This window comes from Silurus aristotelis (genome assembly GCF_946808225.1).
Source record: "Silurus aristotelis genome assembly, chromosome: 22".
Taxonomy (NCBI): Eukaryota; Metazoa; Chordata; class Actinopteri; order Siluriformes; family Siluridae; genus Silurus; species Silurus aristotelis.
Genome location: NC_139595.1, coordinates 1,452,609 through 1,595,100, shown reverse-complemented (window position 1 = coordinate 1,595,100; position 142,492 = coordinate 1,452,609). Strand labels below are relative to the sequence as shown.

The following is a 142,492-nucleotide window of genomic DNA, read 5'->3' as shown; positions in this document are numbered from 1 at the left end:
ATAGAATTTACTAGCTGGATTGACTAGCTAGTACTTGCTAGGCTAGTTTTTAGATTTACGCAAAGTGACCATTCTGTGTGTGAAAACCGCTGAAATTTTGAAACACCTTATGCATTTAAAATATAAAAGCTAATCAGTTTCCTGTATGCTTCCCGTGGGCTCACCACCTGCAGGAGGGACCGTAAGGGACGGTGCTGTGAGGTTTGGGCAGCAGTCGAAGGCGGGGGCCTGCTTAGACTGCTGCGCCCGCGACCCGAATTACGGATAAGCGGGAGAAAATGAATGAATGAGTTTCCTGTATGCAAATGAAGGTAAACATGGTTCCACTATGGATAGGGGCAGAGCTTGGAGTATTGCAGTTTGTAGTTTCCATACTCATTAAATCTGAGTTTGTCATCTTAATATAAGTGCCAATCAGGTTGTGGTATGCAAATCAATGTAAAATTAAGACTAGTGTGGTGTGAAGGGGTGGAGCTTGGTTCATTTAAAGAGTTTATAATTTGCACAGTGATCAGTTATAAGTTTGCCTCATCTTTTATACAACAGTTAACCAGGTTTCAGTATGCAAATTAAGTGAAAAGTAACATAGTTCACCTGAGAAAGGGGCGGAGCTTGGAGTGTTAAGTGTTTGTAATTTACACCCATGAAATCTAAGTTTGTGCAATTGTCCATATAAAAGCCAATCAGGTTCTATTATGCCAGTAATGATAAGGGGTGGGGCTTAGAGTGTTAAAATTGTTTATTTACATATTTAATAAATCTGACATGCACAATCGAATTGACTGCGCAATGGTCCATATAAGAGCCAATCAGGATTCGGTATTCAAATTATTAATAAGGGGCGGTGCTTAGAGTGTTGAAAGAGTTTTTAATTTGCAAAGTCATCAAATTTGAGCGTGTGCCCCATTGAATATCAGAGCTAATCATGTTCCAGTTTACAAATCGGGTTAAATTTAACACCAGTTTAGTGCGGAACAGGGCGGAGATTGTCAAAAAAATCTGTCTGTGCATCTTCTATATAAGAGCCAATCAGGTCCTTGTTTGCAGATGAACCCGAAAGTTGACAAGAACACCAGTTGTGCTGGGAAAAGGGGCGGAGCTTGAAATGTTAGAAGACTTTGTAATTTCCATGTTCTTTCGAATAAATGTGTTTTTTTTTTCCATTTTTCAAAACTATTTCGAGCCACTAAATAATAAGCAGAAGGTAAATTCTGGAAGGAAAATTCTGACAATATTTCATTTGAATCTTTAATTTTAATCAAACAACGAGACATGAACAAAAACAAAAAAAAAGCCGATTGTGAGCGATTAGGAAACGAGTAAATCTGTTCGGCGTGATTATTAACCCGTTGCTCTCACAGCTCTCGGATAAACGTGTCGCGTGTGAAAGTTTGCTTTATAAGCAGCTGTGAGATTTTCGAGGTTCCTTTGACCTCACTGCTTATAAACACGTAAAGCCCAGTGTTCCACCAACACCACACTTTATTCTGTCCCGCTTCAACAGAACAACCTACACGAACGGTGTGAACAGAAAAAAACAGGAACCCGGGAAGGAACTTTTATTTATCCAAAAAAAAAAAAAAGTGTGGCTTGACCTAAACGTCTAAACACAAGAATTTTATAAATAAAGTTTTCTCGACATAAAAGTTAATAAACAAAGCTTTTCTTTAGTATTAACAGTCTAAATGTGCTCTTTAGTGTTTTCAGTACAAAGAACATGGAATGAAACGGAAGCGTGGTTTATTTCAGGCCGTGCTGCGTTTCTCGGTGTCTCCTCAGGTCCACTTTGCGCTGGAAACCTTTTCCGCACGAGTCGCAGCCGAACGGTTTGAAGCCGGTGTGTTTCCGGCTGTGCGTGATGAGGTTCGAGCTCTGGCTGAACGCTTTCCCACACACCTGACACTTGTGCGGCTTTTCACCTGAAAAACATAAACGGTACATGCGTTAAACGCTAATACGCTAATCAAGAAAATCGAGCTAGCATTCTGTGGGCTAAAACACAGCGGGTCGTTTAGGAAGTTTTCCTCTTTTCCATTAGTAGTGTTTTATTTCTTTTACACCTCAGTTTATTAGCTTTAATTGGCTAATATATCTGTCAGTTGCTAGGTTGCTAGCTTTTCCCAAATTCTTAGCACAAAGTTGTGAATGCGGTAGCATGAAATTTTCCCCTTCGCTTGAACTAGGAGACTCAAAACCTGTTTCCAGCATGAAGATGCCCCCTGAAGATCTGCTTTACATGGGTTGAAAGTGTGTAAAAGATCTCCTGCTACAGAGTTCCAACCCTACTGAACACCTCTGGAATGAATGTGAACGTTGACCAGGCCTCCTCCTCAAACTTTTGACCTTATTATTTAATCTCAGTTTGTATGAGAGTCTTATAAAACTGTAGAGTAACCTGACGTACCCGTGTGGATGAAGGTGTGTTTCTTCATGTCGGATTTCTGGTGGAATCTCTTGCCGCAGTACTGGCAGGGGTACGGCCGCGTGTCCGAATGGATCAGCAGGTGTGTGGACAGAGTGGACGATCTCTTGAAGCTTTTCCCGCAGATCTTACAGCTGAAAATCCTCTCCTGTTAGCAAAAACAGTGTATGACATATTACTCCATGTGTTCAGCTGAATTTTAGGCTCTTTAGCATTTAGACCTGAACTTCCAGCCAATCACAATCCACTATTCACAACTAAAATTCCAGCCAATCACAATCCACTATTCACAACTAAAATTCCAGCCAATCACAATCCACTATTCACAACTAAAATTCCAGCCAATCAAAATCCACTATTCACACTGACCAGAGGGAAATAAATCTATAATGTATATATTTCATACTTGCGAGTGGACGACTTTGTGCTGTTCGAGACTGACGGCGTGACCGAACGTCTTCCCGCACAGCTCACACGCGAAAGGCCTCGTGCCGCTGTGCGAGCGCCGGGCGTGGACCTCCAACCCGTGAGGCGTAGAAAACACCTGGACCAGATTGAAACAAAAATCAGATTTGCTGCTGAACCAAAATAATAAATAAACATTCAACACGATTGTCTTCGGAAACAGATTCGTACCTTAGTGCATTTGACACACTTGTAAGAGCCGCTGACCTGCAGCCGCGTGCACAAGACGTCAGAACGAGGTTTGATCTCTCCGTCCACGGGTCTCACGGCCTTGAAATCGTTGTAGTATCCTCGTGTACGGCTTTTCAACAGATCTGAAGCCAGTGAGCTGTACTCCTCCTGAGTAAACCCTCGGAACATGGAGCGGTTGGAGAAGAAGGCCTCGGCGATCCTCTCTGTGGAGCCGTAAACTTCGATGGGCGGAGTTTCGCCTGCCACATGACTCCGCTGGAACGGTCTAACGAGGCGCCTGAGCTCGGAATGGGTGTGAGTCCAGGGGCAGGGGCGGAAGGTCAGGTCGAAGGGTTGGATATCGTCTGGGGACGGCAGCGCAAATTGGTCCACATCTGTTCAGACCACAAATTATTATTATTATTATTATTATTATAATATAACACTGTATAAATGCTTTTGACATTTTTATGTTAATGCTAATTGACGTTTTGATCATTTAAAGTCTCCAGTTTCAGTAATCAGTCAGAGGTAAAGCCATAACATCATGACAGCATTACACACTGCATATTTTTTGAGAAATCAAATAGAGGCTGGTGAAGGAATGACCATTTATAGCTGCTATAACATATTAAATATGCTCTTTAATAAGTCACAAATGAATAGAAAAGTAGCTAAAATATAAGATAAATAAAACCACGACAGTGTAACAGTAACTCCACACGAAGCCCAGGGTTGCCAGGTTGAACCAAAATCAGATAAACGTGATCTATTTGTGATCTCTTTGGGCTTGTAGATTAGAAAAGAACTGAATAATAAGTTTGTACGTGTTAGCAAGAATTAGATAAAGGTGTATTGCGGATCTCGCGGTGTAGGACACAAGGTTTGGGTACCTGGAGAAGAAGACGGGGACGCTGGTCTCCATACGGGGTCCTCGAATTCCGTCGGCGGATCGCACACACTTCCCTCGCAGCTGAGCGCAGAGTGCTGAGCTTTATGTTCGGCTGTACACACAGCGCTGCCTTCAGGCGAGCATCGACCTACACGTTTACTCACGTCCTCACAGCAGTCCGGCTCGGCCTGGATCTCTGCGCAATAACCGTGAGAAGAAACGAGGTTTTTGACATTCTTGCTTTTAAATCTACTAACTTAGTTCATCAGTAAATTAGATAGATAATGTTGTACATTTGCTTATGTTAACTAGCTAGCTATTATTAAGCTTGCTAACTAGCAAGTTTACTTGTTAAATTAGTCAGCTAGCTAGGATTTGTAAAGTCGCTGGCTAGTTTTATTTGTTGCTATGTGATTTAGCATTCTTCAAATCAGGGTTTAAAAACATTAGCTAGCCAGCAAGTGGAATTCTAGATTTTTTTTCCCTTTAGGGATTTAGCATACATTTTTGGTTAGATAATTAGCTAGCTAGGGGCTTACAATATAAACTATAAAAATTTGAAACTTTCACTCTTAAATACTAGAGAAAGTTTTTACTTTCGGGTACTTTTCCCACGTTCCCATTCTAAAGTATGGGCTCCTAACTGTGGTAGAACCTCCTATCCTCCAAGTTCTCTGTACAAGAGTAGGTCTGGGAACAATTTGTGAAAAATTTAATACCCCAAATATACCCCTGTTGACCCAAATGTATCTAATCACTTAGTGCTATATGTGCTGGGGCAAAGTTTTCTTGCTGAAGCATAGCTACCAGTCTAACATTTTTGCACCCACACGTCTAAAACTTCAAAATCGTCTCACGTTGTTCTGAGTCTCAAACAGAGCAGCTGATGGGATATCTAATGGTGTGGTACAACTTTACGTGTCATGACTGATTGTAAAAAGCATACCTGTGTAGGTGTGCATCAGCAGAGCGTCGAGACGGATGTAGTCGTCCTCCAGGCTGCGAGGTTGGTGGTAGCTGTGAGCACGCTTGCTCTTCACTAAAAAGGACCTCGGCATCTTTGTTCTTAGGGTCGAGGTTCTGAGTAGATTAGAAAAAACAATAATTTTTTAAAAAAGAGTTAAAAATATAGCAGCAAACAGCGATGGCTTGGGTCCAAGCACTTTTGCAGTCAAAACCATAACATCTGAGCTGAAACGTCAACATCATAACCTGAAACCTTTACACGAGTGTCCGAGTTTCAGGTGAAATTTTATCACCTGCACATCAATGATGCAGACAAACACCGGCGGCATGACACACAACAGACTGCTAACGAGGACGCAGGTACTCCGTTACACTCTGGGTATAATACTCTCATTTATAATTAATACGTCATTGAAGGCTAGTGCTCATAATGAAAAGCTTCACGAGATGTACGCAAGCCTGATACAAACCTGGCATAAACCGGACACGAACCTACATAAACCTGACCCAAACCTGACATAAACCGGACACAAACCTACATAAACCTGACATAAACCTGACCCAAACCTGACATAAACCGGACACGAACCTACATAAACCTGACCCAAACCTGACATAAACCGGACACAAACCTACATAAACCTGACCCAAACCTGACATAAACCGGACACAAACCTACATAAACCTGACATAAACCTGACCCAAACCTGACATAAACCGGACACGAACCTACATAAACCTGACCCAAACCTGACATAAACCGGACACAAACCTACATAAACCTGACATAAACCTGACCCAAACCTGACATAAACCGGACACGAACCTACATAAACCTGACCCAAACCTGACATAAACCGGACACGAACCTACATAAACCTGACCCAAACCTGACATAAACCGGACACAAACCTGACATAAACCTGACCCAAACCTGACATAAACCGGACACAAACCTACATAAACCTGACATAAACCTGACCCAAACCTGACATAAACCGGACACGAACCTACATAAACCTGACCCAAACCTGACATAAACCGGACACGAACCTACATAAACCTGACCCAAACCTGACATAAACCGGACACGAACCTACATAAACCTGACCCAAACCTGACATAAACCGGACACGAACCTACATAAACCTGACCCAAACCTGACATAAACCGGACACGAACCTACATAAACCTGACCCAAACCTGACATAAACCGGACACGAACCTACATAAACCTGACCCAAACCTGACATAAACCGGACACGAACCTACATAAACCTGACCCAAACCTGACATAAACCGGACACAAACCTACCCAAACCTGACATAAACGGACACGAACCTACATAAACCTGACCCAAACCTGACATAAACCGGACACGAACCTACATAAACCTGACCCAAACCTGACATAAACCGGACACGAACCTACATAAACCTGACCCAAACCTGACATAAACCGGACACGAACCCACATAAACCTGACATAAACGGACATAAACTGGACACAAACCTACATAAACCTGATACAAACCTGACATGAACCGGACATAAACCGGACACAAACCTATATAAACCTGACATAATCCTTACCCAAACCTGACATAAACCGGACACAAACCTACATAAACCTGACCCAAACCTGACAGAAACCGGACACAAATCTACATAAACCTACATAAATCTGACATAAACCTGACAAAAACCAAACACAAACCTACATAAACTTTGCATAAACCTGACACAAACCAAACACAAACTCAACATTAATTTGCCTTAAGCCTGTCACAAACCTACATAAACCTGACATACACCTGACATAATCCAAACACAAGCCTGACATAAACCTGACATACACTTGACACAAACTTGACATAAACCTGACATAAACCAAACACAAACCTGAAATAAACCTGCCATAAATCTGACACAACCCTAACATAAGCCTATATAAACCTGACATAAACCAAACACAAGCCTGAGATAAACCATTCGAGATAAATACACATCATTCACCTTTAATTCTTAAATTCTGTAAAGCTGCTTTGAGACAATGTCAATTGTAAAGAGCGCTATAGAAAAAAACTTGACTTGACATAAACCTGACATACACCTGACATAAACCTGCATTAATCTGACATAAACCAAACGCAAACCTTACATTGTCATTGGTATTTAGTAAAAATAATGTCAACTTGAATATAAATACAATTTCAAATAAAAATAAAAATAGATATTACTAGTTAGAGTTTTGTATACATGTATATAATTTTATTTATTTTATTTATTTATTGTATTTGACACTTAAAGCAGCAGAAGATCTTAGAACTCCGTGCAGACGCAGATTTTTGCTTCGTCACATCATGGCTTGGTCATGTATTATTCACAGACATATCTAACCCTCTACACACACAAACACACACACACCTGCACACACACTCACGCACACAGATATGTCTATCATTTTTTTTTTTATATCACATCTAAAATAAAGAAACAGCTGCTTTATTGGAGCTGCATTTCAGCAAATTGGCCTCCATAAAATCATCGCTCCTGTTTCCCCGAGCTCAAGGTCTGACGCCGAGATAGAGAGGATTTCAGTAAATGTGAGAAAAAAGTTCAGTGTAGCAGCTGGGATGGGGGGACGTGTACCTACACACACACACACACACACAAAGCCAGCACAGTATCACACATTTCATGTAAAAATCTTGGAATAATTTTTTCAGATCACATGACGAGATCACATGCTTCGAAAACTGTACCTTTTTGATATTAAACACTAAAAGACTGAACACTACATTAATGAAAATGTACATGTAACTGACATAAAGCTGCATAAACATGTCATTAACCTACACAGGATTCAAACCTACATAAAACCACCTCAAGCTGCATAAACCCGTCATAAACGTACGCAGATCGCATTCAAACGTACCGAAATAACCCGTTAACCTACGTTCATCCGATTCAAACCTACATAAAACGAACATTGGCGTTCATTAATCAAATTCAAATGTACATAAGCCTAAATAAAACTGACATAAGCTTACATAAACTGTATTCAAACTTTGAAAAATGGCATAAGCCTACATAGAACTGACATAAACCTACATAAAACTAACATATACATTTATTACATAAATCATATTCAAACATATATAAAACTGACATAAGCCTACATAAAACTGACATAAGCCTACATAAATTGACATAAGCCATTATAAAACTGACATAAGCTTGCATAAATCGTAGTCAAACACATTGATTCAAATCAACATGAATCTTGCATAAGCCTACATAAATCGTATTTAAACGTTCATAAAATTGACATAAGCCTACATAAATTGGACATAAACCATAAGTCTACATAAATCTGATTAAAATCTACAAAAAACTGAGATAAATCTTACATAAAGTGATATAAACCAACATAAATCAGACATAAACCTATATGTCAAATAAAACCCCAATAGAAACCTACATAAACCTGACATAAACAGGAACACCTAAACGCTCGCTCGTTCCGATGTGAAGATGCTGGATTATGGTGAAGTCGGATCAGGACCCTGAACACAAATTGCTCTGAAAAAAACAAAAACTTCCACTGAGCATCGGTGATGAGTTCAGAACTGAACGAAAATAAAGGTTCCTAAACGGTTCTCCCTACCTTCTATGGTTCTGTGAAGAACCTTAAACATCTGAGGAACCTTTGAATTTTTGGAAAAACCATTTGTTGGACTAAAGGAATGTTCTTTACACTCAGTAATCGGATCATATACACTATAGCGACAAAAGTATTGGGACACCTGACTTTTTTCCAGACAAATGTGGTTCTTCATCAAACTGTTACCACAAAGTTGGAGGCACACAATTGTATCGGACGTCTTTGGATGCTGAAATTTTTCCTTCGCTTCACCAAGTGGGCGACCCAAACCTGTTCCAGCATGACCGTGCACAAAGCCAGCTCCATGAAGATATGCTTTACATGGGTGTGAAGTGTGTGGAAGTTCTTGAGTTTCTGCTCGAGATCTTTTAAACCCTAGTGAACACTTTTGGGATGCTGACTGCACTCCTGGCCTCCTCACCTTCTCACCTCCATCAATACCCGACTTTACTAAGTGACTAAATGAATCTCCACAAATCTCCACAAAATCTAGTGGAACTTCTGCTCAGAAAAGTGGAGCTTATTATAAGAGCAAATGGAGACTTAATGTGGAACGGGATGCTCAAAAAGCGATCTTCTGTCAGCTGCAACAAACTTTCCTATCAAGCAGTTCACTTATTTGCACTGAATAAATAAGAAATAACCATGTTCTGAAAAGTTCTTTGGGGTTCTTTGGTAGGTCATCGCTGCGAGAACTTTCTTTATTTCTAAGACAGGTTTGACTGCAGTTTACAAACCTGCTGCATTAAAAAGCATCTTGAAACATCTCGAGCTTTGAGGTGGGCCACGTTTGTTTGTTTGTCTAAAACAGGAATCTGAGGCTTGAGCGGACGCAGAGTGACAAACTGGAAATACAGATGAAGAGTTTTCTTTCTGTTTTTACATCCAAACATCTGCTACATGCACTAAAGCACAGGACAGGCACTTCCTGGATTCTTCTTCATGATACAGATATACACAATTATTTTAATGATCGAATACATACACTGAAAAAACTTACTGGTACCTGCAACTTAGGGTGATAATGCAAAAAAAAAAAAACATCTGGACTCCTGAGGACATCATTAGATTGCCTTATAACGACTTCATTAAGTGCAGAAGGAGTTTTTCATCTGTTTGCTGTTCAGAAATAACTTGTTACCTGATCCTAATACCGAGCCGATATCCAAAAGCCCTTTTTTACATCATGTATCCTGCATCAAGGCAAATCCACGCTGATTAAAACCCAGATTGGTGCGCATGCACGCGCGAGCGCGCAGAGAAAGAGTTTGATCCGATCTGCATTATAGCGTTGATAAGTAGCTTTATGAGCTTTATGTTATCGTATGCATATAAGTGTCTGAGAGATGTTGTCACACTCTAAAATTGTGTGTGTGTGTGTGTGTGTGTGTGTGTGTGTGCGTGCGTCCCACCTGTTGCCTCTACGCGCGCGATGTCCCGTTCTAAAAGTGTTGCTGCTGCTGCTGCTGCTGCGCGCGATTTAAATACCGCTGCTGAACTTCCTGAAGGAGGAGGAGGAGGAGGCCCAGAACTGCAGATCTGCAGGTATACACACACACACACACACACACACACACACACACACACACACACACACACAAACACACTCATGCATGGACCAGTGGGTGAGGATCAGGATGCTATAAACTGCACGCGCTGTCCCGTTATAGATGCATGTGATTATAATGGAAACGCCTCGTCCTGAATCACATCAAGATTTTTTTTAAGGTTCTGCACAGGAAGATTTTCATATTTGGATTGCTCGTAAGATTCCATAATTGCAGTTGTTCCAACACACACACACACACACACACACACACACACACACACACACACACACACACACACACACACACACACACAAAGAGAAAGAGAGGGAGTGAAAATTATTTATTTTTTTTGTATGGAGATAGAATTATTTAGATGTACCATAAAGGTTCCTTTTAAGGTTCTTGGTTTGTGTGAAGAGAGAGTTCTGTATAAATGAAGGTGTATAAGATCTAACACCCTGTAGGAACTCTTAATGGTTTTTCATGGAGCACTACAATTATGTGGTTTATTTTTCCTTTATCTTTTCTTTTCTTTTTTTTTTTTAAATAAAACCTTTGTCTATTATTCAAACAATCTAATTAATTAATTGATATTATAGGCTTCCATGCACAGGGTGGAACCCTGTATCAATTAATTAATTCGATTTACTTTTAAAAGTAGAAGTACAGAAATCTAGATTCTTGTTTTCTATTTTTTTTATATTTATGGGTTCCATTCACCTCGCTAAATTCTTCCTGACTTCTGGTTCTTCCCTTTCGGAAAAAAAAACAATAAAAAGGTTCCATATAAAGTACCGTTTTGAGCACCCTATGGGAACCGTGAATATTTCTCTATGGAGTGATCCACACAGAACACCAAAGCTAGAGTTCTCCATATTTTCCTTCTGAAGTGGTCAAAAACGTTTATATAATGCTGTCATGGGTGATGTAGATCTTTGGATTAGCCAATAAAAGTTTCTATTCAGTTTTTGAAAAGCTGGAACATTATCGTATGGACTACATAGAGCCATGCAAAGACCTTAAAAACCTAGAACCATATGATTCCTGTGTCGGTATGGACTTTCGATACACAATCCACACACGTGTTCGGCTTAGAAGCTTTTTATTATTTAGAAAAGGAAAAAGAAAAACTAGTACCCTTTTAAAATGCATAACATTTGGACAGGATGGAGAAAGAAGTCATCTAGCACCCTGGGGGAACCCTTAGAACATCTGTGTGTACAAAAAAAGGGTTGTTTTTTTTAACAAGAGTTCCACATAGAAAACCATTAGAAAGCTAGAACCATATTATTTTAATGTAGCATCTGAGGAGAACCCTTCATATTTCCATTTCAGGTCCAAAAAAAATGCTTTCATAAGGACCACTCAGTAAAAAGAAAATCAAGGTTCTACGCAGCACCCAAAACGGTTCTCGACTTTTGGGTTTTTCTTCTGTGGGAGCCAATAATAAGGTTCCACACATACCACCTTTAGAAAGCTGGAACCTATTGATGAATCAAATAGATTTGGACACTAGTGACCATCTAATGACCTATTTGTCCCAAGTTCTCTGTATCTCCAACATCTCTGTGAGCTTTTAATCAGAAGTTGTTCCACAAAAGACACATTTTGCAAACTAGATCCATTTATAACCGAAATGAGGTGAAGATTTTCTATAAAATGTTTTTGCCAAAAGTTTTTGGACACCTGACTGTAAGGTTCATGTTTTCTTTACACATTGAGCCCCTGCTTCCTGTTATATCAATCTCCGTTCTTCTGGGGAGATGTTCCACTAGATTTTGTGGAGATTTGCGCTCATTGAGCTCTAAATGTTAGTAAAGTCAGGTGCTGACTCAAGATCCTCCACCACACTTCCAACCTATGAAAAGCATATCTTTGTGCACAGAGGTATCGTCACGCTGGAACAGGTTTGGGTCTGAAAATTTCATGCTCCAGCATCCAAATACGTCCTACACAATTCTGTGCCTCCAACTTTGTGCCAACAGTTTGGTGAAGAACCACATGAAAGTTCAGGTGTCCCAATACTTTTGCCTGTACCGTGTATTTGGAATGTGTACCACATTTGGACGTATTTTATACATTGTGGTTTTACTACAACCCATGTTTTTTATTCTCATCTTATCTTTAAGAAAGGAATGATGTAGGGTGAGGGGACGGGCGTTTAGGTTGGTAAGGATGGTAAGAGTCACGTATCCGCATCGGGGAATCCGTATAAAAGTTAGCGATGTGCATCGGATACAAGTTGGCACTTTTATCGTATTTATATCGTACATATTTGCGTCGGTAAAAAGCGATTTATTTATATACCATTATGAGTATTATAATTTGTGACTAATATTTTCTATGTAGATCGTGATTTCTCTTGTTTTTTTTTCTCTCAGCACCGCCGAAGGTGCATCCTCAGAGTCACGTAGGCTACAGATTTACATGGCAGAGGTAGAGCTGTAACTTCCTGCACACACAACAGGAAAAGAACGTCTGGTTTTTATTTCATCTTAAAAGGCCATGCGTTCGAAAGTCAGAAGGCGCTTAAGTAAGTTGATGATTTGCTGTGTGTCTGAAGCGAAGAAATAAAAGTGTTTTTTTGTAATGAGGGGAATCGTGTCACATCGCACCGGTAGCTGCTTCATGCGTATCTCGAGATGCGAATCTCATCGTCCTCCGTTATGGAGGTCTGAGGTGGCAAAAGTGAGATTGTGACATCACACCACACTGGTGTTGATTTAGATCAGTATGACAGAGCTCATGAAACAAGCGAAATGAAACAAGAATTTTAACAAATAATTAAATGCAACCGAAAGGATAAAGCGCTCAAGATAAATGTATTTATCAGGAGTCTTTTCTGATTAGGAATAAACAGATTTTTTTTCTGCCCATAATCCGTAAAACGGTGAAACCATCTTATAGAAAAGAAAGTTTGAATGAAAACTCATCGCTGGTGCAATCTCTGCGTCGAAGCCTTGCGTGGTGCAGAGAATGTGAACGTGACGATCGAGCGCTCTCATCAGTCAGAACAGGAAACCAAAGCCCCAGTGAACAGACACTATCACTGCAGCGAGAGGTCAGGCTTCGCTCTGAGTACTTATAAAGCAGCGTTCTTTCTCTTTCACTCACACACACACACACAAAGGGTTGATGGTAACTCTTTACCGCTTTAGAGAATACGTGATTGAAATAGCAGCACAGAGTAGCTGTGATAGGGCCTTGAGGTTTCTGCGTGCTCCTCTCAGACGGATGGACAGACAGCGTGAGAAAAGTGCAGCGAGTCAAGAGTTATTTCTGCAGTTCACCTCGAAGCTCTGTAGCAGCTAAATAAGAACGCAGACGTGCTTGAAGTTTAACACCACACACGTGTGAATTAAACAGTGCTGTAATAGAGGTGCATGTGCGTGCGCGCGTGTGTGTGTGTGTGTGTTTTCTGAATCCTCATGCAGACATGCATGTCTGAAGATGTAGATTGTTTGTGTTGTTACATGGATTGTAAAGCAGTGCATGTGTGTGTGTGTGTGTGTGTGTCTGTGTGTGTGTGTGTGTGTGTGTGTGTGTGTGTGTGTGTGCACGTGCGTGCATGTGTGTGTGTGTGTGTGTGTGTGTGTGTGATCAAGAGATGGATGAAAAGTACACTCAGAGTCTTGCATTTACAGGAAATCAAGGATGCGATGTGTCACGAGCCATTGGATGTTACTTCCTACTCACTATTTCGCAACCGCAAAGCCAACAATTTCACACACACACACACACACACACACACACACACACACACACACACACCTCACACACCTCACACACACACTCATCATTCTGCAGTCTGGATAAAGGTACCGACAGAGGATCCGGACCCTCAAGGCCAAGCTGTGTATCGGTTTTATTTAGGCCATCAGACTTCTAAATGCAAACACACACACACACACACACACACACACACACACACACACACACTTGAACGAACACCGTTATTTTTGTTGTGTAGTTTATGATATATGTCATTTTGATACGTGCGTTTTATGTAAGTCTTTTTTTTTTTCCGTTATCTTGTGTTACGGAGCACCTCGGTCCTGCAGGAACGTTGTTTAAACGTTTCAGTGTACTGTATTGTATGGTGGCGATGGACAGTAAGGAATTAATGTAATTTGTTACTGTTATTAAGTCGTTTTGTTCGTGTTTCCATTCGGGAGACTTTTTACTTCAAATTCACTAACTTTCAACGTCATAAATATTTGACGTTTTACTCAACTACATTTTCAAAATCAGTTGTTTACACCAATCAGGATCGAGCGCACGCTCTGTTTTACACGTGTTCTGATCGGCGCTCGGTGGATCTACTGATCATCAACATACAGTTCAGCATCAGTTCAACATCAAGCAGAACATTTAGAGAGGAATCAATGATGAAGAAACTCCAGACTCGAACTTGTCACAACACACGTGACCTCGTTTACGTGATTTTCATTGAAAAGAAGGTTTTGTGTTCATGATGATTGTAATAGAAATCAATCAGTGTTTGAGTCATTAATATCATTCTATTAATAGATCAGTGTGCTGAAAGTCACATTCGAGTCTTTACACCGAAACTGAGGTGATGAAGTAAAGAATCTTGTGATGAAAATGATAATAGGAACATTAGAGTTATAATAAATCACTACTTTGGATACTTAAGTACATTTGAAGGCAAGAGCTTTTGTAGTTTTACTCAAGTGAAAGTTTAAAGGGACACTTTTACTGGAGTCACATTTTACCGAGTGGATTTTTACTTTAACTCGACTACATGGTTTGCGTACTTCATCCACCGCTGCCTGTATGGCTGTGAGATGACAATGAATTATTTTCCTACAAAAAAAGCACACCACCAAGTGCTTCATGCAACCGCAAACAGAAAAAAAAAAAAGCGAAATAAAAGATTATTGAGGTGTAAGAATTAACGGAGCGGAACATTATAGCTGCTATAACATTAGTTCCTGTTCTCACTTACCTTATAGCAGCTATAAACGCCCGTTCCTTCCTCGGCATCTTCTTTCCTCTCTCTTGAAGTGAATTAGACCCCTATCAAAAAAATCATTAAAAGTTTTAACTCTTACTTAAAGATCTCCTTAGAAAAACGTAAAACGTCAATGCGCGTGTTTAATCGCGCAAAACGTAAAAAAAAAAAAAAAAAGCTTTAAAAATCTGAAAGAACCAAAACAGGAATTTATTCACCACAGAAACTCCTGACAGTCAGATATTAAGAATGCAATAAATAATGAATTTGGATGTGGGATGGGGGCTGTAGGGGGACCGGGGGGAGGGGGGGGGTCTTTTGCGGGTTCCTTTATGGATTTATTGGACAATTAAGAGGTTGAGATAAAAATCTTTCTGAAAGGAAAACACTTACAGGCGCTTCCTTCAAAGAGTTTATAGTTTTTAAAGAACTCTAGCAAAAATCTTGAGCAAAACTGGAACAACAACAACAACAACAACAACAACAACAACGCTAAAGCCAATTTAATGTACACTTAGGAAACAAGGCAAAATATTTAGAATAAGATTCAATCAGCCTTAATTTCAACACTAACAAACCATTATTCAGTTTAGACTAAAACATTTTTCACCACCATAGTATATTAAACAAGTAGCTAAAACTCGCTATATTTTATTATATATAGTTGCCGCGTGCGATAGCTAGAAGTTTATATCATGTTCCGCGGGCGCTATTAATACTTAATGATGAAAAAATAACAGCACCATTGTGTCCATTAGCCGTTCTCCCATCCTCACAATATTGGGTTTCACATCACCAGAACTTTTTTTAGATACCAATACTCACAATACGATTGTTTTTTTCAACTAGCTAGGCATGTTATATTGTTTAAATGGAGGTTTCTATGCAATAAACACACGGTAATGTGATAGTAATTGAGTGGATGAGAGTTCTGCGATGGGACATGTTTGTCTCTACCAGAAGAACTTAGGATGGAGATGGTAAGATGGAGAACAGGAGAGAAGATCAGACTCCCTCACCTCCACACTCACACGTGGAGGTTGAAGTTTAATGGTTTGGGGTTGTTTTGGAGCAGAAACCGTTGGAGACTTATTCTGGGTGAAAAGAACCAACATGGCAACCATTCCGCTCTTCAGCACCGTGCAGTTCCTTCTGGACTGCGGCTCATTGGAACCGATTTCACCGTACAATCGATGAGCCGAAGTGTACGTCTGAGATCTGTAAGTGTTATTTAGAAAGGAAACAGACGTCTGGAGTGATATTCATCACGGAACGACCTGCCCAGACACCACACCTAAATCCTGTTAAACTGCTCTGGGATGAACAAGAAAACCTCCATCTAGTGAAGAACATCTTTGGTGAGTTTTATAAGAGACACGGCGAAGTATTTCAGCTGAACATTTGGAGAAACGAAGTGTCCGGATGCTGAGAGTGTGTGAAGCTGTTTTTCATGATAAGGGAGGATTTTTCAAAGAGAAAAAAGTGGAACATCTGGACGTTTATAGATTTGTTTGTTTAAAGGAATTGTATTTGTATTACTTTACAATAGAGACAATTCTAAACCTTTGATAGAAGCACTTAATGATCCATATGAACTTCTCAGAGCGAAGCCAGAAAGTTGGATGAAGCCACTGATGGATAATGAGATGATCAGATATTTTCCACTTGGGTTGTTTTAGAGTCAAAAAAGTCAAAAGCCAAAAATAAAATGGCAATCAACAATAAATAGTTTTTAAACCTAAATTCCTTTTATCTGTGTTTTATTCTGAAGAAAAGTTTCCAGATGAAGAACTTTGCTCTATGTGGAGCACAGGTATAGAGTTTGTTGTTATTATGATATTTGTAAAAATGTAAAATGACAACAAAAAGACTCAAATCATAATGAATGTATCACTAATGATGGGAATGTGAAAAGAATCTGCTGTTTATTTTATAAAAACTACCAATAATCAAGACGAAATGTATCGCGATTCGCAACCGATCGAAACATCGTCATATTCCGACTCTCCATCTCCAGGTCCAGCGATGTGACTCCACGTTATTATTCTGACAGAGAAACACAGAGAGTCGTTCAGGTGCAAAAACAGTCCGCTGTTGCAGTGAGTTTATCAGCTCCAGAACGTTGGAGCCTGAGGTCAGCGTCTCTGAGGGAACCCCAGTGCTCGGGCGAGATAGGGAACGATTTACTGCACAGGAATCTGAAACCGCAGGACCGTTCACTTTCTCTCTCTCCCTCCCTCCCTCCCTTTTTCTCCCTTTCTCTCTCTCTCTCTCTGGTCATCTGCACACTGCAAAACACACTCCAGTAAATCACTGGGGGTTAAAGTGAGGGAGAAAACGGTGTCGAAGTAAAGTTTTAGTCAGAAGCTCCTGAGAAGTTTAAGTGGAATACAAATAATAAATAAAATTATGGAGTCATTTTTAAAAGGGAGGGGGGCACAAACTTTTGCACTCGACTGTACAGTGAAGCGGGCCAAAATGATAACACCGAGCAGGTTGAACTGATGTTAAGTGTGTGTGTGTGTGTGTGTGTGTGTGTGTGTGTGTGTGTGTGTGTGTGTGTGTGTGTATTAACAATGAATCAATTACTAATAATCATGTCGTTGTGTCAAAATATTGAAGTATTGAATAATTTATCGATTTTTCTACTATTAAAAGTCTATAAATAAATGACTGAGTGAACCTGAGGACTGTAAATGCGATATTTTATTAACATTAATATTTTATTTGCATTTTTGTGTTTAAAACAATGTTTATTACATTTTTAAAGCAGAACAAAAAAAATTAAAAATTCAAAAAAGAAAACAAAAAAATCAACTTGATATTCAAATATTCTTAATAAAATATATATAAAAAAAGAAAGATATATATATATAAACACACACACACACACACACACACACACACACACACACACACACACACACACACACTCTATACATCTATAGAGTTATATATATCTATAGATTATAAACCCGGGTCTTTTTACATGGAGTTAAACTGTGGCAGGAATAAATCAGACGGTTCGTATTTCTGGAAGGCAGCAGTGCGTGAAGCAGCAGTAAAGGAGGGTTGTTGTTTTTTTCACCTCCCAATCAGCTCGACTCATCGTGACCCTTTGAACAAGAGCTTCTGGTTGTAAATCGAACTAACGGTTCAGAGCCGCAAATCATCTTGCGCAGGCCTGACGTGTTGAGAGGCCATTGTTCAGCTCGGAGACAATGTCCTTTCATTCTCTTTCTCTTTCTCTCTCTCTCTCTTTCTCTTTGCCTCATTGAGTTTGTTTTTGCTGAAACGATCACAGACTCGGATTTAACGGCTCTGTTTCATCGCACTGCGCTGTGGTGGATCGTTTTCCTCCAATCGCGTGACGAAACGCATCGAGACGAATAAAAATAATATCGATTATTGATCTTTTTTGATAGTTTTGAGGATTTGAAGGTGCATTGTGTATTTTTGTTCTCGAAAATCCGTAAATAAATTCCAAATTTGGATCTGATTCATTTCTGGGTTCAAGTTTTTGTGCATCTGAATAAATAGATGGATGTTCAGGCTCCTCTCGCGTTCCTCTGTGTCCTTTCTCACAGTCGAGGGTTTTCTTGTCGTCTTGGGTTCTGCAGGACCGGACCCGCTGGACATGAGGAGCTCGACATACATCTGGAACTTTCTGCAAAAAATGAAAAAACTCAATCTGTGAGCTTGTTACAGGAAAGTGCAGGAGGTGTGAAAGAGAAGTGTGAAAAATGTGGTTGAGTGCAACATCAAGTCATGTCTAATTTTGTATTTCTCCCCGTCTGTGAATAAAGTGAGAGAAATCATGATCTTATTCAATACGGGTGAGAAACAGAATCACTACCTACCTGATAGTGTCTGAGAAAGAAAGAAAGAAAGAAAGAAAGAAAGAAAGAAAGAAAGAAAGAAAGAAAGAAAGAAAGAAAGAAAGAAAGAAAGAAATTTTTTTAAACTGATTCACAGAAAAAGGACAAATGAAGATCTGAGGGTGATCCCCTGCAGACCAGGACATCACTGGCCAGAAGATCCTGAAGGAACATGTTTATGAAGAACACAGGGGGTTCTAGAGGACCAAAGACTCAGGATGGAGAGAAGACACAGATTTGTGGAAAGTTCCTCAATGGGGTAAAAAATGTAAAAACTCAGGATGCACAGAAGTCCAGATGTTTTTGGTCTAACCAAAGCCCCATGAGGAAACTACTGAAAAAACAAAGAACCACCTATTTTGCGGTCACAGCAGTAGAAAAAAAGCCTGATGGTTAAAAGTAGTGGCATATAAGACAATGTTTCATAGTTAATCAGAAACTTGTTGAAACACCTGACGGGTCAGTGTTGATGATCTCAGTCTGGGCAGTTCGACACAGGAAAGTGTGAACGTGAAGTGTGAGATGAGTGCTCAACACCAATAAAGACTCAACAGGTAGAAACACCTTGGTTTGAGGAAAGCCCCATGATGAGTGAATCCTCAAGTCTCAAAATGAACAGAAGACCCTCATGGGCAAAGTCCTAAAGCAAGTTGAAGCCCTATAAAGAACCTCCTGGGTGCTCAGGGAGCTTCTAGTGGGCAAAATCTCATGCTAGCTAAAAATCCTAAGGTTTTGGTTGAGCTTCAAGATCGGCAGTAGTGACGAGTCGTTCGTAAGTGATTCGTTCGCTTTGAACGAGTCTTTAATGTGACTCAAAATAATGAGTCGTCTCAAAGAGTGATTCGTTCATTTTCTACTGGACAGGAAACGGAATTGAGTAGTTCATCTCGTGACTTTTCTGGTCCGAGTCGTTCGTTATTTTATCATGTGAGTCCCATAGAAGCTAAATCTCAGAATTATTGTTACGATAATTATGGGAGTCACGTGACAAAAGCATAAACGACACGGACCAGAAGATATGAGAGTTGAAGCCCCTCATTCTGTTTATCACCATTTGTCTTTAACCTTGTCGTCATATTTACATTATTGGTGTTTGGGGATCTGATTATTGAAAAATTTAACATTTTATTTTATTTCTGATTAAAATAACCAAACGCCTTAAATGACTCCAAAAAAAGATTCGCTCATTTTGATGAACGAGAGTCAAAGAACTGAGTCACTGATTGGCAGAAAGTCTTGTAATGGGTAGAAGTTCAAGGGAAAAGTCCCAACACCAAAAGAATCCAGATAGTAAGAAGTGTAAGTTTGTAATGTAGGCAGTGGCGTATTTCCAGATGGTATTGAATCAAACAAATCAATCCAGTGAAAATGGTACTTTAAAAGAATCGAATACAGAGTCACAGTGTAAAAAGCCACCGGGAGTCATGTGACCTGGGGTCTGATCTTCACGTTGTGCTTTTAAACAGAAGGTTTAGTCCGATTTCTAAATCAAATCAACTTAAAACACTTCATAATCTTCCATCTAAGTGCTTTGTGGAACTTCTCCTTGCACTATTAAAACCACTGTGATATCACACGGAGCTTCTCTGAAGTTAATCCGAAGCCAGAAAAATAAATGAGAGGTAACCAGCATGTAACTATCAGTAGCTAACACACTGAGATATTATCACTGCTTCCTGGAGTTTCACCTGACAGGCTTAAGTCAACCATGTCTGGGTTTAATCTCATACACACACACACACACACACACACACAAAACCCCGATTTAGCTCTCAGGAGCAGTTGTGGAGGAGGAAGAAGCGTGTAATTAACCACCTCTGCTGGTTTAAAACAGGTGATGAGCTCACAGATGACTGAGGCGTTTCCCTTCAGCTGATTTTCCTCAGAGGTACAGGACGGGGAACACGATCACTTCCTGCAGGTGTGACGGGCGTCGACTGCTTCATGAAGTCAATAAAATGAAGATCGTTCGAATACTGTGGACTTCCACAAACCTCCATCATTATTATTCATCCAAAATTTAGAGATAATTGCGATTTCTGATATTTTTCTTGTACCAGTTAAACACCATTTCTTAAATAGACTCATAGAAATTCAGGCTGAAATGATGTTTAAAGCTTCTTAAAGCGGCCGTAAGCAACTTTTTAAACGCTAACACAAGTCAATGCGTCTTCCAGCCTGGGAACCGTCTGCTAATGTCCTCATCTTAATTTTATTTATTTATTTATTTTTTTTATATATATATAAGAAAACGAACTATTTGGAATGACGAGCTCTACAGCAGGAGATCTTTCACACACTTCCAAACCATCCACTTCATGGAGCAGATCTTCATGGATCCGGCTTTGTGCATGGAGGCAGTGTCCATGCTGGAACAGGTTTCCAAGTTAAGTTCAAAGTGAAGGGAAAATTTCATGGCAGAACTTTTAAAGACGTCTTAAATGATAGTAGTAGACAATAGTTTAAGACGTCTTTAAATGCTTTTTTAAAAAATTTTTATTAATAATATTAAAATAATAGATACATTTAAACAAGTATTTAATGAATTACAAGAGGTGAATTACAATAAACAAACAAACAAACAAAGAAGATTCACCCCATAACGGACAGAAGCCCCAGAAAAAAAATAAACAAACAAATAAATGTGATTAAACAAACAAACAAATTAATAAATAAAGTAGATTGACCCCAGAACAGACATCCCCATGGAGACATAAATAAATAAATAAATAAATAAATAAATAAATAAATTTATTCATTCATTAATTCATTCATTCATTCATTCATTCATTCATTAATAAAAAATGACCCAAAATATAATAAAAAATAAAGTGTGAAATTATGTCCGCCACCTAGTGGACATTTTAAAGATTGCAGACCCCCCCCACACTTTTTTTCCCCATCAATTCGAACACAACAAGTAAACTGAAAAACTGAAAACTGAAAGAAATTATTAATTTCTCGTGATTAATCGCGTGTTCATTAATGCGTTTCATTCTTGTTATTTTGCCTCCTTCTTTATTTCTGTACATGTACAAGTTCTTTCATCGCTGCACTTCTTCCTCCGGGACGCATGATGGCGCACTCTATTTTCCCACAGCTGTTTTTTGTACTTCCGGCTGCGCGCTGCTCCCCCTCTTCCTTTTCCTCAGTGCAGCGGGAGCAGTATCGGAGTCTGAAGACTTCATCTCCTGATTAAAGGAGAAACTAACGATTATAAAAATGGTCAGTAAATAAATCGGACGCTCGGGAACTCAGTGTGTGAATGAGGAGGGCGGATGCGGGGTCACATTTCAGTCGGATGGCGGCGGATTCGGTTATAATTCAGTGTTGGAGCTCAAACCCGAGAGGCTGCGGCGGTGTTTGTCTTTTCAGTCCTTCTAATAAAAGTTTTTCTCTCCTTTTATTGATCATAGTTTATTTTACACGGATACCGTAAATGAAATAAAGAACTGGGTCGTGCACGTGCCTTTTCAGTTACACCGGTACACGTTTTAAAAATATATATATATTACAGGCTCACTTCCGGGAAGTTAGTGACGTCATCAAACACGTGGTCGCCTTGCTGTTTATAAACCTCAGATCTGCTTATATTATTATACTCAAATGTAATAATGTTTTCTTCACTTCATCTTTTCCCAGGGGTTTGTCAAGGTGGTGAAGAACAAAGCGTATTTTAAGCGATACCAAGTGAAATTCAGGAGGAGGAGAGGTAAAGAACTCTTACATTTTTATTATATATATATATATTTTATATAGTGTATATGTACACCAGTCCAGTGGCTTTAGTTCACTGATCAGAAGGTCGCAGGTTCGAGTCCCACTACCAGTGTCGGGCCCTTGAGCAAGGCCCTCATACCTCTGTGCTCGCGAAGGGCTGTAGCATAGCTGCCCCTGAGCTCTAACCCGGAGGTCTGACCCCGGCTTCCTCACATCACTGGAATATGAAGAAAGAATTAAACTGCGCTGTAGTGACGAGTATAAATCACCTTTAATCGAACACTGCACTGCTTTTCTGAATGCAAATTAAGCGATAAAGAATATTAAATCGCGTAATTATCATGAGGTAACTCGTGTTTAATCACGAAGCTTTAATCAAATTACAAATCCTCAAAATTACAAAGTCAATTTTTTTTACTTAATAAATTTTTTTTTTTATAAAATTCAAGTTTTTATTACTCTAATCAACATGGAGAAATATGGATGTTTTATGCAAATGTATGTTTATTATTCGTGAAACCGAACTCGACCTAGGGCACGGGAATCATCGCGACGCCAAACGGAACCTTTGCTGCGTTTCCACACGGACGGTTTTAAGTGCTGGAATTCGGTGCTCGATTTGAGACCCGATGCAAAACGAATGTTTAGCTATGAAAAGTTTATTTATTTATTTTTCTTTCCATTTCGCCTCTTTTATATTTATGTATATTGTTAATAAAAATGGCGAGGCCGAAATGCGCGCTGCGTTAATGCGTGTTAATACAAATCAGTGGCGTTAAAACAAACGTGTATTTTGCCAACTCTGATATAATATATATATATATATATATATAAAAATAAAAAGATGACACTGGATTTTTTTTTTTCCTGCAGAGGGGAAGACTGACTACTTCGCCCGCAAACGTCTCGTCATCCAGGATAAGAACAAGTACAACACGCCGAAGTACAGGATGATCGTTAGATTCTCCAACAGGGATATTGTTTGCCAGGTGACGCAGAAAGAGCGATGTTTTGAACGTGCACCGTGCGGTTTTTGAGGTCCTTTACAAGTAAAATGTTTGTGTTTGTTCAGATCGCATACGCCAAAATCGAGGGCGACGCGATCGTCTGCGCTGCTTACTCTCACGAGTTGCCGAGATACGGCGTTTCTGTGGGACTGACCAACTACGCCGCTGCCTACTGCACAGGGCTGCTGATGGCACGTCGGGTAAGAACCGGTTCCTGTGTGGTGATATCACAGAGAACGTGTCTGCTCTTCAGCAGTCTCGCTCTCGTCTCATTGATCGTTTTTAATTACTGAGTCATGCGGTATATCGTATAAACAGTGCACTGACCCCTGATCTGCTCTCCCTCTTCCCGTTCCTCTTCTCGTTCCTCTGCAGCTGCTGAACAAGTTTGGTCTGGATAAGGTGTACGAGGGCCAGGTGGAGGTGACTGGTGAGGAGTTTAACGTGGAGAGCATCGACGGCCAACCGGGAGCTTTTACCTGCTACCTGGACGCTGGACTCACCAGAACCACCACCGGGAATAAAGTATTCGGAGCGCTGAAAGGAGCAGTGGATGGAGGGCTGTCCATCCCACACAGGTCAGGACACAATCAGATCTCTGACTCGGTCTTGCATGTGAGAGGTGAAGCGTGCGAAAAGGTGACGTGCAGAGCAGAAGTACGAGTTCTTCATAAGGGAGAAAATAAAGCTCGAGAGAGAAATACAGAGAAGTCCAGACGAAAGTGTAAAAACTGATCGGCGAAAATATCATCTGGATTCACGAGCAAAAGTGCGGCCTGTTGAACGAAAGCTGACGCCAGGAGAAAAGCTGCAAAAGAGCGAAAGCTGATTTAGCAAAGATTCCTGTCCGAGTGTGACGTCAACCCTGCACGTGAATAAAAGTCTGATCCAGCAAACTGTAGAGCGTGAATGAAAATCTGGTCTAGTGATGGAACTGTGGCCTAAAGAGAGAATGAAAATCTGATCTAACACACAAAAAGTGGCACATAGAGCGAATAAAAGTCCGATCTAGCAAACAAAAGTTGACCAGTAGAGAGCAAATGGAAATCCGATCTAGAAAACAAAAGGTGATGCATAGAGAGCGAATGAAAATCTGATCTAGCAAAGGAAAGGTGACGTATAGAGAGCGAATGAAAATCTAACAAACAAGAGGTGACCATAAAAATCTGATCTAACAAATGAAAGATGACTCGGTTGAGGTATTTTATAAGGAGTCTCTGACGCCACCTCCTGGTGTTTTTCAGCACTAAGCGGTTCCCGGGTTACGACTCGGAGAGCAAAGAGTTCCACGCTGAGGGACACAGGAAGCACATCCTGGGCCTGAACATATCCGAGTACATGAGCAGCCTGATGGAGGAGGACGAGGAGGCCTACAAAAAACAGTTCTCCCGCTTCATCAAGAACGGCGTCACACCTGAATCGGTGAGAGGAACACACCTGTATATATACATACACACACACACACACAGCTTCTTGATGATGAGAATCCCTGCACTGATCGGATGAAGTCAATCCTTTGTTCCCTGATGCAATGCAGTGATTTCAAGACGGGACTGAGAGAAGCTTCACACACACACACACACACACACACACAGAGGTTTTCAAATTCTTCACACTTTATGAAAAATAAAGATTTTTGTTCGTGCAAATTTAATTTTTCTAAATTAGTTTGGTCAAAGTAAATCTTTATCGTAACAATACAGAATTTGTTGCTTAGTAACAATAAGAACATGCACATGTCTCTCAGAAACCATACCACATGTAGGTGTTTCCACAGGCACGTTATCACGACGTGTCCACATACTTTTGGCGATACCGTGTGTGTAGATTTAATAGTGGTGTAACCTGAGCGTGTGTGATGCAGGTGGAGGAAATGTACAAGAAGGCTCACGCTGCTATCCGTGAGAACCCGGTACACGAGAAGAAGCCCAAGAAGGAGGTGAAGAAGAAGAGGTGCGTTCTTGAGTTTTCATCATCATATGCACATAGCACAGCCACTAGAGGGCAGTGCAGCGCATCACTAGTGTTTGGTCTGTTAAACACGTGGAAATACTGATATTTTATTTGATATATTTTTCCGGAATGTTCCGTGTCTCAGGTGGAACCGTGCTAAACTGACTCTGGGCCAGAGGAAGGACCGCGTGGCTCAGAAGAAGGCCAGCTTCCTCCGAGCTCAGGAAGCCGCCGCTGATGAATAAGAGACGCTCCAGAGAAAACGTGTGCACCTTTCTCCAAATAAAATATTCGGGAAAAGTAACGTTGGGGTTTTGTTTCGAATTTCTGTAAAACCGCTCGCACTTTTTTTTCAATCAGGAAAACTCTAATGTATATATACTTCATCATCAAGCCCTTGTAGAGATCAGATCGACTCGAGTCGTTCTATATGTTATAATGTTTTCATACTCACACATTATATGGAGATGAGCATTGGGACACTTCAAGCAGTATGTGGTTCTTGAACTAGGAGACCCAAATCTGTTCCAGCATGACAGTGGCCTTGTGCACAAAGCCAGCTCCATGAAGATCTGCTTTCCAATTATTGTGTGTGTGTGTGTGTGTGTGTGTGTGTGTGTGTGTGTGTGTGTGTGTGTGTGTGTGTGTGTGTGTGTGTGTGTGTGTGTGTGTGTGTGTGTGTGTGTGTGTGTGTGTGTGTGTGTGTGTGTGTGTGTGTGTGTGTGTGTGTGTGTGTGTGTGTGTGGAAGATGTTCTGCTATAGAGCACCAACCCTATAGAACATGAATGAATGTGAAGGCTGACTGCACCCCAGGAACCTCCTCAGTACCTGGCTTGAATAAGTGGCAAATTAATCCATACCAATCCTATGCTCACGTGTTCACAAACTTCTGACCACACCCTAAATATATATATAAAAATAAAATGTGTGTTAAATATTATTTAAAAGGTTTGGGAATGAAACACTATAAATCCTGGGTATCAAAAGTTAAAAATTCTGAGAATTGTGTTAAATTATTTATATAATAATTTTAAATTCTGTCAAAAAAAAAAAAAAAAAAAGTTATTGCTTGTGCTAAATTACTATAATTTTTTATTATTAATATAGTTTATATTTTTATATCCAATTTGTAAAAAAAAAAATAATTAAAGTTTCTCACTTTATTGATAACCTGAGAAGATTCTGGAATTAAGAGTCTGCGTGTCTTTGATCGTATATAAACCGCATTATTTAATCTGCGTATTTCCATCTCCAGAACATCAGCCCTCTTCCTCACATCCTGCTCCCTCATACATCTCAAAGCACACAAGCAGATCCTCATCCGGTTCCCTCACTGTACCTTCTGATCGCTGTGCTGCTCCTCATCTCGTTCTCCTCCACAATCAGTACGAGAACGTGACGGACTTCGTGTCTTAAAACTCGTCTGTTCAGAGGAACTTTTTTCTGATTAATTTCAACAGTTAAACAGCGATTTGTTCGTCTTGATTTTATGATCACAAGGGTTTCAAAGGCGTCTTTAAATAAAATGCATTATTATTTTTTTTATTTAAGACAATTCGGAAACAAAACAAATCAGAATAAACATTTTTATATTTAATTATCTATTATAATATATAGACGAAAGATTGTAAGGTGCAATTTTAAATATTTAAAATAAAACAATGTATTAGTCATTAAAATGTATACATTTTATGTCTATATATTTTAATTATATATATTTGGTCAACAATATTTAAAGAGCTTTAAGTACAGATAATAAATTAATATACAAATATTATAATTGAATATTTATTGTTGTAAAAGTGCAGTGTAGAAGAAAAGAGAAAGGTCAGCAGAATAATGCGACAAAATACTTTATTGTGCAAAGTCATGCATTTATACTTCCTTTTTTTAAAAATAGAACCATTGTTTGTTTGTTTGTTGTTCATCTTTATCCAGCAGCAATGATGTTATACAACAGGTCGTTCGTGTGATGGCACAGGACAGGAACCCTTAAAAAAAAAAGAAAAAAAAAAAAATCCGATCCTAAATCCTGAATGAGGTCTGCCGGTGTGGGAATCATGTCGAGTGTAACGGCAGCATGCAGCTCCAGGAGCTCGGCGTCGTTAGTGTCGTTAGTGTCGGAGAGGACGGCGGTGCGGTGGTGGACGTGTTCGTATGCCGTTAGTCACATCACGTGTTTGTCATTAATGGAAGAATACGACCTCTATCATGGTCAATGTCAAAGGTCCACACACGCTTCATCATCTTTCAGACATGGAGGCATTCAGGTTTTTTTCCTTCATATGACCTTCATACGTATGTCACAAATATATTACTTACACACACTCACTCACACTCACACACTCTCACTCACTCTCACTCACTCACTCTCACTCACACTCACACACACTCACACACACTCACACACACTCACACACACTCACACACACTCACACACACTCACACACACTCACACACACTCTCACTCACTCACTCACTCACTCACTCACTCACTCACTCACTCACTCACTCACTCACTCACTCACTCACTCACTCACTCACTCACTCACACACACTCTCACTCACACACACTCTCACTCACACACACTCTCACTCACACTCACACACACTCACACACACTCACACACACTCACACACACTCACACACACTCTCACACACTCTCACACACTCTCACACTCTCACTCTCTCACTCTCTCACTCACTCACTCACACACACTCTCACTCACTCACACACACTCTCACTCACTCACACACACTCTCACTCACTCACACACACTCTCACTCACACTCACTCACACTCTCACACACACTCACACTCACACACACTCACACACACTCACACACACTCACACACACTCACACACACTCACACACACTCACACACACTCACACTCACTCACACACACTCACACACACTCACACACACTCACACACACTCACACACACTCACACACACTCACACACACTCACACACACTCACACACACTCTCACTCACTCACTCACTCACTCACTCACACTCTCACTCACTCACACACACTCTCACTCACTCACACACACTCTCACTCTCACTCACTCACACACACTCTCACTCACTCACTCACTCACACTCACACTCACACACACTCACACACACTCACACACACTCACACACACTCACTCTCTCACTCACACTCACTCACTCACTCACTCACTCACACTCTCACTCACTCACACACACTCTCACTCTCACTCACTCACTCACTCACTCACTCACTCACACTCTCACTCACTCACACACACTCACACTCTCACTCACACACTCACACTCTCACTCACTCACTCACACTCTCACTCACTCACTCACACTCTCACTCACTCACTCACACTCTCACTCACTCACTCACTCACACTCTCACTCACTCACTCACACTCTCACTCACTCACACTCACTCACACTCTCACTCACTCACTCACTCTCACTCACTCACTCACTCACTCACTCACTCACTCACTCACTCACTCACTCACTCACTCACTCACTCACTCACACTCACTCTCACTCACTCACACTCTCACTCACTCACTCACACTCTCACTCACACTCTCACTCACACTCTCACTCACACTCTCACTCACACTCTCACTCACACTCTCACTCACACTCTCACTCACACTCTCACTCACACTCTCACTCACACACACTCACACACACTCACACACACTCTGAGCTGATGTTGACTGGGACACTGTTTAAAACTCTCCTGCTATTTTCTCTGCCAACATGTATTTATTTATCCTCAAACTTGTAAAAGACCCGAAGACGCACTAAAGCTAACCGTCGGACGAGGACAAAAGTAATGGTGCCCTGGAAAAAGGAGAATGGATTACCGTAAACCACAGGAAAAGCCTCTTTTGCTCATTATTCTTGAGTCAGACACCAAAAGAGGACGGGGCTCTCCTGCAGGAGGAGATGGGTTCAGACAGAGGGGCGTGGCTAACTAAATTATAACACCATGAGAATATTATAAATATCAAAAATGTTGCAAACGGCAGCTTTATTCGCTGTGAGAGGATCACCGGTACCTTCGAGTCCAAAGAGCAAGTCATTGTGTCAACACGTGAGACGCCAAAACAAACACGTTTTTTGTGTAATGTTAAGAGTCGTTGGTGTGCGAGATCTGCTTCCAGAGCAGCATCTTCAGGTTGTTGAGGATGAGCGAGTGCTCCATCTGCATCTTCTCTCCGAAGCCCGTGAGCTCCATGCAGGCATTTAGCTGCCTTTCCAGCTCATCCTGGAGGCTCCCCGGCGCCCCCTGGAGCAGGAAGTCCTCCAGCGCACTGCAGGCCCGTGCCAGGTTTGTTCGGCTCGGCTCGGGGCTGCAGCGCCGCTCGTCTTGGCGACACGTCGTCTCGCAGTCGCCGCCGTACACGCAGTCCGAGTCCTTCTGGCACGGCCGAAGCCCCATGACGTTCCTGAAGGCCTCCTCCGGCACGACGTGACGGCGGTTTAACAGACGCAGCTCGTAGCGCTCGGTGTATCCGAAGCTCTCTGGCTTCATGTCGCACAGCAGGAAGGAGCCGAACATCCCATGGAAAACGTCCTCCACCAACTCCAGCAGCCCGATCGAGATCTTCGCCTTGCGAGGCCACGACGGCGCGAAGAAGTGATCCAGCCCGCGTCCCAGCACCGCCGTGATCCAGGGCTCGAACGCCGCAGACAGACTAAGGCCGTACAGCGGCGTGTAAGCGACTCGCTCCGCTACGTAAAGGTCGCCGCAGAAACCCAGCAGCTTGGGGGTGTGACTGCGTCCCTGCAGGACCACGCTCAGCAGAACCTCGTCCAGCTGCAGGAGAGCCCACGCCGACCGAGCCTCTGGGAGGGACACGCGGCCGTCTTTATCGGCATCCGCAAACACCAGAACCAGAGAGACCAACGCGGTGAGGTCAGCCTGCTCTCCAACCTTCGCCTAAAGATCACAGAGACGCTAAAAATTATGAACTGTTTTGCAACCACCACCATGCTTCACCACCACACAAACAGAGATCTTTGAGTTAAAATTCTACACATTAATAATATTCACTAGTAATGCATAAATATTAGACTGAATGGTACCAGTCAGCGTACCTTCACGTGACCGTACACCATCTCTTTGAACTTCTCTACAGACGTTCCTCTGGTGGGTTTGTCGAACAGCGTCGGCTCCTTCCTCGGCTCCAGCTCTTCTCCCAGCTCGTAGTGCAGTACTTTACCCAGCTGGCATTTGATCACCACCTCCACGTCGCCCCAGCTCGCCGTGTACACCTGGAGAGGAACGTGCAGAGGAACTTTAAAATCTCTGTTTCCTACATTTTCTATAGAACACGTTCTCCCCCACATGTATTCAAAGTATTACTTCAGGTTTCATAAAACACTGGTCAGTTAGCGGAAGAAGGACATATGGCATCCCAATACTTTTGGCCATATCATGTATAAAGCTACAGTACAACCAACCTGAATACAAAGAACTGTTTAAAGAGGGGCACAAACTTTTGCACCCAAATCCACTCCAGTTCCTCAGTGGTGTTTTTCTCTGAATGCTCACCTGATGGTTGGGTTTGTTGGACAGACACCTCCTGAAATACAGAGAACCTTTTTCACATAGACTGCTGCAGGCCGAGCCGTCGATCACACCTGCCCTGTACTTATCACACTGGGAGGGAAAGGAGGAAAGGGGGAGGAAAAAGTAAAAGAAGGAGGAGAGAAAGAGCAGGACGTTAGAGACCCTCAATATTTGTACGGTGAGAGTACAGTGAAAGTATAGCAAGAGTACAGCGAGAGTATGGTGAGAGTACGGTGAGTATGGTGAGAGTATAGTGAGTGTATAGTAAGTATGGTAAGTGTATTTTGAGTATGGTGAGAGTGGTAAGAGTATGGTGAGAGTATAGTGAGTATGGTGAGAGTATAGTGAGTATGGTGAGAGTATAGTGAGTATGGTGAGAGTATAGTGAGTATGGTGAGAGTATAGTGAGTATGGTGAGAGTATAGTGAGAGTATAGTGAGTGTGGTAAGAGTATGGTGAGAGTATGGTGAGAGTATGGTGAGAGTATGGTGAGTGTGGTAAGAGTATAGTGAGTGTGGTAAGAGTATAGTGAGAGTATAGTGAGTGTGGTAAGAGTATAGTGAGAGTATGGTGAGTGTGGTAAGAGTATGGTAAGAGTATGGTGAGAGTATAGTGAGTGTGGTAAGAGTATAGTGAGAGTATAGTGAGTGTATGGTGAGAGTATAGAGAGTATGGTGAGAGTATAGTGAGAGTATAGTGAGAGTATAGTGAGTGTGGTAAGAGTATGGTGAGTATAGTGAGTGTGGTAAGAGTATAGTGAGTGTATAGTGAGAGTATAGTGAGAGTATAGTGAGGGTGGTAAGAGTATGGTGAGTGTACGGTGAGAGTATAGAGAGTATGGTGAGAGTAGAGTGAGTATGGTGAGAGTATAGTGAGTGTATAGTGAGAGTATAGTGAGTGTGGTAAGAGCATTGTGAGAGTATGGTGAGTGTACGGTGAGAGTATAGAGATTATAGTGAGAGTAGAGTGAGTATGGTGAGAGTATAGTGAGTATGGTGAGAGTATGGTGAGAGTATAGTGAGTGTATAGTGAGAGTATAGTGAGTGTGGTAAGAGCATAGTGAGAGTATGGTGAGTGTACGGTGAGAGTATAGAGATTATAGTGAGAGTAGAGTGAGTATGGTGAGAGTATAGTGAGTATGGTGAGAGTATAGTGAGTGTATAGTGAGAGTATAGTGAGTGTGGTAAGAGTATAGTGAGAGTATGGTGAGTGTACGGTGAGAGTATAGAGAGTATAGTGAGTATAGTGACAGTACGGTGATATTAACAGCGATGTATTGAGCAGAAGTGCAGACTCACGATGGTGGTGTAACAGTCGTGCGCTCGACACAGCTCTGTGTAAGACGAGTACTGAACATACACCACCCAACTCCCCACAAACACCGCCAGCCAGGTGAGGAACAGATACTTCATCCGCACGTACGAGAGATGAACCTGCACACACACACAGTTCTTTAAGTGTTTACTGGTGGAGGTGAAAACGAGTGAGCAGAAAAACAAATCAGGAAGAAAAAACAATATTATTTATTTACTCTGTACGGCGAAGCCACCGAACAAAGTGTGTGTTTGCTACGTGAGCATTTTATCGGATGAACTTTACCCGAGCCGATCCGGTCACGCAAGGTGGGGATGATGTGCCCAACAAAGTATTTATTTATTTATAAATGATTTATTAAGTGAAATAAAAGCTCCAGTTTCTTTTTTGTTTTTATTTTTACACCTTTAAATTTATGTAACACCGAAACTCTGAGCCCATTTTTTTATCATCATCAAATCAATGGTATTTATATAAGTTTTTTGGAAGGTGGCAGCTTAGGGGTTAAGACATTGGACGGTAGACCTGAAGGTCATAAATTCAAATCCCAGCAGCACCAAGCTGCCCCTCCTTAGCCCCTGAGCTGTCCCTCCTCGGCCCCTGAGCTGCCCCTCCTCGGCCCCTGAGCTGTCCCTCCTCGGCCCCTGAGCTGCCCCTCCTCGGCCCCTGAGCTGCCCCTCCTCGGCCCCTGAGCTGCCCCTCCTCGGCCCCTGAGCTGGTGTTCACACACAATATTCACACTTTGAACACAGTTTTAACGTTCACTGAGGGTGGACTCACTTTTGTTGCCCCGTTATTTAGACAATAATGTCTGTATGTTGTTCTTTTTTCTTTTTTTTTTTAGAGGACAGTAAATCTGTACTGATACAAGCTGCACGTTGACTCTAAAATATATCCAACAGTGATCTCTATAGTTTTGTCCCAGGAGAAAACCATCATATTTATGAATATTCACAGTGGGATTGTGTTCATGAGCTCGGAATCCTGAAAAACCAGAACATTTACCTGTGTTTGAAACTAAAACCACGTTTCATCTCGTGTAGCAATGAAAAACTCGATTTCTATTACGTGTCAGAAAGAAGCCCGAAGGCAGGCTGAGTCACATGACCACAAGATCACTTCATAGCAATTCAAAACAAAGTTGAAGGCACACAGATGAATTTTTAAGATGTGTGAGCATGAAAATTTCCCTTCACTTGAACTACGAGATCCAAACCTGTTCCAGTATGACAATGTGCACAAAAGCTGGAAGATCTCCATGAAGATTCTGGTCCGTCTGCAGTTTGCAGGAAAGCATCAGACTGCCATTTCCACCGCAGTAATTATTTCTGCAACGTGTCCCTGCTTTTTTTCCCCTCGGCTTCGAGTCCGATGTTGTTCCCGCAGACTGAGCGTTTCTGCTGCAGCCACAGGAATTACAGACTGCACCACTGACACACGGAGACGCCGGCTGCACAAACACTCCCGTACGCAGACAATGAAAAGATCACCACCAGAGAAACAAGAGTTCCCTTCATGAACACCATTAACTTCAAGTTTCTTAAATAAAGTACAAGTTTATGGACACCTGAACATCCCATTCCACACTTCCAAAAGTCTCCATTTTCTGTTATTAATATTATTATTATTATGATGATTTGAGATTCATCCCAAAGGTGTTCAGTAAAGTTGGAGCTCTATAGCAGGAGATCTTCCATACATTTCCAACCCATGGAAAGCAGATCCTCATGGAGCTGGATTTTGTGCACAGGGGTACTGCCATGCTGGAACTGGTTTTGAGCCTCATAGTTCAATGAAGGGGGTCATTTTATGCTTCTGCACCCAAAAGACGTCCAATACAAATGTGTGCCTCCAACTTTGTAGTAACAATTTTTTTTTGGGGGGGGGGGGGGGGGGGGGGGGACCACATTCCTGGGAGAAAGGAAAAAAAAAAAAACTTGTCCCAATACTTTTGGTCAGATCAGATTTATTTGGAATGACATTAAGCGAGTGTACGAAGGGAAATGAACGGAATATAAAACGTTACAGGAAGATTCTTTTACTCGGGAACGTGTAATTGTTTGCTCAAATTAACCAGTTATTTATTTCCACTGTATTCATTTTTTTTATAAAAAAAAAAATAAACAAACTGCTCTGGTTTTAAACAAATGCTGCGTTTTCCTCCCATTCCTTCAGTAAAGCTGTTCTTGCCATTTAATAAAAGTAAAAAATGAGAAGTAAAAATCCAGAATCTCCAAGAATTAACCTGGAATTTGTAATTTTTTTCACAGCAAAAATAAACAAAAAGTATTGAATTGTGTTCCTTTGGGAGGTTTAAGGGTATAAATATAAAATAAATATAAATATAATATTAGGGCTACAACAACTAATCGAATAATCGATAATTAAATTAGTTGTCAACGAATGCTGTTAACAAGAGCAAGCGTGCGTCTCAAGTCCTTCAAAGCATGTGAGCATTTTATATTAAACACAACAAAGAAGACTGTAAAATTGTGCAAATCGGAGCTTTAAAGAAAGAAACAAACCAGTCAGAGTGAATGTTTAAAGACAAATTAGCTTTAAAAACATCTACATTAAAGATTGTTTAACTCAATATGTAGCGTTTGCATTTTTTTAAAGTTCACTTTTATACATAAATACCCTGAATTAGAGTTTTATATAGTTATAATAGGCTAAACATCTGATTTAAAAAAAGGAAGAAAGAAATCGTCTGCTTAATCGATTGTCAAAACAACCGATAGTTTGAACCCCCAATATAATACAATATTTAAAGAAATTATATAAATAAAAAAATACGAGTTTTACTAATATATATATATATATAGTAAAAACCATGCAACAAAAGTATTCTTTTAGTATTGGTGATAAACTTGATCTCAAAATAATGGCATAATGACCAAAATGTGAGTTTTGCTTAATCAGAATAAAGATTTTTAGATATTTTCTTGGTATTTGTAAAATAAATTGTCATGCACTTCACTATAAAAAAAAAATACTCAATTTCCTTTGATGTCTCTGGCCTATATTTATATAATTACAGTGAAATTAAGATGTAAACACGTTTCTGGATGCATGTGAATTGTATTGTTTTGCTAAATTTGTGCAGCTCCATTATCATGTCTATAATGAATGAAAGGAGAGGGGGAAAAAAAGAGAGAGAAAGAAGAAAAACTACCCACGTGAAAGAGGTAGGACTTGGTGATCCAGGCCCGTGCAAACAGACCTCTCGCCATAGCAGAAACAGTTCATTTCAATAAAGGCATGGACCTGCAGAAGAAGCAGAAGAAGCAGAAGAAACCCAGAGCAGCAGCAGCAGCAGCAGGAACCGCAGTTTCCTGCTCCCTGCACCGCGTCATCCCGCACACACACACGACCTCAAATCCTCAACCTGGACATTTCTCCTCCTCTTCTTTTTGCACGGCGCTTCTCGAAGCTCCAGGAGCAACCTGGATCTTGTAAAAAAAAAAAAAAAAAAAAAAAAAAAAAAAAAAGAAAATCCCTGAGTTTCCTGGATGACCATATGCTGCTTCTTTCAAAAGTACCAGGTTCATCCCTTACTTCCGGGTTGGAATGGGATTTGTTTTTACGACATATCGCGTTTGAATCCGGCAGCGGTAACGCTCTAGTCAAAAAGCAAATATTTCTTTTTTTATTTTAATTTTTTTATTTATTTTAAGTAGCAAAAATATATCTAAAAATGCTGCGATTTGTTAATATATTTGAACGATAAACAATCAAATTTAGTTTTGGATAAATAAAGACATTATTGGTGCTGGATTTAAGATGCTAGTTTTACGACATTACGCGCTTTTATGCGGCAGCAAACAAGCTGTGGATAAAAAAACAAACTACAGGAAGAAAAAATAAAAATTAACACAAATATGTTAAAGTAACGTATCCTTATAAAAAAAAATGCATTTAATTTCTAAAATAGCTAAGGATTGACATGTATCCTGAAGTCTACAGTTTTAAAGCAATATTATTTTATTGCTATATTGAATATTGAGCTCTTTGAGTTTTCTACATTTACACATTTTAAGAAGCAAAAAAAAAAATTTCAATACCATCACATTATAATTTCATATTTCCTGTTTCAAATCCCTGTCAAAAATAACAATTATTACCCAACTATATGTTTTAAACGAATCAAAATCTGAATCAATTCTGTCGCCGTCGAAAAACGTCGATCACCTCGAACCTCAATCATCTACTCATCTGTACATATTAACAGAATAATAATAATAATTTAAAAATATTGCGATTATAAAGAAATAATCAACGACAGAGTGGTGTGAAGAAGCAGATTGACTGCTACCACACTAGCGTTGATTTATTTCCAATAACCGCATATGTTTAATTTCACATAAATTAGATTAGATAAAGTAAAAAACCCTGGATTTTTCCAGGTAAACGTTTCTGGTTTAGCTTTTATTTATACAATAAATAATTTTCTTCCCAAAATATGGACAACCCCCAAACTAGAAAGCTTTTAAAAGTATATGTATTTAGAAATTAAGAATCGAAAGGCCATTAACTACTAAATCTATTTAGTAATATGCATAATTTTTTTAAAATATATTCTTTATTTCTGTTTTACTGTGTTAAAAAAAAAAAAAAAAAAAAAATCTCCCTTAACATGAAGAGACGCTTTACACACTCTATTTCAGCTGAAATACTTGGAAAATTTTGCCTAAGATGTTTTTCGGTAGTTGGAAATTTCTTCTTTCCAGTTCATTCCAGAGCAGTTCAGTAAGATTTAGGTGCGGTGTCTGGGCAGGTCGTTTCATGATGAATATCACTCCAGACATCTGTCTGCTCACTAAATAACACTTACAGAACTCAGACGTCCGATTCGTTTTTTTTTTTTTTGGTCTGAATATTGACATTATTGTCATTGCCATATTTTCATTATTGGTAGTTGGTGTATGAAGACGTGTTTGTGGATCTGCTTATTGAAAATGTAACATTTTATTTTATTTCTGTTCAATTTGTTCATTTTGCATTTTGATGAACGAGATTCAGAGAACAGTCTATAAAACGCACTCTGTATTTCTATGTAGCATCAGAGAAATGCAAAATCTATCTATCTATCTATCTATCTATCTATCTATCTATCTATCTATCTATCTATCTATCTATCTATCTATCTATCTATCTATCTATCTATCTATCTATCTATCTATCTATCTATCTATCTATCTATCTATCTATCTATCTATCTATCTACCTTTTTTTTTCTTTCTTTCTTTCTTAACATAAAACCTGCCCTTTTATGTGAAGACGGCTGTCTTTTATATAATCTCTTACGAGCCCCGCCCCTTCCCCCCACTTCCTCCGTGACCCACGTGGGCAAGTGGGCGGTGCCTAACAATAAACGTCTAAGTGGGCGGGGTGTGTTTTTTTCCCCCTCCTTGTAGTTTTTTTTTCCTGTAATCCGAAAAACGGGTGGTGAAAAAAACCCTGACCAGCTCCAGACCTCCGCCCCACTTGATTCGTGCTTTCCCATAATGCACCGCGTCTCAGCGGGAAACCAAAATGGCGAGGCTGAAGAGAGAAAAACACTCGGCTGGTGTGTTCTGAAAAATCCGTCAGGAGCCGCGAGTCGCTGAGAGAAACCCGGCCGGGGAGGAGAGGTTCACACACCCCGTGGCTTTAATGCTTTTTCCCGTGTATGCATCATTCTGAGCGCTGGAAGTGGCCGAATGAGGTAACACTGCTTTTGAATGGGAGTGTGTGTGTGTGTGTGTGTGTGTGTGTGTGTGTGTGTGTGTGTGTGTGTGTGTGTGTGTGTGTGTGTGTGTGTGTGTGTGTGTGTGTGTGTGTGTGTGTGTGTGTGTGTGTGTGTGTGTGTGTGTGTGTGTGTGTGTGTGTGTGTGATTTCCTTTTTGAAAAATAATACAAATAAAGCTAAAATACACACATTCACACTGCACACATCCCCACAGGGACATGATCCTGTCTGCAAATTCATAAAAAAATTAAAATATAAAACCCCATAAAATATTAATTATAATTTCATTAATAAAAAAATAATTTATATATATATATATATATGTTTTTAGCAATTATTATATAGTGGGTAATGTAACATGTTTTAGGAATCATTTTGGAAATTTTAAAAATATGTTCTTTAATTCATTATTAACTCATTCATATTTTTAAATAATTTACATATAATTGAAATATATGATAGAATCAGTGATTAATTTCTGCAAAATGACAAAAGTCTGATAAATGAACTGTTTTATAAAAAAAAACAACTAAATATATATATATATATAATTAAATCTGTAAAAAAAAATGTGTATATAACCCTAAAAAAAATCTTATAACTGAGTGTGTGTGTGTGTGTGTGTGTATATGTATATATATGTGTGTGTGTGTGTGTGTGTGTGTGTGTGTGTGTGTGTGTGTGTATGTATGATTTTCACTTTTTTAATTAGTTTCAATGAAAGTTGTTGAAACGCAGAGTTTGATGGTTTTTGAGACACCTGCACGTTCCTTCTGTTTCTATGTAATAAACTTGGTAAAAGGCAAAAACACACATCGGGACAGTGGGTGAGTGAATGAAAGTTCTGTGGAGTCCAAACAGAACATTTTTTATCTCTACCAGAAGAACTTTTGTGAGATGAAGAAGAGGAGAGAAGATTCCCTCACCCTCACATGGAGGTGGAAGTTTAATGGTTTGGGGTTGTTTTGGTTCCGGAAAGTGAAAGTAAACCAACACGGCTCCCAGTCCACACTTCAGCACCGTGCAGTTCCGTCTGGACTGCGGCTCATTGGAACCGATTTCACAGTACAACAAGACAATGAGCCGAAGCAAATGTCTGAGTTCTATAAGTGTTATTTAGAGAGCAGACAGACGTCTGGAGTGATGTTTATCATGGAACCACCTGCCCAGACACCGCACCTCAATCCTACTGCACTACTGTGAGATGAAGAAGAAGAATCTCCATCTAGTGAAGTTTAACAGGAGGCACTGCAAAGTGTTTCAGCTTCGGATGCTGAAAGTGTGTGAAGCTGTTCTTCATGCTAACGAAGGATTTTTTAGAGAAAAGGAATCAAAACAGCTGCACATTTATAGATGTTTGTTTCAAGGAAATCTTAGGAATATGCGTGTGTCTCTCAAAAACCATTAAAGACTCGATGTTTCCACCGTTTTACAGGCTCTGCCCCATAATACAGTTCATTTCATTTATTTACATATATATTTATAGATAATCAATGCAAACTTTTCCTCTTCTAATTTTCCCAACAGAGACTCAACAGTCGTAAACAGTCCGAGCTCCCATCGCAAGTCTCCGTCTCTTCGCCAAGACGACTCTCCCGTGTCCTTGTCCAAACTCTCGCTCAGAAATGGGCAGAGCGACACGGAGAAGCTCGCCAATAAGTTCGAGGAGGGCCAGGATGTTCTAGCTCGCTGGTCCGATGGCTTGTTTTATCTGGGGACAATCGCGAAGGTAACCGTTCGCTGTGGGCCGTTGTATCAATTGATTTACGATACTGTAAATGTTCTCTAGCGGGTGATGACGTCCCGAATCACGTTTTTCTGGCGTTTCCGCGGTATTCTGGCGTTTTCTTCTTGCAGATAAACAAACAAAAGCATTGCTGTTTTGTGATTTTTGAAGACAAGTCGAAATCTTGGGTTCTTTGGAAGGACATTCAGACGGGTACGTGGATCATTTAAATATTGAGTTTAATACACACTATAGACATTTGATTGGTTAGTTGCAATGTGGCTCCGCCCACACTTTTTACCATTGTATATTGCTGAAAAAAAATAAAAAAATTTAACTGTTTACTGATGCATGTTATAGAGAAGGTGAGGTGAGGTGAGGTTGTGTGTGTGTGTGTGTGTGTGTGTTACAGGGGACAGTGGAGGGGAGATGCTCTGCACTATATGCCAGAATGAAAGCTCAGAACCACCCAATGAAATGGTCATCTGTGACAAGTGTGGACAAGGTACAGGTTCCTGAATGAACTTCTCCTCATCACGCTGCATCCTCTTTCTTTTCCCTCTCTTTCTTTTATTTTTATCTCTCGCTCTTTTCCATTCTCTTCTCTTTCTTGTTCCCTCTAATTAAATTTTTCTCTCTCTCTCTCTCTCTCTCTCTCTCTCTCTCTCTCTCTCTCTCCACTTCTCTTTCTCTCTCTTTTTTTTCCACCTTCTTTCTATCTCTCCCCCTTCTCTTGCTATCTGTCTATGGCAAAAATGTTGCAGCTTTATCTCTGAAACCTCTGAGACTCCTCCCATTAGAAAGTGTCACCATGTGTGCTGTTGCTATGGAAACGCTCGCGTAGGTACCTCTATCGTGTCATTTATATAAACCCATGATCCGATGCAGTTATAAGAATCGGGTCGGTGTACCGAGACGGGTACAGAGGGCGTGAATTCGTATCATTTTACAAACTCTGTTCCGTTATGGTGCAGGATATCACCAGCTGTGCCACGCGCCCGTCATCAATGCCAACGTGATCGCGTCCGATGATAAATGGCTCTGTCGGGAGTGCGTGTTCGCCACCACGACGAAGGTTTGCTGCTCGGAAACTTGTTTTACTCCACGACACTTTACCAACAATCGTTGTTTGAAAGTTTTGTTCTACCGGTGGAAAGAGGTGTGTTTATTTTCTGGCTTTTTGATTTCAGAGAGGAGGCGCGCTGAAGAAAGGGCCGAACGCCAAAGCGCTGCAGGAGATGAAGCAGTCACTGCCTTATTCCGTGAAGGACCTGGTGTGGGACCAGGGCCATAAAACCAACATCCAGCAGTGTTACTGTTACTGTGGAGGACCTGGAGAGTGAGAACTTATAAAATACATTAAAGATACATACGAAGCAGCTACTCATGTGATCTGCTTTTACGATGCAGTGCGAACCGGTTTTATTAATTTTTAATATTTGCATCGGTAAAAGTCGATTTTTGAATTTTACATATTATACACACATATACAGTAGCTTTTTTCCTTTATTTTCCCCCAAATTGTTACCAAATAGTGTGTTATGGTGTGTGTAACTGCCTGTCGGTGTAAAACACATTTTTAAAAGTAACACACTTTTGTTTAGTTTGTCGTCACTGACGGGGTGTGTGTGTGTGTGTGTGTGTGTGTGTGTGTGTGTGTGTGTGTGTGTGTGTGTGTGTGTGTGTGTGTGTGTGTGTGTGTGTGTGTGTGTGTGTGTGTGTGTGTGTGTGTGTGTGTGTGTGTGTGTGTGTGTGTGTGTGTGTGTGTGTGTGTGTGTGTGTGTGTGTGTGTGTGTGTGTTCCTTCTCTTTTCTACAGGTGGTATCTGAAAATGCTGCAGTGTAACAGATGTAAACAGTGGTTTCACGAAGCGTGCATTCAGTGCTTACAGAGACCCATGCTTAACGGGGACAGGTACACACACACACACACACACCCACACACACCACACACACACAGATTTTTATGATAAAAATCATAATTAGTTCATAATTACATTCGCACTTTTAAATACAATATAAACTCAAAATAATGTGAGGATGAACAAAACCAAAAGTGGAAAAAGAAAAAAGTAAATATACTTTAAATGGGATGTAAAAAAAAACAACAATAATTAAAAAAGAAATTAAGAAATAATTTATTAAATAAATAGGTAAATGATGATATATATTTATATTATTTATATAGTTTTTATTATATATATATATATATATATATATATATATATATATATAAGATTTTAATAGTATTTAATTATTTTTTTTTTTCTCACTTCATTCCTTCCTTCTTCTTATGCAGGTTTTATCAGTTTATATGTTCAGTGTGCAGTAGTGGACCGGAGTACCTCAAACGCCTGCCTCTGAGATGGTGAGTTTCAGGACTGAAGTGTTAATAATAAATATAATAAGTTTTATATTTATATATAATATCAGGAAGCAGGCTGTTTTTAAATCGTTTTTCTCCTGGTGTATTTACAGGGTCGATGTTGCACACTTAAGTCTCTACAATCTGAGTGTCATTCACAAAAAGAAATATTTTGACTCTGAACTGGAGCTCATGGCTTTTATTAATGAAAACTGGGACAGACTTCAGCTCGGAGAGGTACATCCTCACGCCACGTCACGTCTCAATCACGTCTGATCTGTTACGTAAAATCTCTGCCGCTTTTCTTTTTTTTTTTTTTTTTTCTTCCCCCTCCAGCTTGCAGACACGCCCAAATCAGAGCGGTATGAACGAATTCTGGAAGCACTTAACAGCAACCCGTCCATGTAAGTCTATGCTGGATTGTGATTGGCTGGAGGTTCAGGTGTGAATGCTGGATTGTGATTGGCTAGAAGTTCTTCACCTTCACATTATGCAGTAACATTCATCTAGCCCTAAAGTGTGTGTGTGTGTGTGTGTGTGTGTGTGTGTTCGGTTTCAGGTTCATGTCCGGAAAGGAAATCAAGAAGAAGAAGCACCTGTTTGGGTTACGGATCCGCTTCCCTCCGTCCCCTCAGAACTCAGAACCGCCATCGGACCGGGAGCAGGAAAGAGCCTTACATGAGATTAAGATTAAAGGCAGGAAGTCCATGAAGCCCCCTCATGCTAACAGGTGAAATAAATTCTCATCCCGGTAACGGACAAGTCGCTCGCGGTTTGTCCTTTTGTGGGCGTGGCCTATTTACGTTTTGATTAGAAAGTTAGTTTGGTGCTGAGAGAGGGTTCGTGTTTTTATTCAGCACACTCTCCAATGGAGTGGTGAAGAAAGGGAAGAGGAAACATCGCTCACACTCATTCGAGACGCTGGCCAAGCTGAGACGATCAGAAGAGCTTCTGGCACAGGTGAGGATCCAGAATTTATACTCCAGCAACTACAATTATTACAGACGGAAGGATAGACGGGTGAATAGATACAGACACAGATTGGATGGATGGATAGATAGATATAATAGATAGAAATAATCTATAAATCAGTTTTTCTAAATATTATTTTTTAAGTGGATAAACATTTTAATTTTATTAATTAAAACATTTTTTTTTACATTTCTCTTCACGTAGAATCACATGAAGTTCCCGACTGCAGAAAACAGCTCACTGGACGTGACGACGTCTAAAAGGTAGCGTGTGTTTTTGTGGAATGAAACTCTCTTGTAATTTGACGTCTCTGTAATGCGAGGCGTTTTATTTCCTACGCAGCGTCAAAGCGGAAATGTTTGCTCCGTCATCGAGTACCTCCGACGCCGACTCCGTTAGTGCCACCACTATGAGCGAAACTACCTCAACTATCGTATCAAGGTGCTGTTCCCTTCATCTTTTTATGAAAGAAAAAAATAACGTTTACTTGAGTTACGCCAGGTTCCGAAATTCAGCCTGAAAATGATCCTGATCGTGAGTTTACGCAGAAAAGCCACGATCGGGAAAACTTGATATGAATACCTTATCGTTGCTATGGTAACTGTTCATTCACAGGAACTGAGAGGGTATGGAGAGAGGGGAAAGATGAGAGTGAATGCTGTTTTTTCTCTTTTAGTCTTAGCAGCTCCAGCAGGACTCCGGTTCCTCAGCCCCCGGTCAAAAGGGGCCGAGGACGTCCGAGACGAGCGCTGCAGCCCCCCAACCCCGAGATCCCCCCGTCTGCCCCTCAGCCGCCAGACACCACTCCCTCTCCGCCGCTCACGCTCTCACCCGCACCGCTCTCTCGCTTCCCCCCGACCTCCATCACACAGGGCCTGGACTCTAACGCTCAGCTCAGCCTCCTCAGGAGCTCCATCAGCAGCTACTTCGGCGCGGCCGGGCGCATGGCGTGCGGGGAGAAGTACCGCGTGCTGGCGCGCCGCGTCACAGACGACGGCAAAGTGCAGTACCTGGTGGAGTGGGAGGGTGTCACTGCCTCCTAAAACCCCCAAACCTCCCCCAACACACACACACACACACACGTTCTCCTTCTCTCTAAAGAACTGTACTATTTTGGTTTGACATTTCCCTCTTTTTGCTTTTCTTTCTTTCTTTCTGAGTTCACTGACCCCACACACACACACACACACACACACACACACACACACACCATTCAGTTTCAGGTCTTTCGAAAAAAAAAAAAAGATAGAAAGCGAGAACTATTAAACCGTGCCTCTTTTTCATGACAAAAAAAAACCAACTGCCTTGTAGGTCGTAGATGTCACACGGTGCCACACGTCAGACACTCGAGTTTGTGACGCTTTTTAACACCCCTTTGACCACTTCCTGTCGTCCTGCTTTGCCTCGAAACCACCTGCAACCCCAGCCGTGATAAATTCATTCTGTATGTGTCTGTTGGATCGGGGTGGGGTTTTGGCATGTTCAAGTACGTTGAAGACAAATTTCTTCCAAAGGGTAAAACAGGACTGAATTTCTTTCATAAGAACGAAATAATTTCGAGGCAATACCGAGGAAGCGTTCGGTTTCACCCGGACGTTAAAGGAAGTCGGAAATGGGTGCGTTTGGAACGTATTTAACACGAATATTTCACCACGGAAAACTCGCCGTGCTCACGTGTTGGCACCCTCCAAAAAATAAAAATAAAAAATCAGATGCTGTATGATGCTGCAGATTTGAGGATTTTTTTTTTTTTTATCTGTTATGTATTTCTCAAATTTTATTTTATTTTTTCTGTCGAGACTCATTTGAATAGGGCACTTTTTAAATAAATTTTAATTAAATAATATACCTTTTTTTTATATATATATATTTTATAAATTTGACTCCACTTTGATTGCACATCACTTCGTTTATCCAGGGTTCATTTAGACTAATTCTCAGATTTTTTTTGTGAACAGCATTAATTCTGGAAGGGGGCGGGGTTTAGATTGGGGGGTGTGGTTAGAGTGGTTGTTGATTTTGCATTTTTTTTTTTTTCCCTGTTATATTTTTTTCGTTTCTTACCAAGACGAAACTGCAGACGAAACTGTCCAACGTTTTCTGGCGAGTCAAAGCCGAGAATTTTTAGTCTTTTTTTTTTTTTTTTTTTTTACATCGTTTTGTTCCGACGTAAAATGACGCACAACATTCGGTCAGGGATGTTTGAAAATTTTTGTTGCCGATCTTTAATTTTTTTTATTTAATTTTTTTCATCCTATGCAATTTGATATAAAAACATTTTTTCTTTCTTACAATTTTTTCATCTGTAAAATTAAATGGCAATATTTTCACATGCAATTCTTTCAGGCTTTTTTTTTTTTAGTCTCAGTGATGTTTATTGCGTAGGAGAAGAAGAAGAAAAATCCTGTACAGTAGCGAGATGTTCTTCAGTTCTTAACCTTGAGACGTGACCTCATGCATCAACGTTCTCGTCACGGTGTAGAGGAAACTCCACTTTAATCAGATCTGTCAAGAAAAAAAAAAAAAACCTGAGACGTTCTTTCGCTGACCTCCTCGTCTCTGTACGTTCTGCTCAAACACATCCGCTTCCAATATACCAAACCTGCGATACTCACCCTCAGTATTACAACTCGCTCAGACCTTCAGCGTAGAGTTTTTCTTTAACAAACCTGCCGTAATTACGCTCGAATTTAGCATTAATCGCTCAGTCGGTTCCGAAACGTCGTTTTGTCCAGTTCAGACCGTGTTTTTTGTTTCTTTTCTGGATTCCCTGTGTTTTTAAAAACAAATAAATAAGTAGAAAAATAAATAGTGTTATTACCCCATTTGTCTCTGTATCGGAGCAGGAATTTATTTTATTTTTTTTCCGATCTCAACACTGATACCTCTTTATTTCAGTACAAAGATTTGTATGAAATGTTTCTTGTTCCTTTCATGTGCTATTACTACATTCATACAGCTTTGCTTTTGTTTTTATTTGTTTTTGGTTTTTTTGGCTTTGAGCAGGCTTCTGTAGCCAAAGAATAAATTCATCAAATTAAAATGTGGGGTTTGGTCTGTTTTGTGAGCCTCAAACATGCCACAAATCACAGAAATGTGCTTATTTTCCAGCGTCAGATCGTCCGGGAGGTTTTTTTGATGCCTTCTACACAAAAAAATCAAGTAATTGTTTAATTTATTAATTAAATCTTATTTCAATAAGTCCAATAGGAAATGCATTCAAGTTGTATAGAGAGCAAAAGGGTGAAAATCGAACTAGTAAATAAAATAAATATGAATATACGATCTTATACACTGCACCTTTAGTATGTAAGATATTAAAATTCATTAAAAAATAATAATAGATATATATATATATATAATCCTAGCTGTAAGGAAGAAAATTAAAGAGCAAATTTAACTAGTAATTTGAATAAATTATATAAATAAATAAACGAAATTTTATATTTTGTTAGATTTCACTACCGTTTATAAATATTTGGTTCTAACGTGTTTCATCATAAAAAAAAATATTAAACACATTAAAGAAAAATGTGTTTATTCAGTTTATTTATTAAAAATCTTGATTTTATTCTTTGAAAATAAACCATTTCAAGTTAAGTCCCGCCTACTATGTTCTGATTGGCTATCTTTATCTGAAGCACGCTTGTGATTGGATGCCGGATCAGTCATTCACGTCACCGCGGCGACATTCATATTCGAGGCGCCAACCTTGGCGCGTATCTGTAGACCAATCAACGCTCAGTTGTTCTCCATCAGCCAATCGGAGACGGCGAGAGCGGGTGGCGTTTTGTTTGGATCCTGCTGCTAAGGGAAGTTGGAAAAGAAACAACATGGCGGATTAAAGCGATCACTTCTGATACTTTTGATGATATTTTGTAATGTTGCAGAAGTTTGAGTGAATGATCCTGCGAGAAATGTTGTGAAAATGGACTTCAGAGCAGAGAAGTGACCAACCGGTGATTGTTGACATGTGACATGAAGTGGGATCTGATTTAAAAGTATGAATGACTTAAGATTTGATTCTTCTTTTCTTTAAAACTTTAATTAATTAATCAATTCATTTGTTAATTTATGAACTGATCGACTGACTGACTGGTTGGTTAGTTGATTGATCAATTAATTGGTTAAACGATTAATGGTGGATCGATTGATTAATTGGTTGGTTGATTGATCGATCGATCCAATCTACAGTAGAACACAAATGCTTGTATGGACTGTGTGCTTTTATTGTTACAGATTTACATCAGAAATGCACAGAATCAGATCCTGGATTAAATAATCCGGTTTTCCGTCTGTCATGTGAACTGGATTCTTCAGATCCTCATTCAGATGTGAGACTTACTGATGTGTAACTCGGACAGAGAGCTGGTTGAAGATGTGTTGTCCCTAAGGAATCAGTTGAGAACAACGGAGAGGAATCTCCAGGCTCTGGGAGAACAGTTGAGGTGAGAACAAGTCATTCACAAAGACTCAGATTCTTGAATGGATCCTCACGAGACACCACAATCTTTCTTCCATTTTCAGCCAGTCAGAAAATGACAGCATTACGGAGCAGGAAAACGTGTGCGGATCAGACGGCTACCCAGGTCACGTCACCACTGAAGATCTCCACAAACCCTGCTCTGTGAAAGCTTCGTCTTATCCTCCAGGAAGGTTCAGCACTCCGAAGCCAGCGTGTGTTTTCCCGCAGACCCCATCAGACACAGACATGCAGAACGAGGTGGGTCTGCTCAGGAGGAAGCTCAGCATGGTGAGGGAGGAGAACTCGTCTCTGGTGCTGGAGAACAGGCAGTTGATCAGCGACCTGGAAAACGCGCAGCTCGAGATCGCCAGCTCCAGGTCTAAGGTACTACTATAGCACTTATGGTATATAATATGAATAAAAAATTTGTGGACACCTAAGCATTAGATTGGTGTGTGGATCTTTTTGAACATTCTGTTCCACATTTAATTCCCATCTGTTGTTATAAATAGAAGGTCAAGCGATAGTGTATTTTACCAATACTGATAGCTAGGTTGGATCATCTAGGTTACAAAACAACATACACTTCATGTTAAATAGTACTAAACTGTAACTCAACCCGGAAAAACTATCGGTATAGATTTTCGCAAAACCGATGAATCGGTTGACCTCTAGCTATAATAACCGCAACTCTTCTGGGAAGATGTTTCACTAGATTTGAGATTTCATCCAGCCACATAGTAAAATCAGGGTTCCATTTAATCCCAAATGATTGAGGGTCAGAGCTCTGTAGCAGGAGATCTTCCACACACCTCCAACCCATGGAAAACTGATTTTCATGGAGCTGGCTTTGTGCACAGGAGTATGGTCATGTTGGAACGGATTTGGGTCTCCTAGTTCAAGTGAAGGGAAAATTTCACAGTCCAGCATCCAGAGATGCCCAATAAAATTGTGTGTCTGCAACCTTGTGGTAAAATTTTTGGCAAAGAACCACATATAGCTGGAAAAGTCAGGTGTTTTGGGAGCGGGACATTTTTTATAGAGCGTTTAATTGGACGAGCTTGAAGATCAGATAGACTCCAGTTGTTCTAGTACATGAATGTAAGCTTGACCAACTTCCTACTTGTGTTCTACAGATGCGTGCTCTCGGGTCCACCATCGGCGCAAAGACCTCCAGCGTCTCCATTATGAACGAACAAATTCTCGACTTGGAGGCGCAGCTGGAAGCTCAAGCCACGGCGTTACGGTAAGGCGATATGGCAAACGTTTTGGAACACCTTACTGTGAGGCACACAGTTGTATAGGATGTCTTTGGAGGTTAAATCACTTGAACTAGGAGACCCCAAAACCAGCTTCATTAAGATAAGATATGGATATGGTTTTTCCGGGTTGCGTTATACAGAACAAAAGCGACCTCTAGAGGCCAATCTCTGAATACATTAAATATGTGTGTGTGTATATTTATATATATATATATATATATATATATATATATATATATATATATATATATATATATATATATATATGAATAAATATATAAATTTTTATTTCTTTCAGCACATTTTCAAGATTCAGTATTTTATTTATTTACTTGTTAAATTTTTTTATTTTTAGTACTATTTTACTTGGTGTTTTTATTTTATTTTTTTTATCGTTTGATTTACTCGGTTATCAGTGATCCAACCTCGCTATCGGTATCGATAAAATCGGTCGAGCTCTAGATCTAACAGTAAATGGGAATTAAATGAGGAATGAGGGAAAAAAAAAAAAAAAAGCAAGTAGCGATCTTATGCTCGGGGTGTCCACAGGGAAGCGGAGCTGAAGCGTGCGGCGAGCGAACAGAGCGCACTGCAGTGCAGCAGAACGGTGGATAAACTCAAAGAAGATCTGAACGCGCTGAGGTCAGAGCTGTGTAATGGAACTCGGCAGTGGAAGCGGTAAGTAAAACACCACTAGAACGTGTGGGAGTTTCGTACATTCACATCACAGTGAGGAAGATCTTTCTAATTAAAGGACTGAGCAGCAGAGGAACCAGGCTCTCCGAAACGCAGAGAGAATCAGCGTGGCTTTCAAGGAGTACAAAGCGGACGTCGCTGAAAAGTTGAAGAAGGTAAAACACAAGCTTCAGATCAGGGAGGAAACTTCATAAAGCCCTGAAATCAGACCTCTACATCTCTCTGTGCTTCTCGGGTTCAGGTGATGGAGAACGAGGGCAAGCTGAAGGCGAGTTTGTTCGAGTGTGACCGGGAAAGAGAGGACCTGGAGAAAAGGTGCACGGAGCTGGAGAGAGACATGGAGAGGACGAGTCACAGCCTGAGGTAAGGAACGGTAAAGCAGGACCTTCTGGAAGGTGTTCAGGAATTCTAACTCCATCTTCTCTAAAGTAAAGAGCTGAAGGAGGAGCGAGTCCGTGCCGAGGCTCTCTCCACCGAGCGTCAGGAGCTGCAGGGTCGAGTCCAGTGGGCGTCTGAGCAGCTGAGTCGGCTGCAGAAAGAGCTGGGGCAGAAGGAGACGCAGCTGGAGGAAATGGAAGGACTCCGGAGGGAGAGGGAGGACCTGCGACTCCTCACGGCATGTCAGGAACAAAGGCTCGTTCAGACTCGTAGTGAGGTGGAGCAGGCCAGAGCAGAGCTGGCCAGTCTGGAGAACGTTCTGGACATGCTGCATCTCAGAGAGGTGTGTGTGTGTGTGTGTGTGTGTGTGTGTGTGTGTGTGTGTGTGTGTGTGTGTGTGTGTGTGTGTGTGTGTGTGTGTGTGTGTGTGTGTGTGTGTGTGTGTGTGTGTGTGTGTGTGTGTGTGTGTGTGTAAGCATTCATGATTACACCTTAAACCTGGCTTGATAGTGTCACATTATCCTAAGAGTATTAAATTGACTTGCCCCCATCCCTTTAAACAGACTCATAGGCCACGCCTTGTTTCCTTAAACTGACTTATACTTATAGGCCATGCCTCCTTCCCTAAGACGGAGTTGCAGGCCAAGCCCCTTTCCTAAGTTAGCCTAATAGGCCATGCCTCCTTCTCAAAGATGGACTCACAGGCAACACCCCCTTCCCCAAGAGTTATATAGACTCCCTATGACTGATTTATAAGCCACACCTCCTTTATTGTGACATTCACAGAGGCTACACCTTCTTTCCTCCAACTCACTAAAAGGGCACACCTTCTATATTGGGACTGTTACAGAGGCCACACCTCCTTCACTGAGGTCTTTTGTATCTGTCTGGTTTCAGAATCGAGATGGAGAGTTTTGTGTGAATCCCTGCATTTTACCTTCACTGACTTTCACCTCCATCACAGAGAATCTCCAACACAAGCCAGGTGAGTGTGTAACCCTGAAAAAAGGCCTAAACATGGCATATAGTGTACATCACATCCAGCCCGCTCTCCATGCACACGTTCTTGTTTCTGTGCTGCCGGAACGCTCCAGGCGAACGCTATCAGAAGCTGCTGGTGGCGCTGCAGAGCCTGGAGAAGGAGAAGGCGAGGCAGGCGAGCTCCACCCAGAACCTGCAGGAGAGGCTGAGCCGAGCGCAGAACGAGATCTCATCCCTCCAGACATCCATCACTCAGAGAGCTTCTCACTACCAACAGCTGCACAACCAGCTGCTGGATAAAGCTGCCCAGGCCACCACGCTGGAGAAGGAGGTGATCGATTTAAAGCACATACACCACCGTCTGTTAGATCGTGACCTCACAACCTTCTGATCCTTCTGCTACAAATTTCCTGTCGCCGTGTAAAGTTGTGTAAAAAAAAAAACATATGGATAGTGAAATGACTCGGGTCTAATCTAATCCGAGTTCTGACGTGTTCCTGCGCAGCTGAAGAAGAAGAACTCGCGTGTGGTGGTGCTGGAGAAACAGCTGCAGGAGAAAAGTTCTGCGTACTCACAAGCTGCTATTAAAACCAGCCAGCTGGAGCAGGAGATCATGGTAACACACACACACACACACACGCAAATGCACACACACACACACACACACACACACGCACACACACACACATTTCATGGCTAGCATTTCATTTCTAGCGTTTCTTTTTCGTTCTCTGTAGGAGAAGGACAGCAGCATCCATCACTACCAGTCGCTTCTGAAGAAGAAGCAGAGGGAACATCAGCAGGCCCTGGAGACCTCCAAGATGGCAGAGGCTCACAGGTGCAGGGAACTGGAGGACAGGATGGAGGTGGTGAGTGTGTGAGACGTACACGTTTCGGCTGGCGGACGTCATGATGAAGGGATGATGATGGGGGGTGTGTGTGTGTGTGTGTGTGTGTGTGTGTGTGTGTGTGTGTGTAGTTGCAGTTGTCTCTGGCTCAGAGTCAGGCTGAAGTCACGGAGTTCAAGCGGACCGTGTCCCAGATCCAATCGGAGAAGCAGGAAGTGGAACACCAGGCCGTGTTACTGCAGGCATCCGTGGATCAGCTCACGCAGGTGGGCTTTCTGTACCAGATCGGCGTTTGGGGAGAGAATGATGGCGGTTTATAAACAGAAAATGTGGTTTATTTACAGGAAATAGAGATGCAGGAGAAGCGGAGTAAAGAAGCAGGACGGGTTTTTGAAGAGCGAGCTTTTGAATCGGCTTCGAAGGTGTGTGTGTGTTGTGCTGTTATAGTGAAGTCATTTTTTTTTTACAAACGACTTGCTCACGGCATTCATCTCCATCTTCCATATTTTTAATAAAAAGTACCTCATTTTAATATGTAATATATGCAAATATTTATTTATGTATATATTTACATACCCTTTCTGCACACATTTAAATATAACTCAATATTGCTCATATTACAATTTTTCCCCTTCTGATGTTCTCTTTAATATTAGTGTAATGTGGAATATTTGCTGTAGTTTGCTGTAGTTTGCCTGGAGCCTCACTATCATCTGTACATATGACAATTAAAACTTGAAACTTTCCCTGGGAATGAATAGGAATAAACTGGGAATTTACAAATTACCAGGTGAGAATATAGCAAGGAAATTTAAATGTAGTTTTAAAAAAAATCTCGCAGGAAAATTTTGGGTTGAAACGACCAGATTTAATGCAGTTTTTTGTTGAATTTCTTTAATCACATGCGGACGGCGCATTTATCACAGGGTTACTGAGGCCACGCCCCCTGCATGCCCTGTGCAGTCCATCTTGGCGAGTCTATACATAAATTGCATACACATTAAACACATTTATGTATAGAGCGCCCTCGTGCTGTGTGTACGCTGTTGTGCAACAGAATTATACTAACAATTCAATCTTTTTTTTATTCGTTTGCATGCGTGTCCGCTTATAACCAAACACAATTATACAATTTATATACATTTCTAATAAATTACTAGAAGGTTTCCAACTTGGAATATTTCCAAAATTCCCCATATGACGTTCCCATTGAAAGTTTCTGGAAATTTACCTGAAACCTTCTGCCCCTTCGCAACCCTGCTTAGTATCCAGAATTATTCTGTACAATCTGGATTTGAGGAGAAACTACTCTGGATTCAGGGTATAAGGGTTCAGAATCAGACGTTAGGAACTAAAAGCGAGATCGGGTTTGTGCAGATGAAGCTGATGGAGTCGGAGCTGTCGTGCTGTAAGGAGGAGCTGAGGGAGGGTCTGCAGCAGATCCAGAAGGTCAAGCAGCAGTGCGAGAAGCAGCTGGAGCTGAAGAACTCTGAGGTCTGCACCGAACTGAATCTAACACCATGTGTAGTAGGGTGATGGTAGATCAGTGGGTAAAACAATAGACTTTGGATTCAAAAGGTCATGAGTTCAAATCCCAGACCCTCCAAGGTGCCACTCCTGGGCCCCTGAGCAAGGCCCTTAAACCCCATAGCTGCTCAGTTGTATGCATGAGATAAACATAAGTCGCTCTGGATAAACAGAAAACATAAACGTTAAATTTCTTCTCCTCTGACGACAATTTTGGAACTTGAGAGTTTGCTAAAGATGCGGTTTGCGAGCTCTGACTAGCGACGCGCTCTGATCAAAGGCCGGGAAAATGCTGAGGTTATTGGACGCCTGCTAGATGGCCCTGGTGCCTCCTATTTATTTATTTATTTGTAGCTTTTGTATACATTCTTATTTAGTGACCATGTAATATTTGGACATCAATGATGTAATCAGTGATATCAATAAAACAAACAAACAAACAAAAAAAAGACTAAAATACATACTGCAGCTCGATATAATAAGTAATGATACAGAACAATGTTGCTTGCATGCATTAATGCAATGATAACGATGTGTGACTGTGTGTGTGTGTTAGTTGTCAGTTCTCCAGGAGGCGTTGAGGAGCAGAGCGCTGGCCTGCTCCAGCTCCAGCGAAGAGAACCTGCAGCTGCAGCGCTCCATGCAGAGACAGCAGGCCATGCTGCAGGAGAGCACCAGCCGCATCGCACAGCTCGAGGACTGCCAGAGTCACCTGCAGAACCAGGTACAGCTTTATACCGGTTTATAAGACTGCGGTGAGACCTGCTTTGGTGTTTGGTAGGTAGGATGTTTTGGAGACAAGGGGATTGAGATGATTTGGACATGTGCAGAGGAGGGACATGAGGTATATCGGCAGAGGAACGCTAGTATGGAGACGGATGATCCACTGTGGCGACCCCTAATGGGAGCAGCCGAAAGAAGACGATTTGTGGGTTTTCTCCATGCCTTCTGCTTTCCTCCCATCTCTAAACATTGCAAAAATGCTAAAAAATGCTAGGTGGGAAGCGGTAGCTTAATTGTTAAGGTATTAGGGTTTGGAACACGAGGGTCATGAGTTCAAATCCCAAATCTCTCCTGGGCCCCTGAGCAAAGCCCTTAAAGCTTAAGGCTGCTTAGTTATATGAATGAGATAAATGTCAGGGTGTCTGGATATGGACGTCTCTTCCGAATGCTTCCCGAATTCCTAATGGAAATAAAAAAAACTGATTCAAAAGCTAAAACCATTTCAGACATTTCAGACTCTGTGTATCGATGCCCGTGTACCGACATCGATACAAACGAACGCGATTAACTATGATTGGAATAAAATTGACAGCCTTTCACAGTGTACTGCAGAAAGAAGGAAACAAAAAAACGGCCCCAGAACCGAACCATGTGGGACACTGGCTCAGGATGCATGACTAAAATAGCCTTTGTTTTTTTTCTTTTTACTTTAACGCAGCACTTTATCGAGTGTTCCAAGAAACATGGACACCAACGACCATCAATGTATTCACTGTTTTTATTAATGATGTCAAAAAAAAAAAACGAGTGAAAATGATTCCTCAGGGATTTCCAGACTGCACAACAGCAGAGGTATAAAAGGCTATAAATGACTTTTTTAAGTGGATGCCGGTTCGCAGCACTAAAGTGGGTCAGAGTGTGATTCGTCGATAAAAGAAGGTGCTTGTTTCAACTTGAATTCGATGTTCATGTGCCTTCAGGTGAAACAGCTGAGTTCCTTTAAAAATCTTCCCACGATATCTAAAGCGTTGTGTAACACTATACACAAATACACAAGTACACTACTGATAGTGAATAATAAGTTATACTTGTGTTATATTCAAAATTTCAGTAATACCACAGAGCTTTGGATTTCTGGGACTCTGATCGTTCAGACCTTTTGTGGTTTTCATCAAATGTTTCTGTCCTGCAGGTTTCTCAGCTGGAGCAGGATCTGGAGAGGGAACGCACCACCTCATCGCAGCAGCTCAGGAGAAATCAGGCGGAGGTGGAGGACGCCAAGCAGGAGGTGCAGAAGAAGGATAGGCAGAATGCTGAACTCTCAGCTTCCATAATGTGAGTCCCATATGGAACGTTTTCCAAGGCTTCTGATTTGATTTTACCAGTTTATTCAACCGGAACCAAGATCGTGTCACTATAACATGGTGTACATGAGTGGATTTACACTGTTCAGCCAAACGTTTGTGGATATCTGACCATCACAGACTTCCTTTTGTTTGTTTTCAAAAAACATCTCTGAGAAGCTCCTATTGCATTCCAGGTCGCCGTCCAGCCTCCGGCGGTGTCTGTGCCTTCCTCAGTGTCCCTCAGAGTCTTATGACTGAGTCAGGACTCGCTCACATTGTCTGAACAGCTGAACGTGTCTATAAATATCGAAACCCGTGCGTCTTTCGCTCAGAACCAGAAAACGGCAGCATGTCGTTGCTTTTCTTTCGAAAGCCAAGGCATGGAAAAGCTGTAGATTCCGGTTTGATCTGGTTTAAACAACGTCGTTGTATTTATTCATTTATTCATTCATTCTGCGCTCGTGTTTTGCAGGAAGCTGAGCTCCGAGATGAACGCATGCAGAGAGGAGCTTACGGAAATGGAGAAGGAGCTTCTGCAGCTGAGGAGGGACAGCAACGCGAAAGCTACGCAGCTCAGTGAGATGGAGGAGACGCTGCAGGAGACCAGGGGCATGCTGGATAAGAAGAGTGACATTGGTACGTTACATTGTTTTAGGAATCGTACGGTTTTGTACCCACGAGATGTAAACGTCTTGCTATGCTTGGTGCAGTGCTGGACCTGGAGGAGAAGCTCCACCGGAGCGAGATGGACCGGCGGAACTCTCTGCAGAAGGCCCATCTGCTGGAGGAACAGTTAAGCACGGTGCGTGGTGAGCTGGCGGACACGCTCGGACACCTGGAGGAGCTGAGGGACGTGCTGCAGAGGACCCAGCTCACTGCCGACCAGCGGCACAACACCATCCAGCAGCTCACCGCAGAGCTCAGGTGAGGCTCTGCCCCTCAGCCGGTTGAGGACAAAGCCGGCGATGCTCATCAGGCGCGACCTTGTTAACCCCCCCGTGGGTCTTTCACTCTCTCTTTTCAATAAGATCTGAAGTCTGTAAACTTTATCAAGTTTTATTAATATTACTATTTAAAAAAAAAAAAAAAAAAGAATTTTATGCAAATATGTGCATCTGCTTTTATTTTTTTCCTGAATAATAAAATGTGTTGCTTTGCAAGAAAACGCACACCTTCATTCTACAGCTTCATCCTCAGCACTACAAGCCCCGCCCTAATTTTTCTTACAAATCCGTTACAAAGCCTGCATTTGCATACCGCAACCTGATTGGTCTCCACCACTTTTATGATGTAATAACCCAAATCAATTGTCAGTCAGTTTCCTCGAATACAATCCCCCCTCTTAAAAATACATTTAGTTGAGTCGTTGAGTTCTGCTTTATTGTGGGTGTAAAAATATTCACTGTGAACCCTTGGCCTTCGCTCTGAACTTGTTCAATCCTGTTCAGCAAGCTGTTCTGTTTTTTAACAAGATTCTCCACAAGGGGGCGCTAAATAAAAAAGGTTTAACACATGCTTCAGAATAAAAAGTTGGATTTGTGTCAGTAAAGTAAAGCAAGCTCCTGGTCCTCCATAATTCACCCTACTGAAGCACCTACTGCTGATCCTGGAGCAACATCACACCAAGCACAGACTCGCTCCTTCAAAATACTATGTACGATGCGCAGAACCTGATTACAGACCATTTTTATTTTAAATTACCATATAATTACCATACAACCAAGTCAAAATTATTGGTACGCCTGACTTTTCCTGCCATGTGCCACTTCTTCCCAGAACTGTCAAAGCCGCACATTCGAATAAGACATCTTTTGCATGACAATGTCCCTGTGCACAAAGCCAGCTCCATGAACATCTGCTTTACATGATTAGGAAGATCTTGAAGTGCCTGTTCTAGAGCTCCAAAACCCTAATGGGATAAATGTGAACGCTGACTGCACCCCAGGCCACCTCACCTCACCTGCCTGACTTTACCTCACCTCACCTGCCTGACTTTACCTCACCTCCCCTGCCTGACTTTACTTCACCTCACCTACCTGATCTCACCTCACCTACCTGATCTCACCTCACCTCACTTACCTGACTTTACTTCACCTCACCTACCTGAAATCCCACACAAATCTCCACAAAATCTAGTGGAACATCTTCCCACAAGAAAACTGTTAAAACAAACAGAAGAACAAATGAAGATTGGAGGTCGTTAATGATGGAGCAGGTATATGTGGCGGACTTCTGGTTAATACCGTGTGTGTGTGTGTGTGTGTGTGTGTGTGTGTGGACGTGTGTGGACAGGGAGAGCCAGCGAGAGCTTGAAGAGAGAAATCATGAGGTGCTGGACATGGACACTGCACTAAAGGAGAGACAGGGGGAACTTCAGCAGAGGGCAGAAGTGGTAACACACACACACACACACACACACACACACACACACACACAGATTTTTCTCACGTTCTTCAACGTTTCCTGTCTGATTCCTCGGCGGCTGGTTCAACTCCTTGAAAGGGTTAATAAAGTACCTCGTTTTTTGAATGTCCAGCAGATGGCGCTAAGAAAAGCAATTTTAAACGCTCGTCATCTGTTTTTATAGCGAATATCTTCATAAGCCTAAATGAAAACATGTATATTCCGTGTGTTTTCGCTTGTAGCTCGGACATCTGGATGTGGTCATTAAGGAGCACAAACTGGAGATGGAGAGGAAGGTGGAACATCTGCAGGGCGTGCTGGAGAAGACCGAGAGAAAGCTCAGAGAAAAAGATGAACAGGTACAGCGATCCAGCACGATTTGAAGGACGTAAAGAGCTACTTTTTTGCGGTTTTCTGAGGACAGAAGGGACGTGTCTGACTCTGCCGCTTCGTATCTAGGTGGGGTTTCTGACCGAGAGGCTGGACTTGGTGAAATCCCAGCTCCAGGTGAAGGAGGATCTGGAAAAGGTGAGGAACTACACATCTGGCTTGTCAGAGTGATATAATGGACATATCAACATATTAATCAACCAATATGTAGATATCTAAATTCTTGGTTCTGATTGGCCAGAGGACGAGGTCACATGGTCTATAATACAGTATAGTTTCCATAGTGAGGTTTACTGGATGTTTATTGGCCGTTTATGGAAGGAGTCTCCAGTGTCAGGGCAGGATGTGGTCACATGACAAGCTGCATTTTCACTTCAATTTATCATCAGTTGGATCAAAAGTGTGTGTGTGTGTGTGTGTGTGTGTGTGTGTGTGTGTGTGTGTGTGTGTGTGTGTGTGTGTGTGTGTGTGTTGGTATAAGAGTACGCTGGAGCTTGGCCAGCAGCTGCGTGTGTGTCGAGAGCAGCTCCAGAAGAGTGCACAAGACCTGAGGGACGCACACACTCGCTGCGACGCTCTGAGTGCACAGCTGGACAACGTCACACACCGCAAGGTGCAGGTTCACACACCTTTATTAACTGTTAAATGATCATATAAACAACCTCAGTTATGGAGATGCACATCCCCAGGCCACTCCTCCTTCTTCAGGAATGCCTACACAAACTGTGTGTGTGTGTGTGTGTGTGTGTGTGTGTGTGTGTGTGTGTGTGTGTGTGTGTGTGTGTGTGTGTGTGTGTGTGTGTGTGTGTGTGTGTGTGTGTGTGTGTGTGTGTCCTCTACACACACCTCACCCTAGACCTTCGGCCACTGGTTTATTTAATGAGTAATCGTGTGTCTTCAGAGTACAAACATTCTGGTGAAGTGAAGGAACTTGATGTTCATTTTAAGTTCATGTTCATGCAGAGGAACTGAAATTGCTGAGGTTCCTCAGGGCATCTGTCTCCATCCCTCTAAACACCCCCATTGCCCCCCCCCCCCCCCCCCCCCCACACACACACACACACAATCGATCCCTTTCACCCCGCTCTGATTTTCCCTTCGACTCCCTTTATTGCCCTCTTTCATGCTTTGTTTCTCTCTCTCTCTCTTGTTTTTGTTTTCTCATTTTTCTCTTTGTCTCTTCTCACGTTCTCTTGTTTAATGCAGGACAGAAGTCAGGGTCATTAACATGAAGGTCTTTCTTTCTGGACATGTTATAGTGATCCTGATTTTGTGTGTGTGTGTGTGTGTGTGTGTGTGTGTGTAGGAGACTGACGTGCAGCAGCTGCACGAGCAGCTCCGTGTGGTTGAGAAGCGGCTGCAGGGTGAAGCTCAGCTGCAGGCCACAGTCGCTGAACTCCAGCACGAACTGGAACAGCAAAAAGCAGAACACAGCAGAGAGGTATAACCCCACACACACACACAAACACACACACACACACACACACACCCTTCATTGGGCTGTTCATCTGTACGTACGGAATTAAACACTTCATCTCTTGCTTGTAGGCTATTTTTTTTTATTTTAAATCCATTTCCAGTCACCTCATCATCATTTTATTTTTGTAACCCGTAAGGTCTCAGCTCTTCAGCAGACCCGCGGGCAGCTCCTGAAGGTCTCCGATCAGATCTCGCTCAGCCTCCGGAGCTCTGAGGAGCAGCTGGAGAAATCTCGCTCAGACGCCGAGGTGCTCCACACGCAGCTCCGCTCCACGCAGCAGCTCCTGCAGCACGCCAACGAAACGCTGCTCATCAAGGTCAGACGTTTTCACATCCCGCCCCAGACGTGGTTTCTGATTTGCCACGCCCTTTTTTTTTTTTATAGGTACCAAAATTTTCCATACAGATGCAAGGAACCTGAATACGTCTCCTGCTGGTCATGAATAAAGACTTTGTAGTGAAGTTAGAAATTGTAGGCACGTCCTTATCACTGTTCTTTAATCTGGAAGGAGTTTGATAAGTTCTGGAGAATTTCTGGAGAAAACACAGTGTTGTTGAACATTCCAGTTTATAGTGCATGAAGGATGAACATTTACTATCCTGGTCAAATAGATAACGATCGTGCAGGTCTGAAATAGAGATGCTGTGTGTGTGTGTGTGTGTGTGTGTGTGTGTGTGTGTGTGTGTGTGTAAGATAATTGGAAAAACCTCAGCATCTTCATCTGGCTTTTTTTTCTTTTTCTTTGTCTATTCCTGAAAAGAATCAGGTGATGGCCTGGCCACTCCCCCTTGGCCATGCCCCCTTGGCCACGCCCCCTTGGCACACATCCTTGGCCACCCCCTTTGATCTTTCAGACAGCTTTTCTTCTAATATTGACTCTCCAATCAAAAAGGGAGTTCCCGTTCTGTTTATCTTACGAGACGTTCACAAATATTTTCTCTTGAGGTTTTAATTCCCGCACCTGCAGATATTTAAACCCAGTGCAGCTCGTTGTTCGAGACTCCTCAGGGTTACGCCCATCAGAGCCTGTTCTTCTCGCCGTTTCCATGCCACCCCATGCTGTAAACAATTAAACCTTCGTTCTGGAATGCGAAAGGGTTTCTGTTACGAGAACGCGCCTAATTTCTGAGATGCTTTTTTTCCCCTCCCGCGTGAGGAACGTTGGCACACGAAGCACGTGATGCCTCCTGTTCGTTCGTTCGCCGGAAAAGCGAGAAGGTTGTCGAGATCTGGAGGATGGAGGACGTGTAGATCGTATGTACGACCCCAATTCTCTTTGAGCCAAAAAGATTCCTCTTCCAAACCTTCAGCAGATGATCTCCTCAGTTGTGATGCTCCACAGTGGGAAACACGGCCCTGTGCCAATTAATTTTAAACACTTATAGTGAATGAGATCTTTTGCAGAACCCTCCCACCTTTTTTTTTTTAGATTTTAGGTTGTATGAGGGTCTCCTGATTAGAGATCTATAATATGTAGACCTTCAGTTCTGCATGGATTCATTTGCTTCTCAACACGATCTTTTCATCCACAACTCGGTCTTCTCTATCCCCTCTTCCTGATCCCCTGTCCTGCTTGGAGGACATTCCAAATACATCTCCATCAGTGTTTCCTAATAGCGTGCGCTCCAGCAGGAACTCATCCTGAGACGTCTTTGTGAGGAGCGTTAACCAGCGGCAAAACTCTCAATCACGAGGAGCGCCGCCTCGTACCGCAGGAATCTGTCAGATCGCCAAGATCCACAACCTGCGAGCGAGAAATTACAGCTTCAAAAGCTGTTTTGAAGATCTTGGTTGCACCGATTACTCTGAGAACTGTCACCTTCATGGGTTGGAAGTGTGTGGAAGATCTCTTGCTATAAAGCTCTCGACTCAATCTTATTGAACAACGAATGTGAACGCTGACTGCACTCCAGACCTCCTCATGTCCTCACCTACATCAGTGCCTGACTTCACTCCACTCCACCCTTGTGTCTAAATGAAATCTCTAGAAATCTCCACAGAATCTAGTGGAACATCTCAGAAGAGGGTTTCTTATTAGATATGTATGAATTATTGGTAGACATCTACAGAAACCACATCAAAAACACAAGTCAAGGCGCATTTTCACGACCCCCTAGGTGGAACGGTAGTAGGACGTTCGTGTCCATCAGAGTTCATTGTTAGGTCTCATGTCCACATTTGTTGTTTAATAAACTGCATAATGAAGTTCTTGTGTGGAGCCACCAGGGCCTGAAAAACCCATTCGGTTCCTTTTGTGCAGAACGTTGTTTAATTACAAACCTCACTCTCCTCTGTTTCAGGAATCGGAGATCGCACGTCTTCAAGCGAAGATCTCAAGCCTGGAGAGAGCCTCCGAGCTTCGCAGCTCCACGCTCCATCACGACTCCAGCACTTTCCCTTCGCTCTCTCCTCCTCTCAAAGACCCGTCACCTTGTTTTCCCGCTCCCCTCAGTGACCCCATCGGCCTCTCCAGCATCTCCCGTACATCGTGGACGGAAGCCTCCTCAGACACCTCGCTGGAGCTCTCTGAGAGTCTCAAAGCCAGTGTGAAGGCAGCGCTGAAGCCTCAGAGTTCTCCACCGAGCAGCTGGCAGGGTCTTCACCCAGAGCTCTCCTCCAGCTCAGACATGACCTTCAACCCTCTTACATACATGTTAGACGCAGAGGAACCTGAGGAACCGGACAAGGACTCCCTGTCAGGCATGCTGAGGTTCGTTAATCAGACTTTGGCTCTGCAGGAACAACATTCTGACACACACATGCAGGGAAGTACACACCCAGAGACCATCTAGAACATCTCGAATGCAGGTTGACCCTCGGGATAACGCAGTTCTTAGTGGTTTCTTAAGAGGCTCCTGTTTGTTTGTTTGTTCTTTTTGAAGATGGTATGGTTTTAAAGGAAACTCATCATAACAGGAAACGACACTTCCAAGATGTTCATCAGATCTTTCCAGATTTTAGATCATTTCTGAAGGACGCATTTTCCTGTCCCTCTCATGATCTGCTTTTCTTTTGTTGGACTTGCAGTAAAACCAGTCCTGATAACTTGAAGTTAAATTTTTATATATATGTGTGTGTGTGTGTGTGTGTGTGTGTGTGTGTGTGTGTGTGTGTGTGTGTGTGTGTGTGTGTGTGTGTGTGTGTGTGTGTGTGTGTGTGTGAAAGCTCTTTTTATAGACGTTTTTCAATAAATTTGTGATTTTATGTATTTTTATTTATTCACTCATGATTTATGTTTAAAGAAGAACATTAAGCGTCACATGATCACATGTTAATTATCTTCTAATAATATTATCACCCAAAACACCAAATTCCTCTGGTGCTTTCTGCACTTCTTATCTGATTCCTTCCTTTTTTTTCTTTCTTTTTGGTTTGGCATCTTTGGACTCCACCAGTCCACCACCATTAGCATACTGAGATCTTTTCTGGATTTGTGGTGCAGTCAGGGTTCACATTAATCTCAATAGGGTTGAGGGACAGCGCTCTATAGCAGGAGATCTTCCTCACACTGTCAACCCATGTAAAGCAAATCTTCATGGAGCTGGACGTTGGAGTAACATGGAGTAAATGTAGCTGGGGGGTTTTCAGGGTTTTGTCCTGCAGTAAAGAGGCTCCTGTCACAGTGGTGAAATCTGCAAACAAAAGACTTGTAAAGCAAACAGCTGCTCCTTCAGCGACAAACACGTGTAACGTTCACGTGGAAAAAACAGTGGCTGGCATTTTTGTTTAAAGCTCACTGCTTTCTCAGATTTCTCATTACTTTCTCAGGTTTCTCATATTTCTCACTGCTTTCAGATTTCTCACTGCTTTCTCAGCTTTCTCACTGCTTTCTCACTGCTTTCTCAATTTCTTTCTGATTTCTCACTGCTTTCTCACTGATTTCTCGCAAATTTCTCACTGATTTCTCGCAAATCTCTCACTCGGACGCCATCTTTGACATTCTGCACCAGATGTATTAGTTTATGGATCTGTACTTGGTCTACAGATTATATTACCTTCACCCTAATGTGAGACTGATGCTTATCTTCCACAGAACAGGAAAACCAACAGCACTGCTGTGATCCTGACTACGATTCTAGATTCCATCCTGAGGAACAGGATTTCTTTTAGAAACTCATTGGATTAAAAATTGAGGGAGGATAAAAAACAGTCAGTTTTCTAGAATTTTTGTTTCCATCCATTAACATGCCTCTAATTCGGGGAAATGTTCTTCGTATGTACTGTATGTAGAAGAACCCAAGAGTGATTGGGGTCAGCATTTGGTTTCAAACCAAGTTTTAATTAAGCCACGCCCACTTTAGTCTTAGGCTTAGGGAATTCATCAGATGGATTAAGTGATGTAGAAACCTGAGAGCATAATTATGGTGTTTTCTAATGAGTCATTGGTTCTCAATGTGCTCGAGGACATGTTCAGGTGTGTCTGGTTCGTTTGTGGTTTATTTGCTTCAATTTTTTTATTCCTCCATTTCCAAATCACTATAAAGCATCACAGTCTTGCCTAAAAGTCTGCAATGCCTTCATTATAAATTCCTCTAGAATGTGCTATAGAGCATATATAAAGCTTTATAATACCCGGGCCTGTATAAAGGCCAGAACAGTTTTATATATAATATCAAAACCAGCAATATTATACACTCATAGTGTCATTTTAGTCATCTTGAGTTATGATGCATTATAGTATGTATCTAAAAACATTATCACATGGAGTATCTAAACCATAGGTTATACTGCATTATAATACCTTCATAAGAGTATTTTCACACGTAGCATCTAAGTTATAATGCTCATGCTCATAAGGAACCTCACATGTATCTCAGCCATGAACCAAAGTCCACGAGTACGTTTTCATGTGTAATAACGAAATCATGAAATTAAATGCATTATAACATGTTCATAAGAAAATGTAAAGTAAACTGGTGGTCTATAGCGACATGCTGACAGGAATAGAAACGGGCCACGCCCCCAACTATAGCAACATTATCTGACATCATTATATACCTAAACCTTTAAAATATGATTATAACACACACCTCAGTTACACACACAAAAGCTTATAACTCATCAGAGAATTATAAACAGGTCATAAGTGAAAAAGTGTTGTTTTTATAATATCATTTAACATCTGATTATATGATTATATTGTATTTGTTACGTAACAGAGAAATTACAGGCAAATAGCGGTTTATTCCAGGGATTATAAATGCCTGTGTGTTCTTTAAATAGGTTTATACTCGAGGTCAAGATGAATGAATGCACCTGCAACAAATACGAACACAAATATAAACTACGAAGCTGAATAACGTCATCGTAGGATTTCTTTAACTCCGAGGTCTGCGTGACTGTAAACGCTAAAAGCTGCAGGCTTCTGCTTTTCCTTTGTGGTTCTGTATGTCGTGTGTGACAAGAGGATGTGAGTAAAGTCCTAATTGCCAAAATTAAGCAAGATTTTTTTTGTTGCTTACAAGAATTTTCTAAATTAATTCCCTTTCTTTTATGACAAAGTAAAAATATTGTCTGATTAATTCTGCTGGTGAATATATAAACCTGAGCACAAGTCTTTAAGTTCACGTTCTGGTTTATTATTAAACGTTTGTATGTATATTCCATGATGGCTGCAGGTAACGTAGTCGCGTGGCAGATGGTTTCGTGGTCATGCTGTCGACGCGCTCAGTCAGGATGCGGTTTGTTTACGCTGGCACGCCATTTCTGCAGAACTCCACTAGACCAGGCTCGTGCTTTTTGATGACCTTTATTTCCCTATAAAGCAGTTTTTGTGAGAATGTTGGCTTTGTGTAACGCAAAAGAACCCAGATTTGCAATTCAAATGTCCTTATCTGCCCAGAGCGAGTTCCTGATGCCCGGGGTGGAACCTTCACCTCTGTTTCCTTGTGGATTGATATGAAAAGGAACTGATGCTCTTATCTGTAGCGTTGGTGCTGCAGAGCCTCATTGTGTTTCTCATGTGTGGTTAGAGATGCATGGCAGCTATTTATACCGAAGTGTTCAGAACAAGAGAAAACCACAGCATCGAATCGAGCTCTAGATCTGTCAGCAACAATTTTATGTTTGCTTCTCAGTACCTTTGCCACTAACGTTGTTCAATCCAGGCCACACCCCCTTTTGGTTTGACTGACAAGCACACAAGCCATATCTTCGGAACAAACCTCAAACGGATAAATAGCAACTGAGGGCACACTCCCTGAACTGGGACTGACTGGCACCAGAAGCCACACCTTCTAATTGGACCGCACAGGTATAGAGGCCACGCCTCCTTTATTTGGAATAGATTTAGAGCACGCCTCCATGTCCTGGGACTAATTCCGGGCTTACATTGTGCGATTTTGGCCACGATGTGATCGTCTGAGACAAATAAAAAAATCCTATAATCCGGGATTTAAATCTGTAGTCTCTGATCTTTGGTTCTTCAGACTTTTCCCACGACGATCAACAAACCAAGAACCAATTGAAGCGCCGAAGTCGATGACATGATTAGCGGATTCAGGATCGCCTTTATATGGATTCAGGTGGACGTTACAGCAAGAAGGCAAACTTCAACAAAACGAACACTGTTTTTGTTTGCTGTTAGCTATTATTAGCGAGAGAACACGGGTCTGAAACAGTCTGACATTATGACAACTAAAATCCTACAGTGTGTCATGGGGATCATGTTCGTACAGTCTGACAAGTTTTAATTGCAAAGGACTATAAAAATCACACAGGGAGAGCCTGGCATAAAAAGAATAGAGACGGAGGCCACGCCTCCTTCACTTGAACTGACAGGAATAGAACCCCCCCCACACACACACACACACACACATATACACACACACACACACACACACACACACACACATACACACACAGGCTCTGCCCACAACATACAGATCATTCACAACCTTCCATAGAAAGAGGTTAAATAAAGACATTAATATTAATATACTAGTTAACATACATACAAACATAATTTCAAAAGTATGTAAACATGTACTGTATATTGAACTCCATCATAAAACGGATAAATAATGGGCGAGGGTGAGGACAGCGGGCGAGGACAGCTGGCGAGGGTGAGGACAGCGGGCGAGCAGCAGTTGCTCAGTGGCGCCCCCTCTCCCCCATGCGCCTTGGGCGAATGCCTAGTTTGCCTATGCTTAGAAACGTTGCTGAAAACAGACTTTGCCTCCATTTCCTGGGACTAAGAAAAATAGACACGTAGGTCATGCCTCCTTTACCCTTGCAGGTAGGATTTACAGAAATAGACCCAGAGGCCACGCCTCTTTTTACTATGTTGTGTGGTAATGACCTCGTCATGCTGCTCCACAGACCTGATGCACTTTTTGATATATTACACACACGAGCTCACTCCCTGTCCTCCTGTACTAAAAGATAAAGTCTGACTTGTTTCTTCGGAATTATTCAGAACACCAGAATCAATTTCCATTTTTTCCACTTAACTTCGAGTTCCATGTATCAAGGTCATCTCAATGTCAAAATTCTCAAAGTCAAACTTCCTGTGTAAAAACCCAGATGACGTGTCTCGGCCACACCGAGACCTGCCACAGCGTCTGGGTTATTATAGAGGAAGTTAGCGCATCAGAGGGCCTGCTAATCCGAGCTTTATTCTGGACTGCACAGTCAGCAAGACCTGCTGCCTCCCGCTCTGTGTGTGTGTGTGTGTGTGTGTGTGTGTGTGTGTGTGTGTGTGTGTGTGTGTGTGTGTGTGTGTGTTAATTATCAGTTGTGATATGTATTTATGCATAGGTGAAGCTCTTAATTATGTTTTTCATAATCAGGTTGCGCTCTGATGCACACCATGACTCAGATATTGACCAGTCATTTACAACACACACACACACACACACACACACACACACACACACACACACACACACAAACACACACACACACCAACACACACAAACACAGAGATAATAATGCTGTGTGTGATGATACATCATGATGTGGTGGATTATCAGAATTCTTCATGTTCATCCAACAGGCTCTGCTGCCTAAACATGGCTAACTGTCTAACCAAGGCCTTTATATGAGACTTTCCTGTATGGGGACATTTGTTTGTGGCCACCAGGCTGAAATAAATCCTCCTTCTCTCTGTGTGTGTTTTGTGATCTGCTTTGTCAGGGCTCAGACTTCCTGATATTAGAAGTTCTCGCGCTGTAAATAAATGGAATAAATGATATTAAAAGTTATAATGCTCCGTGGATGCTTGTGTGACAAAGAAATGTTCATGGAACTACATCACTGGAGACTCCAGTGTCAGTCAGAGGTGCAGCTGTAACATTAAGGTTTTTGCACAATTAGTTTGTTATGACAAAACTTTTCAAACAAATGTCCAAAAGTCCTTGCACAGCAATACAGCTCCCAGCGTTCCTCTGGAATGTGTCCTGAAAGTCTTCTTCTCGAAGCGTGTAAATCACCTTCTGTGTCTGTGCAACGGTGACAAAAACCACAACCTTTCAGCATAGGGTGCGGAAGTGAGAACATGGACGACGTTGCATAAACCCAGGGTTGAGGTTGTCGAAGGTCTTCCTAATCTCTCATCATCTTCCAGTGATGTTTTTCTGCTGTTGAAGCGCACGTGTCACTTGAAACACCTCGAATGACTTGCCGAATCATGTCAAACATTTCTGTGGCGGTTTTGCCGAGTTTCACGCAGAATTTTACATGGTCAGAATAGCAGCAGTCGCACGGCTCCCGATGTACACAGGATGACGTCTTTTGGCACACTGACTTATGAAGGTCGGTGCCCCTGTGACTGTGCGTGCAGCCTTGTGTTGCCATCTGTTGGCATCTTACAAAATGAAGAACGCTTTTCATACAATAAAAGATATAACATGAACGGAAGGAGTCTCCAGTGTCAGACAACGCTAACCTTTCAGATATTTTCAGGACGGAGGAATTTTCCACTCCTGCTGTTTCTCGCTAACGTGTCGAGCTGCGTTTTATTGTTTACTCGAGAGAGCAGAATGCAAATCATTTCCATCATCTGATATCAGGAAATACTTCTCTTAATCCTTTTTCTTTATTGTTCATATTTCCCATTATTGATAAAATGCTTCACATCCTCGTTCTGAAATACAAACACAAACACAAACACAAATCTCTATCCTCTGCACGTGAAGAGTTCTTCAGAGGGGGGAGGTGGTTTCCTCCAGCCATCATCTGATGCCACTTTGAAGCGTTCTGTTCGTTCCGGCAGGATGATTGCAAACACATGATGGTGGAACGAAACAAAGGAAGCAGAAACCCACTAAACAGAGCTGCTTTTAATAATCAGGCCTGTAAACAAATCAGCATCTGCTTCCCTGTGGTAAAGAAGAACGCACTCGAGAGGTTTGCGTTCTGGGTGTGCCTTTCGTTTAAACCTGTTTTTTTACGTGCTTCTGCCAGGAGAAGGTGAAAATGTGGTGGATTTTGTTTGTTAGCCGTTGAAGACAAGACTCTTTACATGAGAACGACGAATACATGAATATATATACGTATGTAGTGTCGCTCCATTTGCTTCAATTCCAAGACAAATTTCCATGCAAAGCGTTCCGAAATCTTTCCAGTGCAGACCCTGAGCGTCTCACCAAACCCACACTCCTCCTGGGTGAACCAATCAGCTCGAGCGTGGGATTCGTCTGAAGGAGGATTTTCAGTCGTGATAAAGTCTCAATAAAAATGTTCAGGAACAGCACGAAGATTTTGTTTTCCAAACATGAACAATGCATTGCTTTTACAGCAGCCATAAAACCCCAGACTGCTTTATGACTCCGCCCCTTTAGACTCCGCTTTTCAATATCTGAAGAAATTCATAAAAAGTCTGGATGTCATGTGTTTTGACAAACAGCTCCTTATAAGCAGCAAAACAGGAAATTACAGGGGTTTTTCAGTACAGAAGCCACGTGGTATTTTATATCCATTTATAGTTACATGTAAGGTTGTAAAAAGTTTCACGAAACAAACTCTTGTGATTTACTTTATAGCCGCTATAAACAACATTTTAGTTCCTGCACTGGCCTTCCTTCCTTTCTTTCTCTCTCTCTTTTTCTCTCTTAAAGCAGTAGTTTTTTACACCATTATAAGCCACTCGCACTGGAGACTCCTTCCAGACAAGGACATGGTTACAGTGATTACAAAATGCAATTTATGCTACAAGCTTATGTGAAGGAGCAGTTACTATGGCAACGATAAATTATAACTACAATTGCGTATATAGTATAAACCTTTCGGAGAGCTGCGGTTACAGAACATTAAAACGTTGCATGTTTATATGAACATATTGTCGTTGACCTTCATTGGGCTCATTGGGTAAATGTTATTACATTTTTTTTATATATATATATATTTTACTTTTATGCATTACAAAATTTTTAATTTTAACTATTAAAACACACAGAATGCAGCTGGTTTTCTGCCTCTCTGTGGAGTGAAGGATCTGTTATCATGGTGCATGGAGCAGCATTAATTACTGCGTTACTACACAAATATTTGCTTTAGACGTGCCTTTGTGCTCGCGCGCACACTGCAGCTGGAATAAAGCTCCAGATCTGCTGAAGGCGTAATAACCCAGGAGGAGATGAGCTTCACTTCTGTATACATTCTAGTTAAATAGTTTCTATGTTGGAGTTGTTTTCAACATACAGTATATTTGTTGGTTTTGTGTAGTACAACTGGTTTGCTCATCATCACACTCCTTCCAGCCTCATACATTAACACGCCTCCATGAGGGGGGGTTTGTTAGAGCTTACCGAGTGTGCAGAAGTTTGTGTGCCAGTTTGGACAGGAAACTCCACCGAGCACGAGCACGGCCCAAACTGATCTCCTCTGCTTCTCATTTTCTTCTCCAAACTGATCAAGGTAAACATTTGTGTGGTTGTAAAAATTTTGTATTTTTATTTGGAGGTTTTAATGCTTGCTTCAGGATCATCTAGATCTGAGCTTGCATTCATAAAGTGCATTGATGTACGGAGAATAATCTCGATCTAGAGGGATAGAAAGTTCTGCTGCATGGAGCTTGCAAACAATAACTCGTCTCCAGGCTGCACTTTGGAACATGCATGGGAAATTCTGCGCGCGCGCGCGTGTGTGTGTGTGTGTGTGTGTGTGTGTGTTAACACGTTATTACATTAACACTTTTCAAATCTGCTTTTTTGGGTGCATCTTCTGCTGCATTCGGCGTTGATGCAGGACAGAAAATGTATAGCGGAAAGATGCAGATGTTCCCGGAGCCGCAAAAAAAAAAAAAAAAAAAAAAAAACTTTTTTGTTTCTTAGAATAGAACCTACAAAATACTAACTTTTTTTTTTTTTGCATAGGGAATGCTTGTCTGTGCGTGCGTGTGTGTGTGTGTGTGTCTGTGCGCGCGAGTGTGCGTGTCTGTGTGTGTGCGTGCGAGGAATAACAACCGAGGAAAACGATAACCGTGTAATACAGCTTCGGCATTTTCCGTGCGTCTTCCGGAAACACCCGAACACCCTCCTTCTCAAAGGGCGTCAGGAATAGAACCAGAAGTGTGCGATCTTTTTTTTATGAAGGGCCAAATATGGGCCCTTGGGCAAGGCCCTTAAATCTAAATTGCTTTGCTATCTATGAATAGAGATGATTGTAAGTGAATAAGAGCATCTGTCGAATGCACACATCTTCACTAACGAGCACCATTAACGAGAGACATAAAGCTGGTTCTTATTTATTAATTTTTTTAAACTCAATTATTTTTTTCTCTTCTCATAAATGGTACTGCCGAATCACCAAGTCACCACGGGCCAGAACGAAGCGAGTCCGCGGGCCCAAGCATTTTTTAAAACAGTCGTTTTTTTCTATGGTGTTATGTTTTGTTGTAGAGCAAAACAGAAGCTAAGAAGCAGAAATTGAAGTCCAGCAGTATCTGATGACATCATGTGGCAGTTGTTTATGTAACAGGAAGTTGCCATGCAATAGTTTGTGTATTGAAATAAATCTAGCAATAGTTCAAAAGCAGGACATGGATGTGCAGAAGAATCGAAGGGAAAATTATACATTATAATATTATAATTATATTCACTACTTCCTGCAAATTAACCTGAAAACATCGGCGTAATTAACGTAAGTAATCATTTACGATCGCAATATGCGACGTCATCCAGTAGGGGGCGTGTTTCTGCTTCTTCTCAAGGTTTGTTCCTCGTGTGGATTCAGAGTTTTATTTCATTGTGTCTCCCATTAGTTAAAAAATCATCTAAAGCTTCATGACAAACTCTTATTAAAATCTTCTCATCTTCTTGCTCTTCTTACTTTCGATCCTCGCTTATATTTTTATCCTAATTTTTTAGACTGGACACCAGTCAGCCAGTTCTTTCCCAGTTCTTTTGACGCTATAACGGCTTGAAATAGTCTCTCTCATCATTTTCACCTTCAGGTGTGGACCGTCTTTTGATCCACACCCAATTTGACCAAAGTAAATAGGAGATTTCCAGGGAAGCACTGATGATCTGATGTTCTCACTTTTAAACTCGGTTCTCTCTATGGCAGGCATCATGGTGGCCCACAAGGAGTTCGCTACAGCCGGGAAGGCACCTGGTCTGCAGATCTGGCGTATAGAGAACTTGGACCTCAAGCCTGTTCCTAAGAACCTGTATGGAAACTTCTTCACCGGCGATGCCTACATCCTGCTCTACACCACATCTGCACCATCCTACAACATCCACATGTGGATGGGTGAGTGCCTTCATGCCATCTGCAGCTTCGCTCCAGATGTTTTAATCAGGAAAATCGTACCTTAGACTTACGAAAGATTTTTTATATTGGCATGTTTTGGCTTTAGTGTCAGGAGGACATTTCTAAACCTTCTCAGTGAGACTCTATTTCGGTAAATTGGAGTAGTTACAACAAGCTTACAAAACGCACCATTATGAAACTTTAACTTGCACCACAAAGGAAGGACTTAAGGACATTGAGCTCCTTCCCACAAGAGTGTAGAACAATTTACTGTCCATGTCGTGGGAATCGTAAAGATCACAAATTAAGTTCTACCATGAGTCACTCTTCACAGAGTCCACGCAGCAGAAAGCAGAACTGTCCTGCTCTTGGGTCAATTACTTCTCGTTGCCTTGAAAGTTCTTCCCCATCACTGTGGACCAGTTCAACCACTAGTTTTTTTTGTTCTCCAACCTCTGTGCCTGCCTTTTCTCAGGGGTGTCCATGTGGTTTTTATAACTCCATGAACATTCCAGGCCAGAAAGTTTTCCTCTCCCAGAGGAACACACTGGCACATTTCCCTGCGTCTCCACAGCTCCGACCGGCTGGAGGTTCTTAAAGGAACAGTTCAGAGACAAGAAGAACATCTGCAAGGTTCTGCCATTCTTCTCTGAACCACGATCGTACTGTGTGATGAGATAAGATGTTCGTACTGGTGTGTATCTGTGGAAGCCAACTAGAGCATTTCTTTATGTTGCTGTTGTGGTGTATTTGTATTTACTTTACTTCTGTAAAAGCTCTTTCCATCATCTGCTGTGAAGTAGAAAGCCACGTCTGTGAGAAACGTGGAAATGAAACTTTGAAATGAAGCAGCAACGAAGAAATGTTATTGCAGTGACATCCACACAGTACAGATTTTTGATGAGGTCTGAACATCTCAGAGACTCTGTTGGGTCTGGTATATTGTTCATTCTTCTGGCTACGAGCTTTAGAGTGAAAAAGGTTATTGTGGTTCATTTGAAAATTGTGTCAGATTGTATCAATTATTAGCGTCCATTATTAGGCAAAGAAACACAATCACAGTATAACACACTTTCTCTATTTTGATATTTTAGATTATATTTTATTGATGAAATCTTTGGGACTCCTTTTGCTAAATTGTGACCAATAATGTGATACGTTGTGAAAATTTCCTCGTGTAGGGGACGAGTGCTCGCAGGACGAAAGCGGGGCGGCGGCCATCTTTTCTACGCAGCTGGACGACTTTCTTGGCGGCGGCCCAGTGCAGTACCGTGAGGTCCAGAATAACGAATCCGTCGTCTTCCAGGGATACTTCAAGTCCGGCATTAAGTATAAGGTGAGCGTCAGGTGGTTTTCACAAACACAGCTTTTATTTTTTGTATTTTTTCCTATTTATTTATACTTGTGATTGTTCTAAAAACCTGCATCTAATTAATATCAATAACAGTACTGAGTCTAGAAAATGTGCTAAATGATATAAATATATTAATGAATATAAGCAATAAATTCTAAATAATAAATATAATATTGCGTCTCACGTGTGAAAACAAGCAGCACGTGGTGTCGGGGATTCACCACTAGAGGCCGCTCTCGTAATGACAGCGGACCGGAAACCGGAAAAACTATTGAGTTTTGCTGATAGTTTTAGAAATCAACTATTGGTGCTGATTAATTATTGATTAGTTGATGAATCGGTCGACCTCTCACGGAGACTTTAGTGTCAATATTCCACAAACTAGATATCTGTCAGTTTTTATATAATTCTGACATGTTTCTCTGTAAAAAAGAGAGCCAAGATCCACCAATTTTCACGGGAAAAAACCTGTTTGATCGACATATCAGGTGACCAAAAACAGACTTGTCCCTGCAGCCCGTTATAAACATGTGAGATCTCGTTGACTTGCCAATTTAAAAAAAACCTCAAATACATTTTATAAATGTTGAAAGTTTCTTTAAAACGGTTATTCTGAAGCTTGTGGGCGGAAAAGTGTTCAATCGATCAGTTGATCATATAAACTCTTTTTGTGCTCTCTATTCTTTATAAACAGAACTTGTGCATTCATGTGCACAAAGACACACAGAAAGAAACCATGCGAAGAAACAATTATCCAGCATTCAGTACTTCAGTGATGCATTCTTTCCAACACAACACACCAATTTTTTTACCGCAGCATGTTTATTGAGCTCGAGTGAATACAGTGGCTCTGTTTTCTATTTCCTGTAGCGCTCACTAAAGCCCTCGAGTCTTCTTTTTTTAAACCTGTTTCCAGAGCATGCATAACAAAAAGCTCGGATATTAACAAAAAAAGAAGAAAAAAAAAAAAAAAAGACGGCTTTCTCGCATAGATAGGGTAGGATGTGGAATAGTCTGCTGGAACGTTGTGTTCTTTGTGTGTAGCTGCACATGGAGTGTTTCGTTGTTGTTTTAGAGATAATACAGAGTGCAGAGTAATACAATTCTCGGGGGATGGGCAGGTAGGAAGGCCACGCCTTCTTTACTGAACAGGCAATTACAGAGGTCACACTTTCTTTACTGTGACTGACAGCTTTAAATGCTATGCACATCTGTTTGCCAGAATGGTAGCAGTACAAAGGAAACGCCCCCTTTTTTTAACAATAGAGGCCACACCTTCTCTGAGAAGAGGCCACGCCTCCTTTTCTTAAATAGACTGATGCAGAGGCCACACCTTTTCCTTCAGACAGACACCTTGTTTACTGTGATTGACTACTACAAAGGCCACGCCCATCTCTTTCTAATAAAGGTAGAGGCCACACCTTCTTTGAAATGAAGGGGTAGTGAAGGCCAAACCTCTTTTACTGAGACAAGTTGCAGAAGGCACCCCCATCTTTTCTTAGACAGACAAGTAGAGACGCCACACCTTCTTTACTGTAATTGACAGCTTGAAAGGCCACACCCATCCCTTTCTTTTTTTACTCTTCTATGTTTAAGAATGACAAGCACAGAGGCCACACCTCCTTTACTGAAACAGACTGGTGCAGAAGCCACACTATTTACTGTGATTGACAGCTACAAAGGCCATGCCCATCTGTTTGTCACAAAGGTAGAACAGGTCCCTCAAATGAAGGGGTAGAGAGGCCACACCTCTTTTCAGAGAAGTAGAGAGGCCACACCTATCTTATGCTGACAAGCACAAAGACCACGACTCCATCTCTGACAAGAGGTCACGCCTTCTTCCTGAAATAGGTAGTGAAGCCAGAGCCCCAGCTGTACAGTGTGAATAATTATTTTAATCTTCTGCAACCTCTTTCTTTCTCTCTATCTCTGTCTCCGTACAGAAAGGTGGTGTTGCGTCTGGTTTCAATCACGTGGTGACGAACGAAACGAGCGCTAAGCGCCTGCTGCATGTGAAGGGCCGGAGAGTGATCAGAGCCACTGAAGTGGACTTTACCTGGAAGAGCTTCAATAAAGGCGACTGCTTTATCGTGGACCTGGGAAAGGTAGCATCCTCGACTCCACTCCTCTTTCAGGAGGAAAGAAACACCATCGTGTCAGAGGAGTAAAAAAAACCTTCCTATTTAATAAGATTCTACCTCTGATATCCTGTGCAGAACATCTACCAGTGGATGGGCAGTGAGTGCAACCGCTTTGAGAGGGTGAAGGCGTCTCAGGTGACCATTGACATCCGCGATAACGAGCGCAATGGCAGAGCCAAGCTGTGCATGGTGGAGGAAGATTCCGAACCGCAGGAGCTGCTTGATGTGAGAAGCTGTTTCACACACCTACACACACCTACACGTGTTCTTACACGTTAAAAAAAATTATAGTTACAGTGAAGTACACTTGATAAGTGTGTGTGTGTGTGTGTGTGTGTGTGCTTGTTATGTTTCAAATCTTTTCCAGGCTCTCGGCCCCAAAACAAGCATTGCTCCTGCCACTCCTGATGATGACAAGGTTGAGGTAGCCAACAAGAAGAAGGGAGCATTGTACCTGGTAATGCAGGATCTCCACACACTTCACTATTATACACTTCAACCTGATTTTTCATTGTGAGCAGTAAATATTCCTACTCGAATGATCCCATTCAAAAAACCCTCCCGCAATAATCCCACTCTAGTATTCCCACTGTAGCAATCACACTTATTATTTCACTCTAATAATCGTATTTAAATAATCCCACTTTACGATTCTTACTATAAAAATCCCACTCTAAAAATCCCACTCTAATAATCCCACTCGCATAATCTCACTCTAGTATTCCCACTGTAGCAATCACACTTGAATTATTTCATCCTAATAATCGTATTTAAATAATCCCACTTACTATAATAATCCCACTCCAAAAATCCCACTCTAGTATGCCCACTGTAATAAGACCACTCAAATAAATCCTCTCCAATAACCCCATTAAAGTAGTCACACTTTATAATCCCACTCTAGTAATCCCACTTGAATAATCCCACTTGAATAATCTCACTCCAATTCTACCACTTCAATAATCCCACGATATTATTCCAATTTAAATAATAACATTTAAGTAATCTCACTCCAATAATCCAACTTCAATAAATTCACTTTAATAATTCCACTCTAGTATTCCCACTTCAGTAATCCCATTCCAATAACCCCACTTGAATAATTCCATTCCAGTAATCCCAATCCGATAATCTGACTCTTGCAATCCAATTTTAATAATCCCACACCAATTATCCCATAATAATTCTAATCTAATAATCCCCTTTAGTAAAATCACTATAACAACCGTATCTTTATTTTAAATCATCGCAATAATCTCATCACAGGCTATTAGTCTCATTATAATCATACTGTTCTTATGTTATAATCCCACCTTTAATCCCACTGTGGCCTCACTGCAGATCTCTGACGCCACCGGCTGCATGAAGACGACCATTGTGTCTGGATCCAGTCCGTTCAAACAGGAGATGATGTCGAAAGATGACTGCTACATCCTGGACAATGGCATGGATGGAAATGTGTTTGTGTGGAAAGGTGGGACACTGGACAGACGTCTATCACGTGTTTGTCACGAGGTTTTGATTCCTTGGTTCCTGTCATCAGTCTTCTCAATTTCATGACAGTTAAAAAAAAAGTGTGAAAGCAATACAGACTCTAATCATCTTATAGATACGCATTCGTTCCATACTGCAGCAATTACTAATTAAATTATTAAAGAACGGCATAGTTTTTATTCATTCACCGTTACATTTGTTCCAACTCTTCCAGGGCCGAACGCTAATAAGGAAGAGCGCAAGGTGGCCATGAAAGTGGCTCAGGATTTTATTAAAGAAAAGAACTACTCAAATAAAACACAGGTACACTGCCTCCATGTGCACAAACATTCTATAATACAGAACATTCATATATATATATATATATATACCGATAGCTGGGTTAAATCGTACTTGTCAGTATCTGATTATTCAACTTTTTTGAACGGATACTAGATAAAAAAACAAACATAAAACCATGTAAAATATTACTGAACTTTATTACAAAAATCAAAAAAACAGTACTGAATCATAAAAATGTGCTAAGTGAATTAAATATGATTTTTTATAATACATTTATATAAATAATAAACAATATATATAATATAGTGCCCTTTGTGCAGCGTGCTGTCTCGCATGTAAAAACAAACAGCACGTGGCACCAGTGATTCGCCTCTAGGGGCTGCTCTCGTAACGACAGTGGACTGAGTGCAGGAAAAACTACTCTGCATGTGGCACCAGTGATTCGCCTCTAGGGGCCGCTCTCGTAACGACAGTGGACTGAGTGCAGGAAAAACTACACAGTTTTTTTTCAAAATTGTTACCACAAATCTAGACGCACTTAGTTGTAAAGGACGTCTTCAGATGTGCTTTTATAAAATTTTGCATTCACTTGAACTTGTAAATGGAAATGCGCCTGTGCACAAAGTGAGCTGAAGATCTGGTTTACATGCTTTGGAGAGGAAGATCTTAAGTGGCCTGCTATAGAGCTCTGAACACCTTTGTTGAAACGCTGACTGCACCACAGGTCTCCTCATTTACATCAGTTAATGAATTTCTGCGGATAAACCAGCAATCAACTACTGGTGCCAATTAATCTGCAAAACTAATAATTAGAATAATAAAAACCAAATAAAGACATTTATTTATTAATATTTCTTATATATTACACAATTATTATTTTTTTGTTTAAATATTCTTTAGTCGGGAGGCCTTGAAATAATTATAAAAATATTTAAAAATATATTATTAATTAATAATAATATTATTTGAAAATTTACCCGAATCTTCTGCCCTTTTATTATTTGTTTCTATTTGATTTTATTCTTATATAAGAAAAACTCAATATACTCAAAAGAAGAATATTATTATGACCTCAATCACTATTTTATAAAAAGAAATTAAATCAATCAATCCCTATATATTAATATTAAGTTTTAAATAATAATAATAATAATTAATTATTATTATCATTATTATTATTTTATATATATATATAATGTAATATATATTATTATTATCATACCTGCAGATCCAGGTGCTGCCTGCAGGGGGCGAGACGACTCTCTTCAAGCAGTTCTTCTCTAACTGGAGGGATAAGGACCAGTCCACCGGCCCAACCAAAGGCTACGCTATCGGAAAGATCGCACAGGTGAAGCAGGTCCCCTTCGACGCCTCCACCCTGCACACCAACCAGGCCATGGCGGCGCAGCACAACATGGTGGACGACGGCTCCGGAAAGGTTCAGGTGCGAGATCTAGGATTTGACTTAAAACAGAAAAATTTATTATTTTAGGGATGCAAAAGAAAGAAAAATAGAATTGATCTGTGGATGAAAGGCAGAAGATTTGACCAGATGTTTAATATGTGTGTGTCTGTGTTTAGATCTGGCGTGTGGAGGGCGGAGCTCGCATCCCTGTGGATCCTACTTCGTACGGTCAGTTCTTCGGAGGCGACTGTTACATCATCCTGTACAGCTATAAAAATGGCAGCCGAGAGCAGCACCTCATCTACACCTGGTAAGTCTGGCACACTGACCACGCCCACACACAACCTCTGACCAATCAGAAGGGAGGATTTAGAGTGGTGTTTGATGCGACAGTGTTGTTACAGTGTGTGTGACTGTATTACTCAGGCAGGGATTAAAGAGCACTCAGGACGAGTTGGCCGCCTCCGCATTCCTCACCGTGCAGCTGGACGACTCCATGGGCGGAGCTCCTGTCCAGGTAAGCACCATTTACACTCAAAACCTCAGGGGGGACACCTGAAGGTCACACTAAACCCTTGTGCACAGTGAGGTGCAAAAATTGCACTGAACACCAGGGGGCAGTGCCAGGACACAGACCTGATGGATGGAGGAAAGGAAGAAAGGATGATTGGTAGAAGACAGGTCAAAAATGTAAAAAAGGGAAATGAAAGGACATATTTGAGATGAAAGAAGAAAATAATAGATGGGTTAAAAATAAAGAAAAAGAAAGAAAAGGGAGGAAGGAAGGATGGATGGATAGATGGATTTAGGATAGAATAATGAAAGAAAAGTAGATGGCTACAAAAGGACAAAAATGTAAGAAAGAAAAAGATCAGACGTTAGATTATTGATCTCTTTGGGTTTGGATAGATGGATGGACAGATGGACACGACGGGCAGACAGACAGACAGATTTATAGAAGGATAGATACAAACAGAGATAAATAGATAGACAGATAGATTAACACATGGACAGATAGAACGATAAACTCTGAAAGACTCTGATAGACTCTGATAGACTCTGATAGATAGATAGATAGATAGATAGATAGATAGATAGATAGATAGATAGATAGATAGATAGATAGATAGATAGATAGATAGATAGATAGATAGATAGATAGATAGATAAAGTGATGGAGTGATGGAGTGATGGAGTGATGAAATGAAAGAATTCATGGACAGGTGTAGAACAAAATAAAGACAAAAAGGGTGGTGAGATAAAAGAAAAAAAAATAAATGGAAAGAATAAGGTGATTAAAGAATGGATAAAAATTATCAGAGCAAATTTCCTGCATCACAGGTGTGTGAGTGTGTGTGTGTGTGTGTGTGTGTGTGTGTGTGTGCGTGTGTGTATATCAGGTGCGTGTAACTCAGGGTCAGGAGCCTCCTCACCTGATGAGCTTGTTTAAAGGAAAGCCCATGATCATCCACACTGGAGGAACGTCACGTCAAGGAGGACAGACGAAGGCAGGAACCACACGTTTCTTCCACGTCCGCACCAGCACCACCAACGCCACTCGAGCTGTGGAGGTGAGGGGCGGAGCCTCTCTGGTTCACATTTTCAACCAGTCCAGGTTTCTGCATTTACATCATTAATAAAACAGAACATGTGATGATTATTATTCTCTCTCTTTCTCTCTTCCTCTCTTTCTCCGTCTTTAGGTGAAACCTTGTTCCTCCAGTCTCAACTCCAACGACGTCTTTGTGCTGAAGACTCCTAACTCGTTGTTCGTATGGCGCGGCGACGGTGCGAGCGAGGATGAAGTCAAAGGGGCCAAATACGTGGTCAGCTTCCTGGGAGGGAAACCCACCGACGTATCCGAGGGCAAAGAACCAGGTCAGGATTAAAGCTCTGCATTTTATAGAAGAAAATCCACAATAATGAAAAATACATTGTGTTTTCTTTTAATTTTTTTATTTTCATCCATTTGGTTCTGTCCGGTATTGTACATCTCAGAATTTTACATATTTTTAGAAAAAGAACAGAAAATTCTTTACCTCGAATAGAAACTCAATTATAGTGAAATTCTAAATTGTTGTTGATAAAAGTCACAGTATAAAGCAAACGCAAAACTACAACAATTGAAATTATAATGGTGTTGGGCAAAGATTGAGCTCATCTTCTTCCAGCCAATCACAGTCCAATATTCACCCCTGAACATCTTTTAGCCAATCAAAATACAGCATTCACACCTGAACATCTTTCAGCCAATCACAATACAGCATTCACACCTGAGCTTCTTTTAGCCAATCACAATACAGCATTCACACCTGAACATCTTTCAGCCAATCACATCATTCACACCTGAACTTCCAGCCAATTACAATCCACTATTCACACTAAACTTCTTTCAGCCAATCACAACACAGCATTCACACCTGAACTTTTAAAAATGAAAAACAAACATAACACTTCATGTAAAACAGTACTGAATCATAAAAATGTATGAAATAAATAAATAAATTATAAAATAGAAATAATAAATGTAATATAGCGCTCTCCATGCAGCATGTAGTCTTTGGTGTAAAAACAAGCAGCACGTAGTGTCAATGAATGGCCTCTGGGGGCCGCTCTTGCAATGGGTACATTCCAAAATAATAAAAAATTCCCCTGGTCTCTCGTGCTTTCCGCAAGACACCGGAAAAATCAGCCAAACTAATTAGTTATGTGGCAAATGCAATTCTGCGATTAATTTCGGCGATAGCCGATAGTTCCAGCGTTCAACTATCGGTGGCGATTAATAATTAATAATCTGCAAAACTGATGATTTGGTCGACCACTCATTTACAAAAATTTGATACAAAGATTTGATTTGAATACACATTTCATACTTCATGCCCATCCTAATACACACATACACACTAAGTACACACGTTCATTCGTGGTTTTGATCTCTGACGTCTCCTTGTAGACGCATTCTGGGCCGCTCTGGGAGGCAAGAAGGCATACCAGACTTCCAAAACTCTGAAGAATGTGATCAAACCCCCTCGTCTGTTCGGCTGCTCCAACAAGACCGGCCGGCTCACGGTAAAAACGTCAACTTCAACTAAACATAAACAAGACATTTAGAATTTGTGCTTGAATTAATTCTGTACCAGTTTTACTAACTTCCTGTTCTCCCAGGTGGAGGAGGTTCCTGGGGACTTCAATCAGGCAGATTTGGCCACGGATGATGTCATGTTACTGGACACTTGGGATCAGGTGAGGTGGCAAAAAAGACACGTGGAAACAACGTAATGACCTTTTTTACTACAGAGTAAACTGATAAAAGACCAAAAAGGATCATACAGTAGTTTAAAACGAGAGTTTACAGGATAAAGCGTTACAGAGTTTAGTTTCAGTACAGAAAATTAGATTCGATTTTTTTTTAACATTGTGCAGTGTACAAGTACAGGGCCAATGAAATGCAGTCAGCATCTAATCAATAGTGCAAACAGCAGTGTATATACAGTTTTTCTCAGATGCTTTGAAGCGTTTCTCAGATCACAAATAAAATTCTCAAAACCTCCTTCAACCTTCAATCGGTTGGCGAGTCAACGCCAACCAATAACCAACTCGTTCTCTAAAACAGGTCAAAGGTGAAACTCGTGAACCTTCGATTGGCGCCAGAGTGCGAAACAAAAATTTAAATTTGTGGAGAAAATAAAAAGGGTGTGTGTGTGTGGGGGGGGGGGGGGTGTTGGGGATTGGGAGGGGGTGGAGTCCTGTCCGGTCTCTTGCATTCGATATCAAACATACAGCAATGTGTACATTTATGCAGCCGAAATTTATGGATGCCATACAGAAGAAATCCAGCTTTTTCAATGCATCAATCACTGGAATCCAAACCGTGTTTTACATCAGGAAACACTGAAACAGTGCGGCGTCACGCCAAAAACATGACCGAAGATTTTGACCATCTTGTTTGTGAACAGTGCCGAAAGGACTTGTTATTATGTTGGCGATGAGATGCTCATTTACACGAAACACTTACAGTACTTTTGAGAGATGTACGAAGGATATTGAGAAAAGTCTAAAAATCCATTGTGCTGTTTGTACAAATTGTTTAGAGAGAGACACATTTTACTGATTTGCGAATATAAAAGATGATTTAAAAAAAAAATGCTCCAAAGCAACTGAGACCAACTGTGAATAAATAAATGTAATATATAAATATACATATTTATGTGATGGACGGGTGCAGAGACCAGCTCAGTGTTGTCTGTGGCCTAATAATACTGTGATGCTCCTATGTGTAGGTCTTCCTGTGGGTGGGCAAAGATGCGAACGAAGTGGAAAAGACTGGCGCCCCGAAAATCGGTAAGATTTAAATTTGCTACGAAATGCTGTAACGCTGCAAAACTAAATACACGAAATAATTGAAATGTATTATTATAATTATTATTATTATTATTATTATTATTATTTTTATTTTCTCCACAGCTCAGGAGTACGTGGACACGGACCCGTCCGGCCGGCGTGGTATCCCCATCACCACCATTAAACAAGGTGCAGAGCCTCCGACCTTCACAGGCTGGTTCCAAGGCTGGGATGAGAAGATGTGGGACACCGACCCCCTGAATAGAATCCGTGCAAAGTTTTAAATCTTCATCATCATCATCACCCTGTAACTGCGATTTGCACTTAGCAGGCCTGATGCACAACCAACCAGTTTTACATCTTCTCCTTTTTTTTTAATGCGCTTTACTGTTACTGTATCACACGAGGGGAAGCGATGAAAAGCTCAGCTGATGTTTTTACCTGAAATACCGTATCATTTAAACTTCACCTTTAGTTCAAAATAGCAATAAAATTAAGACTCGTGATGTGATTTTGACATCCAGGATGTTTATGTTCCAGTCGAAGCTGCTTATAAGTCTTTAAAACAGACCTCTGCTGATTATCATTCCAGCTTTTAGTTTTCTGATCTCAGTTCTGGACTATTCAGTGTGTGAGTTTAGATGTTGGTGTGTTTTGTTTTGTAAGCTAATGTTGGCACCAGCTGCAGTACATTTTTAATAATAATCAGAAAATTAGTCTGGCATCATGCCCCCGAGTGCCAAAATAGAAAAACAATCCTCTTGACCAAACAAGGCTTGTGATTGGTCGGATTGTGAAGTTCAGTAAGTCATGTCAGAAATAGTAAAAAAAAAAAAATTACAGTAAATCAGAAATGTTTCCAATATGTTTTGCCAACGCAGTTTGTCTCTCTTCTGCTCTCGTTTTTATCACTTCCTGTTTGACTGGGATGGATGGACCTGCGCTCTCTCATATAAAATGATATTTCAAACAAATATAAATGGTTTTCATGGTTTCATATTTCTGGCTTAAATAAAAAAAAAAATGCTCCTGTTTTAAACACTTTTTCTGGTCCAGTTATTCAACTACAAAGTTTGGCCAAAAGTATTGGGACATCCTACTTCTTCACCCATGTGTGGTTCTTGTTCTATCTGTTAGCACAATGTTAGAGGAATACAATTTTACAGGACGTCTTTAGATGTGATGACATGAAATTGTTCTTTCATTTGAACTGAAGACCCAACCCTGTTTCGGCATGAAAACAATGATCAATTCACAGACGTCTCATAGTTTTATCCTTTATCCTGCTACTGCCTGAGCACAGACTCAGAACAGGAGGAAGTCTCGTATCCTGGCCTTCTTCCAGATTTCTCTCTCTCTCTCTCTCTCTCTCTCTCTCTCTCTCTCTTACTCACTCACTTGTTTGTTTCTTTGCCAGCTTTAAGCACTGTGTGAAAAATTCATACTGCAGCATAAATTTAGCCACACGAACCCTGTGACTGACGGGCTGAGCCTCGCTTCAAATAAACACTGAAGCTCCTTATTTAGGGCAAACAAAAGTTTAGGCACCCTTATATATCACACCTACTGTCATGGCTTATAGTCACTAAAATCTGTGTTTATGCATAAGATAAGTAGACTTTTTTGTAATGTACAAAATAATGGGATTATATATTTCTTAAATCTTAAAAAATATATATATATATATAATATCTCACACACACACACACACACACACACACACACACACACACACACACACACACACATAGTGCTTTTCTGTCTTCAGAGTTTATTTTGCTACAGTGAAAAAGTATTTGTATCAAAATATGTAAGAGCGATTTGTTCAAATAGGAGAGTAATAGAGTGTTCCATCGCTTGGAAATCACCAGATCTAAATCCAGTTGAGTTGAACCAGAGAGAGAAAGAAAAGCAGCCAACAAGCACTCAACACCTCCGGGAACTTCTCAAGATTGTTGGTACAGCATTCCAGGTTGCTACCTCGTGATGCGAAATGAGGGAATGCCAAAATTGTGCAAAACAGTAATCTAATCTATCTATCTATCTATCTATCTATCTATCTATCTATCTATCTATCTATCTATCTATCTATCTATCTATCTATCTATCTATCTATCTATCAAAATCTGGGCAAAGCGAAGTGACATGACATCATGAGGATAATTACAGGCACTCTTCAGCGCATGCGCCGCCCTCTTTCTTTCTTTTCTTTTCTTTTTTCTTTTTTCTTTTCTTTTTTCTTTTTGAAGGGAGGGAGTAAAAAATAGAATCCGACTTAGAAACGGGGATTCACGTTTGGATCTGGCAACCCAGGCCGGCTCATAGGATCTCTGCTCTCTGGATCTCAGTCCGGATCTCAGTCCACCTGGATGCGGTCACCTCTCAGCTTTTTGCCTTCATTTCCTTTTATTTCTTCTTGATTTCTCTGGAAGAAGATTCAACGATGGCCGGAGCGATCATCGAGAACATGAGCACCAAAAAGTTGGTGATCGTGGGAGTAGTTCTGCTGCTCTTCCAGGCTTTTGCCTTCATGGTCGGAGGTCTGATCGGTGAGTTTTCGGGAAACTCCGGAGATTTTTTGTTATTTTTTTTATTTGTAATTTTGTTGCGCGTTTAATAAAAACATGCAACATGATTTGGTTCCTCGGATCTGTTCCACTGTTTACACATCGCAGCTTTGAGGAAGTGAAACAGCAAACTTCAAGGAATTCATGGTTTTGGAAAGTTTGGAAAGAAGATCTTCATGCTTTTTTCTTTTTCTTTTCTGTCTACTCTAAACCCAACACAGACCTGTAGAACCACAGATCTTCATTATGATCCAGAGAAATCAGATCTCAGATCTCAGAAATCCCATGAATGCTGTGATTTTTCTCATCTCCAAGTTCTTTCCATTTCCATGCAATCGTTTCAGTTCAGCGCCTAAACATCAGAGATAAAGTGTGTGTGTGTGTGTGTGTGTGTGTGTGTGTGTGTGTGTGTGTGAGAGAGAGGGAGAGAGAGATCTGTGGAGGACAAAAGCTCCCACTTCTTCCCCCTCCTTCTCTCTCATGTTGGCCTCCAGGCATTTTCACGTCTCACCTTCCCTCAGATCTTCTGAATCTTCTTGTCTTTGTTATTCGGCTTGTTTTCCACCACGTTCTGAACCTCCTCCGTTCTCCTTTATCTCCAGGCTGGATCTCGGATTTAGGAACCAGGATTGGATGGAACGCATTAGTGTGTCTGTGTTTGGCTTTTTGTTCACTTTGCTGTGTGTAGTTGAAGTCTGAGGAGGAAGTAGGCCCCAGACAGACAGGGCTGAGAAATTAGCTTGTTTGCCTGCGATTGATTTAATGAAGCCCGGATTCCTTTGTGTTTGCTTGGTGGCCAGTGGCAGCAGGGGTAATTGGGTAGAAAGACTCGCCGCTCCCCTTGTTATTGGGCAACTTCAATGCCGCATGAGGTCACTCACTCTTCCATTATCTCAGGCCCTTCAGGGTGGAGATCTGAAGAGAGTTTTTTTTTTTTTTTTAACAAAACGATGAGCTTCAGATCTGATCATTGTGCAGGAGGAAACGGGACTTTTCTAAATGAACCACTGTGTTGGAGATATGACTAAAAGTTAGTGAACACCTAAACATAAGATTGCTATGTGCTTGTTTGTGAACATCCCGTTCCACCTCGAGTCTCCATTTGCTGTTATAAATAACCTCCATTCTTCTGAGAATGTGCTCCATGAGATTTTGGAGTGTACTTATGAAGATTCATTAAGCCACAAGGGCGTTAGTAAAGTCAGGTACTGATGAAGGTGATTGAGAAGACCAGAGTCCCAATGGTGTTCAATAGGTTTGAGATCAGAGCTCTACAGCAGACCACTCAAGATCTACCAAACACTTCCAAACCATGTAAAGCAGATCTTCATGGAGCTGGCTTTGTGAACAGGAACATTGTCATACTGGAACAGGTTTGGATCTTCTAGTTCACATACAACTAAACAGGTGGATCTTTGATATGGTGGTGTTCTCTGAGAACACAGATGTTTATTGTTATTATTATGGAAGGAGTCTCCAGTGTCAGGACTTTGTAAAAGTCAGCAGTGAAGCTTTTTACTTATTATTATTATTATTATTATTATTATTATTATTTATTATTATTATTTTATAATATAATCACTGTTTTTAATAATGGAAGTGGGAAAAAAAATCTTAACACGAGTAAATCGTTCCTGAACGTAATTCCGATGTTCCCTCAATATCACAATGTATCGTTGAATCTGTACTTTGTTTCCGTCTGTTCTTTGTCTTTTTCAGTTGGTGTCTTTTGGATTATTGAGCTTCATATCGTAATGAAAGGAAATGTCGCGCTCTGGGAGCTGCTGAACATTCTGGAAAGTTTCCTCTGAGCACTTTGGCCATTGTGTTTCCACGGCCCCGGCGCATAAACAGGTTCCGATGAGCTTCCGCTTCCTGCTGTTTTATAGACCTCTAGTGTCGTCGAGGGTCTAGGAAGAGTTCCAGCTGCTCTTTACACGAACGCCTCAGGAACGATCGGGCAGATTTAGCATGCTAATACCAACTTACCTGCTTCAGACCATCAGTGGGACTTAATTATTGTCTCATCCTCCTGTGAAACACAAGAAATGGTCCTCATAGAAGTTGGTGGAACCTGGGGTTCTAAAAGTGGAAGTTGGTGGAACCTCGGGTTTCTTCCAACCCATGAAAAGCAGATCTTCATGCAGCGGGCTTTGTGTTTAGCACCCAAGATGATCTGAGGTGGTGCGGTCAGCCTTCGAATTGATGATGTTCAATAGGGTTGAGGGTCAGAGCTCTGTAGCAGGCCGCTCAAGATCTTCCACACAGTTCCAACCCATGTTATGGAGCAGGCTTTGTATTACACTTCGAAGCTGTTTAAGAATTTGGGAATCTAAGGTTGTAACAAGTGCTTATTTGAGTTCATCTAGGCTTCCTGTCATCTCAGAACAGTCTGATCAGATGTTTCTGATCTTTCATCAATGAGATGTTTCAGCCTGCAAGCTCTCGCCCACAGGAGGTTTATTTTTGCACTCAACTCAAAAGACTATTGCTGTAAAAATCCCAGGGGGATCAGCTATTTCTCATGTTTGATGTGAACTGCTGAGTTCTGCTGAGTAGCTGATTGGCTGATTGATCTATAGAGCTTTGCAAAGCAAACTCTCTCTCTCAACACTGTACAGTTCTGTGTGAAGTGACATGGTGGTCTGTTTTCATGTGAAGAACATGTTCAATCTTGCCCCTCTTTGGTCGGTGTCTGCTTTATAACAAGAAAGATCTAGCTGGTGGAAGGGAATTGGCAAATGACCGATTGAGTTTGTTTAATAGACTTCTGCTTGTAGTTTGGTAACTTCTCAAAATTTGTTTGGCTTTCAGAAAGACGTATCTTCTAAACTAACCACCATCTTTATCTCTGTGCAGCCCCGAGTCCCACCACCGCTGTCCACTACCTGGCCACCAAGTGTGTGGACAACCAGAAGGGACACCAGGAAGGCCGGAAGTGGTTCATGCCCTGGGGTCCGAACCAGTGCGACAAGATCCGAGACTTTGACGAGGCCAAGGCAAAGAGGATCGAAGCCAACAACATCGTCTTCTCCGTTCACATCCCTCTGCCCTATAAAGAGATGAGTCCCTGGTTCCAGTTCATGCTGGTCATCCTGCAGTTTGACATCGCCTTCAAAATGTACAACCAGATCCGTGAGTTTAATGCAGATCAATCGATTATTAATCCTAAAAAAAAATTCAAATGTCCACAAGTTTGTTAGAAAATGTAAAAAAAAGAAATTCGACACTTTTCAGTCTGTAATTTTGTTTTTTTTCGGGTTTTTCGGCTCTGGATAAGAAAATCTGTCAAAGTGCTCTGACGTCTCCATCAATAAATGTATTCTGATGCTAGTTCACTACTACACATACTAAGACTTCCGACAGTCTGAACCTTTCTTGGTAGAAAAAAACACCAAAAATTTTATGCATTTATTTACTGATTCATTAGAAAGATGTGCTGAATAAATTGCTGAAAGTGGAAGAACTTTAGACCTAGTTTGAAGGCTTCCACTGACTCAGCTGTTCAAACATCAAGTGTAAAGTTCACAGGACGATGTCTTTCGGCACACTGACTCATGAAGGTCGGTGCTCCCTGCGACTGTGCGTGCAGCCTCGTGCTGCCATCTGGTGGCGTGCTACAAAAATATTCTCGAATCTTTTTGATTTTACCTCATACGGAGGGCTTGCCGTCTTGTTGTAAATCGTATTGTGTTGTATGAGTAAGTGTTGATGATCTGGAACTTTTTGTAAAGATTAGAATTGCTGAAAGATCATTTTCTATTCCCATTTTCCTAAAGCAGATAGTGTTTCTCACACACTGTGATGGGAGAAGATGAACCTCTGTGACTGGGGATGTGCTGGTGGCTTAGGGCTTCCTGCTAGGATTTTACACACACACACACACACACACACACACACACACACACACAATGCCAAACAGAGTAGTTCCTCCATCTGGTTAAATGCATGTTTCGTTCCTTAGTTCATTTTTATCATATATTAAATGGTGAAAAAGACCAGACCGGGAGTTTGATTTTGGATGCAGTTGTGTTCTGACTTGAGGTTCAGGACTTCAGGGTTGCTGAATATTGCGGCGAGATCTCGTGGTGTTTCATTTCGCTGATTGTGATACTGGAGCTGTGTGAGCTGTGTGAGCCGTGTGAGCTCTCCAGGTCCTGGGAGGGTGAAAAGAGGGATTAACAGGATAAAACAGCAGATTGATGAAGAGTTATTGTTACACTGAAGCACTCTGGGAAAAGGAATAGCGCTTTTCTCCCTCCTTTATAACTTTAGCAGCTTGTAGGGGAAACAGAATTGCGTTTGAAATGTCATTATTGTGTGCGAATTTGACTGTTTGTCTCGTTTGTGAGACTTAAAAAAGTGAAAGGAGTTTGAAATCTCAGTGCTGGTGTTCTCCTGTGCTTCCTCTAGAGCGCTGTTTTACTTCAGCCTCACGCTTTTAAACTGCTCTGGGTGTAAACGTCTGTTATAAAGGAAGCGGAGCTGATTAGCCTTTATATAAATTAACTCAATGTAACGATTGATGTGATAGTAAGAGGATACACACCTTTTCACCTAAATTCCTTTCGTCTTTTCATCTTTGCTTCCTTTCCTTCTTTCTTTTCCTTCATTTTTTTTTTTTCTTACTTGCTCTCTTCTTTTCTTTTTTCTTTTTACTTTCTTTTTCCCTTTTCTTTCTTTCTTTCTTTCTTTCTTTCTTTCTTTCTTTCTTTCTTTCTTTCTTTCTCTCTCTCTCTCTCTCTCTCTCTCTCTCTCTCTCTCTCTCTCTCTCTCTCTCTCTCTCTCTCTCTCATTTTTTCCTTTCTTCTATTCCCCCCCCTTTCTCTATTCTTTCTTTCTCTCTCTCTCTCTTCCTTTTTTTCCTTTCTTCTATTCCCTCTTTCCCCCTCCTTTCTCTATTTCTTTTTCTTTTTTTTTTCCTGCTTTCTCTCTCTATTCCATTTTTTCCTTTCTTCTGTTCCTTTTCCCCCCCTTCTCTATTTCTTTCTTTCTGTCTGTCTGTCTGTCTGTCTGTCTGTCTGTCTGTCTGTCTGTCTGTCTGTCTGTCTTTCTATCTCTCTCTTCTTTCTTTCCTTCTTTCTTGTACAAGTTGTCAGGATTAAATCTGTACTGTGTGTTGTGGTAATTTAATGGGATCTCAGTAGATTTGAGTGCAGCTGCTCTGTGTGAGTTTATTCCTCGCTCTGTGACTGAGTATCGTTATCTTCCTGGATGTTCCTCCTCTCCAGATGTTGATGTTTACAGCTGTGCCAGTGAGAAAGGCGTTTGATCGTGTGCCAGCTCGGGTTCCTGTGTGACTCAGTGTGTCTGAGATCGAGGTCTATGAAGATAACGTTCCTCCTTCTTCCTCAGGCTGTGTCAGTTCATTCAATTCTGCTGCTGCTGATGGGAAGTAAACAGTTATTTGGTTTCTGTCAGAATGTCGCGACTCGTTCGAGGTAACGAACGACAGAATAGGGAGAAACTAATTACCCTGAAGTTTATTTAATTTATTCCTTTTATACCACAGCAAATTCCAACAATTACATTCTAATTTTAATAAATATCTTTAAATAGCTTAATGACCAAAACGTCCACAAAACAATTAATTAAGATAATTAATCAATTAATAGACAGATAGATTAACACATGGACAGATAGAACGATAGACTCTGATGGATAGATGGATAGATGGATAGATAGATAGATAGATAGATAGATAGATAGATAGATAGATAGATAGATAGATAGATAGACTCTGAAAGATAGATAGACAGACAGACAGACAGACAGAAAGACAGACAGACACAGTGACCGATATAGATGGATAGACACAAACAGACATCAATGACAGATAGATGGATAGACACATCGACACAGATGGATGGATGGATGGATGGATGGATGGATGGATGGATGGACATAAACAGATAGATAAAATTAAGGTGGGGGAGTGTATCATTAATTTCATCACTCTGAATAAGTCCTAAATATGTGTTGCTACTGAATACAGTACAGACAAATATAGAGTGGAATTATTTTCCTGTGTGTGTGTGTGTGTGTGTGTGTGTGTGTGTGTGTGTGTGTGTGTGTGTGTGTGTGTGTGTGTGTGTGTGTGTGTGTGTGTGTGTGTGTGTGTGTGTGTGTGTGTGTGTGTGTGTGTGTGTGTGTGTGTGTGTTTGACAATGTCATAAATATGCTCCTGCTTAGAATCTTCAGGAGAGTATTATTTAATAAAGGCAGACAACTGACACAATCTTTTTTTTATCTAATTAATTAATTTGTTTATTTTATAAATCAATTAACTCTTATCGTGAGCTGATCACGTGACCCTGACCCACCTTGGCAGGGTAATAAAGCATCATAGTGTCTCGAATGCCCCCCGTCTGGCACGGCTCCAGCAATAACACAGCTGTTGAAAGAGATTAGTAGCCGGGGTGATGGCTGCTGTGGTGGCGAAGAATGTTTGTGCACTAAGCTGACATTCAAAGGGGTGTGTGTGTGTGTGTGTGTGTGTGTGTGTGTGTGTGTGTGTGTGTGTGTGTGTGTGTGAAGAAAGACGAAATTGCTCATAACGCTTTTACCCTGCAGTCTATGTTCGGCTTTCTAATCTCTCTGTAAACTCTTATTTTTAATTTATGCACTCTGGGGGAGGGGGGAGAGGGGGTGTAAAGAGAGCTGAGAGTTCAAAATTGATATAAAACTTTCTTTAAAAAGTCTCCAGTTTAGGTTTCAGAAATGGATGCAGTCATCAGGACAGAGGAATTTACATATTGTATCTTCTCGTTAATGTGGATGTTAATATGAAGCTATAACATTTATTTAATTTATATAATTTATAATAAAAAGATTCCTGAAGACACTTTTTTTTTTTTTAAGGTGGTCAGAGTAACTTCATCACACAACCCTAATGTTGATTTGACAACCTTCTGTTGATCCCATTTGCTGTTATAATAATCTCCACTCTTCTGGGATGATGTCCTGCTAGATTTTGGAGTGTGCATGTGAACATTCATTCAGCCATATGGGTGTTAGTAAAGTCAGGTGCTGATGTAGGTGAGGGTGAGGAGGCATGGAGTCCAATTCATCTGAAAGTTATTCAATAGGGTTTATAGATATACAGCAGGCCACTCAAGATCTTCCCCACACTTCCAACCCATATAAAGCAGATCTTCATGAAGCTGGGTTTTGTACATGGGGACAGTATTATGCTGGAACAGGTTTGGGTCTAGTTCAAGTGAAGGGACGTCCTACACAATTGTGTGCCTCCAGTTTTTGTTGGAACACAAATGTTGTGTGTGTGTGTGTGTGTGTGTGTGTGTGTGTGTGTATAAATTGGAACTCTCGCTGTGTGTATGGTGATTTGGTAAGTGTATGTAGATAAAATGTCAGCGTTACTGCATGTGGAATAATTTTATGAAAATCTGTAATGATCTCTCTCTTTCTCGTCTTCCATAAACATCTCTGCTGCAAGTCATTCATCGGTTTCATTTTAATGTCCAAATATTAGCCTGAACATTAGCCTGTGTTGGTTTTGATCTTCAGATCACTTAACTACACGTATAGTTTAAGCTAATGTTTGTTTAGCTAGCATTCAGACACGGCTACATAGCATTCTTTGCTAATCTAATCTATGCGGAATGATTATTGACTAGCTGAATTATTGACTTGCAGTAGGACATCTTTTGGAATTGCATTCTGTATAGCGACGTAGCTTGCTGAGCAAGTGACTAGCAGCTAGCTTCCACGCTTCATACTTATGCTAAACCTGGCAGCTAACATCATCTACCAAATAAAACTAAGAAGCATCTTATCTAGGAAATGTAGATGGTATTTTCCTTTGCTTTAGAGGTAAAAGAATAGCTAACTTAAAATAAGTACTATCCATTAGCATTTCATCACATAATGGGCCTTAATGGTTTCCATTAAAGAGGCATTTTTGTTGGTAAATGCCACCAGAATAAACAGCAGATAAATGAATAGAAGGAAGAAGGAAATGTTTTTTTTTATTTTTTTTGTATGTAAATTATTCCAAAAATTGTGTGTTTGTGTGTGTAGAGGACAAAGCTTTTGTCACCATCGACGTTAGCCTGGCCTACAGAGACGACTCAGTAAGCGAATGGACGGAGATGGCGCATTCTGTGGAGCAACGCAAACTCAGCTGTAACTTCACTACGGCCAAAGTAAACACACAGAGCTGATTTTAGGATGCTCTCCAGCTGTACACACACACACACACACACACACACACACACACACACACTCTCACAAACTCCTCTCATAAATGTTTCAGAAACCTACAAAAAAAAAAAAAAAGCTATTTATTTATTTATTTTTAACTTTTCCAGATTAAAGAGAACGAGGGTCGCTACTACGAATGTGACCTTTTGCCCTTCATGGAGGTCGGCACCGTGTCTCACAAATACTACCTGGTCAACGTGAGGCTGCCGGTGTACGAACGCAAAAAAGTGAACGCGGGGATCGGCGAGATCAAAGACATCCGTCTTGTGGTGAGAATACGATGTGTTGCGTCACGTTTATGCTGCACTTATGGCTTTTTGTTGGCCAAATCCATATCACTGTCTCTAAATGCTCAACACAGATGATCTAATGTGCTTCTCTGAGCTTCTGAAAATAATTTTGCCTTTTTTTTTATTTTTTTTAATAGGGAATCCATCAGAACGGTGGATTCACCAAAGTTTGGTTTGCCATGAAGACCTTCCTCACTCCCAGCATCCTCATCATTATGATATGGTACTGGAGAAGGATTACCATGATGACGAGACCGCCGGTCCTGCTGGAGAAGTAAGATGCATTCTCAATAGCCTGTCTTCTGTAGCCCTTTCTTTGTAGCCCATACTCAGTAGTCTGCTTTCAAAACCCAACCTCAGTACCTTCATCTCTGTGTATAGATACTCATTACCCTGTCCTCAATACCCATATCCTCAATACCCCACATCTTAAGCTCAATGCCTTTGGCAATTCTGAGTGTTTTTTAATCGTATTCCATAATCCATACACTGAGAAGCTTTTGGGTGTAGATGTTGTAATTTCCTGGAAGAACAGGAGCAGACTAGTTTTACAGATGTTTTAAAGTTTTAAAGAAAAAATAGGAATATGATAATTATATAAATAAATGTAATTATATAATTCATACATTATAATGAATAAATATAATTTATCGCTCTCCGTGCAGCGTGTACTCTCGCGTGTAAAAACAAACATCACGTGCCGCTAGTGATTCGCCTCTAGAGGCCGCTCTCATAATAACAGCAGCCCCGGATGCTGAAAATCATATGGATTTTGCTCGTTCCAGCAAAACTGATGAATCGGGCAACCTCTAGCATCAATTAAATTGAATTCGATTTATCTCCGTGACGACGTTATAAAGTTGAACAAAAGAATGTGTAAGTTTAGTGCTTGTACGTTTGGTTCTGATAATTGTACGTTGATCCCTAATGAGTGAGACAGTGGCAACTGTGGCAAGCAACAACTCCCTGAGACCTCCTGAAGAAACCTTGAGGGGAACCAGACCCAAAAGAGAACTCGTCCTCAACACCGAAAGTCCATTCATTACAGTTCTTTCATTGTTGAGGTGTTCATTTGATGGACGCTGATATCAATTACAGTCCAAATCTATTCTCAAAGTTCTTGAGCTCCTCAGTAACTTGGATCTTTAAGCTGTTGAGGTGGAATAAAACAGGTTTTTGTTGGTACGTCACATCATGTTGGAGTTTTATTCTGTGCTTTTATTTGTGCTCTTCTTTCTCTCCCCTCGTCCTCCTCGTCCTCCTCGCTACACTTTAACACCTCCATATCCAGTCTGTCTATCCGCTGTTCCTACTCGCCCCTCGGCCGTCCCGGGGGACATCAAAGCTCTCAGGCAGTTGCAGGGTGATGGTTTTTTTGTGTTGTGAAAGCTTGAGCAGGCGGGTTCACGTACGGTTCCTCAGGGTGTGGAGAAGCTTGAGGAAGCGTGACATCGGCTCCCTGCTGGATTTCTTAACATGGGAATGATGCCAAAAAAGTGCGATACAGACGGGCGGTTTTATCATTACACTTTTAATGTAGGTCAGGAGAAAGTGTGTGTGTGTGTGTGTGTCGTCTGCGCTGAGCTTTTACTGTTATACACGTTTGATTTTTATTGATTACTAAACCTGTGGAAAGAAGAAGAGCAGAAATTTGGCGTCTTCATTCATCATCATCATCATCATCATCATCATCATTACTACTATAAGGTCACCAGTATATCTTAGTTAATTATTTCATTTTATTATATACTTCATTTAATTACTATTAATTTAATATTTTAACATCAAAGAGTAAAATTATTTTCATAAAGAGTAAAGTAACAAATGTATCTTTTTTACTTTTTTATTATTATTATTTTTTTTTTTAAGTATTAAAGAATTCTTTCTCTAAATTCTTTAACACCTTTATGTTGTGTTTCAAACACACACAGACGCATGCAAACACACACTTTTTTTCAGCAGTGTGTGTTTTCAACTCTAGCACATTCTCAGCATACCAGTGCGGTGTGGTTCCTCTGTGTTGCCATAGCAAAGCATGATGGGATTGTTCAGGCCGCAGAGCTGCTGGAATGCGCTTTATGTTTTTAGAGTCAATGTGGTTTCCCCTCCCCCTGCCCTTCACCTTGTCCCTGCATGTGTGTGTGTGTGTGTGTGTGTGTGTGTGTGTGTGTGTGTGTGTGTGTGTGTGTGTGTGTGTGTGTGTGTGTGTGTGTGTGTGTGTGTGTGTGTGTGTGTGTGTGTGTGTGTGTGTGTGTGTGTGTGTGTGTGTGTGTGAGAGTTTTTACCCATGTTGTAGGTGTAGTGAAAAAAAAAAAGTGTCAAAGGATTTATAAAATACAAAAATAATGTAAACAATAAACTTGTTAATTTACTTATATGGAATTAATTACATTTTTTTATATGAAACGGTTGAATAAATAGTAATGAAATTAAGTGTATAATTAAATAAATGTAATGATGTAATATATAGTGCTGGCCTTTAAGTAGTAGTAATTGTTTGTCTATAATAATAATAATGGTGATGATGATGCTAGTATTAATAATAATAAGAGGAAGAAGAAGAGGAAGAATGCTAATAATCATAATAATAATAATAATAATAATAATATGTAACAAAAATTGAAAATACTTTAAATTTTTCGTATTTAAAAATAATAAATAGGAGGTACAATTAAGGTGTATCCGGAAAGTTTTCACAGCGCTTCACTTTTTTCACATTTTGTGATGCTCATCCTCTGGCCAAAAACATTCCTACAGTGAAGCATGGTGGTGGCAGCATCATGCTGTGGGGATGTTGTTGACGTCCTTGATAAAAACCTGCTCCAGAGCGAGCACTCTGGACCTCAGACTGGGGCGACGGTTCGTCTTCCAACAGGACAACGACCCTAAACACAGAGTCAAGATGATAAAGTAGTGGCTATGGGAAGACTCTGTGAATGTTCTTGAGTGATCAGAGTCCAGACCTGTACCTGATTGTACATCTCTGGAGATCTGAAAATGGCTGTGCACCGACACTTCCCATCCAACCTCCATGGAGCTTGAGAGTTTCTGCAAGAAGAATGGGAGAAACTGCCTAAACATAGATGTGTGGAGCTTGTAGCCTCAAACTCAAAAAGACTCGAGGCTGTAATTGGTGCCGAAGGAGCTTCAACAAAGTATTTATTAAAAGCTGTGATATTTATGTACATGTGATTTTTCTTTTTTTGTTTTAATCTTCAATACATTTGCAAAGATTTCAAACAAACTTCTTTCACGTTATCATTATGGGGTTTTGTTTGTAAAACTTCAAGGAAAATAAGGAATTTAATTCATTTTGGAATAAAGCTGTAACGTGGACAAAGTGAAGCTCTGTGACAACTTTCTGGATCCACTGTAACAAGTAAATAAGCAAAATATAAAATAGAGGAATCCAAAATTAGTTTTTATCTGCTTATTTTTAAGTGGTGATTAAAATTCAGAAATTCCATAATATTCTTAGTTTTGTTATTGATGAAGATGATGATGAAGATGATGAGTTATTAGAGCACTGAATCAATGTTGTTCATCTGTGTAAAGGGTGATCTTTGCTCTGGGCATCTCCATGACCTTCATCAACATCCCAGTCGAGTGGTTCTCCATCGGGTTTGACTGGACATGGATGCTGCTGTTCGGAGACATCCGTCAGGGAATCTTCTACACCATGCTGCTCTCCTTCTGGATCATCTTCTGTGGAGAACATCTCATGGTGAGGCAGAGCAAATGGTCACTAAAGAATAGGATGTTCTTTAGGATGTTAGATCAGGTGTCCATGAACCTTTGGCCATATTCTGTATTTGAAATCCAGCTCTGGTGAACTCTGTGATGTTTATAATAAAGTAAAACAATCTCCATTCTCACCTCAGTGTTTGTGTGATTTTTGTGCTGCAGGACCAGACGGAGAGGAACCGCTTCTCCATGTACTGGAAGCAGGTGGGACCCATCGTCTTCGGCTCCTTCTGCCTCTTCATCTTTGACATGTGCGAGAGGTGAGACGCCACATAAAATCCACACTCTAGCTCTGCTGTTATTATAATGAGGAAGCCTGGAATTCACATGGAAATTAGATTTCTCAAAAGTGAAGGGAAAATTTCATGCTCCAGCATCCAAAGATGTTTAAGACAATTGTGTGCCTCAAAGTTTGTGGGAACAATTTTAGGAAGAAGCAGATATGGCTGGAAATGTCAGGTGTCCCGATACTTTTGATCATATAGTGAAGGTTGCATGAAGTTGTATGAAGATAGATAGAGATGAGATATATTTATATATATATATATATACACACACACACACACACACGGATAAAGGTATGTAAATTATATACATAATTGTTCAAGAATTGCTGTGTTGTAAGAGGAAAAATTAAGTTTTGTGAACATGTAATGCTTTTTTCAGAGTTTAATCTTTTTATTTTAACATTTTTTAATTTAATACATTTTTTATAGAGGAGTGCAACTGACCAACCCCTTCTACAGCATCTGGGCTTCAGATGTTGGCACTGAACTGGCTGTATCCTTTTATTTATCTGCATCTACAATGCATCTGAATAAAAAAAAAAAAAAAAAAAAATTCATTTATTTCTCTATTTTTGGCACAAAAAAAGCAAAAATCTTTCTTGACAAAGCTGATTTCAGATGGCGTTCATCATCGTGGCTGGTATATGCGCCTGCCTTTACTTCCTGTTCTTGTGCTTCATGGTGTTCCAGGTGTTCAGAAACATCAGTGGGAAGAGATCGTGTCTGCCTGCTATGACTAAAGCTCGCCGTCTGCATTATGAGGTACGTTTACTAATCCAATTTATTTATATTATTTTTTTTATTTATTTTTATTTTATTTATTTATAAAAAAAATTATATGTATAGGGCTGTCAGAATGAATGCTTTATTAACACGTGATTGATGTAGCGCGCATTTCTGTCATTTTTATTAAAAATATAAATAAATACATTTAAAAGAGGTGAAATTAAAACCTTCGAACACAACACATTTATTTTCTTTACTCAGATATAAAAAAAATATATTTTAATCAGTAAACACTTGTTTTACTGACGCGCCAAGTCTCAAATCACGCACCAAAATCCGCCATGATTCTTCTTCTTCTTATATATATATATATATACACACACACACACACACATACACTTTGTATGGCCACAGGGTCGTGGTATCCGTTCTTCTCCCCTCAGGGTCTGATCTTCCGTTTCAAGTTCCTGATGCTGGTCACCCTGGCATGTGCAGCCATGACCGTCATCTTCTTCATCATCAGTCAGGTTTGTAGACCGAGACATGATCGTAATAACTTTTGGAATGGATGTACAGTGAGGAAAATAAGTATTTAAACACCCTGCTATTTTGCAAGTTCTCCCACTTAGAAATCATGGATCATACAAATAAATAGTTTAAAAATCATATATTGTGATTTCTGGATTTTTTTTTTAGATTATGTCTCTCACAGTGGACATGCACCTACGATGACAATTTCAGACCCCTCCATGATTTCTAAGTGGGAGAACTTGCAAAATAGCAGGGTGTTCAAATACTTATTTTCCTCACTGTATATATATTTATATGTATATATACATACGTGTGTGTGTGTGTGTGTGTGTGTGTGTGTGTGTGTGTGTGTGTGTAGGTGAATGAGGGACACTGGCACTGGGGAGATTACACAGTCCAGATAAACAGCGCGTTCTTCACTGGGATTTATGGCATGTGGAACCTGTACGTGTTTGCCATCATGTTCCTGTACGCACCATCACACAAACGCTACGGAGACGAACAAGCTAGTGGTAAGAACCTGAAACACACACACACACACACACACACACACAAACTAATAATTACTGACTGTCTGCATACTTTTATCCCTCAGTCTCAGAGAAAGAGGTGTGGCCTCTATCAAGCTTGGTGAAGGAGGTGTGGTTTCTCTGTCACTCAATGAAGGAGGTGTGGCTTCTATCTGTAGGTCTCATTGAAGGAGGTGTGGCCTCTGTATCTGTCAATCTCATAGAAGGAGGTGTGGTTTCTATCCGTAGGTCTGATTGAAGGAGGTGTGGCCACTGCATCAATTTTAATGAAGTAGGTGTGGGCACTGTAGTTGTCAGTCTCAATGAAGGAGGTGTGGTTTCTATCTGTAGGTTTTATTGAAGGAGGTGTGGCCACTGCATCAATTTTAATGAAGTAGGTGTGGCCACTGTAGTTGTCAATCTCAAAGAAAGATGTGTGGCCTCTCCGTCTGTCTCATAGAAGGAGGTGTGGCCACTGTGTTCCTCAGTCTCAGAGGAGGTGTGTCCTGTTTTATCTCTATCTGTGTGTGTGTGTGTGTGTGTGTGTGTCAGGGGGAAACAGGGCCTCTTTGACTAGAGTGTGTGTAATGGAGAGCAGGCTTCTTTCCAAAACTGGTATAATGAGATCCATCCATCTCCTGACGTCAGACTAACTTTTCTTTCTTTCTTTTATTCCCCCCAAAGTTTAGGCCACACTCGGCTCTCTAATGTCTCTCTAACATTTATACTTCTGCACTGTTTTCTCTCTGTGGGCATTCGTTCTCTTTTACGAGGTAAATGGAAGCTTTGGTGACTGAATCACCTCTGAGTCATTGTGTAAACATGGTGTCTAACAGCAGTGTGTGTTTCTCCTTCCTGGACCAGACAATCCGTTAACACGTGATTAACAATCGACACCATGCAAAAAAGCAGACGCCAAGTTACCAAGTGACCTCATGTGATTTTTAGGTGTTGATTTTAGATTTTTGTGTTATAGGGGACGTGTTCGTAACCATGGTAATAGTGAATGGATGTAATGGCGTCTTGTTTAATGTGGTGACGTATAAATACAGGAATAAAATATGTGTAGAAACTCTGCTGGGATTTGAAGGGAAAGAGATTCAATGATGTCATTTGCAATGCATTATGGGAACAGCATTCTTTTCCTTGTCGTGTATACAGTTTTACAATTCTTCTCCTTTTTTTCCCCTATGAGCTCATTCTCATAATTTCATGGCCATTGATTCTTGTTAGTGAACAATTTTCTGGAAGCGCTTACCTCCAAGTGGTTCATCTGATTCCTAATAACAATATACAGGACAGATGTATTCAACTAAACGATCACAATTTACATTAATTGTAAACTCTAAATGTAATGTCAATTATTCAGGTCTGTTGATTGAATTCACTCTATGACCAAATGTTTGTGGATTTCAATAAGATGATATATGCTTATTAAAATCCCATATCAGTTTGTTTTTATAATGAGCTCCACTCTTCTTGGAAGATGTTCCACTAGATTTTGTGAAGATTTTTTGCTACAAGTGTGTTAGTAAAGTCAGGTCCTGATAGGACCTGGTAGGTAGGTGAGAAGGTGAGGAGGCCTGGAGTGCAGTCAGTGTTCACATTTATCCCAGAGATGTTCAACAGGGTTGGAGCTCTAGAGCAGGAGATCTTCCACTCCAACCCATGTAAAGCAGATCCTCATGGACCCAACATTATGCACAGGTGTACAGGTGAAAATTTTCATGTTGGCCACCTTTTCGTGCGCCTCCACAGACACCCTACACAATTATGCGCCTCCAAACTTGTGGAAACAATCTGGAGAAGAAGCACATATGAGTGGGAAAGTCAGATACCCCACTGCTTAATATAGTATAATTAGGGATGGATAAATGAATGAATGATGTGGATATAAAATACCACATAATACTGAACATCTGCTTATGACCCCAGTTTTGTATCAATCCACCACCCATAAACCAGAACCCCACGCTTTCGACCTGTTCGTAGCTGTTTTGATGTCTCATGCTTTACATATTTGTCATCTTGATGCAGGAGATCAGGGAGGGACCAGTGGTGAGGACATCCAGCTTACCACCACCATCACCCACGCTGACGGACCCACTGAGTTGTACAGAATGATGGGAAAGGATTCACAAGAGTAGTCTCTTCCATCACTTCCATCCTCGATCATCTCAGCACACCAGCTTAGCCACCATTCTTGTTAAACTTCTCCACTGTTTCGGGTGATCCAAACCCCTCCTCCACCTTCTCCATCTTCTCCTTAGAGACAAGGATTGTGGCATTTTCCATAAAGGTCTAACGTGTTCCATTACACCATTACATTCAAATTGGAAACCATTAGGATTTGTATCGTATCCATATGTATTTTATACTAAATATCACGATTTATTGTAGACATCATTGTTGGAACGTGCCTTATTTTATTATTTGTTTGGACAGACATACTCATTTGCTAACTGGCTAGCTAACCGAGTAGCATGTTAGCTAAATACTAAGCTAGAATAGCAACAAATGACTTTCATCGCTTCATTTGCATACGACGTTGACGATTACGACGCGCGGTTGCGGAAGTGCTTTGCCTTCCATTGTTCCAAAGGTCATTAAAACAAACCTCAAATGAATTAAGAAGACACTTTTTGGATGCTGGGAACAGAAAAATGACAGAGTAAGTCGATAAGCAGGATTTCTTTGGATCATAACCGCAAAGTTGAGCTGATTTTGCAGACAAGGGATTGGATTTGGTGACATGGAATTTGGCGCCATCTGGTGGATGGAAGAGAAAGTTACAAAGTGTATGACCATCACTACGTTGACCAAATCGTTAGTAAAAAAATAAAACCAAGCAGGTATTTTGCATCTATAGTTCATTTAACCGGGTGGTGTTGGTGATGATGATGATGATGATGACGATCATGTGGTTCATTATCAGGATACTAAATTGCAACATGTTCCTCAAACATCAAAGCAATGGGAGTTATTCCCCATCCTACCTGAATGGTGTGTGACTCTGGAATGTGTATTCCACTGATTTGGTTAAAACTAAATCTCTTCTTTATTACTTTTATCACTTCAGATAGGTTAAATTATAAAACAGTATCTATTCAGCTCTCCGGTTAGAATTAACCCCGCCTCCTCTTTTCCATACACCACATTCGTAAGACCACACTCAGCGTTCAGCATCTTCCATCATGTTTGTCAAAACACTAAGTTCATAACTAGTATGTTACGATGAAGATATATTTTTTATAAAGTGCTTATTTTCAATCTTAGCTGTATCACTGTCTGTTGTATAATAAAAGGACTTTTTCAGAATGATTGTACTTTTTGTTGTTTTCCCGTTTATGAAGAAATAAAACACGAGTGTTTATTATAGTAAAATAATGTTTTTATAGGGTGGTTAATGGAGCTGAGTCCTCTGATCTGCACGTGACCTCTAAAGGCATGTGTGTGGTATCTGGCACCAAGACGTCATCAGCAGATCCTGTAAGTTGAGAGGTGGAATCTCCTTGAGGCCGAGGTTTAAACTCTTTCTCATGTACCTCAAACTGGCCTGAAGCCTTTGTTGTTGTGAGGATGTGCAGTGAGCTTATTCTGCTGATATAAGGGAATGCTTTTACTCTGAACACCAACATAAATGCCAGGACCAAATGTTTCCCAGGAGAACATCACCCAGAGCATCAAACGTCTTCCCACAGTAGATACTCATGCCATCTCTACCCCCGGTAAGATCCACTTATGTATTTGGTGTCCATGTGAAGAAAAGGGCAACTTAATTAAGACTACCTTCTTCAGTTGCTCCATTGTCCTGTTCTAATGCTCACATGTTGAGTGTGGGAGCTTTGGGTGGTGTACAGCCCACATGAACATTTTTAGCAGGTTGTGATACAGCCAACCCTAAAGCGCTAGCCCTGATTCCTCATATGCACATCTTAAATGTCCATGATTCTGTCTCTGGGTCAATGCTTGTCCTTTTGTCAAACATTTTTAGTAGAGAATAACCCGTGCATACTGGAGTGAACCCCAAACCACCTTCTGTTCTAGCAGTGCTCTTCAGGCATAAACAATTTTAAGGAACACACTTATAGGCAATAAATATACACATTCTTTTATACAACCTTTTAACCACTTTATTTGTGTAAAGCTGCTTTGAGACATGAATTGAATTTGTTTTTAAACTTTTTCTGTAAAGGGGAGTGGATTTGGAAGCCCCACCTGACCTATCCTCCATAACCCCCAAAAATATGGTAATTAAATACTAATGAAAATTGAAAAATGTAAAATTTATTGAATTTAATAACATAAAATAGCGAAAATAGAGAAAATAAACGTGTAGTTGTGTTTACACTTTTTTTGCAACCTGTACAAAAAATTATTATAATAATCAAAAAAGAGCAAATGCATTTGGCAATAACGATGAACAAGTCAAGAACAAAAAGAACATCAATCTGTGAGTCTCATCACTGCGTTAGTGGCTGCAATGAGCCTGTTTTACACTGCACATCTTTTTAAAACGGGTTTACAGGCTTCATGCTGCCACTCTCAAGTCATCTTCTTCATCCAGCTGAGATCTGTCATTTGTTTTTAGTGAAGCAACATCTGAAAATTACGAAAATCCTAAGGCCATTAATTATAATATATTTTTATTTTTTCCTCGTGATCAAGACGCAATTTTCTTGTGATCTGGACATAACAAACGTTGTTTTCTCGCTTTTCTCCACATGCCTGCAACAGGGAACGTCCAAGCGTCTGCTGCCACCAATGGTTATGGTCATTATCCATGATGCAATAGTTCCACTTTTTCTTCCAGGTACCCTAACTGATGTTTTAATTTACTTGCATTAATGACTTAATTGTTTGTTTTATTTTTAATAAAGAAAATTATCATTAAAGATTAATAAAGAACACAAACAAATAAATCCTGCCGTTCATTGCGCCCCACCTGTTATGTCTTTACTCCCCCGCTAGAGGGCCGCGCCCCACACTTTGGGAACATGTTTACAGAGGCGTACTCTATATCAAATTTATCTTAAATTCATTCATTTTCTCCCGCTTATCCGTAATTCGGGTCGCGGGGGCAGCAGTTTAAGCAGGCCCCCACCTTCGACTGCTGCCCAATCCTCACAGCACCATCCCTTACGGTCTCTCCTGCAGGTGGTGAGCCCACGGGAAGGCGGCCCCACGTCACGGACCTTGATATTTCCCTCGTAAGGGACCCCCGGAGCATAGAGGGTTAAGGGCCTTGCTCAAGGGCCCAAGAGTAGCAGCTTGGCGATACCGGGGCTTGAACCCCAGACCTTCCGATCGGCAACCCAGCGCCTTAACCGCTGGAGCCACCACTCCCCCTTTTAAAATGCTTAAATTCATTGAATGCAAATGAATGCACAATTGAACTTTTAATGTAAAAAAATAAACATTTCAGCTCTATGACATATGACATGTGTTATGGGTGGATTGTTGTTTTTCTCTTCTGATATTTAAGCAGTTAAATTCAAGTACAACATTATCGACATCCAGAACATTCTACCTGAGGATGGAATTATAATATATATATATATATATATATATATATATATATATATATATATATATATATATATATATATATATATATATATATATATATATATAAAGTACTTCAACAATCTTGTTTAAAATAGGAATGCAGTCAAATATACCAAGAAATGTGACATGTAGCAATTAATATACTTCAAACCGTTCCACCGTGAGCCATCACATCAAACCCAGTCCATTTGAATGCCTGGAACAATATGCAAAATGCCACGCTATCTGCTGTAATATTTCCCTGAGAGATGTTCTAATGAATTCTATCAAAGTTTTTCAAGCAATACTTTAAAAAGCTTGATACTCTTCGTCTGCCGGCATTACGATTCTATCATGGCTGCAAATCGTAACATCTTGTAGTTTCTTGCCGCTAAATGGCTCGTCGATGATCGAATTGCTCCAAGAAATGCTTGGATATCCGAAAACCACATCCATCTTCTCGTTAGTGGGCATCATGTTAACCATTTTGGAGGTTCCCGAGTCTGTACAACCGTTCCACACACTGTAATTAACATCCGTATATATTTTAGGGTCCAGGTTCTTAGACGACACCAGGAAGTTCTCACTCAGAATGTTTGTAAACTCATTGCTTACAGCTGGCTTGGACATGCCACTGGAGCTGGATTGCCAATAGTACTTATTTTCGAATGCTTGTTCAATAATTAAAGCTTCATGATCCTTCTCACGTTCCAACCGAACCTTTTCAGAGCTGTTCTCATTTATGCTCTCGTAGCACGTCGTGGAGTAAATCAGTGGTGCCGAATCGACGTCTTTCTTCAGAATGAGACCATAGTGACGGTCTTGATCCTGGACTTCACAAGATTCCAGGCTGTGGATGGAACAAAATTATTTTCAGAAGCGAAACATATATGGATTTTTTTACATTCCAACACATAAAAGATGACAGCATCACCATATTTTCTTGTTGATGTGGTTTGCCGTGGAATCAGGATTGACAGATGAAAACTCGGATTGAATTGACAGAAGCTGTGGGACCTGAAGGAGAACAGGATAAAGGATGAAGGAATTAAATAAAAAATCTTGTTCTTTTGTACAATAAACCTCCACAACTACAAGTATTATTTTTTGCTAATAATTTAGTACCACAATTGTCTACCTACATTTTAACATAAGCAACTGACCAGAAATTGTACAGTGATTCTTTAAATCTTAATAAACAAATCTCCAATTAAATTTTATTATGGTTTAGAAATTCGAGATCAATTCTTTAAATGTAAACTTTTTGTGTATCTCTGACTTTTTTTAGGGTTTCTGTAGTACAAATAAGAAAGAAATGAATGATTTCAAAATGCTCCATAATGGAGTAACTGGAGAAAAAACGTTTAGCATTACTTACCTGTTTTACAAAATTTGTCGTAAATTTGGGAGTAGGAATCTCATCCCACCATGGTTTTAGCACTCTGAAATAACAAAAACAAACAAACAACAGTTATAAGTTTCAGACTTATAACTGACTTAAGTCGTTTTGAATGTGAAAGAGAAGTTCAGAAATTCATGACAATAGTTGTTGAGATTTGTGAAAGGGGATTTAGAGACCTCTCTGGTAGAAATGTGGTATTGCAATCACCTCGAGGTGAAATAAAAAGGCACTTAAATAATCTCAGGTGAAAAATTCTGGTAAATATATATATATATATTTTAAAAAGCAACCAAAATGGGAAAACTTTGTGAGTTTTTTATTTTAATTTATGTGACCAATGAGACAGAATTCACCATAATAAAATGTCAATGTTTTTGCTAGTTCATAATGACCATGATGTTATGAACAACGAAAGTTTGTGCTTGTTCATAATGACTTGTTCAGAACGACCAAAATAGAAATAGACCCTAATTTAAGCCATGTTGTCACAATAAAGAAGGTAATTCAAATACAAACTACAGAAAACAGCCACTACCATGGCATTGTGATCACATGACAAACCATGTGAGGGCTACATTTTCTCAGGTTTATGCTGTATGCCCAAGGTGAAGTGGAGAGAATTATAATGGTGTAAGGTATATATATATATATATATATAAACTTTCTTTCAGCTTCTCCCATTAGGGGTCGCCACAGCGGATCCTCCGCACGTTTGATTTGGCACATGTTTTACGCTGGATGCCCTTCCTAACGCAACCCTCCCCAATTTATCCGGGCTTGGGACCGGCACTGAGAGTGGCTGGGGATGGTTCCCTGACCGGGGATCGAACCCGGGTCGCAGGGGTGAGAGCGCTGCATCTTAACCACTAGACCACCAGGGGATCGTTATATCGTTTCATTTACAATTCTGCTGCTCCAAATCTCACAGACAGAGATAAAGTAGTGCCAGAAGATTAGTTATTTACAGATTGTATTTATTTACATGAATCTGAATGAATAGTTTTTAGAGTAAACAAGGGGAATTACATACAACTGTGGTGCATCTCTACTAATAATGAAGCTGTTGGTGTAACTCCTGGTGCTTTTGTTCATCCTATTTCTCATTTGAGCTTTTTTTCCCCTCCAGTTTGTCTCCAAATTAATTTTGTGCCTCAACCTATTCATTAAAATCCCTGTATTCACCGTACAAGTTACACCACATGTAAAACGGTAAGTTCATAAGAAAATGTGTACAATAGTTGTCTCACACTGGATGGAACAAAATGTTGGATATACAATGTGACACAAATGCAAGACATGGGTTTTAAAGTCTAAGTAGAAGTAAAGACGCAAAACTGATGAGCTCGATAATAAGTATTTAGTGGTAAAGAGTTGAACCAGTTTAGGCGTTTGTTTGGTTTCTAAGATGAACACTGGGGGGCAGCAGAGAGGTGAGTAATCTGACTGCGTAGTTGCACAGAAAGTTGTCGATCTTAGATCGGTATTAAAACACCTTTAACTAGTAGCTTTATTACTAAAAAAGTTATTTTTTAAAAAGCGCATTTACGTTTTTCTACTGCCAAAAGGTTCAATATTTGGCCTATTTTAAAAAAATAAAAAAGGCACTTATTATCTGACGGTCCTTCAGGTAAAAACAATAGTGGTGCGTGTCGAGCCTGTAAGCATTCAAGCACAGCGAGATCTCAAGGATAAGTCCAGCATGCCTCATGTCTCTGAAATGCATGCGTGAAATCTGACCTGACAAGATACAGGATGCTGATTATGACCAAACCCATTTAAAAAACAAACACACACACACACACACACACACACACACACACAAAAGATGTCTTACCTGTAAAACCAGAAGTAGATGGAGGATATACAAATGATCAGAATGAGACATAAAATGGGGATTATTATCTTGAGGGTGTTTTGAAATGATATTGCTGCAGGACACAAAGACATATGTTTCTGTTAAACACACTGCTTAAACGGGTTCTCACACACACACACAATAATGCTGGGTCAAACTTACGTGTTTCGAATGTAATCGGTTCACTGTAGTCGCTGAACGTATGATTAAAAGGGTAGCTTGATTTCACTCTCGCTCTCAGAACATATCTGGAATTTGGTTGAAGGTTCCTGCCAAGAATCTCATGTACAGTGGAATCTTCCTGCAATAGCGTTGTCTCCTGTATGAAGAGTATAAAAGCTTTTCATTCACCGAATGCGTCCTATCTTTGGGATTGTTCTCTCAGGAATGTGAGGTGACTTACTTTTTCATCGCTTCCATCAATCTTGTAATTTAGCTCCACCATCAAGGAGTCTGAAAAGGGTTGTTTTGTGTAGGTGGTGTTCACCTCAATTAAAATGTCTCGGTTTGCCTTCTGAACGACTGATGTGATGATCGGTCTTCTGGGCTTGACTGCATTGAGAGAAAAAATATATACATGAGGATGTGAGGATATGAGATATAGAGTACCTTTCAGGATAAACTGAGGCTCGCATGAACTAGTTAATGAACATATGTGCTAGTCACCTTCACGACTAGTCAAGCGGTGAAGAAAGCAGCAACAGCTTTGAACTTTGTTAATCGGAATATGAGGAAATCAGTTAAAAACTGGCATAGGACAAGGAAACGTATTTTTATCACTCTGCATGACTAAAAGCCCACACCTGCTGCTAACTCATGAATAAATCCCTCCTGCAAATATTGTTGTTAGCCGTAGAGCTGGCATTGTGTTTGAGTGAATACTACCGCAATCGAAAGGTTGCCTGCCACTATTATCTAATCTTGTTTATCTAGTTTAAGGTCTGATCACACGCAAGCACCTGCTACTAAAGCAAGCGCTGTATAGAGCAGACCAAAAACCACCAAGACACAGCTCTAAATATCACTCCCATCACTATTTTCCATCCATGATCAGTTAGCGGTTGTGCTACAGCAGGGAACTTCAACGTTTTTCAGGTCAAGGACCCTTTTTTTTTCACAGTTGTCATTTATTTTAATAGATTTGCAGTTTCATACATTTTTCTTTAACTGTCAGGTGGACAATTATTCATTTACATGAACATCAGCTTTAATTTTATTAGAACTTTAATGTATTATATATTTTATATTGTATAATATTTTATCTTTGATGTTTTTACCCATGTTTTTTAATTTTTTCAAACAAAAAATTATTTGTGATTCAACATTAATTAGCGGACCCCATGCAGTACCGCCGTGGAAGCCCTAGGGGTCGCGGACCCCCGGTTGAAGACCCATGTGCTAAAGTATAGTATCAACTCTTTCAGTCCAAAAAGCATTGGGACTGAAAGCTTTTCCGAACTTACCTGATCCATCTTGATTTCCTGACATAGTTTTTGTCAGTGGCAAACTTCAGATTTAGATTATTGTAAATGGTAAAGACCATGAAGAAGCTTTGTCAAAACAAATAGTCCATTGTCACAAAAAAAGCAATGCATATAAAACTGAAAAGAAATACTGTACATTTTGTACTCTGTGTATGTCTGTGAGCTGTAGTGCTGTTTGATAAATGCACTAATAAATGAACTAAAAAACAAACAACTAGTTGAGTACCAGTGAACATTCATGCAAATTTCAGTAAACCCTAATTCACTTACTGCTATTTCCAGTACTGATCGTTATTGGCCACCAAACATTGTCTTCTTTCGACAGGTTTATTTTAAGATCCTCGCCAATGACGAACCCCGGGAAATCGATTCTACATTCACATGTACCGAGATGGGTTTCTTCAAAATGGCAAAATCTGCAACATTACAGAGAAAGAAGGACCATATAAATAAAAATAAAAAATACACTAAGAATTCATTCATGAAAAAAAATCACTTCTTTTTTTACCTACCGATCTAACCTGTGGTGGGTTTCTATTAAGGCTTTGAGTCTGTATTCAGAACAGATCTCAGATACAGCCGGGGTCAAACTGCACTTCAGCTCGGTGTCGTAATCGTTATAGCATTGCAGAGACTCTGGAAAAAAGTTTGAGGCGTCAGAAACATAGCGGTTTATCTGGAAGTCTCAGTGGCACCAACAATAATTCGGTGAAGTGGCAGAAATATGTTGACCAATTAAAAAATGTAAACACACACACACACACACACACACACACACAATAATGCTGGGTCAAACTTACGTGTTTCGAATGTAATCGGTTCACTGTATTCGCTGAACGTATGATTAAAAGGGTAGCTCGATTTCACTCTCGCTCTCAGAACATATCTGGAATTTGGTTGAAGGTTTCTGACATGAATCTCATGTACATTGGAACCTTTCTGCAATAGCGTTGTCTCCTGTATGAAGAGTACAAAAGCTTTTCATTCACCAAATGCGTCCTATCTTTGGGATTGTTCTCCCAGGAATGTGAGGTGACTTACTTTTTCATCGCTTCCATCAATCTTGTAATTTAGCTCCACCATCAAGGAGTCTGAAAAGGGTTGTTTTGTGTAGGTGGTGTTCACGGTAACTAAAATGTCTCGGTTTGCCTTCTGAACGACTGATGTGATGATCGGTCTTCTGGGCTTGACTGCATTGAGAGAAAAAATATATACATAAGGATATGAAGATATTAGATATAGAGTACCTTTTAGGATAAACTGAGGCTCGCATGAACTAGTTAATGAATATATGTGCTGGTCACCTCTATGACTAGTCAAGCAGTGAAGAAAGCAGCAACAGCTTTCGACTTTGTTAATCGGAATATGAGGAAACCAAATTAAAACTTATATTGCATAGGACAAGGAAACGTATTTTTATCACTGACTAAAGCCCACACCTGCTGCTTGCTCATGGGTAAATTCCCCCTGCAATTATTTTTGGCACCTGTAGAGCTAGCATTGTGTTTGAGTGAATACTACCGCAATCGAAATGTTACCTGCCACTATTATCTAATCTTGTTTATCTAGTTTAAGGTCTGATCACACGCAAGCACATGCTACTAAAGCAAGCGCTGTATAGAGCAGACCAAAAACCACCAAGACAGAGCTCTAAACTTCACTCTCATTACTATTTTCCATCCATGATCAGTTAGCGGTTGTGCTACAGCAGGGGACTTCAACGTTTTTCAGGTCATGGACCCTTTTTTTTTCACAGTTGATTTTTATTTTAATCGATTTGCAGTTTCATACATTTTCCTTTTACTGTCAGGTAGACAATTATACATTTACATGAACATCAGCTTTAATTTTAATAGAACTTTAATGTAATAATGATAATGTTTTTTAAATTCAATATTTAATCTTTGATGTTTTTACCCATGTAAATTTTTCTTTAATCAAAAAATTATTTGTGATTCAACATTAATTAGCGGACCCCCTGCAGTACCGCTGTGAAAGCCCTAGGGGTCACGGACCCCCGGTTGAAGACCCATGTGGTAAAGTACAGTATCAACTCTTTCAGTCCAAAATGCATTGAGACCGAAAGCTTCTCCGGACTTACCTGATCCATTTGATTCCCTGACAAAGTTTTTGTCAGTGGGAAACTTCTGATTTAGATTATTGTGAATGGTAAAGACCATGAAGAAGTTTGGACTGCAATAGACTTTGTATTTAAGTCTCCATCATTAAGCAGTTGTTACCATCCAGAATGATGAAAATAAGGATGAGTTCCCTTTTCAAAATCTGATTCCTTTCAAGTTTTCCTTTTCCTCATTAAGTCTCAGGGAGTTTTTCCCTGAACTCTGGTTCATTCATTAGAGACTAACAATACCTATAGGAACTAATTTATGAATTATATATTTACACTTTTGATCTATTTATACGTGTACAAGCTAATTTGTGACAAATAGTCCATTGTCACAAAAAAGCAATGCATATAAAACTGAAAAGAAATACTGTACATTTTGTACTCTGTGTATGTCTGTGAGCTGTAGTGCTGTTTGATAAATGCACTAATAAATGAACTAAAAACAAACGAATAGTTGAGTACCAGTGAACATTCATGCAAATTTCAGTAAACCCTAATTCACTTACTGCTATTTCCAGTACTGATCGTTATTAGCCGCCAAATCTTGCCTTCTTTCCACAGGTAAATTTTCAGATCCTCGCCAATGACAAACCCTGGTAAATCGATTCTACATTCGCATGTGCCGAGATGGGTTTCTTCAAAATGGCAAAATCTGCAACATTACAGAGAAAGAAGGACCATATAAATACCAAAAAACAAATACACTAAGAATTCATTTATAAAGAAATCACTTTTTTTTTTACTCTCCAAACTAACCTGTGGTGGGTTCCTAATAAGGCTTTGAGTCTGTATTCAGAACAGATCTCAGATACAGCCGGGGTCAAACTGCACTTCAGCTCGGTGTCGTAATCGTTAAAGCATTGCAGAGACTCTGGGAAAAAGTTTGAGGTGTCAGAAACATGGCGGTTTATCTGGAAGTCTCAGTGGCACCAACAATAATTCAGTGAAGTGGCAGAAATATGTTGACCAATTAAAAAATAAATGTGTGACTTAGTTTTCTGTTTATATTTGATTTTTGAAGTCTTTTCTTCAACCCTCAGTGGTAAATGCATGGGGTTCAGCTCTCTCTGAGGCAACAGAAATAGAAGTGAACCAGTAAATGAACCAGTTAATTAAATGTGAGGTTTTTTAAAAACCTCGAAAAATCGCATAACCGTAACACAAAACACTTGAAGGAGCGGTGAGTCTAATTCATGTAGAATCATGAACAAATCAACTCTTGAAATTCTTGAAATTCTTGAAATCAACTTGTTCAACCTTTTGGGTTTGTCTGGATATTCCATTATATAACCCTCTACTGCCTCAAATGGAATAAATGTGAGTTTCTCCTGGGCATCTGTCCAAATTTCATAAATGTAATTGCTCTCAGGTCTCAACTTTTTCCCAAATTCATTCTATTTCTTACAATAAGACTAAATCAACTGTTTTAAAAAGTGGGGGAAAAAATCTAGTGATCCAAAGATCACTATAAGCAAAAGTTTCTGGACACCGGACCATAAGATTGGTTTGTGCATTCATTCCATATTTATTGCTGGTATAATCACCTCTACTCTTTTTTGGAAGATGTTCCACTAAATTATGGAATGTAATTTTGTGGATTTGTGGTCATGTAGTTGCAGGGATGTTAGTAAAGTCATGTACTGATGTTGGTGAAGTCAGAAGGTCCACCTCCCCTACATTAGTACCTACATCTGACCTCAACACTGTTAAACATCCCAAAGGTGTTCGATAATGTTTATAGCTCTATAGCAGGAGATCTTTCACACACTTCCAACAAATGTAAAGGAGATATTAAAATAAAGTTCCTGAACCAAACATGTCCGATACAATTGCGTGACTTAAACTTTGTGCTAACAGTTTGGGGAAGAATCACATATGGCTGGAAAAGTCAGGTGTTCCAAAACTTTTGCTTATATAATGTATCTTTTACGTACATAGCGTTAACATGCAAGACAACAAATTCAATTATGTACATTTGGGACAGACAACAAAGAATAACAATGAGGGAAAAATAAACACAATAGAAAATTTATGTAAAATCTAAAAGGAAAGACGAGTGGATTTGAGCACCGTCTTGGAGAAAGCATGGGTTTACAACAAGCATGGAAATGAAACATATGTATTTATTTTTTACATATTTAGGCATGTACCATGATTTTTTTTTTTTACATGTAAAGACAATTTTCCAGACATAATGTTAGTTTGCTGAATAGAATGAATTATAAGCAACAAACTTACCAGATGATTCAGAGAAGACAAAACCAAAGAGAAGTAGAAATGCTTGGAGAAGTAGAATTAAGGTCCCCATTGTCTATTCCAATTACAAGCTTTCTTTATTTACCTTGTGTTTATGATGAGGATCAGTTTCAGATTAAAATGAAATCGAAGTCATCATAAAATAAACGGTGTGTATAAATCACAACTGATTCCGCTTGTGTTTAAAGCATAAGACTTGTCTCTCAGGTTTCCTTGGCAGGACTGCTGCGAGGAAGAGGATGTCTATCAAAGTAAAAGCAGTTCTGTGGAATGTAAAGGTGTTATTTCCTGCTTGCTCTCCATGAACGACCAACAGAAGAAACAAACACATGCAAACCACCCCCTAAAAAAATACCAGTGTTACTGATGTTATCTGGAAAGGAAAGCAAGGTAAAGTGAAACCATGTGGACCGCCCATGTTATTTATATAGGAGTGCTGAATGTTGTGGGTTGCTGTGACATAAAAAAAAAATAAACAAATGACAAAAACGATTCAGACAGGTAGCATATGCCAGGTTAGGTTTTACACACATGGTAGGATGCAAATGAGTGCATGCGATTAGATTGGATTGCACAACTCAGGGAAACAATATGTGATCTAGAGAATGGAAAAAATTTGTGTAATGCAAATGTGTAAAAAGATACAAATAAAAAATATATTTCAGTAGTTTTAAAAAAAAAGGGCACATGGGGTAAGTAAACATGGTGTGACTCTTAGGATAGAAAGGAGAGAGGGAAAGAGAGAGAGAGAGAACGAGAGAAAATGAAAAAAAATGTGCAGTTAAAAGAGCTTCCTTAACAAGAAAGTGAACTGAGAAAGACAGATATATACATATAAGAGAGAGAGAAAAAAAGAGAGCATGCATAAACAAATAAAATTAAATTGACAAGTGTGAAGGAGTGGCAGAGAGAAGAAGGTGGAGAGAGAGAAAAGGAGAGAGAGTGAAAAAGAATGTCCATAGAGAGAGAACCTCTGTGAACCCATCACAGGTTCCCCCGAACCCCAAAGGACCCTGTTAGCTTCTTTATAATGAGCCATTCATGCTAGTTCTATATCAACAATACGTACATGTTGTGCTTGTATATGGAAAGCAGAGTAAAGACGTGTGATGGTGAGATCAGCTGTATTTCCTTAAAGTGTACTGTGTGTTTTTTCTTTATGTAATTAACCAGCATTAATTGTGCAGTTAAAGTGGCATGTGACTGAGATCTACACACACACACACACACACACACACACACACACACACACACAGAATGGTTCTGTGGAGAAGATTTTACATGTATAGAACACTGCACAATATAGCAATAGAAAAAATTATTCTGTGAAGAATCTTTTGCTCATAGGTTCCTTGGGGAACCATCAATGATTCTTCTACAGAATCACTTTAAAAAACGCTTTTTTGGTTCTTCCTGACATCTTTTTCATTTTATATAGTTAATTACACATTTTTTGTAGAGCCGTGGTGTAGCGGGGTGTAAGAAGAAAACAAATACAATAAGAAAGAAGGACATGTTGTACCCTGAACCTATACACAAAAGAACAAGATGAGCCAGACCAGTGAAGCGGATATGAGTTAGTATGAAGTTCAGAGTGTATGCACTGTATGTAAATGTGCATGTTGTGCTTTAATATGGAAAGCAGAGTAAAGTCGGGTGATGGAGAGATGAGTCATATTTCCTGGGGATGTACATTATGACTTTATAGTAACATAAAACAAAAACATACATATATAATAATTTAATTATCACAAAATTCCGTGATTTGAAATAATGTTGAAACAAATTTAAATGCTAAAAAGGTTAAAAAATATTCGTAAATCAACATTGAAACTGTACCATTAAGCATAATGTCTTTTACAAAAATACACAAAATTATATTTTAAATAATTATGATCATTATTATTCATTAACTGGTCACAGTTCCAAAGAAATGTAAAATCTCCCTATTAAAGTTTTAATGCTGTTTTATGATTGGAAATGGTTCACAGTAAAAACACTGACTGCAAAAATGTGTAATTTGCATTTCAAACAAACATGTAATATATCATTCATTCTGTAATTCATACTTATACTGCAAAGAACTTGGGCTCTAAATGTGGTTTAAGCAACAACAACAAAACAAACAAACAAACAAAACAACAAAAACATCATTTGTTTAATCCTTGCTGCTTTGCATATACACAAAGCCAAAGTTGGCAATAACTGAAGTTCGTTCATGTCCCTCAGATGGGAGGTCAGGAAGACAATAATAACAGGTAAATTCTAGACATTTGAGGTCCCTCTGCCTACTTCCAGCCACCTTTCAGAATCAATAAAAAACAAATATAATATTTTAAAAATATATATATAAAAGGTCATCTTGACCCCCTCTTATTCTTCTTTTTCCTTGGCCATGGCCATTGGCAACATCTTAACGTGTCACGGTACTCGTGTTGTTTTGAATAAACCGACTGCAAATAAGGATCCATCTTTAAATGGTGTTGATGCAAATTGGCAGATAAAGACAGTTTTTTTTAAATAGTTGATTATAATCAAAATACATGATGACAGCTCACACTTTCTTTGCATCCCTGTTTATCTTTTCACTTAGCAGTCCCCGAGGGATGTATTAGTTTTTTGGCGCCATCAAGTACTACGCAGAAAAGTTGGACTCACTGTTCACTGTACACGGTCTGTTCATTCAGAGGGTGGAAGCCACATTTAAACGGTGATAATTACTGGTACCACTGTAGGTGTGTGACAAAGAGCTTAGTCTTACGCTACCCGTCTTGATTGGTGAACTAGTGTATAGGTTTGTTGCGGTTATGGAGGCCCTGGCTTCATGCCCACGGCTCTAGGGCATGGAGTGTAGATTGTTTAAAGACTGCTGAAGCTATTCGTACATCATGTGGACGTTTGTTCCACCATCTTGGTGCAAGAACAGTAATGGTGGGATCAGTGGTGCAGTGGTAGATGATGGAGGTATCAGTGAAGCAGTGCAGTATGAGGTACATGGGTGTTGCTGTTTTTGGGAAGAGCAGCAATGTTTCAAACCTGTTAGAACATGTAGAACATGAAAGAAACATAGACCATCCTTTTAGTATGTTTAGATTGGTTGCATTTGGCAGATCATATCTTATCCAGAGCGACTTTCATTTCATAACATTGTTCAACTGAACAGATAAGCGTTAGTTGACTTGCTCAAGGCTTTAACATGGTGTTGAAGTATGGAATGGAAGTCATTTTGGTTCAGGATTGCTTTCACTTTTCAGAATAAGTCTCTAACCTTCTCTGCTCCAAAAACAACCCCAAACCATTAAACTTCCACCTCCATGTGTGAGTGTGGGGGTGAGTCAATCTGATCACATCGTCTTTCCTGATCTCCATCTTACACAAGTTCTTCTGGTCGAGACAAAAATGTTCCACAGAAGTTTCTTCCATTCATTCACTGTTTAATTCTTATGTGCGTTTAAGTTTGTTGCATAGAAAAAAAGGGACATGCAGGTATCTCACAAACCATCAAAGACTCAAGACTTTTTACAGGTGCTTTGGGTGTGTGAAAGTGAAACTCCATCATTAAAAAATCTACAATAAATAAAAGTGAAACTGTGTGGTTACATGGACAAACCTGTTTTTTAGTCCCATGCCCCACGTGTTTTCTCGCTTGTCCAGTTTTATTGAATGTAAAAAAACCAAACCATATAATAATTGAAAAACCTGAAAAGCACAAGGCTTCAGTGAGAAACCTTCAGCAAGTAGTTAAACCACGATGAGTCACTGAATGAAAACAAGTGCAGACTTGATTCAGTGTTGCGAATAGTTTACTGTAAGAGGTTCCAACAAACATAATTAACTTGCTCATGACGTTGGGTTCCTTTTTGGGTTTGGTTCGTCTCAAGGTTTCTTTCTTATGAAGTTTCAGGGAGTTTTTCCACACCACCATCACCACTATTATCACCCGCTTGTACGTTAAGGGAAAAAAAACATTCATACATTAAAAATTTGTTTGGAATTTATTTATTTATTTAAAAATGCTTTGGGACAATACGCATTGCTAAAAGCGATATTAGGAACACTGGGTATTGGTGACTGAATATCAGCATCATTATGAGGTAATCCTAGTGATCAGTGATTGGTGCTTTCAATACCAATGCTAACAATTTCAATACCAAACTTAATCGTACAAAAGTATTACAATATTGACTGCTTATCTCTAGCGTCTTCACGCAGTATGTTTAGTAAACGTTTATTCTCAACTCATATAAATAATGTGAAGTTGCTGTGTATGGTGGAGAGCTATATCAAGTGCCGGACAGCCACTAACATCTGCTCATAAAGTCACTAGATTTGTCACCGGGCTTGTTACTACAAAACCAAGATGTAATACTGAAAGACAAAGTAGTTACAATATTGGCGCAAAGAAACGTAATAGTCGGAATACTAACTTTTCTTTTTTCCCAAAGCTGAAATGGAGTAGCCTACAAGTAGATTATGCAAGAATATGAAAACTATGAAGAAGATCTGTAAAGACATGCCAGTGAAGGACTCATGTACATCTGATAAATGCAACCTAAATTCCAGGCATGATAATAATCAGGAGGTATGATTGGATCATGTTCAGAGTGTTAGACACAAGTGTTAGACACAAGACAGGTGCCATTGCCATATGAAATCTTAATTTGCTTAACCTTCACATTGTTTGTTCTGAAACTGCTCCACGTAAAAAAAAAAATTAAACATAGTCTACAGGAGTGTCACTTGACCTCAACTCAAACTTTGTCATTTTTTCGTATACACAGTATACAAAAGAACGAAATGTCATTACTAGCGGGCCAAGGTGCATAGACTGTGAAACAGTACGAGTAAACATTAATCATAAATTAACAGAACATTTACATTTGCTGCATTTAGCAGACATCCAGAGCGACTTACAAAAGTGCTTTGAGTCTCAATCCAGGAATAAATCGACACTGGTACACCAGATAACAAACTTCAGATAAATCAGACTACAACACTGTTAAGATTTTGTATTCTTTTTTAAAACAAAGGAAACTTGGGAAGTGTTAGTTTAAGTATTTCAGGAAGAGGAAGGTCTTCAACCATCGCTTGAAGATGCCAGGCTCTCCACTGTTCGGACATCTAGGGGAAGTTCATTCACCTCGGCGCCAGAACATTGAAGTTTACTTACAATTAATTCTGAGAGAAGTAGGTATGAGTCAAGCAGTGCTGGAGGATCTCAGACAGCGTGGTGCACTGCGAGGTGTGATGAGGTCTCTGAGGTAAGATGGCGCTGGTCCATTTTTGGCCTTGTAGTAAACTTTAAACATAACAAAGCTAAGGTGAGATAAATATGAGGTAAAAATTTAAGTAATTTAAGAACAGAGTAAAATAAAGTGCAAGTGCACAGTCAAAGGTGCGCAAGTGTTTAATGTCCAGTGTGTGTATTTTAACTAATGTCTATAGTAAGCAGTTAAAGTTCCTTGCAGATGTCTGCAGATGTTCTACAATGTGCAATGGGCATTTTTAGTGGCCGAGTGCGAGTGTGTGTTTATGACCATTGAGTGACTACTAATGTCCACAGTTAAGGAGGTGGAAACATGGTGATCAGTGGCACCAGGGTGTTCAGGGCTCTGACAGCTTGGTGGAAGAAGCTGTTGCAAAACTTTGTAGTGTGGGTCCTGATGCTTTAGAACCTTGTGCCTGATGGCAGCGGCTCAAACAGGCTGTGGGAGAAGTAAGAGTGGGAGTGGGAGTGGGAGATTCTTCACAATGGTAGAGGCTCTGTGTACTCAGCGTGTATGAAAGATGTGCTGAATAGAGGTGAGGAAGACCCCTATGATCCTCTCAGCTGTCAGGTTTTGCAGTTTCCGAACCATGCAGTCATGCAGCTGGCCAAGACGGTTCACGGTTCTTCTGTAGAAGGTGGTAAGGATTGGTGGTGGGAGGCTGGCCCTCTTCAGCTACTGCAGGAAGTGAAGACAATGTTGGTCTTCTTCACAGAGGTTGTCCAGATGAGGGTAAATTAAGAACCTGGGTACTGCTGACTCTAAAAGCTTTGTGAATAAATGACATCTCTGCTTTTATCTTTCATAGTGCAAAATGAACAGAATACCAAATTATCACAACAGAATATACAGATACTGTACACAATACACATGGCTAATGCTTGTCTACAAATTCAAATTCATGTTAAGTGTTGGAATTTAGTTTATTTTCATTTTGCAGTGAAGGACAAACATAGCAAACGGAAGCTAACTGCCTTCTGCTTAAAGCACTTTGTTGAAACAGCATGCATGAATCATCACGCTTCTGTTTCCGGAAACACTTGCCTGGTTTGTATTCTACGTCATTGTTTTCTGACACTGTGACTTATCTCTAAAAACTTAAATGCTTCATAGATACAAACGTTTCATAGTAAAGCCTTAGCTATAATTTTTGTGAAGAGTGAAGAGGTTTCTGTTTTTCCAATTAAATACCAAGTAAATGGTTAATAACACTTAATATATATTAAATGACGTAATAGACAATAATATAATAAATACTTTTACTTAAGAGTTCAATTTGTTCGCGGAGAACAAGAAAATAAGCAACAACCTATTTCCATATGCATCTGACCTCACCAACAATACCAAGGACCCATCATAATCTCTGATCTGCCTCCACTAACACTAATAGATGCGTTACATTAACACAATCAACAATAGCTACTATATCGCATCACTGCACCTTTGGACTTATTTGGGAAATATTATCGTTTGCACTGCCTTAATTTTTACTTTAGAAATTTATTACTTTAATTTCCTCTTTTTTAATAGTTTTTTTATATTTTTATAGCACCAAATTTCTTTTAAATGCGATCCATCTTACTTCGCAATAAAGATGATTCTAATTTCACCTAAGGGTCTATTTATTAGCTTTTTCCGCCACCTGCTGGAAAATGTGGTAATTGCACAATTGAGATCAAAGCGTAATCCTGAAAACTAACACAAACAGTAACTTTTAAGCGTCTGTAGCTACAATAACACCGAAATCCAAAATGTAATAATTTATGTACAGATTCTAATACACGTATTCATTTAACACGCTGTTTTCAGTGCGAGTCCGCTAATAGACGTGTTGACGCTTCTTACGCAAAGTGCGTGTCCTGCGCAAGCAGCGTGTTCAGCGGAAGGTCGTTTGTTTTCGTCAATGTTGTTGTTGGTATCGTCGCTAAAGCTCTTATAAACTGTTATTATCGAAGTGAAAACACTTGATTACACTGTAGACCAGCATCTAAGTGCTGTTTGTGCGTAACGAGCAGCTTGTCCGGTGTTGGGGAGGCTTTTTGGAGCAACTTACTGCGTCTTTACGGATCTGGAGAAGAAACTCGGGATATTTAAAGGTAAAAATGAAACAAATCGAAACAATACTTGGGTTTAGGTAGATCTTTGGAATTGTGTAGAAGTGTGACTGCTTTGTCTGTTGTGTGTTGGCATGAGCCAGGCTGGAAATCAGCGGTTAGTTTTCTTAACATTATGATACTTTCATCTACATTTTCATATAAATACAAGTCAAGTCAGATGATCAGATTTTGAGGTTGGTGTTGGTTTTATAAAGAAATTATCATAAGATCATTTCGGGCTGATTCATTAAAAGATTGTTTTGAGTAGTTCAGTAGAGAGAAAACGGAAGAACAGATGTTCACAGTTGTTACACAATCCCAAGTGTCATTCATTCATTCATTCGTTCGTTCATTCGTCCATCCATCCATCCACTCATATTCAGTGGTCACAGTGACAAAGGATCAGGGGATGAACCCAGGTTTGAATACACACCGGAAGAGACACCACTTTTGCACATCTTAGTTCCTGGTATTTATTCGCCAATGGGAGAAAACCAGAGAACCCAGATGAAACCCATGTGACCGCAAACCTCCTCATAGACAGTAACCCGAGCCCAGGATCAAACCAGGGACTAAACCAAATTCGACATGTCCACTTTTATAGTTCTGTGTTAGAATTACAAGACAAGAAAGTTCTTACAGAGACAACAAGACTACAGAACAAACGTGTGTGTGTGTGTGTGTGTGTGTGTGTGTGTGTGTGTGTGTGTGTGTGTGTGTGTAATTTTAATATCTATATTAGTGTTGATTTTCTTCTTTCCCACTTGTAACAAAAACATTTTGGTTAATTCTTTATTTATTCCATTGTCACAGTATGTAATTTAATTCTGTTTTTATGTCACAATATTGAGTACGGTAGCAAAAATAAAATTTGGCTACAATAATCATAACTCTTAATAAGTTAATAAAAAACTATAAATTGTAATAAATCGCATATAATTTGGATCAGGTATAAAACTATACCTGATTATCTGTAAACATCTGTCTGTATTAATCTAATTCATAACGTCAGATTAGAAAATGTCTCAAAATCCCACACCAGCCTTCAAACCTGCTATATTTTTTTATATGTGGTCAATTTTCGGTTGCTGATAATGATAATAAAAGATTTTTTCAATGCACACGTTTTTAAACACGATAAAAAATAGCTTTGTCTAAGAAAGAGAAACGTATAAGACCTTCAGTCCTGTGATGAGAAGAGAAGATTCTCTAACGAATATCTGTTTGTAGCACGTTGCGGTTTCACGGTAAAACGACATGCCGTGTTTTATTGTCTTATTAATTGCAATAATGAGGAAAAAATCAACTTAGGCTAGTCACGGAGCGATTGTTCAGAGCTGTAATGAAAGTCAGAACAGAGAATGAAATTTTGTGGATGTACCACCACATTAAATGAAACTCCAAATGAATAAAAATGATTAAGAGTCATTCTGTAATAAATATAAATTTTCCAGCATTGCCGTATTGCTCGGGTATGACTTTACACTCTGAGATCTGAGATGGGTGAGATTTAGTATGGTTTGGTAGATCTCATGTATCACTTCTGATTTCCCACAACTTTGTGTTTTGAGGACTTACGGTTTTTCCCTGAAAATATCTACAATCCTTGCATGTCTACAACAAAATGAGTAAAAATGTCAGACTAAGCAGTGATCCTGCTCTGAATACACCCTCTCATTAAACAGGGAGGTGTTGCGTCCAAGTTCTCCTCCCTCACTGTTCTCTTGATTGTTAGCGGTGACAGATGACGCATTCTGACTAATGCTGCACTTTACTTGTTTAGTCAACACAGCTGAAGACATATTTGAGATTTGGTCAGTCTGGGATGTCTGGCTTGGTGTCCTGGTTGCAAAACTTCTTCCATGGAATTATTGCTAATGTTTGAACAACACTCATGATCCCTAGTAAAAAACAACAACAAAAAAAAACCCAGCAGAAAGTGTGTCATACATTTCTTCAGACTTTGCCACAAACCTCATCAGTATAAAATGTCTTAAATAAGTTCAAACTTATAATTTGAAGTTAAAATGCTAACATGGAAAATGAATAAAAACTATAGGAGCTGTTAGCATTAAGTCATGTGTGATGCTAAACAGTACCCAGAAGTGCCCTGTATTTATAATTAGCATGTTTTATGCTAACATTTCTGAACATATATTTAAGTGATTAAAGTGTCGTTGAGAAAAAAAACCCCACAAATCATGCAGTTCCACTTCTCTCCAGACGATGTCGCTGAACGTTCGTGTTTTACTTATCGCCCTATTGTTTTGTTTTGAGGTCTTTCACTGAAGCTGCTGAATCGAATAAAACATTTTTTTTTATCATTTCATATTGTCCCAGACTTTAAGACACGACAAACTGATGTGTAGCATTAGCACAAGTGTCTTTTTATTAGCTATTAAAAACATCAACTTTAATAATAATTAACAATTTTTAAAACTTTTATGGTCTTTTATGGTTCTATACAGACACATGGAGGTTCCATTTGTTTCTATGCAGCAAACTTGGTGATTAAACGGTATTTATTTCCATCAAACTGTCACTTTAAGCATTGCTAGTAGGTTTTGGATGAAATACGTGTAGCTATGACACATTTCTATTTATATTCGAGAAACATATACATGTAGGTTAAATAGTGAAAGGAATCCCGAACCAACATGGCTCCCATTCCATACTTCAGCACCATGAAGGTCCATCTAGTTGCGGCTTATTGGGACCGACTTCATGAGCCGAAGTGTACGTCCGAGTTATTTAGAGAGAAAACAGATGTCTGGAGTGTTTATCTATCATGGAACCTGCTCAGACACTGCACCTAAATTCTACTGAACTGCTCTGGGAGGAACTGCATCACAAGAAGGAAGCCTCCATCTAGTGAAGAACATCTTTGGCGAGTTTTAAAAGAGACACGGCGAAGTATTTTAGCTGAAGGTTTGGAGAAAGTAACTGCCCGGATGCTGAGAGCGTGTAAAGCTGTTCTTCTTGCTAAGGGAGGATTTTTGAACGATAATAAAGTGGAACATCTGGACGTTTATGGATTTGTTTGGTCGAAGGAAATCTTTATATCGTTACATTACAGAGTTTGGCTCATAGACACAAAACGAACCTGCATATGTCTAAAAAAAAAACGTAAAAACTTTTCACAGACACTGTTGAAACCAATGTTAAGTTTTGTTTTCAATGCAAATAACTGGATCATAAATTAAGCATATTTAGTATATAAAATACAAAATATTCATCCATTCCACTTAAATTTTCCTTATTTTGAGGAAATTTCTGACTCTTAAGAGTCATTTAAATATTATATTGTTATATTTGTTTGATGCAAATGATTATCATTATATGGTGAACGTTTCTTTTTGGAAGGAGTCTCCAGTGTCAGCAGTCAGATATAAAGCTTTACTTTTTTGAAGGTAACTTAAAGTTTTTAGGCGAATGAAAGACTGTGTGAAGCTGCTGAGAAACGTGTATGAGACCTTTAGGACGTGCGGTTTTTGTAATATATTTATATAATTATATATTTATATATGTAAAATAAAAAAAATCAATAAATATAACTTCGGAGAGGTTCTGATTTTCCTGTGACCGCATGAGTTTTCTTCCTTCCTTTTTTTGTTTTTTGAGGAAGAGAAAATTGTTGGTACCTTCAGTACATCTGTGTTCTGTTCAATGAAAATCTCGAAACTACTAGCTAGCAGGACAGGGTAAATAGTTAGCATGATTTTTTTACTTAATGAACCACACAATGTTGATTCTGCACATAAACCTTCATTTCTTTATGCAACAAATTGTCTTGTTGATGATCGTCGCTCATGAAAAAGTGCATCTAGACATGAATCATTAGGAAAAGAACAGTGTGTGATGAGGTACAGAGTCACTTCTACTCTCTTTCCAAATGGTGGCACTAATTTACCACATTTATCTGTTAGTGTACATCAGTCTCAGGACGCCGCCGGGTCTGTTTCGCTCTTTCACCTTCAGCCTGTCAGCTGCTGTTTGCTTTTAAGATCCAGATGGATGTAGACGTGCAGATGGACGTAACATCTGTCCTACACAAATCCTGCTTTTTATGCTGCCTGTCACCCGCAGACAGAAAATCATAGGGTTCTGATTAACGCTCTTTATCAGACGACTCCACGATCGAATGCCTGCTTTTTAACTTTTTGTGCCTGGTGCAGATTTTAAGATGATTTCTCATCATGTGACTCGCACCAGGAGCCGAGGATGATGAGGGGCTGTGATGAAACACATTATTGCCATACAGGGAGGTGGGATCCTTATGAACACGTTAAATATGTACACAAATGTAACACCTTGAATAAACAAACAAATCAATAAAGTAAAAGTAGCTATCGTTTGTTCTAAAAATGCATTCAATAAACAAAAAAAACACAGTATTTTAATTGCATTTATATAATAAAATATAATAAGCATAAATATTTATTGCAAATTTAATTCTAATCTTAAATCGTTGCTTTTTAAATAGTAAATCATTTAAAATGTAATAAATTGTATCCCATTTGTTAGTTTTCTTTATTTAAACATGATTATAAAGTGTGTATTAGGATATAATATATACTAATATTTGTTATATTAAAGTGCAAATGTAAATTAATTCTTATTCAAATGCAGATTTTAAAGAAAGATTCATATTTTATTTATTTATCTATTTTTTCAGATCTGATTTAAATAGAAAACCAGGCATGTGATATGAAATATATTATAAAAATTTATTTATAATAATTGTTAAAGTTATTGCTCATAAATATATATATATATATGAGATATAATAAAACTAATTCTAAAAATGCAAAGCTGCAGAAGAGAGATTGTGACTTGTGCACATTTTTTGATTGAATGTAATCTAAGGTTTTAACACCGATTAAAAAAAGAAATGCTGAGTCATCGGTAGGCTTTTGGGTTTTTTTTTCCCGGACTAATCTGCATCACATGGCAGTGTGAAGGTGTGCCCTGGACCGTGACCTTACCGTATTTCATAACCAGCATTGCTCTAATTTGGGCATTGTTTCCGTGTTTGTAAAGCCGAGCCCTGTGTTAGGGAGGTATGTAGAGTATCGCTTGCCGTGTTTTAGGAACGCCGCACCCCGCCGGAGTCGCGAGCTGATGAATAGCCGTGTACCCGTGTTGGCAGAAAGTGAGAAGGCAGGAAGCCTCAGGTGGCCACGATGCTGATGATCCTCTAACAAAGGATCTTCGGGGCTCCGGCGGGACAGAGTCGGGATTGTGAGAAGGTTCCCCGTCAGGGGTTTTGTGAAAGCAGGAGGCCTTGAGGGGTCTCATGTTTAGGGCATTTGTTTTGCTGGAGAGAACGAAAGACAATCTCTCAGACGAGCTCCACAGAGGCCCCTAAATCTTTTGACCTTTTCTCTTGTGTGGAGAAAAAAAAGCCTGCAGGTGCCAGCGTGCCACACAAGTTCCCTCACAACCACCACGTCACTTCACTTCCTGATTTCTTCAACACTTCTACACTCTTTAGCGCTTTATCTTGGCTTTAAAACAAGTATCGCCTGATAACGCCTGGGAAATGAGAAGTTACTGCATTTTAATAATGGCTAACTTCCTGTGTGTGTGTGTGTGTGTGTGTGTGTCTGTGTGTGTGTGTGTGTGTGTGTGTGTGTGTGTGTGTGTGTGTGTGTGTGTGCATGTAGAACACAACTTTTATTGTTTATTCTTCTTGATACCGAAGTCAGGATGTCTACCTAAACATGTGTCTGTATATATAAGAATATATATATGAGAAATAAGATCAAGATGCAGAATGATAAACAATATTAAAATATTTTCTGCACGTGCATACACACTTAATGCACATCAATTATAAAAAATTGTTACATCAAAGAGAAATATAATCCATGAAATTGTTTAATATTTACAATTACGGCTTTTAGCAGACGCCCGTCTGCAGAGCGACTTACAACTGAGCAGGGGAGGGTTAAGGGCCTTGCTCAAGGGCCCAACAGGGGTCGGGATTTGAACTTGTGACGTTCGGATCCAAGGTCCCATGCCTTAACTTGAGCTACAACCTCTCACAATATAAAAACAATATAATATATTGTATTAAAAAATTGCACTTTAATAAAGAAAACCAGAAACGCCAGCATCAGGACTCAAATCAAAATTTAAAATTTGAATATGCAAAATAGAAAAGCATCTTACATCCACTTACAGACGTCATTAAGCTGATATTATTAATGTTAGCTAATATAAATGATGATGAAACTCCAGACTCGTACTCGCCACAACACACGTGACCGCGTTTACGCGACTATTTTTAAGTAGTTGAAAAGAAGGTTTTGTGTTCATGATGATTGTAATAGAAATCAATCAGTGTTTGAGTCATTAATATCATTCTATTAATAGATCAGAGAGTCACATTCGAGTCTTGTTTGGGAGTCTTGTCGAGAGTTGTGATAAAATGATAATAGAAACATTATAGCCGGAAGAAATCATAGTACTTTGGATACTTAAAGGCAAAAAAAACGTTTGTACTTTTACTCAAGTCAAAGTTTAAATGGACATTTTTACTCTTACTGGAGTCACATTTTACCTTCTGTATCGACTACTTCATCCACCACTGGATTTGAATGGAGCACATAGAACATCTCATGTACAATGGATTTAAATGTTGGTGTATTGGTAGAGGAGAGCCTCAGAAACCTACACAGCATTTCTGCTTTACGCTGGTTGATGTCATTAAGAGGAAGTCGGTGTGATGATGGAAACACGTATAAACTTTACTCCTGAATTGCTTTCTTCATTCAGAAGAAGCACTGGGGCAGTACTAAAACCAGTAAGTGAGGTAATATGTGAGGAATGGCTTGATATGTTGCCATCAGATGTATTACGCTATTCCTGTGGGGAAAACACTGAATGGTTCTGGCCTTCCCAAAAGAAAAAAAAGAAAAAGAAAAAAGTGCTTGGCCCCATTAATCGCTGCTTACAGCTGCATTTTTTTTTTTTTCTCGAATTTGTCACAGACATATCTATGTGACAAACTTCACACACCTTTAAGTGGAGACTCCTTCCATGTTTGCTAAATAAATAATGAAATGATAAATATTATTCAATTCATATTAATAATAAACTCCACACTACATCATTAGGACACGGTGTAAACACTGTGTATAACTTTTGTACAGTTGTACATACAGTCTACATATTGCATATTGTAAATTATTAAAATGATCTATTATTTGTGTCTCTGTTTTTGGAAAAAATTAAATAAATCAAAATCCATAACTGTAATGAAAATGAGGCTTTGATGTAATAAAGTTTGTGATGTTTGAATCGTTGAATGCATGTAAACTGGGGTATGTGGAGTTTATAGAAAAGCCTGTTGACTCTTTTGTGGTGGAAATGATTTCTTCTTCGTTCTGCATGGACGCATTTCTCATGGTTTGGCTTTAAACCTCCCCATGCAGCTGCTCATCAGGTGCAGTCTGAAGGCTCCGTCTCAGGGTCTGGTATCTTGATATTTACTTCAGAATCTCAGAGAAAATGTCTGAAAAATGTTGTTTCTTCAATTCTTTTTACTCAGGCATGGCTTTTTTCACATGCATATCCATGCTGATCATCTCCTTTAGTTCTCACGTGTGTGTGTGGGTCCTTATAACGTTTGCATGCCTTCATTCCCCTGGTCTCTTATCATGTGCTTGTATCCCACACTGTGTGCACTTTTTATTTATGGTCTTACACCATCAGCGGTTGCTGATCTCAGAAAGGGAAGTCGGCGTGACTGTTGCGGGAATTTTCGTTTAATCATATGAAACTGGTCATGTGATGCGATCTGATGTTTGACGGACGTAATCTCTCAGAGGTCAGTCGGTTTCTTTTGGATTGGCATGATGTCTCGTCTGGGGTGAAAAGTCATGAAGGCGGTGTGTTGGCGCTTGTAAGGAATGAAACACTCTTCATCATGCAATTAAAGGAAAACAAAGGTGTGATGAAGCAGAGTTACTGATTGATTACTGAAAATGAAGATGACTTTCAAGGTTTATTCCTCTTATACTACAGCATTATGCCTGTGCTGTTACACTCTCACCTATAACATACACACCCATATAACACACACACACACACACACACACACACACACACACACACACACACTCCCTATAACACACACTCGCCTATAACACACACTTCCATATAACACACACACACACACACACACACACACACACACACACACACACTGTGTTATAGGTAGTAGGGAGTGTGTGTTATAGGCGAGAGTGAGTTATAGGGAGTATAACACACACTCCCTATAACTCACTCTCGCCTATAACACACTCTCGCCTATAACACACTCTCGCCTATAAAACACACACACACGTGTTATAGGGAGTGTGTGTTATAGGCGAGAGTGTGTTATAGGGTGTGTGTGTGTGTGTGTGTGTTATAGGGAGTGTGTGTTATAGGCGAGAGTGAGTTATAGGGAGTATGTGTTATACTCCATATAACTCACTCTCGCCTGTAACACACACTGTACCTTTATGATCTCATTGTTTTGCACATTTCCAGAGGTCTTGTTTTCGAGACCACCAGTGAGGCGAGTTAAAGTTAAAGTTAAAGTTGGACTTGTAGCCTTGGGAAATGTCTCACTTTGCGCTCCATCCACATGTGGCCACTGAGTCTCTAAATACACACTTTGTTTTTGAAGCTGTACGTGTGGAGAACTGGCAGATTGAGATCGTTGGTCTGAGCTGAATAGTGGTGCGTTTCTTTACTGCTCAGCTGAATAGAGGCATTTAGAAGGAACGAGACACCAGAGAGCGACACACAATGACTGAGAGTTTGTTCTGCACATGTGTGTGTGTGTGTGTGTGTGTGTGTGTGTGTGTGTGTGTGTGTGTGTGTCTGTGTGTGTGTGTGTGTGTGTGTGTGGTGTTAGTAAAACTTATTTCTGACCTGAGAAAATATTAATCTCCGTCTTGTAGTTAATAAAAACAGCAAAAACACATTAACTCCTTCTTCTTACGAGCCGTTAGTATAGAAACTGTTCTGTTTCTACTTTTATCATCGTTGTTATAAGTAAATTCAACACCACCTCTTCTGAAAATCACAATCCAGAATCCAGAGTTAAGTGTGTAGGGATAAAAACGAGGGGAATCTAAAACAGCTGAAACAAGGTGTAGGGCAGGTTTATCAAACTGGTGTTGTTCAGGGTGGAGGTTGCAGCTTAATGGTTAAAGCATTGAACTTTAGATCAGAAGGTCCTGAGTTTAAATCCCAGCCACATCAAGCTGCCACCCTTGGGCCCCTCAGCAAGGCCCTTAATCCCATTGTTTCTTAGTTGGACAAATGAGGTAATTGTAAGTTGTTCTGGATAAATCAATCTGATAAATGTAAATTATTTAATTATGCAATAAATAATTAGCATAAACTCAAGTCAATGTGAAGGTCAATGTCAGGGATTGAAATCGCAGGTCAAGAGCGTGAACCTACACATGTGGTACAGCTTTACTTTTTACTTACACTGATCTCTTCATCATGGCTCCTGTTAGTGGGTGGATTTATTTATCAGGCAGTAGGTGAACATTTTGTCCTCAAAGTTGATGTTAGAAGCAGGAAAAATGGACGAGCGTAAAGATTTTGACAAATTGAGACGTCTAGAAGGCTGGATCAGATCGTCTCTAAAACTGCAGCTCTTGTGGGATGTTAATGGTCTGCGGTGTTCAGAATCTATCAAAAGTGCTCCAAGGAAGGAAAGGATCATTGATGCACGTGAGGAGTGAAGGCTGGTCCGTGTGGTTCCGATCCAACAGACGAGCTCCTGTAGCTCGAACTGCTGAAGAAGTTCATGCTGTTGATACTCGACGGGTCACGACTGTTTAAGTAGCAAAAGGGGACCAACACGATATTCGGCAGGTGATCATAATGTTATGGCTTATTGGTGTATTTGCTTTACTTATAAGTGGAAGCTTAATGGTTGCTGGATTGGACTTTTCTGTTGTACTGTATGAATACAATAACTGTAAGTTGCTCTGGATAAGAGCAAGTGGAGCATTTTACAGCATGGATCTGGTTTTCAACGTAGCAGCACATAGAGGTTTTTCCAGACTCTGGTTTTGTGTGTAGTACGAGGAAAAAGTAGAAAATACTGGAAATAAAACAATGAGAGGAACTGCAGCTGAGTTCACTGAATGTGGGGCTGAAGGTTGTTGAATATTGGAAAAAACGCGTAACCTAAAATGTGTGTGTGTGTGTGTGTGTGTGTGTGTGTGTGTGTGTGTGTGTGTGTGTGTGTGTGTGTGTTGATGTATTTGCTCAGTGGTCCTGATTTACAATTCTTTTTTTCCTTCACTATAATGCCATTTCATATGTTTTAATATATGAGCTGAACGCTCCTTACTCATGTGTGTGTGTGTGTGTGTGTGTGTGTGTGTGTGTGTGTGTGTGTGTGTGTGTGTGTGTGTGTGTGCGCGTGCTGACGTATGTTGGGCTTTATCTCCAGGAGCCGGTGTTTGGTTAGGGCTGGGGCGCGTCGTGATAATGGCCCATTATTGCAGCCAAGGCCTCATGTTGTTGTGTGCAGATGGACACACATACACTCGCAACTTTTTCCACACACACCTGCATTTGGGGATTTGCAGAACACAAGCTATTTTTGAACCAGCCATTCATTTTGCATGACACTAGGCCGAGTGGGTGACGTCAGGCCGAGAGGACACACACACACACACACACACACACACACACACACACACACACACACACACACACACACACACACACACACACACACTCCGTTTTGTTTGGAGCCACACAACATGCTGATTGTGTGGTGGTGTGTTGTGCAGCAGAGACTGTGTGCTGTACTGTATGTGACAGAAAGTAGTGATTAGGTCCATTTTCTGTGCACGCACTGAGGGCTACATGCATCGTGCTTTGTTTCTGTTTCACCAAAAGATTTCATGGTTGAAGAATCATTTACAGTAGCTCTTAAAATTGAAGCCATATGGGGTTGTATAGGACACTTTTGGATGCTGTAGCATGAAATTTTCCCTTCACTTGGAAGACCCAAATCTCCTGCACCTCAGGCCTCCTCACTTCCTCACCTACATCAGTACCTGACTTTACTAACACACATGGAATTCCCACAAATCTCCACAAAACCCTGGTTTTAACATCTTCCCAGAAGGTAATTATAATGGCAGAAGGAGACTCAATAAGGAATGGGATGCTCAAAAATATGCACATCCCATTCCTACTTTTTTAAAAACTCAATGCAATTCAACGAAAGCATTTTTGCAACAGATTTGCAGCTACTACTTTTCTCCTGCATTTTTCTATCTTCTAAACAGGGTTTCTGCAGGTTTCACAAAGTTGAATTTAAGACTTTTAAGACCGTTAACATTGGAATTTAAGGCCTACGACATCAAGAACACGCACACAAACACGTTGTTAGCACCTGGCCATAACCGAGCCCTGAATTCATTTTCCCTAAACTAAGTTTTGTTGCAAGTATTGCTAAACTTGCACTTCGCCATAAGTGAAAAATAGAATCAGTTTGACGGCTGAGGTACAATCCGAGAGAGATTCACTCCAGTAACAGGAAGCTGATTGACTGCATGTTGGTCTCATTTGTAGTCGTAATACAGCGAATTATATTTGGTCCAGCGAAAGAAAGAACCACACCACGGAAACTAACAAACAAAAACATTGTAAAGTGCTGGGGGACATTTATTTTCGATGCACATTAGACATCTAAAAATTAAGATCTGTTCAAACTATTTAAAACCTAGAACAGCGAATTTACGATTTTTTGCGGCCTAAAATGTAGATTTTTTTTTTAATTTTAGACTTTTTTAGGACCCCAGAGAAATTCTGGCTAAATGATAAAAATGCCTAATATGTATCGTGCAAACGTATATGTGATGTTTTGCCCAGACCGCATTGAACCATTAAAAACGTTCTCATATTATTATTATTCCTACCATTTTGCTCCCAAATTTGAACATAGATTTAGAAATAACATGTAGCTTACTAGCATCCATGCTAATAAAATAAAAACTTTACTGACCTTATAATGATTTAGTTAATGTTTTTTTAATTAACAATGTACATTCATTTTATAAAAACTTGATATGGCCACATTGACCCATTTTGGGTTTTTTTTTATAAAGAGAAAGAAAAATAGAGAGAAGAAACAAGTGGATTTACTTTTCTTCTTCCTTTAATCTTTTATGATGCAACTTTCTGTTTTGAAATTATATAAATATTCAAAAGAAATTTGATCAGTGTGTGTAGCCTTGATTTTCCATTACTTTGTTTGTCAGTGCGGGTGTTTCGTGTTCCAGGGGTCGGATAACTTATGTGCCAGAGGTCACAGGTTTGACCTCTACTATTGTTACGAGTAAAACGCAGATGCATTAAAGCCTGCAGCTGGTTAACTCTGATCTGGTTGTTAAGTAATGAAACGTTATGCTAAGTAAAAATAAAACCAAGTTACAAAGCACTGTTTGTTACTTTTAATCAAATTAAAGGGGGGTTGATCCCATTTAAACTAAACAGCCATTATTTATACAAATGTGAAGTTATTTTTGGAATAAAACTTTTTAATAATTATGTAACATTCTGGAAAGAGTAGTTTAAATCTTTGTAAGTGAGAGAATAAAATTAATCTAGAGATTGAATGACTGTTTATAGCTGCTTTAATGTAAATGAGCTCATTTGCAGTTTAGACAATAAAACTCTCAGCTTTGGAAAGAAACAAGAGGAAATGAAATACAACCCTGAGTTAGCTTTGACTTCCCTAATGCATGCTGTGAATTTGGGCTGAATCTGAGAATAATGAATCTTCTTCTTCTTCTTCTTTCGGCTGCTCCCATTAGGGGTCGCCACAGCGGATCATCCGTCTCCATACCACCCTGTCCTCTACATCTGCCTCTTTCACACCAACTACCTGCATGTCTTCCCTCACCACATCCATGAACCTCCTCCTTGGCCTTCCTCTTTTCCTCCTACCTGGTGGCTCCATCCTCAGCATTCTTCTACCAATATAATTCATGTCCCTCCTTTGCACATGTCCAAACCATCTCAATCTCGCCTCCCTCACCTTGTCACCAAAACATCCTACATGCGCTGTCCCTCTACTAAACTCATTTCTAATCTTGTCCATCCTTGTCACGCCCTTCTCTCCAGCGCATATCTCCACCTCTCCAGGCTCTTCTCAACCTGCTCCCTGCTCTCACCACAAATCACAATATCATCCGCAAACATCATAGTCCAGGGAGACTCCTGTCCGTCAACCTGTCCATCACCACTGCAAACAGGAAAGGGTTTGTACCTTGATGCAGTCCAACCTTCACCCTGAACCAGTCTGTCGTACCTACTGCACACTTCACCACCGTCACGCTGTCCTCATACATGTCCTGCACCACCCTCACATACTTCTCTGACAGACCTGACTTCCACATACAATACCACAACTCCTCTCTTGGCACTCTGTCGTACGCTTTCTCTAAATCCACAAATACACAATGCAATTCCTTCTGTCCTTCTCTATACTCGGCATTAAACCATACTGTTGCTCACAGATGGTCACCTCTTCTCTCAGCCTGGCTACCACTACTCTCTGGGGTGTGACTGGGCAAAACTAAGTGCACCATTGTGTTAGTCTTGATCTCTATAACGTACACCGTGAATCTGGAAAAATGGTCTGTGGTGTTTTTTTTTCAGTAAACAGTATTAAGTTGATCAGTCACACCATGAAGTTATGGGAACATAACTTCATGGTGTGACTGATCAACTTAATTCCCCTGTAGTTACTGCAAGACTGCACATCTCCTTTATGCTTAAAGATCGGTACCAGCACACTTCTTCTCCATTCCTCAGGCATCTTCTCACCTTCCAAAATCCTGTTGAACAACCTGGTCAAAAACTCCACTGCCATCTCTCCTAAACATCTCCACGCTTCTACCGGTATGTCATCTGGTTCAACCTCTCATACAGCTCCTCGTATGCTTTTTCCTTGGCTTTCGCCACATCCCTCTTTACCTGCTGCCGCATCTCCTTGTACTCCTGCCTACTTTTCTCATCACCCTGTCTATCCCACTTCTGTTTTGCCAACCTCTTTCTCCTTATGCTCTCCTGCACTTCCTCATTCCACCACCATGTCTCCTTGTCTTGCTTTCTATTTCCAGATGTCACACCGAATACTTTTCTAGCTGCCTCGCTCATCATTTCTGCAGTAGTTGCCCAATCATCCAACACCTCTTCAACACCACCGAGCCTCTGTCTGACCTCTTCCTTGAACCTCACACTACACTCTTCCTCCTTCAGCCTCCACCATCTTATTCTTCATTCAGTCCTCACTCTCCTCCTCTTCTTCTTCACCTCCAAAACCATCCTACAGACCACCATCCGATGCTGTCTAGCTACACTGTCCCCTGCCAACACCTTACAGTCTCCAATTTCCTTCAGGTTGCATCTCCTGCATAGCACATAGTCCACCTGTGTGCACCTTCCTCCACTCTTATACGTCACCCTATGATCCTCCTTCTTCTTAAAATAAGTGTTCACCACTGCCATTTCCATCCTTTTAGCAAAATCTACCACCATTTGCCCTTCCACATTCCTCTCCTTAAAACCATACCTACCCATTACCTCCTCATCACCTCTGTTCCCTTCACCTACTTGCCCATTAAAGTCTGAATCTGAAAATAATGAATATTTTACTGAAAAAAAAACACCACAGACCATTTTTCCAGATTCACGGTGTACGTTATAGAGATCAAGACTAACACAATGGTGCACTTAGTTTTGCCCAGTCACACCCCAGAGCTAAGATATGAGTGGGGAATCAGACTCTCCTATGGTGTACCCCAAGGCTCAGTACTGGGTTCACTTTTGTTCAAATTCAAAACTAAGTGTACCCCTGAGTTAGTCCAGAATTTCCTAATATATAATGTGAATTTGGGGTGAATCTGACAAATATTTGACTTTCTCTGATTTTTGCCAAATTCACAGCATATGTTATCGATGTCAAAACTAACACAGTGGTGTATTTAGTTTCAGCTAAGGACACTGCGGAGAAGAGATATGATTAGAGAACCAGACTCTCCTATGGTGTCCCACAAGCTTCAGTACTGGGTCCTCTTTTTTTTTTTTTCTTTCTGTAAAGCTGCTTTAAGACAATGTCTGTTGTGAAAAGCGCTATAGAAATAAACTTGAAACTTAACTCTTTTCCTCCGACTCAAAATTAATTAGACTCATGAATGTGTTTTGACTTCCCCAGTGCATCCTGTAAATCTGGGGTTAAAATCTAAGAATGCTGAATTTTTCACCAAAAAAATGATTTTCCTTTCAGAAAATGTTCCAAATACAAGACTCTTTTCTGGCTCATCACTATTAATAGAGGAACCTGAGAAGAAAACGTTCCCGTTTTAGCCATTCGAGGAGTAAATATGAAGCATTAGGAACTAATGCTAATGGTAATCTTATTCATTGAATAAGATGGAAATCGTATTCATCTTCGATTAAAATGTGACTTTCATTGTCACAAGCCTCCTGACCAGAAACGGTTTGGGGTGCAAAATTATTTTTCGCTTTGTTCGTTGTTGAGTATTTGCAGTGATTACCATAGTGATAGGAATAAATTGTAGACGGTAAAACGAAAAGTTTGTGTGTTTGTATATGTGTCCCCACAGTTGCATGTTGGTGAAGATGTCCTCCAAGTCCAGCTCAAACAACTTGGCTCTTGCGAAGAGGGTGGTACAGCAGCTACGGGTCGAGGCCAGTATCGAGAGGGTAAAGGTAACGCTTTCATTTATTTTCTGACATTTATACCATGCTGGAGTGATTTCTACACAGCTTTAGTCCTGGCCGACGAGTTTAATCTCTACACACCCCTCATAGCCCAGAGCAATAATTACAAATCAGCCCCATGAGTGTAAGTGTGAAATAATTTCTGTCTTTTGTCTTCTTCAGGTGTCCAAAGCTTCAGCCGATCTCATGCGCTACTGCAGTGAACACGCCAAGTACGACCCCCTGCTCATGGGCATCCCGGCTTCCGAAAACCCCTTCAAGGACAAAAAGCCCTGCATTTTATTGTAGTCGCCGCACGTCACCTCGTTCCTTATTTAATCAACACTGCCATGTGACACTGCCTTAACCGCCTGCACTGTGTCGATCAGCACTAATCCCAGCCAAACCTCTTTCTGTTGTTAAAAATAGTACAGTGTGTCGTATACGTATAATGGGTTTTGTTTTTCATATTGAACTTAATACATTCCGTGAAAATTTAGTAAAGATTTTACATGAAATCCATGTTTTGGTTTGTATAAAAGTAAATAATTTTGTCTCTAATTTCCCTCGCTGTTGCTCTGTGTCAAACGGCTTCTATTAACTCCTTTTTTTTTTTGAGAAATATGTATGTAGGAAACTATTTTTACTTGCTTGCATGTGCCTCCATCTAATAGAATGTATTTTGTTTTTAAAAATGCAATGGTTTTCTATGTACAACTTGTAATTTCAATGTGGTTTAATATGATACAGTGTGCGGAAGTGTGCAGGAATCATTGACTCAGTGAAAGTTATTAGTGAAGTACATTCATTATAATTTTTTTTACAGATTGCAAACCACAAATCTTTAAATGACCACTGATTTATCTCTCTCACAACCACACACGGTGTATACAGTATAAAATATTATTAAAACTAAAGCTTAGACTTCAATAATAAACCTATTGTTGTAGTTTAAATGACACAGTGCCTTCCACTCCAGTACACGCCACATTGTTCTTCATACTCAACGCTATGAGATCATCTGATTACCTCTGCTTGCATCACACTGCACCTTTCACATCGCAGTGCTGGAAAAACACCACCTTTATCCCAATGACCTCAAACGCTAAAGCCTCGAGGGCATCTCCTCAGCTGGGAAGAGCTTTGTTACGAAACAAACAAGTTAATATTATTCTCATTGTATGTGTGTTATTTGAGATATTGTAGGAAATTCCATTTACAGTGAAAAGATCAGTGACCATCATATAGCACAAGGACTGCAGGAATCAACAGCTGGGTGCCTATACTTACAAGCACCTCTAATTCTGGTTGCCATTTTTCGGCTTTGAGATTCTACACTACAGAGCTTCGGCATCTAATGCAATGTTTTTCAGTACAGAACGGTAACATTACAGAGGAAGTAAGAAGGGAAGAAAATACTTAACCGATGTCTACGTTTTGTAATCAGTTGTCTGTTTGTAATGCTTCGTTTTTTCCGATATTTGTGACGCTTTCACATTCCAAGGAACGGTGACTTCATCAGACCTTGAACGATTCCGTGTGTCTTCATAACCATGTCTCATAAACGATTTTATTCAAATGATACAAAATAAATTATTTACTGTACTTTTCTGAGTCATTCTTTTTTTTTTTTCAGCTGGTACAATATGAACATTTTGACTACATGATGGAGATAAGAATTATAATAAGCCACAGATGGAGAGGTCTGCATTAACAGGAACACAAGCAATAGGAGAGTCATACAACTTTATACTGTAGCTCACATACTGACTTTATCTGTCCACTCAAACACAACAGACTCATACAGAATTGATAGGAAACGATCAATTATTCCCGAATGAAATCCCGACACTGTTTTCCTGCTTATGAAAGTATCAGTGTGGCTGAAGATGTTGATTCTGTAAGTAGTTCCAGATTAGTTACTTGGTCACATGACAATCTGTGATTTCTTTTCTCTTTTTACCTGTAAGTGAGAGACAAATTTTTTAACTAAGTCCTAGGAACAAAGGTTAACCCCTTACAAATGTTTTTGGAGAAAATTTCAGTGTTCTCTTTTTTTTACTTAAATTAACAGCATGCATTACTAAGGAGAAGACTAACACATTGGTACACTTAGTTTTGCCCAAACACACCCAGCACTGAGATACGAGTGGAGAATCAGACTCTCACATAGTATAACACAAGTCTCAGTACTGGGTCCACCTTTGGTCAAATTCAAAAGTAATTGAATGCCTGGTTTAGTCTTGACTTCCCTAATGCATGTTGTGAATTTTGGGTGAATATGAGAACGCTAAATGAAAAAAATGACATTTGATTTTTGCCAAATTCATAGCGTGCATTATAGTCAAAACTAACACAGCAATGCACGCAGTTTTACCCTAACACACCCCACAGCTGAGATATGAGTGGGTAAAATACTGCCATAGTGTACCACAAGACTCAGTACTGGGTCCTCTCCCATTCTTCCAGAGGACAGAGGAGTTTCACAGTAGCATGACAAGCTGTGATTTCTTTTGTCTGTTTACCCGTAGAGAGAGAATAAAGTGAAGGTAATGGAGGAATGTCTGTTTATAGCTGCTATAATGTAAAAGCTCCCACTCTGTACATGTACAGTTCAGACACACTAAAGCGCTCAGATCTCAGCCAAGTAGAGTGACAGGAGGAAACCAAGTACAACCCTGAGTTAGTCTTGACTTCCCTAATGCACTGGAAGAAAAGAAGAGAACCCAGTACTGAGCCTTATGGGACACGATGGGAGAGTCTGATTCTTAACTCATATCCCAGATTAGGGTGTGATTGTGATTGTGAAACTTAGTGCACCACTGTGCTAGTCTTTATTTCCCTAAAGCCTGCTGTGAATTTGAGGTGTATCTGGAAAAAGGTTTTACCATTTTATAGGCAACAATTCAGCATTCTCTGATTTGTGTTAAATTCACAGCATGCATTGGGGATGGCAAGTAAAACACATTTAGTTTGCTTCATCACACCCCAGAGATATGAATATGGAATTAGGCTCTCTGGATGATGTTCTGGTCAAATTCAAAACTAAGTCTATCCCTAAGTTCGTCTTGCCCTCTATAATACATGTAAATTTGGCAAACATCTGAGAACAATAAATTATTCAAAAAACCAGAAAATCTAAGTCTGTACCACTGTTTTAGTTGCTCAAAGATCTCAAAACTCACACAGGGGTGGGCGTGGTTTTCCCCTGTCCAACTCCAGAGCTATGATATGAACCTCCTACTTCAAGGAAATAACACTATATAAAAAAGAGAAAGAATATAGAGGTTGAGAAGATTAACAGAGAGAGAGAAAAACCTTTTACCTTAACGATCATCACAAACCCTAAAGAATAGAATGTAGACCGTAAAAACAACAAAAGCTGCATTTTGAATAAAAAAAAATGTCTCCTGAGATGAGTTTGAACAATGCAGCGCTTGTGAGAAGGTCATGTGCAGCTCCGGGTCGGGGCCCGTAATGACAGGATACGAGTAGCAACATTTTGGAGCGCGAACATTTCGTGCCGACTTTGTGTTTACATTTATGGCATTTGGCAGATGCTTTTATCCAGTGCAACTTACAGTTATCTCAGTTATACAGCAGTTGAGGGTCAAGGACCTTGCTCGAGGCCCAGCAGTGGCATTTAGGTGGTGCTGGGATTCAACCCTTTCAATCAGATGTCCAAAATCTGATCCACTACTACTGAGCTACTACTAGTGTTCTCTGTCCTGCAGCCAAATGAATTGGTGCATGTTCAATTCTAGGGACGTGGAAACTTAGTGAAGGTTTCTGGTTACTGATCGGAAGGTCTGGGGTTCAAGCCTTGGTATCGTCAAGCTGCCACTCTTGGGCCCTTGAACAAGGCCCTTACCCCTCAGTGCTCCATGGGCTGCTGTATCATTGTTGACCTTCCACTCTGACCCTGGGATCCTAACTGGGATATGCAAAGATAGAATTTCTCTTTGCTGTTAAAAAAAAAAAAAAGAAAAAAGAAAAAAAGGCAAATTCTAAAGAACCTTTCTTTCTTGCATCGTGTGAAACCAGACCAAATTACATAGTCTGTGAAAGCTACTTTAAAAAGAAAACAGTTTCTATTTCATGTGATTTCTTTCTTCAGGTGTCCCATGATTAATCCAGACTCCTGAAAAAGACATGATTATCTCTGCTTATATCAGATCACATGATTAAAAGCACCACCTTTGCTCCAATGACCTCGAACTCTCAAGATTTCAGTGTGTTTCATCA

The 142,492-nt window shown here is 40.2% G+C and overlaps 9 protein-coding genes and 1 long non-coding RNA gene across 17 annotated transcripts; 6 read left to right on the top strand and 4 right to left on the bottom strand.

The window, feature by feature from the left end:
• Nucleotides 1-1,234: 1,234 nt before the first annotated feature.
• Nucleotides 1,235-10,117, bottom strand: gfi1aa (growth factor independent 1A transcription repressor a). Of its 2 annotated transcripts, none has more exons than XM_083525183.1 (7): nt 9,996-10,117; nt 4,897-5,030; nt 3,952-4,146; nt 3,059-3,453; nt 2,829-2,966; nt 2,405-2,570; nt 1,235-1,919 (listed from the first exon to the last, which is right to left on the bottom strand). In XM_083525183.1, exons 2-7 carry the CDS (start codon nt 5,006-5,008, stop codon nt 1,741-1,743), a joined length of 1,185 nt encoding a protein of 394 aa, XP_083381309.1. In that variant the 5' UTR covers nt 5,009-5,030; nt 9,996-10,117; the 3' UTR covers nt 1,235-1,740. The 2 variants fall into 2 exon arrangements, with proteins under 2 accessions (XP_083381309.1, XP_083381310.1); XM_083525184.1 differs by lacking the exon at nt 9,996-10,117 and adding an exon at nt 8,401-8,423.
• Nucleotides 10,118-22,075: 11,958 nt separating this feature from the next.
• On the top strand, nt 22,076-25,970 carry rpl5a (ribosomal protein L5a). The gene is made up of 8 exons (XM_083525218.1): nt 22,076-22,211; nt 22,629-22,698; nt 23,580-23,695; nt 23,779-23,913; nt 24,089-24,291; nt 24,958-25,135; nt 25,578-25,666; nt 25,812-25,970. Exons 1-8 carry the CDS (start codon nt 22,209-22,211, stop codon nt 25,909-25,911), a joined length of 894 nt encoding a protein of 297 aa, XP_083381344.1. The 5' UTR covers nt 22,076-22,208; the 3' UTR covers nt 25,912-25,970.
• A 1,534-nt stretch (nt 25,971-27,504) lies between these two features.
• On the bottom strand, nt 27,505-36,161 carry dipk1aa (divergent protein kinase domain 1Aa). 2 transcript variants are annotated; one of them, XM_083525155.1, is made up of 6 exons: nt 35,745-36,161; nt 32,550-32,684; nt 31,234-31,341; nt 30,777-30,953; nt 29,332-30,618; nt 27,505-28,012 (listed from the first exon to the last, which is right to left on the bottom strand). In XM_083525155.1, exons 1-5 carry the CDS (start codon nt 35,796-35,798, stop codon nt 29,806-29,808), a joined length of 1,287 nt encoding a protein of 428 aa, XP_083381281.1. In that variant the 5' UTR covers nt 35,799-36,161; the 3' UTR covers nt 27,505-28,012; nt 29,332-29,805. The 2 variants fall into 2 exon arrangements, with proteins under 2 accessions (XP_083381281.1, XP_083381282.1); XM_083525156.1 differs by having other exon boundaries at nt 29,374-30,618; nt 35,745-36,150.
• Nucleotides 36,162-37,976: 1,815 nt separating this feature from the next.
• mtf2 (metal response element binding transcription factor 2) lies at nt 37,977-44,654 on the top strand. The gene is made up of 15 exons (XM_083525118.1): nt 37,977-38,272; nt 39,824-40,025; nt 40,154-40,235; nt 40,435-40,527; nt 40,997-41,097; nt 41,213-41,361; nt 41,841-41,936; nt 42,321-42,389; nt 42,500-42,623; nt 42,723-42,790; nt 42,946-43,116; nt 43,244-43,346; nt 43,563-43,621; nt 43,701-43,799; nt 44,035-44,654. The coding sequence occupies exons 1-15, from the start codon at nt 38,268-38,270 to the stop codon at nt 44,399-44,401; spliced, it is 1,788 nt and encodes a 595-aa protein (XP_083381244.1). The 5' UTR covers nt 37,977-38,267; the 3' UTR covers nt 44,402-44,654.
• A 2,490-nt stretch (nt 44,655-47,144) lies between these two features.
• On the top strand, nt 47,145-63,071 carry ccdc18 (coiled-coil domain containing 18). Of its 2 annotated transcripts, none has more exons than XM_083526232.1 (26): nt 47,145-47,359; nt 47,598-47,806; nt 47,886-48,207; nt 48,960-49,069; nt 49,635-49,763; nt 49,840-49,936; nt 50,023-50,144; nt 50,211-50,502; nt 51,057-51,144; nt 51,254-51,471; nt 51,646-51,756; nt 51,878-52,009; nt 52,120-52,254; nt 52,333-52,410; nt 53,366-53,482; nt 54,072-54,239; nt 55,431-55,573; nt 56,057-56,220; nt 56,295-56,508; nt 57,877-57,967; nt 58,230-58,346; nt 58,447-58,515; nt 58,859-58,990; nt 59,684-59,818; nt 59,994-60,173; nt 62,158-63,071. In XM_083526232.1, the coding sequence occupies exons 2-26, from the start codon at nt 47,706-47,708 to the stop codon at nt 62,647-62,649; spliced, it is 3,957 nt and encodes a 1,318-aa protein (XP_083382358.1). In that variant the 5' UTR covers nt 47,145-47,359; nt 47,598-47,705; the 3' UTR covers nt 62,650-63,071. The 2 variants fall into 2 exon arrangements, with proteins under 2 accessions (XP_083382358.1, XP_083382357.1); XM_083526231.1 differs by having other exon boundaries at nt 57,877-57,976.
• A 7,258-nt stretch (nt 63,072-70,329) lies between these two features.
• On the top strand, nt 70,330-84,606 carry scinlb (scinderin like b). Its single transcript, XM_083525104.1, has 17 exons — nt 70,330-70,714; nt 72,365-72,550; nt 73,732-73,886; nt 75,848-76,009; nt 76,121-76,270; nt 76,413-76,502; nt 77,387-77,519; nt 77,754-77,842; nt 79,050-79,265; nt 79,403-79,536; nt 79,653-79,743; nt 80,627-80,797; nt 80,930-81,104; nt 82,180-82,295; nt 82,392-82,469; nt 83,507-83,567; nt 83,691-84,606. The coding sequence occupies exons 2-17, from the start codon at nt 72,370-72,372 to the stop codon at nt 83,849-83,851; spliced, it is 2,163 nt and encodes a 720-aa protein (XP_083381230.1). The 5' UTR covers nt 70,330-70,714; nt 72,365-72,369; the 3' UTR covers nt 83,852-84,606.
• LOC310717349 lies at nt 81,441-81,857 on the bottom strand. Its single transcript, XR_014530792.1, has 2 exons — nt 81,539-81,857; nt 81,441-81,499 (listed from the first exon to the last, which is right to left on the bottom strand). It is a non-coding gene; the product is annotated as an uncharacterized lncRNA (long non-coding RNA).
• A 958-nt stretch (nt 84,607-85,564) lies between the features above and the next one.
• On the top strand, nt 85,565-103,762 carry wls (Wnt ligand secretion mediator). 2 transcript variants are annotated; one of them, XM_083525131.1, is made up of 12 exons: nt 85,565-86,116; nt 88,994-89,269; nt 94,175-94,299; nt 94,465-94,626; nt 94,785-94,921; nt 98,203-98,371; nt 98,554-98,651; nt 99,108-99,171; nt 99,297-99,440; nt 99,848-99,931; nt 100,294-100,447; nt 102,482-103,762. In XM_083525131.1, the coding sequence occupies exons 1-12, from the start codon at nt 86,011-86,013 to the stop codon at nt 102,589-102,591; spliced, it is 1,629 nt and encodes a 542-aa protein (XP_083381257.1). In that variant the 5' UTR covers nt 85,565-86,010; the 3' UTR covers nt 102,592-103,762. The 2 variants fall into 2 exon arrangements, with proteins under 2 accessions (XP_083381257.1, XP_083381258.1); XM_083525132.1 differs by lacking the exon at nt 85,565-86,116 and adding an exon at nt 86,564-87,228 and having other exon boundaries at nt 88,042-89,269.
• Nucleotides 103,763-105,809: 2,047 nt separating this feature from the next.
• Nucleotides 105,810-115,554, bottom strand: LOC310717105 (uncharacterized protein). 2 transcript variants are annotated; one of them, XM_083524777.1, is made up of 14 exons: nt 115,202-115,552; nt 115,099-115,171; nt 113,617-113,731; nt 113,367-113,512; nt 111,774-111,922; nt 111,533-111,689; nt 111,245-111,368; nt 111,003-111,148; nt 109,652-109,800; nt 109,411-109,567; nt 109,228-109,321; nt 107,370-107,433; nt 106,926-107,008; nt 105,810-106,841 (listed from the first exon to the last, which is right to left on the bottom strand). In XM_083524777.1, the coding sequence occupies exons 2-14, from the start codon at nt 115,166-115,168 to the stop codon at nt 106,301-106,303; spliced, it is 1,995 nt and encodes a 664-aa protein (XP_083380903.1). In that variant the 5' UTR covers nt 115,169-115,171; nt 115,202-115,552; the 3' UTR covers nt 105,810-106,300. The 2 variants fall into 2 exon arrangements, with proteins under 2 accessions (XP_083380903.1, XP_083380904.1); XM_083524778.1 differs by having other exon boundaries at nt 111,254-111,368; nt 115,099-115,554.
• Nucleotides 115,555-120,353: 4,799 nt separating this feature from the next.
• Nucleotides 120,354-139,850, top strand: gng12a (guanine nucleotide binding protein (G protein), gamma 12a). Of its 3 annotated transcripts, none has more exons than XM_083525261.1 (3): nt 120,354-120,377; nt 138,167-138,256; nt 138,431-139,850. In XM_083525261.1, exons 2-3 carry the CDS (start codon nt 138,167-138,169, stop codon nt 138,554-138,556), a joined length of 216 nt encoding a protein of 71 aa, XP_083381387.1. In that variant the 5' UTR covers nt 120,354-120,377; the 3' UTR covers nt 138,557-139,850. The 3 variants fall into 3 exon arrangements, with proteins under 3 accessions (XP_083381387.1, XP_083381386.1, XP_083381385.1); XM_083525260.1 differs by lacking the exon at nt 120,354-120,377 and adding an exon at nt 122,168-122,479; XM_083525259.1 differs by lacking the exon at nt 120,354-120,377 and having other exon boundaries at nt 137,433-138,256.
• Nucleotides 139,851-142,492: the final 2,642 nt, after the last annotated feature.

Excerpts from the sequence above, each read along its gene's own strand:
- gfi1aa (XM_083525183.1), bottom strand. The coding sequence starts at position 5,008 with ATGCCGAGGTCCTTTTTAGTGAAGAGCAAGCGTGCTCACAGCTACCAC. Across the intron at positions 4,147-4,896 it reads GCTGATGCACACCTACACAG|AGATCCAGGCCGAGCCGGAC; the intron begins GTATGCTTTTTA and ends GTTATTGCGCAG. Across the intron at positions 2,571-2,828 it reads ACAAAGTCGTCCACTCGCAA|GAGAGGATTTTCAGCTGTAA; the intron begins GTATGAAATATA and ends TTTTGCTAACAG.
- rpl5a (XM_083525218.1), top strand. Across the intron at positions 23,696-23,778 it reads ACAGGGATATTGTTTGCCAG|ATCGCATACGCCAAAATCGA; the intron begins GTGACGCAGAAA and ends GTGTTTGTTCAG. Across the intron at positions 25,667-25,811 it reads AAGGAGGTGAAGAAGAAGAG|GTGGAACCGTGCTAAACTGA; the intron begins GTGCGTTCTTGA and ends TCCGTGTCTCAG.
- dipk1aa (XM_083525155.1), bottom strand. The coding sequence starts at position 35,798 with ATGGCGAGAGGTCTGTTTGCACGGGCCTGGATCACCAAGTCCTACCTC. Across the intron at positions 31,342-32,549 it reads ACGACTGTTACACCACCATC|TGTGATAAGTACAGGGCAGG; the intron begins GTGAGTCTGCAC and ends TTTCCCTCCCAG. Across the intron at positions 30,619-30,776 it reads TGGTGTACGGTCACGTGAAG|GCGAAGGTTGGAGAGCAGGC; the intron begins GTACGCTGACTG and ends TGTGATCTTTAG.
- mtf2 (XM_083525118.1), top strand. Across the intron at positions 42,624-42,722 it reads ACAGACTTCAGCTCGGAGAG|CTTGCAGACACGCCCAAATC; the intron begins GTACATCCTCAC and ends TTCCCCCTCCAG. Across the intron at positions 42,791-42,945 it reads CTTAACAGCAACCCGTCCAT|GTTCATGTCCGGAAAGGAAA; the intron begins GTAAGTCTATGC and ends GTTCGGTTTCAG.
- ccdc18 (XM_083526231.1), top strand. The coding sequence starts at position 47,706 with ATGTGTAACTCGGACAGAGAGCTGGTTGAAGATGTGTTGTCCCTAAGG. Across the intron at positions 47,807-47,885 it reads GCTCTGGGAGAACAGTTGAG|CCAGTCAGAAAATGACAGCA; the intron begins GTGAGAACAAGT and ends TTCCATTTTCAG. Across the intron at positions 60,174-62,157 it reads ACGAAACGCTGCTCATCAAG|GAATCGGAGATCGCACGTCT; the intron begins GTCAGACGTTTT and ends CCTCTGTTTCAG.
- scinlb (XM_083525104.1), top strand. The coding sequence starts at position 72,370 with ATGGTGGCCCACAAGGAGTTCGCTACAGCCGGGAAGGCACCTGGTCTG. Across the intron at positions 81,105-82,179 it reads ATCCGAGGGCAAAGAACCAG|ACGCATTCTGGGCCGCTCTG; the intron begins GTCAGGATTAAA and ends GTCTCCTTGTAG. Across the intron at positions 83,568-83,690 it reads GACTGGCGCCCCGAAAATCG|CTCAGGAGTACGTGGACACG; the intron begins GTAAGATTTAAA and ends TTTTCTCCACAG.
- wls (XM_083525131.1), top strand. The coding sequence starts at position 86,011 with ATGGCCGGAGCGATCATCGAGAACATGAGCACCAAAAAGTTGGTGATC. Across the intron at positions 98,652-99,107 it reads ATCTTTGACATGTGCGAGAG|AGGAGTGCAACTGACCAACC; the intron begins GTGAGACGCCAC and ends CATTTTTTATAG. Across the intron at positions 100,448-102,481 it reads CGGAGACGAACAAGCTAGTG|GAGATCAGGGAGGGACCAGT; the intron begins GTAAGAACCTGA and ends ATCTTGATGCAG.
- LOC310717105 (XM_083524777.1), bottom strand. The coding sequence starts at position 115,168 with ATGGGGACCTTAATTCTACTTCTCCAAGCATTTCTACTTCTCTTTGGT. Across the intron at positions 109,322-109,410 it reads ACCGATTACATTCGAAACAC|CAATATCATTTCAAAACACC; the intron begins GTAAGTTTGACC and ends TGTGTCCTGCAG. Across the intron at positions 107,434-109,227 it reads ATCTACTTCTGGTTTTACAG|AGTGCTAAAACCATGGTGGG; the intron begins GTAAGACATCTT and ends TTGTTATTTCAG.
- gng12a (XM_083525259.1), top strand. The coding sequence starts at position 138,137 with ATGTGTCCCCACAGTTGCATGTTGGTGAAGATGTCCTCCAAGTCCAGC. Across the intron at positions 138,257-138,430 it reads CCAGTATCGAGAGGGTAAAG|GTGTCCAAAGCTTCAGCCGA; the intron begins GTAACGCTTTCA and ends TGTCTTCTTCAG.